Source organism: Barbatula barbatula (genome assembly GCF_947034865.1).
Source record: "Barbatula barbatula genome assembly, chromosome: 21".
NCBI lineage: Eukaryota > Metazoa > Chordata > Actinopteri > Cypriniformes > Nemacheilidae > Barbatula > Barbatula barbatula.
Genome location: NC_136784.1, coordinates 9,808,815 through 9,921,319, shown reverse-complemented (window position 1 = coordinate 9,921,319; position 112,505 = coordinate 9,808,815). Strand labels below are relative to the sequence as shown.

General features: G+C 38.2%; 3 protein-coding genes and 1 long non-coding RNA gene across 6 annotated transcripts; 2 read left to right on the top strand and 2 right to left on the bottom strand.

Moving 5' to 3' along the window:
• Positions 1–13,634: 13,634 nt before the first annotated feature.
• smap2 (small ArfGAP2) lies at positions 13,635–33,751 on the bottom strand. Its single transcript, XM_079485491.1, has 10 exons — positions 33,167–33,751; positions 20,338–20,471; positions 20,182–20,267; positions 20,015–20,093; positions 19,872–19,931; positions 19,717–19,792; positions 19,175–19,296; positions 18,678–18,849; positions 18,275–18,573; positions 13,635–18,057 (listed from the first exon to the last, which is right to left on the bottom strand). The coding sequence occupies exons 1-10, from the start codon at positions 33,267–33,269 to the stop codon at positions 17,932–17,934; spliced, it is 1,257 nt and encodes a 418-aa protein (XP_079341617.1). The 5' UTR covers positions 33,270–33,751; the 3' UTR covers positions 13,635–17,931.
• On the top strand, positions 28,014–30,233 carry LOC306910547. Its single transcript, XR_013788170.1, has 3 exons — positions 28,014–28,242; positions 28,362–28,486; positions 29,360–30,233. It is a non-coding gene; the product is annotated as an uncharacterized lncRNA (long non-coding RNA).
• Positions 33,752–34,914: 1,163 nt separating the features above from the next.
• On the top strand, positions 34,915–51,410 carry col9a2 (procollagen, type IX, alpha 2). The gene is made up of 32 exons (XM_079484105.1): positions 34,915–35,228; positions 36,065–36,139; positions 36,997–37,032; positions 37,141–37,203; positions 37,773–37,826; positions 38,167–38,202; positions 38,444–38,467; positions 39,181–39,234; positions 39,438–39,491; positions 39,788–39,838; positions 40,555–40,611; positions 40,750–40,803; positions 42,823–42,876; positions 43,471–43,524; positions 43,770–43,823; positions 43,910–43,963; positions 44,049–44,102; positions 44,186–44,239; positions 44,447–44,500; positions 44,952–44,996; positions 45,093–45,146; positions 45,227–45,280; positions 45,368–45,421; positions 45,671–45,742; positions 46,622–46,657; positions 46,791–46,835; positions 46,924–46,956; positions 47,554–47,700; positions 48,414–48,468; positions 49,744–49,932; positions 50,028–50,105; positions 50,256–51,410. Exons 1-32 carry the CDS (start codon positions 35,157–35,159, stop codon positions 50,459–50,461), a joined length of 2,076 nt encoding a protein of 691 aa, XP_079340231.1. The 5' UTR covers positions 34,915–35,156; the 3' UTR covers positions 50,462–51,410.
• A 613-nt stretch (positions 51,411–52,023) lies between these two features.
• On the bottom strand, positions 52,024–110,633 carry col16a1 (collagen, type XVI, alpha 1). Of its 3 annotated transcripts, XM_079484874.1 has the most exons (66): positions 110,496–110,633; positions 107,276–107,369; positions 102,237–102,305; positions 101,080–101,197; positions 95,971–96,094; positions 94,680–94,961; positions 93,250–93,330; positions 92,146–92,211; positions 88,014–88,046; positions 85,907–85,963; positions 85,419–85,454; positions 84,283–84,327; positions 84,120–84,158; positions 83,772–83,834; positions 83,032–83,076; positions 82,770–82,865; positions 82,256–82,291; positions 81,908–81,952; positions 81,590–81,625; positions 81,326–81,448; positions 79,515–79,550; positions 78,229–78,264; positions 78,098–78,151; positions 76,980–77,111; positions 76,838–76,873; positions 76,658–76,765; positions 76,268–76,390; positions 75,496–75,549; positions 75,366–75,407; positions 75,194–75,229; positions 74,423–74,476; positions 74,263–74,331; positions 73,645–73,698; positions 73,118–73,144; positions 70,594–70,650; positions 70,363–70,404; positions 70,094–70,165; positions 68,936–68,989; positions 66,856–66,891; positions 66,298–66,414; positions 66,090–66,131; positions 65,524–65,601; positions 64,272–64,316; positions 63,620–63,664; positions 61,748–61,801; positions 61,603–61,656; positions 61,020–61,073; positions 60,874–60,918; positions 60,510–60,563; positions 60,173–60,208; positions 58,604–58,666; positions 58,263–58,334; positions 57,941–57,994; positions 57,716–57,760; positions 57,511–57,555; positions 57,339–57,392; positions 57,123–57,176; positions 56,965–57,015; positions 56,777–56,866; positions 56,620–56,655; positions 56,320–56,364; positions 54,584–54,775; positions 54,392–54,455; positions 54,105–54,281; positions 53,928–54,005; positions 52,024–53,826 (listed from the first exon to the last, which is right to left on the bottom strand). In XM_079484874.1, exons 2-66 carry the CDS (start codon positions 107,349–107,351, stop codon positions 53,630–53,632), a joined length of 4,533 nt encoding a protein of 1,510 aa, XP_079341000.1. In that variant the 5' UTR covers positions 107,352–107,369; positions 110,496–110,633; the 3' UTR covers positions 52,024–53,629. The 3 variants fall into 3 exon arrangements, with proteins under 3 accessions (XP_079341000.1, XP_079341002.1, XP_079341001.1); XM_079484876.1 differs by lacking the exon at positions 68,936–68,989; XM_079484875.1 differs by lacking the exon at positions 88,014–88,046 and having other exon boundaries at positions 110,496–110,627.
• Between the last annotated feature and the right edge of the window lie 1,872 nt (positions 110,634–112,505).

The following is a 112,505-nucleotide window of genomic DNA, read 5'->3' as shown; positions in this document are numbered from 1 at the left end:
AAAAACAGTAGGTAAAATAAATGTTTTAAATTTCACAATTTTCATGACAATTCAAAAACGTGAAAAGTCCTTTACATTTACATCCTACTAACAGCAGCATTGTCATTGCTTCAAATGAAATCACAAATGTACAAATATCTGCACACAAATGTATATCTATGGGAAAATTATTATAAAATGAATTAAATCTAAATTATACACACAAATGGAAAATTCCAACTTTGGATCAGTTGTCTTGTCCTATTGTCAGTCTGATCTGGGCAATTCCAGGGTTATGCATGTGACATTTTCACCAGAATGTATTTATTACGAATATTTTGAATCGTATGTTATTATTTTACTAAACCCCAAATGGCAGAGTCCAAATATTTGAAAATATCTATGCTTGAGTTTTAAAAGATGAATGCATTATGGATGTGACAAAGGGAGGCGTGTTTCTGAGAGGCCGCATACACTGTAGGATTTCTGTAAATTTAAATGTGCAAACCAGATGCAATAAGGGATGAAGGGATGGCTATTTATCGAACATAAAATGTTTGGTCCATTTTAATCTTCAAGTGCCCATTTATGAGGAATGTTATGGATGTGACAATTCATAGCTTAATTCAGTTAGTTGACTATCGAAAAATATGCTTTAAAAAGATCAAATGCTTTAAAAACTTGGAAAGAGACTTCACGTGGGTGTTTAAAACACCAAATATTAACAGCTGACCTATCAGTATAGTGAAAAACTCGTTTTTTTTTTATGTTGACATTTGCATCGACTTGCCCATCTATTTCTCTATAAGGGAACAAAAGGAATTAAGAAACTTACAAGGCAACACAACATTCTGATATGAGGTCTTGATTTCCACAGTCTCTCTCATTTCATGTCCCTTGGTTTTAATTGCTCTTGATTATACTTAAAATAACACTACCTTGGTTGTGTGGATGACCTTTTCTTGACTGTGACATAGTCATTTTCCAGCCCTTAATGTGCTCACAGAGTACTCTATTGGAAGGGAACACTCGCAGGGTGCTAATCTCCACCTCTCAACACCTCGTTCTACACTTAGTCATTAGGAGAAGGGGGGGTCTTAAAAGGGTTCCTGACACTTTTGAGTTAGACATGTTAATAACTTTCATTTCAAACTGACTGTGGGAAATACTGTATCAAAGATGACAGTGTAAAATGTAATGTGATTTTCTGTTCTTTAAGGTTTATAGAGGTTTTATTCAATCTTGGAGCATTTATCAAGGACTGTCGGCAATAGAGTACATATGACAGCACTGTTTTTTTTCCCGTTTTGAGCTATTATGTAATTGCCGCCTTGTCAGAATAATTTTGTATAAAAGGATTACATCTGTTCTGCATTATGATCAAAGCGCTTTACAGTAGTTTACTTGGAATAAGTGGTTGATCAACACATTTTTTATGGATTTTCATTTAGTTTGATACAAAATGATTGCATTTTTTCCTACAAAGTTTTATTTGATTATGCTTGTCTGTTTTCTATTATATTTTAAGCATATAAAGTAGAATTAAAAACTGATAGTCTTGACACGTCGCTTTGTCCTCTTTTTGTTTGACATCATGATGACATCATGCACTGGAGCTGGCATGGACTCTGAAAACAAAACCTGGTGAACCATGTCATAGCAGAATAATGAGAAGGTTTCAAAGAGCCTCTTGTGTGCTTTAATGGAAACAAACACATTTGACCTTTCATAACCGAGTTTAAATTCAAGCACAATGCTTATTTGTCTAGAAATAGTTAATTTTTTGTGTAAATATTTCTGGGAGGAAAAAGGTTCATATTACATCAATTAATTTCATTTTTATCAAAGTCATATTAGAAAGTACCAGGTTGATGCAATGCATGCTTTTGAGGAATAAACATTTAACTTGTCACAGTTAGGTTCATTACATAAAATCACTAAAATATTTTAGAGCTCAATTTGCTTTCCATACTCAGAATTGTTTGCAAGATGTTTGAGATTTTTCTCTTAATTTTTGTAGTATCTCAGATTATTTCTCTTCTTAAACAGCATGTATTGACAGAACCAAGTAATGCTTATATAAGTCAGTCAGACATTTCTAGTCTTCGAAAACTAGACAAGACTTTAGGCCGATTGGCATAAATAGCTCAAATTACAGCACAAATGGATTTGTTCTCAGAGAATAAACTTTAGTGACATTTATTGGGTCACAACAATTCTCTTAAATGCACAATGTTCACAGTATCTGCAGTCTGTCAGTGATCAGCCTGTGTGCATGAGTCATCTAAATTCTTGTCTTTGGTTATTTGTAGGTGGCATCATCAAGGATCCATAATGTGCTTTTAGACACACCAGCCATTTCACCTCTGAACATAAAATATCATTTTGGTATTTGCTGCATCTAAATGCCTGGCCTGAACCTGGACCCACTGAAATGTCAATGCTTGGATGTAACTCTTCCTTGAGAGATGCCACAGGAGTCTGTTCGGACTAATCAGGTATGTGCATATTTACATCTGCCAAATAAACCAATGAGGTAATCAATTGGGTCGCTTTTGAGGTCACTGGCAAGGTCAAAGCGTTAATTTTGTGGTCATTGACAAAGTAATGAATGAAGTATCTCTTATAATTTCGGATCATTATAAGCTGCTTTTTTTCTTCGTCTGTCAAGTATTCACAGAAGAGATGGGTTTTACGTAGTTCTTTGAAGGTTGTGAGAGATGTGGTTGACCGCGTTGGGAAGAATGTTCCACCAGGAAGGAGTTGTGAAGGAGAATGTTCGGGAAAGCTATTGGATTCCCTTAACTACAATTTATTGCCACTATTATTAAAAAAAGGATAAACACAACCTTGTCGAAAATGAGATTATAGGATTATATTGCCTGTTATATCACTAAAGGAATGATATTGCTCATTATTACCCTGAATAATAGTTTATTAACAATGTCCCTCAAAGATATATTATAGTTTATGTCAGTAAATCTACTTATTCCATACAGTACTGCTAAAATCTCTCCTCTTCTCGTTCCATCTCTATATCTCACTATATCCAGTCATGTGCATATGACCCTGGCTCTTTTTCTGAGTCACTTTTCTCAGTCAAAGCAGCGAGCTTTCCACTGCCCTTGGTCGCTTTCAGATTTACGCCCATATAAAAAGGTAAATACCCTGCGAAGTCTTACTGATATAAGCTACTGATCGTCTCCCTATTACAGTTTTATGGACTGTGTAATTTAGATGGACCCAGCATAGCTTCCTATAACTCCCTTTGCCCCTCCTAGTCCTCTACGCTGCCTTTATAGACTGCTGATCTGAAATGCATTAGCTCGTATGACAGTACACGCTATTTACAGGATAATATGCTTCAAGTCATTCCTGCATGAGGTACAGATGCAATGACGTGTTTAAAGGAATTTTCTTCTTAAAAAATACATTTTTTTTCATTGTTAACTCATCCTTATGTTACTTTTTAACCAGGATGTTGTTTGTTTTAAGGACATAAAGGGAGGAGGTTTTTTTAAGCAACGCGTTAAAATGGCCGAAACATGCAAGAAAAAGTCAAATGACATACTATACTGCTTAAAAATTAAATCTGTCTCTTTGCAAAGCTTTATTTCTTCAAAATACATGGAATATATAGCACAGTTTCTTTTAATAATAATAATAATAATAATATTTTTTCAATTTTCTCCAAAAGGCATGAACCCTTACTTCTCACACTGTGTTACAGTGCTATACAATGCTACACCCTTACACAATACTCATTGTATTAACCAACCCAGTCTCAAAGCAGTTCATAGCATAGACATGCAATTTGGAATCTATTGATTCATGTTCATTGACATGAATTTCCGCCTTTTTAATCGTCACTCAGCACAACTTTTTTATGAGATCTTATGTATAAAATTTCCACAAATCCACCTTTTTAAATCGGTGTGAATTCCCATCAGATTGGTTTGACATACGGAATATTTATACATATTAAAGATACCGTGTATTAAAATACCTTAGGCTGAAAGTTGTGCTGGGTGACACGAAAAAATGGGGAAATTAGTGTCCACGAACATTAATTAATAGATTACAGTTCGTGATAATGTTTCGAAGACCGTGTTGATATTGACTCGAAATTCTGTGTCTGTGTTCTGCATAGAGCTGTGGCTTTGCTGCACAATATAAATCCTGTCATTGTGACAATTTAACACAAATCTGCTTCTGTCTTTATGTCCTGCTGATGTATGCAGTCTACAAAAGACAGGCCTTATGTACGGTAGCTTAAAAGTTCCAAATATTTTATAGTTATTTGAAGTAGTTTAAGACTTTAAGATTTTATTATTTCCATTTTGTTTTTAAAGCCAAATTTGCATTGCAAATGTATTTTTATGCCAAAATACAATGTTTTTCAATTGAAAAAGCAAATCATTGAGTTACAAATTGGAGGCTGTATGCTGCCGCTTATCTTTAGGCTGAGAGGCTCTCACTTTATGCAGATATGCTATCCTGCTGAGCTCACAATGTGTTGCAAATGCCACCAGACCTAATGCATTCTGCATCTGTGCCGCATATGACGCAGTATTATTCTCCTCATCTTCCCCCTTGCAATCCATTAAGCTGTGTGTGAGACGACTATCACTTCTGCGTAAAATATGTTGTGATGTTGGCATCATATCTGTCAATGAATTATAAATGTACGTGTCCAGACGTGGTGGAGTTGTTTTTGTATTGTAAGGATGTGGAAGCATGAAGAGGAACCAGTGGCGGTTCTGGCTCACCTGGTGCGCTAAGACTAAAGCAAGAAAAATGTATCGGCATCTAGTGGTGAGACTGCGGGTTCACCCCCCCTGATTTCGTTACATTCGCGCTCTGTAGAGCTTGTCCGATTAGGGATACCAAAGAAACAACATGGCGAATTCCATGTAAGGGGACCCACAGAGTTTGTAGACAGAAATAGCTCCTTCCAAGTTAATAAAAACATAATTCATTATGTTGTCTTTATGTTGTGCCAATTGCTTCCATTGTTTACCTAATTTTTAAGTCATTCATTCATTCATTCATTTTCTTCCGCTTATCCGGGGCCGGGTCGCGGGGGCAGCAAGTCTAAGCAGAGAATTTTTAAGTCGCTTTGGATAAAAGCATCAGCTGTAGTTATGTATAATCTTACATTTCTGCCAATAGATTCTCTAAAAGATTACACATTGGACGTTTAACCTCTACAGTATATCTATACAGTCTTTTTTCAGAAGTTGCATTTAAATCACTTTGAAAGGACATGATGCTTCTATTTCATTCATCACTAATAGGCTCATGGACAAAAATGTTGCACCTTTACAAAATGAATGATGCTTACAATTGGATAATACGAGCTGTGATATGTTTAAATGTTTCCCAAGCTTACATTTGCTGGACTGTTCCAATATTAAATGGCCATGGTGTTCTGACGCTCCCCATGACCTGCCAAAGATAAAGAATCTGTTTACTGTAAATTGCACCCCACTCCCCTCCAAATACCATCTGCCACTAAGAAGGCCGCTGTGTTAGCTCTTGCTAAAAATAGACCGTCTGATCGGCTGCCGAAGGGAAAAGGGCCTACAACACACAAAAAGACATCTAAATTTGATGGATAAGTTTGAAGAACATTGGCACAGGATCGTAGTCATTGTGGCCTCTTTCTCCATCTGAATCATTTTTCTAATTTTGTTGAAGAATGAATGAAGAATTAAAAAGACAGACACAATGAAAAACAGATAAAAAAAGAACATTTCAAAAGGGACCGGTGGTCTCTTGGGTGGGTTTGCTGGCCAGCCACCTGTAATTGGCTTATCCTGCCTTCTTTCCACCTCTGTCACTGTGATTTGCCGGTTTAGTGATGTGGGGAGACAGAAGTGCTGCTTCTGTGTCTCTTTGTGTTTGACTTTATGAGCTTTGCTAAAGTGTAACAGGGAGCAGAAATGGTGTGAGTGATTCAGATACTGTGCTATGCGGTAATGGCTCAAACCACACTGGCATTTAGGGGGGAAAAGGGAGACCACTGCAGTTTTCTACTCATTTCCCAAAAGACGGACTTCCTTACAACACGTCAACACCTTTTTACACTTGTCATATTGAGTATTTCAATAAACACCCGGATAATGTCTGTGGATACGGGAATGCAAATAAGTAGGAACTTAATGGTGAACAAAGACCAAATTAATGGAATATAAATTTTAGACCACAAGTGAATAGTTTCCCAGATAGAAAAGATAATTGATTTAACAAATCAATATTAAATTGGTTATTTTCATATTGATTCAACATCAAATAAAAAAAATGTATCTGCCATTTTTATAAGTCAAAGCTATATACAAATCGGAGCATTTTTTGTGGATGAAACAAAACATGAATAATTTCTATATTAGTGTTTCCACTTTGGAAGACGTATACATTGCTGGTCCAAAATAACGTCCTATTTGAGTTTTTTAACACACAAAAGTTTGAACAAAATACATCCAACAGAACATTTATAACCGAATCAAAATGTTAAACACATATCTTCAATTTTTCATCATATATGTAAGGTTAACTGGTAGGATGCCACAAAAGCCCCTTATTCTGTTTTATTAAACCTTTAAATTGCTTTTTATTAATTCATTAGTCATGATCAATCCTTCAAAATCCTACTTTATTTTCAGGTTTAAATTATTAGATCTTGTTTACACATTTGCATACTATTTATTTGTTCATGTACAGTAAATTTGTTGAGGACATTGCTCTCAGTGTGGTTACAAATAAAAAATAAACAAAAGGACAGCAAGGAGGAAAAATAAAAAATGACAAATGTGTTCTCACGTCGTGATCTATGCAGCCATCCTGCATCCAATTCCAAAGAAAGAATCCAGATAAAACCAAATGCGCCATCCGGGAATTGCACAACAATATATTTTACAGACATTCAATATAAAAATACTATAACATTTTCCTCTATCTCACTAACACATTCACCTCATTTGAAAATGGCTGTACTTTTAAGTAGAAACGGCACAATTTTTGCAGCGAGAGAAAAAGCAGAAAGCAGTGGGCTCTTAAAAAGAATCCTGTAGCATCCATAAAAATCTTCTGTACAGATGGTGGCCGGATCTTCAGCATGGAGATATATTTAAAGGTCACCGGTGGTTTTACAAGAGCCGTTAATGGTGCCGCTGCGTTTGAGTGAATTGGCCGATCTGTCAGCGAGAGGCTTATTTATGAGTAGTTGCTTGACCCCCTCCTGTCCCGCTCGTGCACAGAGCTCATTCCTGCGGCCGTAAAATCCACAATTGCTCCTATTCATCAAGGAATTACCAGGAGTGTGACGGGCCTACTGAGGTGCTCTTAACTGATACAGGTACAGCTACTGAGAGGAGCCCAGAGATCGTTTTGCACGTAAGGTGTCCAAATTAGAGCGTGGACATAGTCACATCCAGAGACGACAATGTGACTTGGCGGTGAATTCTTTTGGATTCAGGATGATGAGTCAGCAATCACTTTATTAATGCCTTTCATAGCAACTTTATAATAATGAATCAGAAATCCTTAGCAACCACATAGAAACAGGCTAGCATATGGTATGAGCTGTAGCTATGAGCAAACACCACAAAATATTTGATATTAAATCTTATATCCTGAATGAGACTTTCTAATCTAACGCACTGCTATAATACAATATCTGTCATATTGAATTATCAAAGTCAGTTTAGTTATGATTCAAATAGTTCAAGTTGCATCTCATTCCGAAGACTGCATCCACCGGAGGACATTTGGCAGGCAAGGTTTATTATGTCAGGCTAGATTTCAGAAACTCAGCCGTTACATTTCAATGTAAGAATGAAACTGCAATGCTTACGTCTTAGGAGAAGAAACATAATTTGATAATGTTTTTTAACTAAAATGAAACAACCTCGATGATGTATGTGGTCGAAAAAAAGGTTACGTACTCTCTTGTGCACGTGGCCATTCGCAAATGAACACATTTGGAATTTCTAGAAAGAAAAAAATGAGTATTTGGACATTGCTGGTGAACATCTTTATTTATGTTTGCCTTCTCACATATCACTACACAGTCATTACCGCCCGCCTGCGTTCTCTCTTCTTTAGTTTTATTGGCTGAAATGCTGCTTGAAATTAGTATGTCCGCCCCAAAGACCCTAGATGGAAAGCCTTCGACCTTTAGCCAAAAAAGCGTAACGGCTTATTCTAATGTTGTGGCTTTAGTGAATCACCTATACGAAGACGCTTTGACTCGGAGTGACAAAGTACCATCGAGAATTGAGAAGTGCAGGTATGCAATAAAAAGTGAAGGAACGTATGTAAATAAGTGGGCGTAACGGCCTACTTCAAGCACTAGCGCAATGAAGTGGCTCAGCTGTCTGAGATTTTAGCGGAAGTACGTCATTGCCCAGTATGGATACAACCGATTGAGACCCAGCTACTATATAGCAGGATCAATGTGAAACGGAAATTGAAAGTTAAAGGGGAAAGTATAAAAATCACAATATCATTGGGCTAAGTGTCTCTTTCTTTCTTCTTCTAGAACATCTTGGCAATGTTTGTCGTGTTTAATAGGCCTTTTTCACACTTCTGGGTTTTTGACTTCGACGCAGGGTAAACAATGTTCCAGCTACAGCAGTATCCAAATCTAACAAGAGTGTATGGATTAAATGTCTTCATATAAATAATGCAAACGATCTTAATTCCTCATTACTGCCTGTTTTAAGTTAAGATCTTCATTTAAAAACACCTTACAGCTAAGACGGGGCTCTAGAACTGCTGTTTTGGTCTTTATTTAAGGTTTCAACCGTTTACGGGATAGAAACCTGAGGCAGGTACTTGCTGATATTAACTAATGAACTGCATTTAATAAATCCAGTGATGATGTTCTCGGTCTAATTTTATTCTTTATGTCTATCTGGTTTGGTCCTGCATTATATCATAAAATAAACTTACGTTACAGTAAAGGCAGCTTGTAGTGCTGGAAAGACATCACCCGATCTTTCCCGTCAGACTCGCATCACACTTTCTGATCCCAAAAATCTGTTGTCTGTTCTCGCTAGTGCTTCTAAAAAAATATTTTAATAATGTAAAATATTATATCAGACCTTTACACTCGAATACACCAAAAAAGGGGCAAGACCTTCCATAGAGAAGAGGAAGAGCCGCTGGAGTAGTTTTTGGTTATCAGAGATTGTAAAACATTTGACTGAGTTACGCGCTTAGCTACGTTCACTTTCATTACAGTCCTATGGCAGGGAATAAGAATTCAGCTAAACACATTATAAGATAACCAACGGTCAAATACAGCTTCCATTACTTTAACATCGGTGAAGAAGCTGTTCTGTGTTATACACTGAAATTGTGTGTGTGCACGCGCATACCTCTAAAACACGTCTATGAAATGTTCTTTGAAGTTCTGCTTGCAAATGTCTCCTGGTCAATCTGCTTGTTTTATTATCCAACTTAGGTCTAATATAAAAAGGCAAAACTAACGCTTCAGTTATTAGTGTTAATTAGTATAACCGGTCTGACACCAATCGGTCCGGTGACATGTCCCTCGCCATAGAAGGAAAAAATTGCACAAGCACTAGCAGACCTCCATTACACTTCGATCGATCCGCATGTTTTAAACTGATGAAGTGAAGTAGATGCAATTGTTACTGTTTTTTTACTTTTTTACTGTCTTGCTAAATGCCAAAGCTTATGAATACACATGCACGGAGAGGGGGGACCCGACCAATCACAACAGCCTGAGAAGTTAAAGCTCGCTGATATGGTACAGGTGGCACATCTTCAGACACACGCTCTAAGCTGGGAACCAATCACGACAGACTGGGTCAGCTTTACCCATTAGAGCGTTTTGGAAGGAGGGACTTTATAGAAATCGAAAAAAATCTGAACGTTTTGTGAAATGCGGTGAACAAAAGACTTGAAATATGTGCAGTATAAAGCGATTTTGAAACTTAATAGAAATATTAATTGTTAATTGGAAACATCCATTGTTAAACGCCCAAAAAACATAATCAAAGCTTCGAAAACAGGCAAAGACGGCACCATTAAAGTCGCAAAAAACCCTGTACGGATAAACCCAAGTAGTTAAAAACCCAGTGAAGTAAAAAATTGCAATGCCTATTTTTTCATGAAATATTGCAGTGTTTTTGTAAATAGTTTATCAATGTGGGTCATTCTCTTAACACGTGTGGTTCATGTCCGGCATCTTTTAGCGCTGGGAACGCTGCTCCATCTATCAGTTTCAAACGATCTCCAAAACCAGCGTTATATCCACCGTTTATATAACATTCTCACCCAAATGCAGTGAACAGGCAAGTTCTTTCTCTCCTGCACTCAACTGAAAGTGACTTGTACGCATGCTCCTTCTCCCGCTCATCATGGTTGATGCTTGGGCATGCCATGTGCTTTTACAGGAGAAATGTCCAATAAGGCACTAAGAAAAGTTGTTACGTTACAACTTTTCATGTTCGAAAAAAACTTTCTGAAACCTGTACGAACACTGGGGGAGTGTGTCGAGCACAGAAACACTATGTAATACGTTCAACTCGTTTTTGACAAGTTGACCATGTTAAGCATGAGAAGACCGCACGTTTAACATTGAACATAAGTCAGAATGCATGAAACACCGTTGCAGGTCTGTTTTAAATGACGTATGTTAGAAGGGCTTGGGCGGAGCGTTCGTTAACTCCTCCCCTTCAACTGTCAGTGTGAGAATATAGAAGCTTGGTTTACCTGTGAGAACCTAGAATTCCCTGTGTCCTGGCTTACATCAATGGATGACATTAGGAGTTTAGACTTAGGGGATGGGGGAGACAAGAACACGGTGACCTTGACGTTATGAACAAGGAACTGACTAACATTTATTTCTGTAACCTAAATATGGTATGTTGCGATTTTCTGCTAACCAAATATTTTGGATCTGTGCGTACTCTCATTTCCTCATTTATGCATATATATACTGGACCCTTCCTTGACTTTGAATGAACTGCACTTCTGTGTCTGTGTCATTCTTGGTCCCCGGATCCGGACCTGCTGAGTGTTCCATCAACTAGACTTGTCAACTCTTTATCTAGACAAAGTAATTATCTTACAGTCAGTCTCTTGTGGAAGAGGCTCATCTCCTCTTGTGCTGTTTGTAGTCTTTCAAGTTTACGAGTCACCTGCTTTTTTGTATGGTCAGACACAAAAGAGACATCTTAGGACTCCATTACTTTAAGCCACACACTTAAGTTCTTGTTGTTGTTGTCTCAGAAAGTTGCGGTAAGCAATTTTCTAAACAGTACATTCTCTTGTGCCACGAATAATAGATTGAGAATATTAATGTTCCCAAAAAACAATCTCAAAAGATTTACATCATGCACCAGCAGGCTTCACTCCATTAAAAAAGTTACCCATAGACCGCCAACCAACAATACGTTTTTTTAATCTTTTCTTTTTCTTTTTTTTAACCCTTTTCAGAGATATGAATCAAAGCACATTTGTGGTCAAAATGTGGGTAAATGGCGCCTCCTTTCAGCTAGACTTAAGCAATGTTTTGCATTAATACAGCAGTATTCAGGGTGTTCAGGGGGTTTTGAAGCACTGAAACCCAAAGCATTAGAATCCATTGGAGCTCTGACAATTGGCTGTCATCTCCTCATAGCAATGATGGGGCTTGTGCTGGATGATTCTGCATGACTGGCATGCAAAGCCCATCACACTCACATCTGAATTGCCCACGATAAGGCGTCATTACCATAAGTTTATTTTCTCCTATTGAAGCGGGCTGTCTAAAACAAAGGCCAGTTGATTATTTTGCTTGATCATTGCACCATTCAAAGCGACCGATTGCGAGCGGAAGGGAGACAATAAGCTTTCCCAGAGGATCCCCGAGGCTGACATGCATACAGTAACAGAAGCGGTGACACTGACGTGAGATCAGCGCAGCCAGGCCTGACAGTACACCCATGGGACGCACATGAACCCACAGAGGTGAATCTGAGCCTGTCAAGGCTGTCCAGGCGTTTGAATGCGTGCGTCCGCCGAGGATTTTGAATATGGGCTGTCTGTCACTCTCCGACAATGGCACCATGTTTGGTTGCTGGATAATAATTTGTTTTGTGTTATATGTAACATTTATTCTAATACACGTCCATGTATTGACAAGAAACAGGGGTGTTGAAGACATCAAACAACCATTGAAACTAAATACCAACATCAAACTGCATTAACAGCTGTTGAAAAGGCAGTTGAACATTTTTGATGGCCATCCAGCTTGACCAGCATTAGATCAGCACTAGTTAAGACAAACCAGTCTACAATCATATGGAAATCCATGATGGTCCTAAGTTAGGTTTTAAAAGAGATTAGTTTGCTTTGGAAAACGGTATGTAATACAAATCACTGACAACAGTTGTTACTATGTACTAATACAGATGAGAGGTATTTGGGATAAAGAGGATTACTGTAAATGAAAATCTACATTATACAATAGTAACACAAGACAGAAAACATGGAGATTTCAGGCCCTTTATGTGCTTTTCTTAACAGCAGTTTTACCTTTTTATGCACTTCAGTGAGAACAGTGTTGCGGTTGAGATTAGGCCGAACCTATTTGCCACAACAGCCGATTAGCTTGATTTGAAACACAGCCAAATTGAGTCTCTTCTGTTCCCATTTACAAAGACAAGAGCATCAAAATGTGAAAAAAAAGTCTTTTGTGTTACCGGACGTGCATTCTAACAGAGTTAATTTTCATAAACCATTGTGAACCTTCAGTTCTCTCAAAACCTTTTATCAACTCCGAGATGAATGCATGGTAGATTTTTATTTGCATTTACAAAACCTTAAATTGGAGAACATCTCAAATGTGAAATTTTTGGCATCAGTTCGGTCGTGTGATCCAAAAGTCACGGTTTTGATTCTGTCAAATTAGGTACAAAATAGAAATGAGATTTTTTGTTGACGTTCACGTTTTTAGTTTTCTGTTGGCTTTGACTGCCATCTGGTGGTGTTTTTTTGGGATGCATAACTCAACATTCAGCCACGGAAAGAATGAAGAGGCCCTTCCAAATTTTTTATTTAATCAGCAGTTTGAACAAATTTGAACAGAATCAAACCAGGAATGACAGAACGTCATCCAACAGCAATGTGTAAGACTGACAGCGTGACAAGACGCATGAACACTGTGATCAAAAATCAAGGTTATCACATAAATAAAATATCTGAACTTTTCCTAAATACATGTACAAATATAACTGTTGCTTAAAAGTGAATATGAACTTGTTTTATTTGCAGTAGTTGAGATCTGAAAACATACAAAGCATCTTCTCTGATATTTTGTATTTTGGTGTGATAGCAAAAACTGTTCAAATATTTATAATTTAAAACTGCATACGAGAGATTAAAGTTCATTTTTAGTTTTTCTTTGCTGTCACACCATGAGTTGAGTTGTCAACTACCCAAATATCTCTGAAGCTTGGACATTAATAGCCAAATGATTTGGAGGAAGAAATATAATTGAATAGCCTTTTTATGATTTATTATCATATATTGTGAGCATTATGCTTTCAAATATTAGATGTTTCATTTAAACTTTATTTGAACTGAGCACTGACCTGTGATTAACATGTGACAGTAAAAACACGCTGAAATAAATGCATTGGATTGCAGTATGTTTATTTCTCTTTTCACATTCAAGCATTTGTAATGCATTAGATATCCTGAAAAGTATACTTTAAAGAATGCAAAGAAGATTAAGCAACTTAAAAACAAAACCCTGAAGAACACAAACATACAAACATTCATGTACATTCATTGCGAGACACAATGTTGTAATCCAGTAACACTGAAATAAAGTTACATTCTCTGTTCAAGGAGCCCGCCGCAATATTGCGTGGACAGATGATGTTATAGCACCATTTCGCCATTGATAACCATTACACAGCTGTCTGGGTCTTATTCACATCCATGAATCATCCCTGATGTGTCAAAGTTTCAGAAAGGGAAGAATTACGCCGCTGAGAAAATAGAGGATTTTAATATTTACGTATGAAACAAAAGCATTTGGTATGTGTCGTGTGTATAGCTTCTTTTGGTGGCTGTACTGATTCAGTGTATGGCAAAATCATTGCTTCTCTACAGATACACAACGCATGAAGAAATTCAAATGTTTACCTTGTATTGCTTTACATAGAGTACTACAAAAGGTAAACCTGACAATTCTTCTGATCCAACCCAAAACAAGCTTAATGTTTCACATCCAAGGACAAAAACTTTCAAGTGCAAGGTTAAAAGCAGACCTTTCTGTTTAGCGATCCCAAGCAACATTTCAGGCCACTGCTTTGAAGGTTTGCCCGTCTGACAAATGCAGTTTTGGAATGACTAGCATGCACATAACTCATACAGAACAGGACGTCGAGATCCGTTAAAACATGGTAGCTTCTGATCAGCAGCTTTCTCAAGGAACAACAATTCATGCACACAAACATCTAGTGGTAAAGTGCATTATAACAATAGTTTTAAACTAAATACAAAACCCAAGGAAATATCTGCCTTATAGAGAAGGTTGTACATCTCACAGCACAAGTTATTTATTTACCATTCATTCAGAATAAAAAAACAAGCAAAAAAAACTAAAGTCGCAGTGCAGATATTAAAATAAATGTTTTGCACAATATATGTGCAAACAAATGTGTTAATAACATCCATTTAATCTCACACCTGTTCCTACATCACTGATGATCACTTTTTGACCAGTAGAGGGCAGTGATGTGCACGTGACAGACATGAAAGGGTCATTTCAGACCACATACTCACATATTCAAAAGGTATAAACATTACAGCATTATTACAGGATATTCTTATTAAACGAATCCTCGCAGTCAGGGCTAACATTTCAAATAAAAATGCAGCAAAATACTGAAAAATGTCAAAGCCAAGCATAACAAACTCCTTTACAAATGACAGTCATACGTACATATTGATCAGTTTCCTGGGCAGAACATTGTGTGCGTCTTTATGGCTATGAAAAATGAACCTCCTCCTGTCTAAAAAGCACATATCTTTGTGTCTACAATGAGAGAGAATAATTCACCAAAAACTGAAATACGTTTATAGTTCATCCAAAGATTCTGTCATGTCTTTTAAAACCTGTATATGACTCATGTGTGGAACGAACAATAAGATATTTTAGAAGACATCTTAGTGGTCTTGTGTCTATACAATGAAATGTTCAATTCTTATTTTGTGTTTTGCAGAAAAAAGTCATACGGGTTTGAAATGACAAGGCATAATGGCGAGTAAATGATACGTTTTCATTTTTGGGTGAACTATCCCTTTACTATCATCATTCCAAATCTTTGATGGAACACTAAATATATAATGTATAGATGATGTCATCATTTACCCACCCTTATGCATTCAAAACCTGTATATGACTCTACACACAAAAGAAGGTATTGTATGTAAATGATGACATCGATTCAAATATTGTATTTGATAAATTCCTTTAAGCCAACTTTTTTAAAGAGGTCCCACATTTGGTTACTTCAGAAGCTCTTAAGCTCAGTGTGTACTGAATGTTTAAATGAACTTCACAGTGGCAATAGCATATTCTGCCCTGAGAGTCCAAGTGGAACATGAATTTGGTCTGTATCCAAACTGTAGCCTCAGTGTCCTCACAGGTTTATTCTCTCAGTGTTGACCGTGCGCTTAGTAATGAGAAAGCAGCACACAATACAATCAATGTGCCATTAAAAGCTTGAGGTCAAACAATAAAAACTGACCCACAACACAGAGCACAATGATCCTTCTGCAACGTGTAATTGCAAAGACCTGTGCTGACTGACTAGCTTTAATAAATCTTTGGCTGAATGTAAATGTCTTTTGCTATGAGATGGATGTTAGAACCCTCATCCTCTCAAGCTTTAAATCTCCTGAGTCGAGTGTGTGTCAGAAAGCAAAGACAAAGGGACTCTACCCTGTGTTTTAAAAAGAGAAACAATATAAGAGGATCATTCATAGGTTTGCAGAAGCCCCTTGATAGCAGACCTATAAACACAGTATGGACATTATTCCTCTAAGCACTTTACAATGCAGGTTCTAACCCTTTCTAACAACATTTTATCTTATAAGTATACATTCCAGTGCACAAGTGTGCGTATATATGATAGCAAGCTTTCCTACGGTGGAAAATAAACCCCGTTTATAAAAACAAATGAGCTAAGCGGGCAGCATCTTTACCTTCTTTCAACCTCATAACATGACTAGCAACTCTGCATATCGCACAAGTAGCGTTCTGTGAAGACTAGACATCATGGTTTACTTCAGAAGAGTTACAAAACTAGAACAAAGATAAACTTTAAAAGCACTTCAAATACTTTTATTAAAAAGATCTATTTACTTACACCGATTTCATTTAACCAAACCTTTTCAGTATATCCACCCTTCTTCAAAAGTGAGGGGTCACTTTTTTTCATGGTCCTAAAAACCTTTCGATCTGAAGCCATATGTCAATGTTTGAAATTAGTTATGTGGAGAAAAATACAGTTGGTTGAGCATATTCATTTCTTACATTACAAAACGTTTTAAAGTATTTTAAAATGTTTTTTAAGTGAATGACTTGCCCTTAGTAATGAAGAAAAAGGTGAGGGTGAGACCTTAAGAAGCAGATTAGTAAAATGCCAAGTGTACATGTTTGCAAAATCTATGCAAAGGGTGAAGATGCTAAAGATCTAGACTTGTTGTTAAACAAAACAATGGTACCGACATATTTTAAGACATGTCAGAGCAAATTGTTTTCAGTTAAGATAGCTCAAAGATTCCTTTTAGCCTGGGACAAGCCTGAAAAGGTCCAGTGTATGAAGTTTAGCGGGATCTAGTGGTGAGGCTGCGAATTGCAACCAACGGCTTACTCCACCACCCTCCCTTTCGAAGCACTATACGTTGGCTGACACAGGACTAAGATGTCATCACGGTATCGCTTCTTTGCTGAAGGCGATAACGTATTAACGCACTCTGTAGAGCAGTTTGTCCGTTTAGGACAACATGGTGAATTCCATGTAAGGGGACCCGCGGTGTATGTAGATAGAAACAGCTCAAGTAATAAAAGCACAGCGCTTCATTAAGTAAGGTCTTTATAACATTATGAAGACAGTTATGTATATTATATTGCATTACTGTCAATAGATACTCCAAAAAAATACACGTTGGACCTTTAAGTCTGTGATACCATGAAATAGTTACATTCGAGTTTATTATTAATCTAAAATGCGGTTAAAAATATAAAGGGTTAAGTGACCCTAAACTTTGGAATAGTAGTGCAAGTTAATATTTGTTAAACATGCTTTTCTGGTGTCTGCAGTTGTTAAAAAATGTCCTTCACTGATTTCATAGCTATGCGTTCTGGGATTGGCTTTACATATTATATAGCTCCATTTAATTTAGCTTAGAGGGAAAAGCTTAAAGCTTTTTTGCTTGTCTATGATGCTATAAAATATCACCTTTGTAGGCCGATCACTAGGTTTAAGAACAGAGCAATAGCCGACATACATACATACTGTATATCAAGAATATCTGTATAATGGACTGTTGCGATGCAGCCAAAACACACTCTTCAAGAATTCTGAGGCTGTGAGGTGTGGATCAAGCTGTGAATTCCCTCAGAAATTGAGTATCGGTGCACATTATACCCACCATACTTCACAAATAAAAACTGTGCTCTATTCTCTGAGTATATGAGACTGCTTGAAGCCAAGCGTGGAAATCTGGAAAATGGCTCTGAGAATGAGGGAGGTAGAGACTCTGCTTCTGTTACGTTCATCTTAGCTTCTCAATGTGTCTGATGAAGAATGTTTTCCTCACACGATCTGTCCTCCTTCTGCTGCCAGTCAATTGCGGTGCCAACCAGGACCATCCATTCAGACATGCTGTCTCTTTCTCTCTATCTTTATATCATCATCACTTCCATTCATGTGACCCCAGCATTTGATTTGAAGCAGGAGCAGATTTGCCGCCCATGGGCTGCCCGTAACCCATCATGTTATTGGCCCCGTAGAAATTCATTCCCGCCATGTGTTGAGTGACCTGTGAGAGGAAAAGCAATACAAATAATGACAACAATGACATTCATTAACATTCTGTTTACATTTGAAGTGTATTATATCCAAAATGATGGTGCTTGGATTTGGTTTAGAATTGTGTGCTGCGAAATATGGATTTGAGTTGGATGGCACATCCAGTGTGAACAAAGCCTAAACTGTCTGATCTGTTGGCACATAGCTTCCGGTTCCAGCCGTGTTACCTGGCTGATATTCCACTGCATCTGTTGAGCTTGCTGCGTTCCATATGGTTGCTGAGGAACCGCCGGCATGCCTCCCATCATGCCGTTCTGCATTCCCATCATGCCCCCCTGCACCGCTGCCATGTAAGGAGGAGCAGCTGCCACTCCAGGTTGCGGCATGACACCTGCCTGTCCCGGTACATTTATCTGTGGAGCCCTCACATGCCCCATCACACCCTGCTGTGCACCTAGGGCCTGGTATTGGCCGTATCCCGGAGCAGGAACGTAGCCCATCTGGGTTGCACCCATGTACATGCGAGCTGTAACAGAAACAAGGGTTAATTACATTTATGCATTTAGCTTTTATGTACTGTATGTATTTACTTTTATGAAAGTTCTATGCTGACTCTTAAACTCATCCTACCATGAGCGGTCATGTTTGTTTGTGGAGTTGCACTGCTGTACAGGGACAGGATGGAGTCCTTGGACATCTTTTTTCCACTGTCCTCGCTTTTGGTGGGTGGGTCAAGGAACAGACTGAGGTTCTCAGGCACTGATGCTGCTACCCGTCCAGCGGGCATGGACCCTGAGCTGGGCTATAGCAGGAAATGCACTATTAAACACTTGAGCATTGTCTGTCTCGTGAGATCACATCACTCCTGTTTTCGGTCACCTGATCTATTGACATATTCACATCTGTTTCCTGTTTTTTCCTCTCTGCATTTTCTTCTGGGAAATGTTTTTCCATTGATTTTCATATAAACGGTCTGATTTCTGTAGTTGATTTTAATACTGTATTTCTATTTTGTTTACCATACTCTGTCACTTAATCTTGGGTTCTAGACAGGTCCTATATGAATACAAATGTACTATTATCAACATTTGATATGTGAACTATTTTATTTATGAACATTCATTTACTGTGCTCCTGGATGAGTTTGAACTGTTGACAGTAGCAGGCAGAGAGCTGAAGAGGTCCAGGGCGGGGCTAATTTCAGAGCTTGGCTTCCCATTGGTCACAAAAGCTTGAGGAGCCGGGGCATCTGGAAAGAGAGTTTCATCACGAGTTGCTATATACAGTATCTCACAGAAGTGAGTACACCCCTCACATTTTAGGAAATATATTTCATTTTATCTTTTCATGTGACAACAATGTAAAGTAGTGAGTGTACAGCTTGTATACTCTCTTGGGCATTTAGGCCCTAAATGTAAATGCCACGGTTTAGGCATTAATGGCGGTCTGTTGAGTTATTTTGAGGGCACAGCAAATTTACACCGTTATACAAGCTGTACACTCACTACTTTACATTGTAGCACAGTGTCATTTCTTCAGTGTTGTCACATGAAAAGATAAAATAAAATATTTACTCAAATGTGAGGGATGTACTCACTTCTGTGAGATACTGTATATTGTTCTGGATCAGTGTATACATTTTCTGCAATCATTTATAAAGAAACTTTACCTAGACCTAATAGGTCATTGACAGACTGTGACTGTTTCTTAGGAGTATTTTTCGATGGTTGCGAATCATCTTTTTTCTGCAAAAACAAAACAAAATCACTAAATGATGACAATGACGAAACTTACATTTAAAATTTGCACGAATCCAAAACCCACCAGCTTCATCTTTTCAAAAACAACAGGAGCTTCTTTTGTCACTGCCTCACTTTTTTCTTTCTGAAAATGCACAAAAACTCAACTCAACTTTAGCAACATTATATGGAATTCTGAATTTTGAATTCTGAAAGCTCACGACTCACCCTGAAAGACTGGATGTCAATGCAATTATCCATATATTTCTTCTTATCGTATTTGTCCCGTATAAAGACCTCTGCGGCTCTGGATGGCAGGATTTAAGGAAACTTTATTCACAGACCACAGGAATAACTTAAGATGTCCAAAAAACATTGAACATGTTGAAGGATACTGGTCTGTCTCTGGACGCTGAAAGCACTCTGGTAAAAATGCCTCATAAAGCCTTCGAGCTTTGGTGTTCCCCATCTCCTGTACAGACTGAGCACATGCAAAACAAACAATAGTAAATCTTAATCTACAGACATTTAAACTGCTCAGTGAGTCGTACCTGTATCTGCTCATGAGTCCACTGGTCCAAGTTTACAGATTTAACTCGTGATATGTGAACGCCAAGATTCCGATGGATTCCCGCACAGCGGATACAAATGAAGATTCCAAGATTCCAGGATGCCCATCTGGGACCTGATGGTTAGAGAAAAAAAGTGTATTGTTTACCTACATTCTCAGACAGTTATATCCATCATTCCAACAATAGCATATTTTAAATCAGTCCGGGTTACCAGCTGTGAGTCAGAAATAAATGTAAATACATTGCTTTGAAATTCTCGAAATTTCTCCGATTCAAATCCCGATTCAGCATTCGGGGGGCGTGGCCTATTAAATTCAGAATTCACTTCATAAATGGAAACAAAGTTGGAATTTTGATCATCTCTATTCAATGAAGGAGAGAACGGACAGAAGGCCTAGTGAGAGAGAGTGAGCTCTAGTGTTTGTCACAGCCTGTTGGGGGGTGATATTTACATTCTCCTGCTTGGCATTTGAAGAAAAAATAAGCAGCTTCACACACCGCAATGTCTGATCCCGTTTGGGCCTGAATGCAGACACGCTACAAATTGCTGATAACACACACACACACACACACACAAGTCCCTGGAGCATCTGTAGTACTTAAATCATCATGGCTGTGTGTATTCATACATGTATGAACCCACAATACCTCTGTCAAGAGAAGCCTATGAATCCATGCACTGATCACCCGAGGTGCAAAAATATTTGATACAACTCAAACACAAACACATTATGTAACTGTGCTCCGCCAAGACATGAGCGGGCTTCAAAGAGACCAAAGATCATCTTTGAGCAAATGCTTTTCTGATGCAATACTGGTTTCAGCCAACAAGTGGCAGCACAGCATCAAGTCACAGACCTCGTTTGGTTTCATGATGTGATGTCACAAAGGATTGTTGTGGCAGCGTTTCTGCTTAATTGCCTGGGGTTCTCTGAAGCCGGCACACAGCTCTCAGGGACGTCCATACCTGCTGTTCACAAACCTCACCTGCTGTGGTTATATTCATCTGACTGAATCTAATGTGACGGCTTGAAAAAGAACAGCTTGCATCTAAGCTAGTGCCAGCTTCAGATGGCACACCCACAGACCGCCCACAGTATGCTCACTCAATGCCTGATGCGAAATGCCAAAACTGCAAACATTGGAAACATATTGTAAAAAAGTCAGATTTTAATCCCCTGAGAAACTGATTTGTGATCGCCGGCCTCTTGTAAAGCTCAAATACGGAACTGACAAACAGAAGTGCGGAGTATAGGGCACAAACTGAATGCTGGTCACAAACAAGAAGTCTAAAACTAAAAACATTAAAATCCTCTGCGGTAAAAAAAAGATTTCGCATAATTTTCGCACAAGCAAATATATCACTTACGATTCACAAAATAAAATGTAAGGGAATATACTGGAAAATATGATGCACTATAATAACAGTATATTTCTGTATCTTGAAACCAAGTGCTTATATTTTTCAATATATGAACAGCAGCAAATATGCATTACTATGTTGTAATATATTATCAGTGTATTAATCTATATATTTTCAAATATATATAAAAATATTTGACTATATAGTTAATATATTTTTCTTTGTGAAAAGGATGCTTACATTATCAGAAATCAAACCAGATTGTAAACGTACATTTATAGATGAGCAAACTAATTTTGCTCAGCTAAAGAAAGTCATACAAACACCTGGGATGGTATCAGGGCGAGTAAATGAGATCATTTTTATTATTGGGTGAACTATCCCTTTAAAGGCACTCAAATTAAATATACTTTTACTAATACAATACATCATTATCGTGTATATTATATTTTAGATTTACCAGCATGTAAAAACGAATTGTTTTTCATACTGTATATCTGTCAGACAGCGTCGTCCAGGTGGGAGTTTCTTGGCCAGAACATGCTGCAAAGCAGACCAGACACAATGCCGCAAATCAAACGTCTGGCTACACGAAACCATCCCTAACTTTGCTTGTTTCAACTTTTTATTTTGTTTTGCACTGAAAAAAGCCTAAATCCAATAATGATATCTGAGACCTGATATTTATTAGGCTATAAATGTGAAGATTTGGCCATTAAAGCACCAGTGCTTCAGCACTATGTTCACGGTCACAATCTCATCTGAGATTTGGCATTGGCTCTAATGCAAAATGGCTTTTAGCCAAGAGAAAAGGATATTGATATTCCCAATGGGATGCACATTGGTTCACTGCAGTCATATGAAAACTCAATTTTCATTGAGCTCCTGCATGCTCTGGGCCTCTTTAGATTACCTATTTATTCCTCACCTATAAACATTCCTCTCTCTCTCTCTCTCTCTCTCTCTCTCTCAGGGTAATCAGCTTGTTGGGTATTATTGGAGCACATCAGATCAGGCATGCCGAGTGTGTTTGTGAGTGGGAAGGAGTGTCAATGCCAGCCAGAGGATGGACAGAAGAACATCTAATAAACAGCCATGTGGAGTTAGACAAGTTTCAAGATGAATCACAGAAGAGATAAACAACACGCACACAAGACTTGTTAGCCAGTAGCCACACTGGGCTCTTATTAGATAGAAGGAATCAGAGGCCAAAAACAGGACACATGCCAGGCCACCTGTTTATGAGCGGTGCTTACTAAGACAAGCATTACTATTGCTCATACTGTTGGACATCATCAGCGATGATGTGATAGATCATCAGTGCTTAAGAACTGACACCTCAAATTGTGACATACGCCTTATTCGCACGGGATAAGTATTACCTGGGGACCTCTAGTCATTTGTAATAATTGCAGAGGTTGTGTGTGATCTTAATCTTGTGCGAATTGGCCATGTCTGTATTTGTAAAGTAAAATTCCCCCACAAATTACCTACCATATTTGGACCGACGGCGTGGTCCTGTGATAATATTATTCCCGTGGGAATCGGCTTCTCTGTGTTTTGGCAGGCTTATATATCATTTTTCAAGGTTTTATCCAGTCTTTGCGAATAATGGAGGCTGTTTTGAAGTTTCTTGATTTTATTTCGGGTGCTGGGTCATATTCATACCTGGCAACGCTGTCGTTTTGACCGGGAGTCTCCCGTTTGTTTATTTATCATGGAAACTCTAGTAACATTTGAGACCTGCGATCGCAGTGATCTTCTGTCCAGTTCGTGATTTCGGGTCACAAATGCTGACAGGTACGGTCATATATCAAAATGCTGACAGGTACGGTCGTATATCATTAAACACCATACAACTATATCCTTTACAAACTATACGCAAAGCCTATCCATCACATCCGGGAAATACACCAGTAAATTTGAGAAAAGACACAGGCTTCACGTTCAAATGCGCCACGTGAAATACAGATGTGGGGAGGTCGTTTCTAAATCACACGAGGTCCCCAGATAATACTCGTGCGAATAGGGCGTTACAGGATAAAAGTGACATTGGCTTTCTAAAAATAATAAAACAATTCTGTTCTCATTTTCATTTTAAATGTTAAAGGTCCAGTGTATGAAATTTAGCGGAATCTCGTAGTGAGGTTGCCAATGGCAACCAATGACTCACTCCACCGCACAAATGTAGGCATTATAAAGTCAACCTTCAAATTAACCTTCTGTTTTAATGAATTACATTATGCAGTAATAAACAATATGTAAACACTCAACTGAACTCACAAACTCAACTGAAAAGCCGTAATTTCACCAAAATGATGCTTTGTTTTCATAACAGGCGCAGCTTTTAGTAAAGAGTTGTGGTTGTTTTCTCTATATGCTTTTAGTGCTCGTGTTAGCAGAGGTGGTGATCATCATTTCACACTGTCAATCATCCTTCATCCACTGAGTGAACCCTCATAGCCTTCAGAGAAACAGTTAAAACTACATAAACGCATCATGTTTTATGCTTACATTGCATACTGTTCAGCAGCAAGCTGCGCGGTCCCAAAGTGCTGCTGGCAGTGCGAATCGCCGTAAACACTAGTGCTTGTGCGCAAGACTTTGCAGACGCGATTGTGTGAATGTTGAAACCCGTCCGTCCAGCGCATGTTTGCATAGAGAAATGGTGGGAAAGTAGCACAGCGGGATGGAAAATCAGGTTGTTTATATGAATGGCCGGGCCGGTCACTGTAGATCGCAGCATGGCACGCACACACTTCGTGCAGTTATTAGTGTGTTCTGTGCAGTAATGGAAACAGGTCGTACCATAACAAAATGTGCGCTGAAACAAATGCTCCCAAATATATTTTGAGGGTCACACAAGATCAATTTAGGGAACTAAATTTGGTCTGAAATGGTCGCAAGATCGAGCCCAGCACTCTACCGTGCCAATTCATGAGGATATTTTGTTCTTGCGAGACACATCGGCTATCACTTATTGCATTTCTGTCAAAAGATCCTCTACACACTGGATCTTTAAGTCACCATCTAGCAAACACATTCAAAACCTGAAAACCCCTCCGTGTGTTACAATAGACACATGACTTCCTATCAATGACACATCAATGCCCTGGCAACCACATGATTTCTGCATAGGAGTCAATGTGGTTTTCTTTATTTTATTATACATTTTGACAGCATTTAGCAAATTATGTAATGCCACAAATTGTATTGTTCCAGTAAAACAGGAAATCACCTCTGTGACTCACTGCAGACACTGTTGATCCCTATAAAAGACTGAAGCACTTCCCCTTCTGCTTGACAAGGTCCTTACAATCCCTGTGGGGATATTAACAGACCGCATAAAGCTGTCGTAATGTTGCTTTTAAAGCTGACCCATGATCTACAATGTGTTCCTCTTACAGACAGCAGTGTTGTCGGCCAAGAAAGGGATGTAACTCTTCCAAAAGAGGGGATGCATTTAAATCACACAACATGAGAGGAGGAGCAGAAAGTTATTAGACCTTCTTCATCTTTAATGAGCAGTTGTAAGATGGTTTACCAATAATATTAGATTTCTGCCAATACATAAAGAAAGGCCAGACCAAAGTGCTTGAGGGAAAATTTACTTCTAACAACCACACAAAACAAAACGGCCAAAGATTTCACAGGCAGATTTCTGAAGATAACCCATCCAATAGATGATCTATGATCCAATACGTTCTGTCATATTTGGCCAGATTGATTTGGGACAGCCACGTTGTTAGATGACACAAACATATAAAACACACCGTATCCTTCAAATAGACACAGCAGAATCACAGAGAGAACAAAACATGGACTTTGGTTGGACCTTCTGTGCACAATGTTTACTGAACAAAGACTGGGTCTGGCTGCCACAAACACAGAATGAATACACACTATTCAGAAAGTACACAGAAACTAAAAAAGACATGCTGTGGCTTCACCAGTCTTATTTTTATATCAAATGATCCATTTTATAATAATTTTTCAGTGTAATTTTGTGTACATAAAAACAAATCACGTACTGTAAATCACCGTGCACAGATGCTGCCACCCAAGAGATTTTTACGAGCATCAAGTTTACAATATGAATTCATTCATTCATTCTACAAAATGGCGTAGAATAGTGCATAAGTGTGTGATTTGGGCAGAGCCGGACAGTAACGGAGTACATTTACTCGAGTACAGTACTCAAGTACAATTTTGAGGGATCTGTACTTTACTTGAGTATAATTTTTGGGGAGTACTCATGACTTTACTCAAGTACATTTGAGAGGCAAATATTGTACTCTTTACTCCGCTACATTTCTATCCATAACCGTAAGTACCCGTTACTTCTAAAAAGGAAAAAGAAAATCTCGGAAACCACCAATTTGTTTTTTCCCTCTCAAACGTGATTGGATTGTGCAGGCGCCACTTATTGGGCGAGCCTATCAGCAACAATCACTCAGACCTCAGAGCTCTATCATTTGCTGTACACAGCTGTCAATCATCTCACGTCTGCATGACACATCCTGTGTACACTTCCTCATTCAGGACATCCGCGATGAAGCTAAAGTAACATTTCTTCACCAAAACAAGAAGCTAATAAATGCACGATTGAAGAATATGTGTTTTGTGTGTATTTTCATGCGATTTGGGGGTATTTTTATATGAATAAAGAATAAAGGTAAGGGAAGAGTAGCCAATAGCGTCATAAAATGCTAAATATAACATGAAATGAACTTGAAAACATCGCGACCGGTCAGCTGATTTTCTTTAATCATTATTATTTTCTCTTCTTTGCTCTATGCTGCGTGTATAACACGGTCAGGTTCAGAGGTGTGTCAGAACATTGCTATATCGCCTTCTTTGCTGTTTTAGGTTTATTGATTTCAGGGGCGGCGTTTGTGTATGGCCCCAGCGTTCAGAAAACATTGTTGAAACAAAGTACGTGTGCATAATGAGACTCATTATAGATAATTAAACTACTTTACACTGATGTGTACATGTAGCATAGGCGTCGGAAGCATGTGTATTTGAGAATGTATAAACACCGTTAATTCACATAGCGTCATTGACGTATAGTCGGTAAGACCGAAGATATGTAGTTTTGACGTGACATCATCGTAATGTTGGTTCGAAGCTCTTTTTGGCTAAACTCGTTTGTCTGCATTTTCCACATTTAAGATCATATACAGGCATTTATTTTAAATAAAACAAAGAAACTGCTTACAAAATGCCTAACAGTGGTTTTGGAATCAAGTGTGAGGTTATGGGTAGTGGGGATGGTCTTTATTTTCCCAATTAGTTGGCATCCATTTGATAATTTTAATAAATCGAATAATTTACACTATTGTTATTGTATTTCATTCATAATGTACAACGCTATCTGTGAAAAATTAAAAAATATATTGTACGGAAAGACTTTGTAGTGCAGTCGCAGTTTAGGCTATTATGTATTTTGCAATTTGCCACTAGCTATGCCAGGATTAGCTTAAAAATGAAAAGAATCAAGGCTTAACAACCCTGCGACAAGGTAAGACATGTTTTATATTTAATCTTGTTTGCTGAATCTGATCAATGGTTGGTTTATATTTTAGTCTCATAGTCGATTAACGTAGTCGGTGGTGGTTATGACAACATCTGGCTGGGTTATTTTTTACTACTTTAAGTTTTGTGGTTACATATATGTGGTATCATTTGGTTTCATTGTGGTTCGTTTTTGTATGGTCTGAGGAAATTTCGCCATACCCTAGGTTTTGATGAAACGCCACTACTGATTGATGAAAAAACAGAGAAACTCACATGTACACACAATTGTTAGCTGAATTGTATTTTCTAATATTACTCATTAATGTAAGCCGAGTATTTGCTTTGATGTTCTTGAGTATGCGGTGTGTTGTTTAAAACTGTTCGGTTCAAATGTAGGTGCAAAAAATCCATTAAAACTCTAGCCGAGGTGAAAAAAATAAAGCTTGTTAAAAAGATTAAAATTACTTTATTTTACTTTAAATTCCTTTAACATTCTCCAAGGTATTAACATTAACATTTTTCATAACTCCATGTAGGACGTTTCTGTACATAAATGTAAGCACTGTGGCAGTAGTAATGCAATATTTAGAAAATGTACTCTTGTACTCTTGATACTCAAGTACTTTTAAAAACATGTACTTCAGTACTTTTACTTAAGTACACATCTGACTGTAGTACTTTTACTTGTACTTGAGTAAAATTTAGCAAGGGGTATCTGTACTTTTACTCAAGTAATGAACCTGTGTACTCTGTCCGCCTCTGGATTTGGGACGCATTTTTATGTCTCTGAGCACAGTGTCAGTAAGCATCAGGACTGCGGCCGATTGGATGTTGATCTCAAAGCTGAAAGTACATCTGGCAAACAGGGCACAGGTGATGGCATCAGCAAAGGTCTACAACTTTCCAAAATAGATAGGATACAACATTAGTAACCAGACATGATCTCTATTAGCCTTATATAAATTCTTATTTATTACCCATTGGATAACTGAACCCTTGCGGTGAGTAAATTACCCACACAGGTCAGAGGGTTTTATTGTGGATTTTGCATTACTGTTTCCAATAGTGTATATTTTATATTCATATTTTACAATCACGGCTGCCTACGTTACTTTTGCAGATTAATGAGAGTGCGTGATTTCCAGCAGCACCACATGGAATTGCAAATGTAATTTTCAGCTAATATGTGGGCAGAAGTCAGAGAGTTCACTAAAATACTTCATCGTGGAAACATAAATCCGCACGGTAAGAAGCACATCATGTGGCAAACACATGAATAAAAGCCTTTTATTGCAATCTATCCTAGAAATATCTGCAGGGTGACAAACAGCGTTTTCAATGGGAAAGAGATGTTTTCAGTCCAGCGCATGACCCTAAGTAACCATCTGATGCTATTCAAAATGAACCAAAAAGCCTTCGTGACACATTACACTAGATTCATTATGAAAGTATTCGTGCAATAATTCTGTATTTGTTTAACTATAAATGTTTAACTTTGTATCTTTTTATTTCCAGCAAAAATAACTATAATGTAATGAAGGCATTACAAATTACCAACACAATTTCATGACAATTCAGAACTATTTTGCAAGATAGCTAATTCATATCAGCATGTACAATTATGGCTTTTCAATGATTAATCGTGCATAAAATCCAGAATAAACGTTTGTGTTTACATTATTCTATGTCTTTGCATGTACACGTACAATCTATATTTAGGATATTTGCATGTATATATTAATATTCTTATATAATTTCAACTGTATACACATGAATTCATTTTGAAACTTTAAATTATTCTCGAATGTATGTATGTGTTTATAAATAATACAAATTTAGTATGCACTGTGCAAAGACATCATTGAAATGACCTGTGTATGATCTTATTTGTATGTTATAGTACAATCTGTTTTCACACCAGTGATGTTTAGGTTTAAGGTTTGCTTTTTTGTAATAATCTTTTTTTGTACAATTGACATTGTACAAATTGACAGCCACCTAATACAGTAGTTACTAATATCAATGAGATCCTTTTGGTCATGCCCATTCTCTTTCTGTAAATCACATACAAGCAGAACTAGTGTTTTTAGCATAACTTTGTTATTTGTTATTTAACAGCTGTAAATGAGGAATTGAACACACTTTGGTTCCTCACGGTGAGACTGAGAGGGCATCTGAGGGTCATTGTGTCCAATCACAGAGCATCCTCAATCCACTCTCTTGCCTCCACGGCGATATAACCATGACAACCGGAGAACAAGATAATACAAATGAGCCTCATACCAAGGTGTTCTGGCAAAAAAGTTAAAAAAACACATCCGTTCTTTACAAGACTGTTTTAAATACAATCGGTCCAACACATACAATCAAACTGCAAATAAAACAAAAAGGATGAGATTACCTCACACAATGAAAAAGGAGAACTGTGTGCGATAACAGGTGTAAAGATAAGAAATAGCCTGTTATTCAGAGAAAAGTCTCCGCTATCCCAGCAGCTCATGACTGTTGGCACTCTGAATGAATCATTAGAACGTCGGCATCAATTGAACTCCAGGGATTTTTACGGCACCCTATGTTACTCCCTTAAAGCTGCTCAACTACACACTAGGGCTGGGCAGAACGACGGAATAACCGAGGCGAAACTTGCGTTGAAATACGCGATGATGCTCATAGCGCTCTGACGCGACGTGCCGCAAACCCCCGTTTTGGGAGACGCGTTTGAGACTTTACTCTCATTGTCTGTGCATATGTTCATACTTCATTGTTATACTTGTTTTTTATCCTCCTGCTGTATACATATGATAAAGCCAGAAGATAAATATAAATAAATCTCACTTAATTTGATATCCTTAGTAGCTACATTTTCGTAACTTGCCTACATTATAACGATGGTGAGCATTCAAATGAACTGTTATAAATTAAGTCAACTTAGGAAAATGAGAATTATAATGGGAGATTGTTACTGTGAAATAAAATGAATCATTTTACATGTACATGTTTGGTCATTCCGCCCATCGCTATCACACACTATTGAAAGTGAGCTTAAACAAAAACAGGAAGAAACAGAAATGCGAGGTGACAGTTAACAGAAGTGATCACAATCTGTACTTTACTTGTTGTGGTTTTCACAACAACACTATGTCTGGGTCTATTCCTGTGCAGTTAAAATCTGGTCAATGCAAACGTTTACTGTATTCTGAACAAACATGAAGCATTATCCTTGTCACTTTGGTAATAATAATAGAAAACTTTTCTTATTTAGCATGAACTCGACAAAAGAATCAAGCTCACATGTTTTTGCTTTCAGAGATTTCCTTTGCATGTAACCACAACTTCAGTATGAGTTGCTAAATAGGTTTGGACTCACTCGCAGGTGTGACCAATTTTATGACTCTGGCAAAGTGTTATGTCAGAAGTGAGAAAGTAGTTATTATTATACATTTATAAAGCAAAGTTACAAAATACAGCAAGTTTAAATAGGTTATGTTTGACCATCATTTGCCCCAGTGGTGTTTAGACTTGACACTCACATCTTTCAGTGTGAATGCGTTTATATCTTCAGCTTAATGTCGAATATTTTTGAAGTGCTATTTTGTCTTCATGCTACAAGTAAAACCTTTTTAGCAAAAATATTGATTAAAGCTTTACAGCTTTACAGACAGCTGACTTTCAAATAACCCAACATTAAAAACAACTTCCATGAAGATAATTCAATTACTGCGTCTGCAAAAACATTTCTCCAATACACGAGTCGAGTCTTGATGCATTATCTGCAGCAATGTAAACAATGGCCCTATTAGGTAAACCTGTCCTAATGCTCATGGTGCAAATGCGGAACACAATGCCAGTAACCCATTAAATAGTTTCAACATAAAACACTACTTCCTGTTTCAGTGTAAGCAAAGGCCACATTTGAACACATTCATGTGCACACTGCTCATCACATGACAAAACCTGTTACCCTTTTTTACTATTGTGACCTATTGTTTTGCTTTATCTACTAATAATACATAAACTCAGCAGTGTGATTGGCTGACATGGAGTAAAAACAGAATGGAGGTTTTGCAAACATACAGTCGCTCCGTTTCTACCGCCTGTGGTATTGTTCCCATTTCCAAAGAAGCTGCTCTGGAAATCCTATTTGCATGTGTGTAGCAAAGTAAAAGAAACAGAAATATGTTACAGCCAAATGACACATTCAAAACAAGTAGCAGAACATTGACAGAATTAATTGCAAAGACAAAGTGGAACCAGGTTGATGAAGGAAGTTTTGGGTGCACTCCAAGTTAAGTGTCTTGAACTTGGAACAGTGGAAGGCTTGGCCGTCCTCAGAAAGGGACTTTATCCAGCCAGAGCAGCGGATCAGAAAGGGAGGGCTGGGAATGGATTACATCTGACCAATGGCAGAAGGAAAGTCAGAACAATGAGAAGGGCAGTAATGTGTCCCTTATAGGCTTGAGGTCAGAAAGAGAAGTAAGGGATAATGTACAGGCAGATCACAGAAATAAGCCCCGACAGCGTGATCAGGTATGTATCACACTGAAGAGGGTTATTTCGCGATAACAGCTGGCTGCTTGTAAATTGTCCCGCTTATAACACGGCTACTTGCCACATGAGAAAAAAATAGCATTTTTTTTATTTGAAATATTTTGAGATAATTTATACTGAATGCAGACCTTCCGCAAGGAAAAGACATAAACTTTCGGTTTTAAGGTAAAACACGACGTTCAAATGTCACGAACGGCCAATTGTTTTGGCCAATTTTGTACATACAATGTCAAATATGTTATTAAGAGACATTTCTTTTTTATTTGTCAAAAAATCTGGCTGCATCCAGGTTGTTATCTGTGAATAGAGCTTGTCAATCGACGTCACGCCGTGTTGAATGCTCCGTCACGTTGGGAGGCAGGCTGCTATTGGGTTCAACGGAGTGTTCAGTTTTTTTCTTCTTTGATCAAGTAATAGAACTATGGAAGGTCGGTCTTGCTTCTTTCAAAACTACAATACCATTTCGCGGTGTCGTTCGGGAAAAGGCCCTGGTAGTTTCACTTTTGATTTCTCCAAATATCAATCAAAACAAGTAACGGCGCATATCAAAACAATAATAACCGCGGATTATGAGCCTTCCAAGATGGCGGAGCAGCCGGCGGAACTGCAACATAAAACGCAGGGCGTGACGTCAGATTCACATCGTCTATAAGGAACCTGCAAATGTCACGACTGGCCAATCAGAATCAAGCATTTCAACGAGCTGCGTAATACTGTGAAATATGGCAGCAGACAGATAACTTGAATCTCACTGGTTCTTGCGTGTTTCATGACTATGTGACTTAAGACACAGTATCAACGTGCCACTATTTTACCAATAATGTTTTGGTTTCACATTTGCTGAAAAGGAATTTCATATTTCGCTCATAAGTTATATATTAACCCACTGGAGTTGCTTTGGCTTCTTAAATGAAGGCTTTTATGAAACTGGTGTACAGGTGTGTGCATTTGAAAGCGCCATGTCCAGGTGGACATAAAGTACCAAATGTTTTAATAAAAGCTTTTGTGTTTGTGTGAAAGACAGAAAAACACACACTTGGGATGGCGTGATTTTTATTTTTAACATTATTCTTCTGCGTGATATACTTGTGGGGTTTCTAAAGTGCGCTGTCAACTACTTTTTGTGCGCAGTGACGTCACGTCAGTGTTGGCGCACCTGCCCTTTCAAGATGACGCCAAACACTCGACCGCGCGAGCTGCTGCCTGACATCACTACAGCAACCGACCGCCTGTAAAACACTCAGGGCCTGCTGTTTATTCAATTACTTTCCTTTCATCTCGACCACTGCCAATCCCTGGACAATAAATCCATTCTGAACCGTATCATTCTCCAGCGGAAAATCACTGACAAACAGATGCGATGAACACGAATCTTACCTTTAGCGTGACAATCCGCGCAAAACTTGTTTTCCTCCAGTGCGAGAAGAGACGTGAGAACAGTCTGATAGCGGTCAATGTCTTTGACTGATTTCCCCGTCATCTTCACAAATCATCAGCCTCCCGCTTCAATACCGGTGTACTGTAATAAACAGCCCTATACAACGCTATTGAAAGACGTACCCGGGAAGCGACCGCTGACTGTCACAGCCGGCTGGCTGCTGCTGTTGATGATGATGATGAGGGCAAACAATCTCGTGCAGGCTACTACACAGCTGATCTTACCAGGAAGGGAAACAACTGTTGTGTGGATTGGACGGATCGTGGTAAAAAGACGATAATTCCCTGCTGCACATTCGTTGGTCTCCAACTTTCCCCTCGCGGTATCGAAGAAACATTAAGCGCGTTCACACGCTGCGCTTTCCTGTTTGCGTTTCCGCTCCCCGTAACCGCAACGCATCTGCTGTGTCTTTCTGCGGTCGGCTGTTATACACGTTGTGCATCTGAAAGGTAGCACAAACAAATCCTGCATCACACGAACAACGGCGGTCGTGATGTTTGCTGATAAATGAAATGAATTGCAACGTCTTGGTGGTTCGTCCTGTATTTGGTGATATAGCGCCCCCGTGCGGGAAGATGCTCGGTGCGGTTTTTTTTTTGTGCACGGAAACTGCTTTTTGTCGAATGGAAGTCAAACATTTTTTTTATATATATATAGCGCACGATGACTAAGAGTATGACAAAGATGAATAGCATCTATAATTTGACATTCCGTTTATTTACAGTCGTAACATAGGCTATAGATAAACATAATATTTACTTTTTTTTAATGGCACCACTTTCTACATCCACTAAAATCAGTTAGTCAAAAGTCATTGCACAATAAATAAATGCATTTAAATAAAAAATATGAATTCACATGAAGCCAATAAAAAATACAAGTAAAAAACATCCTAAATTTGCTACACAAAGCAACACCTGTAAAGTGATTCGTTGTCTCAACAACCATATTGTATAATGTTACATAGCTTCCACTTAAAATAAACAAATGTTAAATTTTTTATAAACACTTTTAAAAAATGATACAATTTTTAGCTTCTTGAATTCTTTGTTCATGCAACACAAAAATATAAATTACAAGACAAACTGAAAAGTATGCATAAAGTGAATGTGTTTGGTCGTATTTTTTACCACAGTAAGGAAGACACGCATCAGAAATGCAGTATGCTTTGTGCTTCTGTGGAGAATCATTCAATGACTGACATAAAATCAGAAATCAGTTAATTCAATACTATTTGTTACAATAATACATTTTCTATGCTATTTGAACATTTAGGTAAATTGATGAAATATTTAAGTACAGCCTACAAGGGCACTGCGGGTTGATTGAACTCGTGCTACATAATTTATGAAGGAAGAAGGTAAAGTGGCCTCATATATTTGTGTAAACGCAACAAATATTTTCTTGTTATTTTGACTTAAAATCTTGAATATACTTAAAAACCATGATGCAAAAATGGTACACATATATTTTAAGTAAAGTCAACACACCATTTTTTACAGTGTGGATGTCCTGTGTACATATCGTACATTCTCCTCCAGGAATTCAGACGGGGGGAGTGTGAGAACCATGCTGAGGTCCAGTAAGCTTTCTGGGGTTCTGTTGGTTGCCAAAACATGAATGGACAATCAGCGTAAAGCTCCGCCCCCTTAGCTGGTGATGGCTTCTCAGGTCTGTCCGGTCCTCCGTGTGCTGGGTTCTCTGAGCTCCCCGAGTTCTCAGGGGCTGGTTGATGGGCTGGGTTACACCTCTTTCATTCCTCCCCACAGTTCCACCGTGTTATTCTTCCCTGTCCTGGGCGGCACACGCACCCACGTACGCACACCTTTTCCCTGGATCCACCATCCTGGGCTGAGAAGCCAGGAAAGAGTGTGGCAAAGGAACTGCTTGGACTTTTGAATTTTGGGGATCATAGAGCTGAACTTCAAGATGGCTAGATACTTTATTATCCTTAGAAGTTTGGTCCTGTTGCAGGCGCTGTGCCTGGCCCTGGCTCAAGTGGTGAGTTTGGCTCTGGTTATCTGCTATTATGATGCTCTTGACAATATCTAATACATTTGTTGGTTGGCATTGTGAATTTAGCATGAACTGAACTGAACTGTCAGTCAAGATGGTACTAAAGTAGTGTATGAAATACACTAATTGCATTATAGCTTGGTAGAGGACCTGTTTATAGATTTCTATAAAAAATCACCTAAGCGATTGTGTGCTTTATAAAGTATATTTCTTAAGCTGCAAAGGAATTTATTGGCCTAGAATTAAGTCAGTTAATCGCTTTATTTTATTTTGAAATCCTAAACAGCATATAAAGTAGAAAGAGAAGATCTGACAAATAAACAGAGATTGAAAATAGAGAGAGAGAGAGAGAGAGACAACAAAGAGTCCATTGAACATGCACTGCTGGGATTCCTATTCAAATACAACACAGAACCTGAAACCACTCTCAGCAGAATAACACATACTTGTTACATCTGAAAAGACAACATTAAACCAAACTTCTGCACGCAGCTCATTTTATAGGAATCCAGTGCAAGGAAACTATATTTTAGTGTTGTCATTGGGCCTTAACATAGTCTAATGTCTAATAAACCGACAAAATTAAATTGCTGTATGGGGGAGGGTGTGAGTAAATATAGCCAGTCTGTCTGTTTTCCAACACAGGATTATCACAATCCACATTCAGCCTTTAAGTGATTTTTCATTAAATGCCATACTGTACATTTATAACAAACACTTAAGTGTAATAAATAATACAAATATATATCTGAGTTATGCTTAAATGTGAAGCTGTAAGTAACAATGTTTAATCAAAAACGTGTTTGTGTATTTCATTTTAGACAGGTCCACCCGGCCCCCAGGGCCCCGCTGGTCCCACTGGCCCCGCAGGAACTCCTGGTGCCGACGGCATTGATGTGAGTATTTGAGCCGCCTGACTGTATCACAGGTTGAGGTGGTATAAAGACGGCCATTGTGCACCTAGTTTCATGGGCCCCACTCTCATCTGCAATACCAAAATCTTGCCAACAGAGGGCGCATGAAATATAAATAGTCACACAAAAGGGTTCTGTTAGCAGAAGACTCTGTCCCAGAGAGAGCTGCTAGCTGATTTTGTTGGTTATTTGAGACAGTTGAAGTTGGCATTCAATCACAGCGGGATTTAGTATAAGAACGCTAAACAGAATATATAACAAGACAGCCTGACTACATTTAAATTTAGGCATTTGGCAGACGCTTTTATCCAAAGCGACTTACACAGCATTATCCTATACATTTTACATAAGTATCTGCAATCCCCTGGGATCGAACCCACAACCTGTCCTATAATGCAATGCTCTTACCACGAGCTACAGGAAAGCTGTAAGCGGTTCAAAGGAGGAGCTTGTTTGTGGGTGTGGCCATACGTATTTTAACATACAACCATCAATAGCCCTATAGTTACTCATTATTTTGTATATTGGTTTTATTTATTTATTGACCAATGATAATAGCACAAGCTAACATCATTCTGGAATGGCTGAGTTTATGTCAACTGAGTTATGTTAACTTGTCAACTAATGCATGTAATATATGAGGTTGTCCTTGTTTGATCAGGATAATACCATACGGTTTATTTATTACAGTAGTTGTCTTAAACATTTGTTTTGGGATTACATTTGAATAATCATTATCTTTGTTATCTATTTGTACAAACAAGTCAAACACTTTTTGTGTTCTTGTAAAATAAAGTTATTTTTCCCCTAACTCTCAGACTTTGTTTTACCATCTACAGGGTGAGAAGGGCCCTCCTGGACCCCTTGGCCCACCCGTAAGTAGTGACCACAGATGATAAATAATGTGCATTTTAAGAACTACATTATAAATCACACCTGAAGTAAAAGTGTTTTCAAATAATCATTTGTGAACCACTTTACAGGGTCAGAAGGGAGAAGCGGGTGAGCCTGGTCCCGATGGAGCTCCAGGGGAGGATGGTATTGATGTGAGTCCAACAGTAATCAATGTATAAGTGTAGATCAGATATAAATCATATGGAAATGCAAAATGTTGTTTGGCTGTGATCACATATGCACAAATGATAAAAGATATATCAATGTATCATTCAACATCACGTCATGTTCACACATACCTGTAAAACACGCAGGGGCTTTACATTTATTTACACCTGCATTTTGAAAGAGTGAGAAATGGGATGCAAGTCTCAGTGGGCATGACTTCCTCGGTCACATGCTGAAAAGCAAACAGTCTTTATTGGATTAAGTTAATCCACTCTGGAATCCCTGTTTTTTTCTTTTGAAGCAGAAATGTCAACATTGGACTGTGCCATTTAATTGTTTGTCTCACAGATCTGAGGAAACCATGCTTGACTGTATCTGTTGTAGTTTGCAATATCGCTTTACACCAGAAAATATAAACGATTAAAACTATTCACATATTTATAACACATTGGTCTGCTTGACTCTACAGATGTGACTAATGTTAACATGACCAAGTTTATCATTTCATAAATTGTTACTGTTTATTTTAAATTATTTCCCATTATCTCTCTAGGGTTTGATTGGGGCTAAAGGTGAGAGGGGCCCGCGGGGTAATCCTGGACCAAAGGTGAAGAAATATAAACAATAAAATGCATTTTTTCTCTATAGAGGCATAGAGAGCATACAATGCTTAATTCATGAGGTTTGTCATTTGGCCGACCAGTACAAAATACAGATTTTATATAGAAAATAGACAAAAAATATTATTTGGAGAGACTAGTATTACATTTCAATTTATTCCATAATGATTTTCCCAGTTTTGAAAATAATAATAAGATTAATAACAAAAATGCATATAGTGAATAGTGTATACTGTACACTATGTATGTAACATATAATCCCAGCTCTTATTATTCTTGAAGTGGATAATAGATAAGACTATTTCTAATTTGTAATGCTTTTTACAGGGTAAACATGGGCCAAGTGGACCATCAGGACCTGCTGTAAGTATAACTATATTATCAGTATTAGTCATAGAAGAAATAATATTTACTGTAAGACCACTTGAAGTGATTTTAAAGAGTCACTAGGTGGAGCTGTAGCGCAAAGAAAAATCATCTTTCCAGGACTAGCCTTTTATAACTATATCTTTAGATTTTCAGTATGATTCCTGTCATATCCCATTGAGTGTGCTAATGCTTAAATTAAACTCTGTTGCTAATCTTGTTTTCATTCTGTTTTCAGGGACTTGGACTGCTCGGACTTCCTGTAAGTAACCAAGGTCAACCACATGTATTTCCATGTGTAACAGGATATTCAACAAGAAGAAAATGTGGGGTGGGACTTTATCAAATGGGATTGATTGTGATTGGAGTGTGAAAAGAAGGTGGTACATCTAAAAGCATGGTTTTAGCAGAGGGGGTTAAATAAATGGAATTCAGCAAAAAGGGAAGTCCCTCGCAATGAGAGATTTGATTGTGTTTATGACGGTATATATTTTAAAGAGAAAATGAAGTCATGAACTACTCACCCTCGGTAATTCCAAATCTGTCATTTGTTCTGTTGAACACAAGGAAATATTTTTCAAAAGATGTTTTCAGATATTTCTGGGGTAGTCAAAAATGGTAGTCAAAGCTGCCCCAGAATTGTTTGTTTTACTAAATAATTCAAAATCTCGTCTTTTGTGTTTAATGGAACAAACTATGATAGTCAATGGTCCACCAGAAATCTCAGTTGCAACTGAACTAATACATTTATACAGGTTTGGAACAACTTGAGGATCAGTAATTCATGACATTCAGTGAGAAATATCTGCAAAAGTGTTTTATTGCATGTTTTTTAGAAAAAATAACCGCAATGCTTTTGCAATCCAAATCTCTCTCTTAGCCCACATAGGTTCCTTCTCTTTGTAGACTTGACATCACACTTGTATGAAATTAATAAACAAACATTTAATTTCACTATTTGTTATCTCATCACAGGGAGCACCAGGCCCTATTGGACTTCCGGGACAAATTGGGTCTACTGGACCAAAAGTGGGTCACGCTCCAATACATCTTCATAATAACACACTAGTGCTGCACAGATGAGTTGTGGAAAAAAGAAACTTTAATTGTTAAACCTAACTGTTTTTTTCTTGTACCTTTCGTGACTCTAATGCTAACAGGAAAATATTACGTTGTAGTTAAATGGATGACTGACCTGACATCTAGTTTCTCTTCCATCTCTAATCACATAGGGTGTTCTGGGAAGTCCTGGAGCCCCAGGATTACCCGGACCTTCAGGCAAGCCTGTAAGTTATACAGCAATATTTCATTTCCTTTATTTTGAAAAGCAATTCTTAACAGAGAATCTCAAAATTAAATTCTGTGAAAGAAGTTGTAGGACTAATAAATCATTGTCAGACTTGTTGGCATGCGTTTTATTTCTCTTTCCGCTTTATTTCATTCAAATTCGTTTCTCAAAAGCACCCATTAGGGAACTTGTTTCAACTGTTTATTTCATAATAAATAAACTCTTCAAACATTTTTCTTACCATCCGTCTGCATTGACATCCATTTTTCTCAATTTGACTCCATCTGTTTTCAGGGTCCACCAGGAAAGTTTCTGGGTTTGGAGGAAGGCAGTGCTGACTTCCAGGTAAGACGCTCTCTGCGATGCGACACTTTGAACTTTGCATGATCAATACATATAATCCGACCCAATTCACACTGCATCACGTTCACAATTTTCCTCGATTTCCTCGACTGCCGTATTACCCTTCTTACAAATGGTTGTAATTTATATCCTAAAATGACTACCATTAACATTAATGCATTTTCCTCCTTGGCTTTCAGCTTATGTTTTGTCCTTTCAGAGTCTGACCTTATCTGTATTTAGTGTCCCTCTCCATTCGCCCTGTTAGATCTTGCCCACCCCTTATTGATTTCGGTGTTCATAGATTTTCTTAATGAGCTTCATTAAATGGGTGCCATCAAAGGCTTTTGCCCATTAACACCTCTCTGGATCAAGAGCCGGTGTGGTCCCAGTGCTGTGATCTGCCGCCAGCCTGCCAGGAGTCTGCTCGGCATTCAGGGGGTCACGTGGCTGTCTGGTTGACTGCTTCTTCTCCAGCACAGCGCCCAGCTGGAGCCCTTTAGTGCCTGGATCAATCCTTATCATCCATTTACCGCAAATGGGAGGCTTCTGGTCTGGGGTTGAGAAAAAATCAGAACGCTTGCTTTGCTTTATTCTCTTAGCTATGATGGCTTGAAGTAAAATTTTTCAGAGCGATTGTCTTGGCTGTGTTCTGTATAGAAAGTGTTTTTAAAGTTTGTATTTTCTTTCTTATCTTGTATAACTGATTTGTGTTCTAGTGTCCAACCAACTGTCCACCTGGACCGAAAGGTCCTCAGGGACTACAGGGGGTGAAGGTTAGTAACAAACTATGGAGTAATTGTACTGGGTATTATGTGCTTCCCCCATGAAAGCTTAAAAGAGAATATTTATTGTCGGTTGATACACTTCAGAGAATAGAATTTAATGGCTGGTCATGCATTTCTTTCTCTCAGGGACATAAAGGTCGTGCCGGGGTATTCGGAGATACAGGAAGTATTGGAAAAACGGTATGATCTTTTATTCGATACATTTTAATATTGAAAGGTCCCATGTGTAAGTTTTTTGGAGGATCTATGGACATAAAGACAATATAATACACATAATTATGCCTTTAGAGGTGTATAAAGATCTTGCATAATGAAGCGTTACGTTTTTATTACCTTAGAATAAGCTATTTCTATCTAAATACACCGCGGGTCCCCTCACATGAAATTCACCATGTTGTTTCTACAGTAGCCCTATAAGGACAAACTGCCGTAGAGAGCGTGTTTCATAACTACATTATCTCCTTGGGGAAAGAAGCAAAAAAGCGACAACTTAATCCTGTGCCAGCCACCGTCGTACTGCGAAAGGGAGGGGGCGGTGGAGTTAGCCGTTGGTTGCAGTTTGTAACCTCAGCACTAGATGTCGCTACATTTCATACACTGGACCTTTAAACCAAAATATTTTTTTATCTAAAGTTATGAGATACATTTAAGCTTTATTAGTGGCATGCCTTCCCTTTTACTCAACATTATAACTTTATTATGTAACATGCAATTATAAAATAAATTGTATCCAGGGTTGCCAGATCTGCATAACAAAACCAACCCAATCAAAGCTAGCTAAAAACTAGTCCAATGATCCCATCCTAAATACCAAAAATCCAAAAATGTCACTCCGGTCACTATAGTAGACATTTTACAGTCACTGTAATGCATTGCACACAATTTTGTATAGTATAGTAGTGATGTATAGTAGTGTGTCAGTCCAGCTCCGCTATCTCTACCCAACGCTTTCCTGTCTCTCCACTCTCCTCTCCCATTAAAGGCAAAAAGCCCCTAAACTATATATAAAAACGACCAAAATGAACAAAATGTATCTATCTATAAACCACAAAATAAATAGAAACATCTTTCCTGTTGCTCAGTGGTTAGGGCATGGCGCTAGCAAAGCCAAGGTCATGGGTTCGATCCCAGGGATTGCACATACTCAAATACAGATGTATAGTATCATGCAATGTAAGTCGCTTTGGATAAAAGCGTCTGCCAAATACATAAATATAAATGTAAAAAACAAACATCGTCAACAGTTTAAAAGTAGCCCAATCACATGCATATCTGGCAACCCTGATTGTATCTTATTTCTAGGGCGTAGATAAATACTTGTAGAGAGAAGCTTTTATGCTTGCAACTATCAAAAATTTAAACTTATTAAATAGCATATAGCTTTAAGTGGTTGTTCATTTTAATACATCTTTAAAGTAATATAATAAAAGGTATTTTTATTACTCCCTAAAGTTAATGTGCATGCTGCCCCAAATATCTGGATCCAGAGCAACAGATAACAAACACATACTGAATCAGTAGTAAAATGAACCTGCTTTAAGATTCCCCAGTATCTCTCTCAAACACACATTCATAGTCCACGAACACGGCAGGATTATGTGCTAATAAAGCCCCTCAAGGCACATAAGTGACACTAATCTGAGTGCGAGGCTGAGACGGAACACATTGACCCAGATGAAAGGAAATGGGGTCCGGCAGGTACCAGCCAGCTAGTGTGCTGTGAATTCATCAGACATAATTAGCCCCACAAGGACATTAGAATGGACTACATGGGATGGAGCGGATTTGAGTGTAATGCAGAGCATGACTGCCCAAGTTTAAGTTTTACGTCTTTGGGAAGCATTGCATGACTTTAATATCTACTATTAAACTCTGGACAGCCCTGTTTGAAGAACTGCATAACCAACTTTGTCATGCATATTAAACATATGTGAAAAACAAAACAAAATGAGATATCATCTCAGAGGAGACAATCAACGGAATGCTAGAGACAGTGACCTAAAATAAAAGTTGTGAAATAAAGTTGTTTAAATGTGACACATTTTCCAACGTTCAAGTGCATTCAAGGTACACATTTTATCAGTACATGTTTTGGATTGAGCTTATGATGTTGATGAAGCCTTTGTGTTGAGCTAGCCTCAGTTTTTTGTTACTGTAAATGTAAGAATGTGTATCATTCTGTGTGTTCTGTATTCTCAGGGTTCAAAGGGTATTGTTGGAATCTCCGGGGAACAAGGAATACCAGGCCCTCCAGTAATGTATTCATTTCTGTTTTGGTTTGCGTTTTGCGCCTAGCCAATAGCCATTTAAAAATGTTATATCATGGCAAGTAATGTGCCACAAAAAATGAAAATGTTCACAATGTTGAATAAAAGGACCTACTTGAGATTGTGTTCATTTTCTAATAAGGAGCGACATGGCACAAAATGTTAAAAAATTCTGTCATTGTTTACTCACCCTCGAGTTGTTCCAAATGTGTATAAATGTATTTGTTCTGATGAACATAGAGAAAGATATTTAGAAGAATGCTTGTAACCAAACAGTTCTTGGCCACCATTGACAACCATGGCATTTGTTTTATAAATGTCTTTGTTTTGTTAAACACAAAAGAAGATATTTTGAAGAATGTAGGGAAACTTTTGTAATGACATTGTAATTCATCCTACTATGGTAGTCAAAGGCGGCCAAGAACTGCTTGGATACAAGCAAGATTGACAGCGAGTAAATTATGAAGAGCGAATTTTCATTTTTGGGAGAACTTAACTGTCCCTTTCAGAAATTGTATGTGTACAGTAAATGCTATGAACTTTCTAAGACCACTACATAAAATATCTGTAATCTCTCTAGGGTCCCCAAGGTTTGAGAGGATATCCAGGAATGGTGGGACCCAAAGGCGAGATGGCAAGTACTCTTCGTCTTCAGTCTTTATAGTGATAGTTTTACTGTAGCGTTCCTGCAGTATTGTATGCACACGTTGATCCATACGCACACATTTAGTTGTATTCTAAGAAGGCACTTCACAAACACTACACAATATCATTCAATGTCTAGGCTTTAAAGTCTAGTGGCCAAATCTCCACAGAATCGTTTGTTAGAATTGTTTTCTTGTTTCTTACAAGTAATTTTCAGTACTTGCTCTGTCACAGGGACCACGTGGCTATAAAGGCATTTCTGGACCAATCGGCATCCCTGGACGCCCTGTAAGTCTGTGTGTTTGGTATTTGTATGTATTATTTTTCATAGCTGACTAAGAATACTACATAATTAAGCTTGTTACGAAATTCAGGGTGAGGAGGGACCCCAAGGACCACCTGGAGAGCCTGGACAAAAAGGTGACATTGTAAGTGTTATCTGGCCATTTATCAATTTATCCATCCATCTATCATCCATCTATCCTTTAAGGAATAACTGTTGTTTCCTTGTAGGGAGAACGTGGCATTCGTGGACCTCAGGGAGGGGTCGGAAAGAAGGGAGAGAATGTTAGTCAGACTTAAAAAAGATCTTTTGATGGTTAATGTCTGGAACATACTTTTTTACTCTTTTGATTATCATTCATTGTCAGGGTCTTCCTGGAATTGATGGAAAAGATGGTACACCCGGCATCCCAGGAATAAAGGTATGAATGGTTTATTTTTCAGTCAATCAAAGTGAAAGCTGTAAAATCAGTTTGCAGCAGCCGTCATTGTACACGCAGAAACTTGTGACATGTACAGTATAATGTTTGGATATGATTTGTCTGACCAATCACAACTGAGTAGTCTAGACAGCTGTATATTAATATAATTGATTCATAAATACCATATTCCTGTATGTTTGTCTATAGGGGGCTGGAGGAAAAAATGGCAGACCTGGAGCACCTGGTAACCAGGGAGATCCTGTAAGTGCAATTCCATAATTTCATATTTTTTCCTAACAGTATCCAATATATACAAATAAGATGTGTGAGGAATTCACAATGCTCCACGCCCAAATCATTCCGTTCCCTTTGTGAAATAAAGAAGGGTTAGTGTATTTCTGGTTACATCCTCAGCGTGACACTTCTTCGCTCGCTCTCTTGGAGCTTAAACCCCCATGAAATTGTTCCTGCTAACAATTCATCATCATCAAATCTTACTGGTGACTGGGGTAATGGAGCATGCTGGTTGTGATACAAAACATTATAACGTACCTGCGCTAGACATAATACAGAAGCCCACCCTCACAGGATGAGTTATTGCTGCCTTGTCCTGCTATCAGCACAGACCGAGAGAAAGACACAGAGACCCTCACAGTGGTCTTCGGGGGTCACTTCATTTATTTATCTTCATGCTGTTTTCACTGTCTTGTAGGGTTTACCTGGTAGCCCTGGAACCAAGGGTGAAAGGGGAATCAAGGTGAGATCATGCGCATTTTCATGTGTTTGATGTGGATTTTGGATACTTAAGGATCTGGTCACTGACTTATTGTAAATATTTACATTTTGTGCGTAGGGTGAGCCAGGACCCAGAGGCCTGATGGGAATGCAAGGAATTTCTGGACCTCAAGTATGTCAGATCATTCGACACAATCAAACATCTTTTTTGTTTTCTCAGCATCTCATGTTCTGCTTGAATGAATCTTTCAGGGTGAACCCGGTCCTCCTGGTGAAGCTGGCATGGAGGGAGTTCCAGGGCCAAAGGTGAGACCTTGCCATCCTTATTGACAAATTATTTCATTTTAAATGGGAGAAAATGTTCTTTCTCACCTTCTCTTCTTCGTCTCATAGGGTGACAGGGGTGAACGAGGAGCAGTTGGGCCTTCTGGGATAATTGGTTTGCCTGTAAGTTTCATATATAGTTTCATTATTTTTCAGATATAAGATTAAAATCTGCTTCTGCTTCAAATTCTTTCAGGTATTTTATAAATGTAATTTTGACATAAAGATATAAAAGAGTTTGATATAAAGAAAAAAGATTCTGAAATATTTTGACATTGACCACATCAATAAGTGCAAATGTAAAGAAAATAAAGTCGTGTCATGCCATGTCAATATTTCAATCTTTCATTCACCCTGTCTTACTTTTAACAGGGAAGTAAGGGAGAGAGAGGGCCCATGGGCATCCCAGGGGCTCAGGGTCTAACTGGAACCAAGGGTGACAAGGTATGGGTTGTGACCAAACCAATGCACATGGGCAATTCCAGCGTTATTGATGTGACATTTTCAGAATTTTACATATACAAAATGTATGTATTACCAATGTGTTGAATTATTTGTTTTATATTTTACTAGACCCCTGTTGATAGATTATATTAGTCTATGCATGCACAAGCTTTCTATTGTAAAAGATAAAAAAGGTATGTGTTATGAATGTGGCAAAAAGGCCATATGTTTGACATACAGCATACTTTTTTTTCGTTGAATTAAAATGTGCAAACCAGAAATAATAATGGAGAGAACAAATGTAGAGCGGATGGATTCATGTGCCCATTTATGAGGAATAACAGGGACTGTCATGGATGTGACAATTCACTCACCTGACTAAAGAAAACTGCTTTAAAAATGTTAACTTCGAAGCGGTATTTTAACAACCAAATATTGACATCTGACCTATAAGTATAGTAAAAACTTTGAGTTTCCACACATGAAAGCTCATTTATACCAGGGCATCATCCTTATGTTTATTTTGTTGCAGTTCTGATGCACGATCACATGGTGGCACTCTTCCTTCGTGATTCCTCTCACTGCAATGTCTTTGCTGTAGAGGACATCCCCTTAACTGTAATTCATGTACACGTTCCAAAATAATATCCCTCAATCTAATGTGAAACGTCCTCTTATAGACACTTTAATGTTTGTTGTCCTTTAATCTACAATATCCTTGCCGTTTAATACATCGAATATTGGTGGTAAAAGCCAGTTGATTTAGTGTGCTTTGAGAGTATAAGGTAAAGTAAGATATTACCTATAATAAATTCCTTGTACCTCGCCCATTAAGGCTGACACTGAAACTGTCTGATGTACAACTGCATTTTCTTATAGGGATTCCAAGGAAAAGTGGGGGAGAAGGGCGACATCGTGAGTAGACCTTCCGAGAAATGACACACGCATATTTATAGAGTAAAATGGAAACAGTATATCACAGTGCACATCATAAAGAAATAACTGCCTCGGATGACACTGATGGATTTTACCTGTGTGTCTTTGATAGGGTGATCCTGGTGTAGAGGGTCTGGCTGGAGAAAAGGGTGAGAAGGTAAATAAAGACCGCGGTCTGGAGACATTTAATAGATGTCACAGCTTCCAAATAAACGCTTTTAAAATTGTTTCTTTTCATCCAACAGGGACAATCTGGTGAGCCTGGTCCTAAAGGTCAGGTAAGGACAGCACAAGAGAATAAAAACAACTTGAAATAGACAGTTTGAAGTCGGTTTTGTGTAATGGTGTGGGAAAAAAATAAACATGTTTACTTTCCATTCTAAAGTAATGTGCAGAGCTATAAGACAGGTGTTCTTACAAGAACAATTGTATGTTACGTTTTTACAGTACCTGTTTGAACCTTTGAAACAGAAAGCTTCTGAGGATGTTAAAATGTTTTTGCTCTTAAGATAGATTGTATTGTCTAGGTGGGTCATGGAATGAAACATTTGAGGACCCCTGTCCTAGAACCCACTTACCTTAGCAACCACACAGCAACACCCCAGAACATTCATGACACCTCAGAATCCTTTGACCAATAGCTTAACCAATATAGGGAAAGTTAAAAAACTTCAATGATTTATTTGGTCTGTTATATCATACACATTTTCTTCAGCACATATATTTTTTGTTCCATTTGGTGGTGCTAGTACCACAAAAATTCCACATTTCATCTTTATAACAATGATTTATATATTTACCACATGAAGTCATTTGAATAAACAGTAAATATGTTTTTTTCGTACTTTGTTTAATTTTCTGCATCGCCATCACAGCAAGGTGTAACTGGTGATCCAGGGCACAACGGCGTCACCGGAGATCCCGGAAAACCAGGAGACCAAGGTCCGGCAGGTTTACCTGGTCCACGTGGCCTTGCAGGAGAGAGAGGCGTTCCAGGCATGCCAGGAATACTAGGACCAGCCGTGAGTGTCCAACACCATCAACTTAAGCTCTTCTCTACCATTTGAATGAAAGTAGGCCCAGTTAAAGAAACAGTTCACCCAAAAATGAAAATGATGTCATTTATTAACCCACTTGTCTTTTCAAACCTGTGAGACATTCTTTCTTCTGCAAAACACAGAAGAAGATACTTTGATGGATGTTGGTGACCAAACAATGGCGGTACTTATTCACTTCCATTGTGCGAATGCAAAACCAATGCAAGTGAATGGGTACCGTCGTTGTTCGGTTACCGACATTCTCCGAAGTATCTTCTTTTGTGTTCTGCAGAAGACAGAAACTCATACAGGATTGAAATGACAAGTGTAAATGATGCCACTTTTTTTTGTTGAACTTTTAAACGACAGACAGACAAAGAGGAACAGTTTATTATATAACAAATAAGAGTCTCTGAGCGAAACGGCGGCACATTTAATCCTGGCATCAAACTAGAATAATACTGGTTACAAGGGGGAAGCATTTTATTCCTCAACACAACAAAGCTGAAGTGTTGCAGCAGTCAGACAGGTTGCAGTGCAATGCAGTACTCAGCACAATATACAACACTTTCAGAATATAATGAGAACACGCAGGGATGAGGCAGACAGACCCCGACACTATGTTTTTCATTCCTTTAATTATGCGCTTCACATTCCTCATTGCTATGCCTCTCCGTTCCTTTGATTTCATTTTCCAGGGTCGCGACGCTTCGGATCAGCACATCATCGATGTGGTCCTGAAGATGCTTCAAGGTGAGTAACAATCATTGTTCTTTGCATTAAAACAGAATAATACACACAGCTAGCATCCAAACGGACTGTAATCAGCGTGTCAGAAAGAGGGCAGCTCTAATCTATAGAGCTAAATCCAAACCTAGAGATGTATTAATGTGAAACTCATCGCTCCTCCGGGACAGCTTCTCTGCCAAACTGCGCAGTCAGCACATTTTTATCTGCAGCTCAAAATTGACTTCTGATTAGACACAGTTCTTGTCCGTCTCTGCTCTCTGGTCTTTCGTTTGGCTAAAGATGACCTGAAGTGACCCATGATAACCTCTCTCGGCTCACGCTATTCCACAGCATAATCGCCCAGTCTGCTAGTGCAAGTGCACAATTGTTTATACATTCTCACACAGAGACTTATTTTATTCTTCATTGGGAGGCAGAGTAGATGTGGACCGCTGTGACATCTTGAGAAGCGGTCAGCAGATGATTTACAGATGGTGTTGTCCAGCTCTGGGCTGTTATCTTAATGATATTTACTCATCCGAGGAGACGCTTGTACTGCATGCTTAGGTTTTGAATCGTTCACAGTTTTTGACCACTGTAGAACATATATTTACACATCGCTAGTGTTTTTAAATATATGTGACCTTTCTGCTAAAAAGACTGTCCTTACAAAAAAGGTAATACATTGATTTAAGTGTACTATTATTATACTACTTATAAACCAAACAATAAGAAAGGATACTTTAACCTTCCGTTTATGTACTAAAAATGTACAACCTTTATACTTAAAGTAGGCTTAAAAGAATACTTTTATAAACTAAACATTGGGACAGTTTATTCTCAAGTTGTATGAATGTAATTGAACACTTACAAGTATACTACTAGTACATTGATACATTGATATTACTATACTTACTATAAGGTATAGTTAAAAATAGCCTACTGTATACTTGAACTTCCCCTTTAGGGCCAGTTCCCCAAAAATTACAAATCTGTCATTATTTACACAACCCTCATGCCATTTTAAACCTTTCTTCTGTAGAACACAAAAGAAGATATTTTGAAGAATGTTGGTAAACAATATTGTCCACCATTTACTTCCATTGTATGGACACAAAACCAATACATTTCTCAAGCTATCTTCTTTTGTGTTCGACAAAAGAGAGTCATTTACAGGTTTTTGCATATACAGAAAATTTGCATTTAAAGCCTAAATACAGTATATATATATATATTATCATAAATTCAAGCAAATACACGTCATACAAACAACACTTTTTTCCAATTATTTTCTAATAGAGAGGTTAGCTGCAGTAGCAGTGAGTTCTAAGAGAGCAGTGCTGGGCGGAGCAGGTGTGATGGGACCCCCAGGTCCTCCAGGACCACCAGGGCCCCCTGGATCTCAGGGTCCTCATGGACTAACTGGTGCTCGTGGTATCCCTGGCATGATCGGTGCCGCGGGACAGATTGGCAACCACGGCCTTAAAGGTGGACCAGCATGTCTTCCAAATATAGTTGCTTTTGAGAAAATGTTATTAGATACCCAAACGTCATCATCCATCTGGCCATGGTATTATTTATAGGAAAGAGAGGTGCTAAGGGGGAGAGAGGAGATCCTGGTCGACCACACCCTGGCCAACCGGGACCACATGGATTGCCAGGCAAGTTTAAAATACACTTTAACAGTTCTTAAGACGGCGCTATTCAATCAGAAAAATATGAATCACATTCACTGTGAAAGAGACATAGCTTTAGACCGAAACCTTTGAATATGAATTGATCTGAACAAGGTTTGCCTTGGTCTCAAACAGGTCCTCCAGGTCTTGATGGTGTGGCACGGGACGGTAGGCCCGGTGAGAGAGGACCACAGGGTGTAGCGGGTGGAGCAGGTCATCCCGGAAAGGCCGGTTTTCCTGGTCTCCCTGGATTCTGTGAAGCGGCTGCATGTTTGGCGGCCTCAGCCTATACTTCTCCAAGACTCCAAGAGGCAGGAACAGTGAAGGGCCCGTCCACTTAAATCAAGCCCTCTACTGGGCCATGAGAACATCAGAGAAAGAGAGAACCATGACGAAAGGGGGGACATATAGTGGGAGGCATGAAAAGAGGAGAACTTCTCTTCATTGGACACTATTGTGAGGGGGGAGGGAACAGTTGTTGCCTGGCATTGCGGATGTTTGTGTTTGTGTGATTTATACCGGCGGCAATGTTGGTCGCTGCTGCTCTGTCCCCACCACACACTAGAGATGTGAGAACACTCCCGATGACATCACCGGTGACATCATCATCATCATCATCATCACGTGCCCTGGACTAGAACTATGAGAATGCTATTCAACCAAAGGTGCTGTTTTTGTGATCCAAATAAAAAAAAAGTAAAAACAAGGATGACACCAAATTTGTTTAAGTACCAAGCAATTCCCTTATAACTAAGACAATAAAAAATGATTCAAAGCTAGTCTACAGATTTCATTAATTCAAATAAAGTTACATTGTGACCTTCAGACATCAGCTTCCAAGACTCGAGTTACCTCATGTGTACATTATGTCCCTGTTTGTACTGTATCTGTCTGTGCCATAAACAAATGCATTTGATCTTTTATTCTAGGTGAGATGGCGGTATCTTCCTATTGACTTTATTCTTGATTCCATGCTGTAAATCTTTGTAAATGTGTATTAATTTTGTATGAACAAGGTGGGGTTTAGAATTTAAAACAGAGGTCCCGAGTTAATACATTTTATGTGCATTCATGATCCAACGTCAAACAGGTTCAACATTCTGACTTTTTGGTTCACCTGTATGCCACTTTACCAAGCTGATGTGTGTTATGTTCAAAACAATAGAGAACTGATTATCTTCATTAAATACTATTTATTGTTCTTTATTTGGTTCGTCTGTAAACAAGTCTTAATTTCTTTGCCTGGTTGTGCAGAATTACTCAAATAAAGAGGAACGCTTTGGAAGACTCAATGTTCTGGTTGTGAACATAAGAGGGAAACAAAATTATTATAAAACTAATTTAAATGATTAACATTGTTAATGATCTAGAGATCATTTTAGAGGATTTGACCAAAGTCATTCATAGCTTTTCCACATACTTGTTCAATAGAACAAAGAAATGTACAAAGCATTTTTTCTCCTGAACTATGGGGTCCAAGAACTGTTTGGCTGCAGGCATTTTTCCAAATATCTTTCTCTGTGTTCATCAGAACAAAGAAAACGATTTGGAACAACTTGAGGGTGAATAAATGATGACAGAATTTTTGTGGAAAACTGTACCTTTAAGTCTGACAACTGCCTGAGTTTTTAGAAGGACAAATACCAAAGACATGATGTATTCTGATCACTATGGTTATTTCCTTTTTTTCTGTGTGATACAAGCAATCTCATTTCTGCCCCCCCCCCCCGCCATCTATATTTTCTATTTATGAGGTTTTAAAAAATTAACTGGGTACTCAAAACCCTTGGGGCCACTAAAACCAAACATTTTAAGCCAGGCGAGTTGTCCTTGTGCTAATGCAAATCTATTTGCTATGGATACAAACTATATATACCTTAAATAAAATCACTCTGATAGGCATGTGAGTAAACTGTGCTTTCTAATATTTTATTGCTTCTCTTAAGTTTCTTAAAAAAAAAGAATGTGCACAAATGACTTTACTGACACAAACAGCGCTACGATGAGCTGCATGATGATGGGATGAAATAGAAAGATTTGGATAAACTGTTGAAAGGCCAAAATGAAATTTGCACGCTCATAACGTTCACTTCATGACCTTGAAAATGGCATAACTTCGAGAACGTTCTCCTCCCAGTATGGATGCAGATTCTTTTTTATAGTCAGACATACACACAGAGCATGGAGGGACAAAGAGAGAATAAAGTGCAGAGTGTGAAAGCATCCCATTGGCTGATGGAGCAGAATACTGAATGACAGCCAATCAGTGAGCAGCTTTCTGATATATGCCTTTTTACTTTAAAGTAGGCTGGAAAACATGTTTTAGACTAGCAAAGCATTTTTTTGTTTAAATGTAAAAGCACACGATGGTTCACCTGCAAGTGGTACAGTATATCAAACAAGTATATTCAAGTTTAAGAGTCCAGAGTGATGGAGGAGATGTTATCACAGAGCTCATGGAAAGACTGGAATCACTGAAATATTCGTATAAAAATATAAAATATCTCGTGATTGTTCACACAAATCGCTTTTCAACCCAAAATTGCATATAAAACCTACCTTTACAAAACAACCACTGGTATAAAGCTTATCAAAATTCACAATATTCCAAAATATTTTAAGTGATAATAACAAGGGCTGCCATGCTGACGTGTATAAAAAAATACAAGTATAAGTATAAATAGGAATATGTACAACACAAGCCCTTGGGAACTCATATTTACCATTATTATTTAGGTCAACAAATATGGGGACGAAATAATTCAATAGAACAGGTTGTGAATATTTGTCACATTGTCTTTGCCAAATCAGTTAAAAAAGCAGAAGACGCAGCTGCCGAAACCTCCAGAAAATATTTGTACAAACCTGTTCTTTACTTTTTGTTCTTGCATAGACTTTCATCTATCAATGCAAATTTTTTCCACAAAGTGAGGTGTAATTTAAAATGATCAAATTATTCTGAACTTAAATTGAATTAAACCCATTTAATTCAAATGTATTTTATATATGAAATAAAGACTGTATCCAATAGACTGAAATGGGGTGAGGCATTTAAAAAATATGACTGACAATTTAACAGATTCTTGAATAAATTTGGGCTTCAATATAGATTTTTTTTAAGCCAATATAGTATACGTAGAAGATAAAGGCATCTTCTGTATCTCAGAGTCTTCAATCTGCTTCAAAACTGAGCAAGTTTCTAATACATGAGTGGCATTATGGGGTTGGTTTCAGCGGTTCAGGCACTCTTGTTTAAATTGATAGTGGAAGAGAACGCATGATGTTCTTCACAGGTTCAACAGCAGACAATAACTTATAAACATCCCATTAAGTGATGAACCAGCATGTTGGCGTCAGTGGCTTGCTCGTGTTTAAAGAAATTCTGATAAATCCTTTGGTTCTCCATAGATCTTCCCAAAAGCAGATAAAGGAAGGTGATTGTAAGAATGTCAAACTTTGGGTTTCATCCTCCATATTTAACTTCTCTTAAACCCCTTTCACAAGCTCTTCTAGTACATTGGACCTTTGGAAGAAGGGCCCTTAGGGTTGTATTCCACAGGCATACTCATACAGTCCGACGGATGACAACGGCCATCCTTGCCCTTGTTTCCAGGGGACCCTGGAGAGCCGGGAATTCCAGGGATGCCCTGCTGACCAGAGGAACCAGGTGGTCCCATTTTACCGTATCCAGGGGGACCAGGAACACCTGGAAAATGATATAAAAATTGTATATGTTATAGTGGAAAAACATGGTCAAGACAGCTAAAAGATGTATTTGAGATGACTTTAAAACAACTGGAGTCAAACCTGGAGCTCCAGGAGGTCCACTATCTCCCATTTCTCCAATACCCTTGTCTCCTTTCTCTCCCTTCACACCAGGGGCACCTGGAGACAAATCATTAAATCATCCATTTGGAAGACTGAGCACATGGAACATTACATTAGGTCTACTGCAGGAAACATTAGCACTTTGTTTCGTCTTACCCGGTGGGCCCATGGGTCCCTGTCTTCCTTCACGCCCAATCTGTCCAGGGCGGCCTGGTATCCCTGGGGACCCTACCACTCCTGGACTTCCATCTTTTCCTGGTGGTCCTGGTCTCCCAGGAGACGCAGCCATCTCTACAGGCATCTGCATTCGTGACATGTAGTAGCCCATGCGCTCTGCAGGAATACATTTTATTATTATTAATAATATTATTTTATGCATTAAAATATTATTTATTCCAAATATCAGTAATAGTATGTTTTTCAAAGACACAACAAGCACTTACCATCAAAGACCTTCATGACCTGCTGTCTGATAAAAGCCCTTAAATCATCATAGTTTACAACAGCCTGAAAAAAAGATAAATGTCAAATAAAAGTAAAAATTAGATCCAGCCTTCTCATAGGCAAACAGTCAACAAAGCTGTAATACTGCTTGTTGCATTTGTTCAACTAGCATCACTTTTTAAAAGTCTCACATCATTTCCGGGGATTCCTGGTTGTCCAGGTTGCCCAGCTTGTCCAGGTGAACCTGGGTTTCCCCTCTCACCGCGGGGTCCGGCTGGTCCGATGATGCCATCTTGTACTTTGGAGCTAAAGCCTCCTCCTGGTGGGCCGGGACGTCCTCGCTCTCCTTGAGGTCCTCTTTGCCCTGCTGCCCCCGAATCTCCCTAAAGGAGGTCAACAGAGTAATGAAAAAATTTGAGTGACCCCCGGACAATGATCAGAGGCTGCTCAATGATTCATATAATAATGCTGTTTAATCGGCTTTACGTATAAACTCCTGCTCATCACTACGTAGCTCACAATTGACATTTTCAAGGTCTGCTCTTACTGTATCGACATTATGATGGTGACAAGCATGAATAAAGTTAATCATTCTTTATCGTAGCCTATCATTTTGTTTTGGTGTCCAGTGATTTCCAGTTTTGATATAAAAAACAACCTGCTGGGTATACAGTGTGCTTCGTTTCCAATTCTTAAATAAAGACTTAACCAAACTTCTGGCTGTTTAGACAGATTCATCGGACGCAAGCACGCCTGACCCCTGAAGTTAACGTCCGATTTGTGTTTGGCTAGTGTCTAATAAAATAACGATTTAATTTAATTTACGTTAATATGAATTTGTTTTATTATTTTACTGTATAATAATTGTAATAAATAAACTATTTGTTCATTTTATTAAATAAAATATTTGTTAAATGGGTCCTGTAGTTTGGTAGATGAAACCGTCTATACTCAATAATAATAAACAATAAAACTGCTGAATGTATACTTTACTTCCAATTAAAAATATATATATTTCAATTTAATAAACAAATAAACAAACAAACTGCTGAGTTCCATTTTTTTATAAATTAATAAAAACAAATAAACATAAAACCTGCTGGGCATATATGTTCTGTCCAATTTTATTTTAAATAAATAAATAATTTAACGAATGAATAAAATAAATGGATAAATAAATTAACAAACATTTTGGCATATATTTTGCTTCCAATATTGCTTCCAGTTTCTAAATTAAAACAAACAGACAACCAACCAAACTACTGGGTATATTCTGTACTTTCAACCAATTAAAAAAAATAATAAATAATGAAAAAACTAACTGCTGGGTATAAACGTTACGTTCAATTCTAAAGTTAATAATTTACTAAAAATAAATAAAAACCAGTTTGGTATACATTTGATATTATTTATATGTGAATATACTTTGCTTTCCTTTTTTCAACTTAAAATAAAAACTTTTAACTTTAAACTTCAAGTAGCTTGGGAAGTTAGCTTCCCCGATTTTTTCTGACAATGATGTAGACTACTGTATACGTGTCAACATTTAAGACCTCTATTACCAGGTCTAGGGAATAGCAGTGCTCTCATCTTCAAACCCCAAACTTTAAAAGCCTGACACTGCTGTCCTGTCACCGTGACAGATAGAGCCTCTCTGTATGGCTTTGTTACGGAGCATAATGGTGTCACTTTGTAAACTGAGAGCAGTGTTCATTTAGGCGGTGGAGGTAAACTGAGGTCAGACACAACACTATTGTGAGAGCCGATGGAGTCAACTGTCAACTTCACTGGACATACGCAAATGCCAAAACTAACAGGATGTGTTAAGCGAAGGAGCAGAAAAACACTCTTATGACTGAATAAAATGTAAGAGGGGAAGATGTCCGTGTGTAGTGGAGAAAATATATTTTAACAGTTGAAAATGTACCTTTGGTCCCTGTGGACCAGGCTCTCCTGGAATACCTGAGGATCCCTGAAAGTTATAAACAATTAGAGAAGAATCCTAAGAACAAGTAGTACAAGCGGTGAAGTAGATTTATGGTCACAATCAATAAGCTTACATTACATTACTGATATATTTTTATAATGCATCATGTAAATACATTAACTCAACTGCAAAACCCTGAAAAAGCCAAAACTAGAGTTGTCACGATGCTTTTATTAACTACAACTGATTTAGTTTTAGTGACAATTATAGCAGCATGCTGAACCAACGTAAGATACTTACATCTTTACCCACTGCCCCATCACTTCCTGGTTCACCCTAAAGGAAAACAAATTGTGAGTTAACACTATAAACTGCAGTTGTATATGCTGTGTATAATATATAATAATAAAGTTTACAAAGAAATGTACATAATTTTATGACTGTGTACTGTACTGACCATCAGTCCTGGATGACCTGGAAGCCCTGGGGGACCTGGAAGTCCAGCCTGTCCTCTATCTCCTGACTCACCCTTGTCTCCCTTAATGCCCTTGTAATACAAAAAGAGGTAGAGTAAGACATTTAAAAATGAACTATTCAAGTTAAATCATAATTTCCACATTTTGTTATTCTGGAAGTTTTTCTTACCAAGCCGGGTGGCCCAGCTTGTCCTAGTGGCCCTGGAGGACCCGCAGCACCCTATAAATAAATTAAAAGTAGTAAGCAATCAGATTTTCTAATGATTATTTCTGTATGTAAAAACTAAAGTGAAGCAGAGATTAAAACAATTGTTCCTAAATACATACCATATGTCCTGGAGATCCAGGTGGTCCTTGTGGACCTGGAGAGCCATGATCACCCTGAAATGTAAAGAGAAGGATTTGCATATAGAATGATTCTAGTCCAAGGGAGCAGAAAAGTATTTACATGTTTCATGATCTCAAATCTATAAAGCAACTGTAGAGAAATCAATATCACATTTAAGCATACAGTAGTGATATATTATCGACAAGACAGCTTACCTCTTGACCAGGCCTTCCTATTGCTCCAGCGGGTCCCTGAGGTCCCCTGTCTCCCTATTTAATACAGATAGACATGACGATTGAATAATGTAAGGAAATGCGTGTATTTGTATAAATGATAGCACTTTTCAAACAGATAGTCTTGCCCCAAACTGTATGAAAAAGTTTGTACTTTCATTCCTGGGAGACCTGTGTGTCCCTTGATCCCCTTGAAACCCTGGAATGAAAAACACTTATAAGCTTCGACAATTAAAGAAAAGCTGTCTTTGTTTTTAGTTTTCTGCATTTGTTCAAGCTGATGATGAGTCAAGATGAAAAGGTGAATTTTAAATAGTGAAAATAAAGGAAAAATGAAGAAAATATGGGATGTTTAATACCGGTATTCCTCTGAGCCCAGCTGGTCCTGCTGGCCCTGGTTCACCCTGTATGTATATGAAAGAGATGGATAGAAATGTTTGTTGACATAATAAGAAAAAAACTTATATTATATGTTTCGCTACAGTACTATATTATTATAATATTACAGTATCATTATTCAAGATTCAGAATTCATTATGAATATGAATTCATCTATATGATCTAGTTAATGCATCTTTACTGACCCTTACACCTGGTTTTCCATCTTTACCATCAAGTCCATCCATTCCATGTGGTCCCTTTAGGTGCAAAGGATGCCAAAAAAACATTTATTTAACGAAGCAAACAAATGGGATTATTAAAAAAAGACCTCTGAACTTTAAAGACCCTGTTAAATAAGATTTATAATGTAGATGTGTATGACATAACTGCTACTACTGTTTACTTTTAAAACATGATAAGCATGTTGATATGTTTTACAAAAAATATTTGTTTCAACAGTAAATATGACAAAATTGAGCTTGTCAACTGATTCTATAGGGTCCTCGATATGTGTCTTGCACTCACAAGCATGCCTGGGGACCCAGTGGATCCTGGGGGACCTGGAGGTCCCTGTGGGCCCTGAACTCCAGCAATTCCCTATGGGAGCAGAAGCATTACATGAGTGCTTGACAGAGAAGGATCTACTATACATTCCACACGTTCCATTTGCGACCAAAGCACATTATGTCAAAAAGCATCTCTTTGCAAGTGGCCATGAGAGATAATGCAGATTAATGTAAATGCTAAGTCATCCATCACGTGCCACTGCTCATCTGGTACAGGTATTTATTTCCAGCATGAGAGATGAATGTGACTTATGTGGTGTAATATTAATTCATCACTTTGTGTTCAGCACTGTCACTTACCTTCTCCGCCTGTGGTCCTGGAGGACCCGGAGGTCCTGCTTTTCCTGGAAACCCTGGAGGACCCTGGAGACGTGACAGTAATGGTAAGAGACATCTGGATTGTTCCAGTAAATAACAAAAAGTGGAGTCTTATTTTAGGCTTTACGTAGTTTACGTTTAAATAATCTCGGAATCAGATGGAGAGTAACTGGTTTGCATTCCTACACGTAATGGAGACCCCGCGCAAGAGACAAAACGCTCTTTAATTGTCCCCCTGGACTTCTAATTACGACATGCATAACAAAGCAGGAGCGAGGGCACAAAACAGTTTGGAAAAAACAAAAAATATATATAATAGTTCAAATACTGGCATCTTATTCAATTGTGGTCGAATATGTTGTTCAGAAATGTATTGGTATCAATAATGATTTGTTAACATTAGAAAATGCATTAACTAACATAAACGAATCATGAGCCATACGGTTTTGCAGGAGCTTTTGATCCTAATGTTATACAGGTATTAAAGTTGGTTCATAGTGCATTATAAAATGCATGGGCGGCGGAATCATTGTATGTGGGTGGGAAAAGACCTATCCAGTTATAAAAGGGATAGTTCACCAAAAAATGAAAATTCTGTCATCATTTACTCACCCTCAGGTTGTTCGAAACCTGTATAGATGTCTTTGTTCTGCTAAACACAAAGGAGGATATTTGGAAGAATGTCAGTAACCAGACAGATCTCATCCCCCATGTACTGCCATAGTAGGGAAAAGAAATACTATGGGAGTCGATCTGCATTTTGGGGGTGAGTTCTGTATGTTTCCAAATATCATCCTTTGTGTTTAGTAGAACAAAGACATTTATACAGGTTTCGAAAAACCAGAGGGTAAGTAAGTGATGACAGTATTTACATGTTTGGGTGAACCGTCACTTTAAGACAAATGGTGTTGGACTCCCTCACTTTTACCGTCTCTCATTTAGCGGATATGTCGATCACTTTTCAGTGCGCCGTAAGTTTTTATCATTTTTTTGTGCAGTGTTATTTAGTAAACCAGGTAAGTGAATGTATATATTCTTTGCTACAGCATGTTGCATCAATGTATTATTTTTTCAACACTTTTAAAAAAAAAATCCTTGTTTTTCAGTGCTGTGTGGCTCACATGGGCAGCAGAGTTTGGTTAGATTTTAGGAGTGAATTTCTCTTTTTCACCAATAATACAGCCACTACAAACATATTTTTGAAGTGGCTATCATATCACGTTGGGATCACTGGTAGTATTTGTCAGTATTTTAGAGTTGTTGTTACTGTATTCAGTGACTGGAGCAAAAAATATCTCATATAGGCTAAGGCGAGGGGTTCAATCATATTAATATTGTTACTATAAAATGTTATAGGATGCACAAAATAGACATCCACACTCTTTCAGATGCATTACTAAGATTTGTGGCTTTGTAACTGCAATAGAAATGCATAGAAATAAAGGCGGAGGACGATTGCTACAGTGCAGGTCACAGTGGTTCATCCTTTACCACCACATGCTTTACTCTTTGTGAGTGATTCCTGATGGCTAATGGTTACTAAACTCCCACCTGTTGTCCTGGGAAGCCTTGAGCTCCTTGGAATCCCTGTATAAAAAAGGAAAAAACTGTTTTACCGTAAGCACCACAGAAAAGCAATGAAGCCAATCCACATGGGAGTTTCCTTGAGTGGATGCACAAAGTTTTAAATATTTATCTTCCAGGAATCACAGGTATATGTTTAGAACATTTCTCAGATCTTGGGCTTGTGAGAAAGCAAGCAGAACAACTTGCTCTACATATTGTAATATCAAACAACTAGGCTATCATGAGAACGTGGTATCAAGAGATATGACAACTTTTTAGGAGAAGTGTTTTGTTAAACAATATGAGCGACATGCTTTTGTACCTGATCTCCCTTTGGTCCCATGGTTCCAGCTGTTCCAGCTTCCCCTTTAGGACCCTGGCAGTCAACCAAACGTATGTTGTTAAACATCATCACTTCTCACAGTTTCTAAGAACTATGTTGAATCTAGGAACAAGGCAAAAATCCATGTTCTCCAAGATTATTTTACACACCGTTTGAAGCTTGTTTGTCTGATCTAAGAGTTATTACTCACAAAGGCAACGGAAAAAAGTCTCACTACCAAGATATATACAGCACAAGATTACAAGGATAAAGACAGGTTTGTTGTGGGTGTATCTCAATTTTAGGCAAGAGTCGATATATGTGAAACTAAAATAATAGCTGTATTAAAACTGGGTTTACTCACTGCCGGTCCGACTGGTCCTTGATAACCTGCAGATCCTGGCGGGCCCTTTATTAAACCATAATAGCCAAATGTTTCAAGTCAAGAGTTTATGTGTGAATATGGATAAATGTAGCATTACAGCAACTGTTTAAACAGGATGTCCTCACCGATTCTCCCTTCTGTCCTGCATGGCCTGGACTACCACGCTCTCCTTTCAGTCCCTAGAAAAACAGCCAAACATCTACATTTACATGTATGCATTTGCAGACGCAGATGTTTCTGACTATGTGAAAAAAATTAAGAGACCATTCCAAATTCATTTAATCAGCATTTCGAGATATATGGTGTCCATTCCAGTCCAATTTCTGTTGAAGTTCAACAAAAACTAAGAAAGGAGTGACATTAAATCATCCAACAGCAATGTGAAAGGCTGACAGCATGACCAGACACATGAAAACTGTGATAAAAAATTATGGCATCAAAAAATACCTTTTTCGTACAATTATTACTGTTGTATGCTTATTAGTAAATATTAACTTGTTTCCTTTCCACATGGAAAAATGCACATGGAAACAATATTTTTATTTGAAATTTGGTTGAAATATGATTAGAATTTACAGAATTAAACAAAAACGATAATTTTACCTTAACAGAAACCTATAAAAAAATAGTACATTTAAAATCAGAAAACTGATTTAAAAGGGGTCTCTTGTTTTTTTTTCCGTGGCTGTATACACGAATGGCACTCACAGGAAGTCCAGGTTGTCCCATAGTTCCAGGGTAGCCAGGGTTTCCCGGTGGACCCTGGTGGAAAGCAAAGAATCGACTTTATAAACAAGCTAACTTAATAAAATGCATAACATGTCCATTTACATTACATTAAAGTTCGACTCACCTGTTCACCTTTTTGGCCCGCAAGCCCATCTGTCCCTCTCTGACCTTGCTGACCCTATGGGTAAAAAAAGTAAACCGCATCATAAAAAGACAAAATATTGCACATATTAACATTTAAGGTGTACGCATCAGTAAAACTGATACTGTAATAAAACATCCAAGACAATTCGAAAGACAGTTTACTGTATCCTCATGACCTGAAGAATGTGTCTATTCACTTTGCAGTGCAGTTCATATTTCTGTGATTCTAATGGTAATTTATAACAGTTTATACAGCAGCCACCAGCTTTGCATTTAAGTAACGGTAGAAAATAAGGGTGATGAATTATCCCCCATTTGTATTCCAGAAACCAGACAAATGATCCAGGGCTATTGCCTTTATTATTTTTACTTTTATTGTTGCTTGACAGATCTGCCTATTAGCTATTGGATGCATAATGAGAAAGGTCCACCTGAGGTGAATCATCAAATACGCCCTTGCATGCATACATCACTTAACTTTCTTAACTACATATAGCTAAATGGGCTGTGGGGAAAAACAATGTGCAGCTTTGAAGCGCCTGTAAATTTTGTGAGGACATTTCATTGGGCAAGGTCAAAAGCAAGCGGATTGCAATGCCATAAAGCATTTTCCTTGGGAAAAATATAAACATATAAATCACCATGAAGTAATGCTGGGGTCTTTAACCTTTTTAGGCCAAGGACCCTCTGGTTGATGGAGAGAAAGAGAAGGGTTGCATGCTGTTTAAAACTGAGTTTCATTATACGAAACATGGATATATTATATTTACAAAGCATTTACACAGTTTACCATGCTTGCATTGCAAAGCCATTAAAATAATCATTATTGATGTAATGAGTCATACAGCTATAATAGTCCTTGATGTTTTTTAATGTGATAAGGACTTTAGCTTCTTAAACTACTCGAAGAGTGTCATAATTTCTTGATAGAAAAGTTAAAATTAGATTTTTGTAAATGCGATATTCACATTTCAAGAAGTGATGTGATATCCAGCATTTTAAATATCCTCCTTTAAAGGGATAGTCCACCCTAAAATGACAATTCTTTGTCTCTTGTCGTTTCAAAACATTTGTGACTTTCATTCTTGTGCAGAACACGAGAGAAGATATTTTAAAGAATGTTTGTAATCGAAAAACGGCGGTACCCATTCACCCATGGACACACTCTTCAAAATATCTTCTTTGTGTTCTGCAAAAGAACGAAAGTCATGCAGGTTTGAAATGACAAGAGGGTGTAAAATGATTTGCTTTTTGGGGTGAAATATCCCCTTTAAATACTAATTTAGCAAGAACAAGGCGCAAATGTCCCAGCATTGGTTGGCTTTTTAAGCAATAACCACCTATTATTCTGAATCTTGCTGACTGCACAGTTTGCACAACAGTTATATATCATTCTATTACAAGATCAATTCCACAGAAAATGTCTACTTGGAAAACATCAGCCTGCTGTAAATCATTATTTTCTGTGCTAACAGGAAAAGAAAAAACGTGAAAGAAAAAAAATCAACATTGCTGATTTTGTTGTTTCAAAGTGATTCAATTGATGCAAATTAAAGAGTCAGATAAAGCTCACAAAGCATAAACCTGCTCCGCATTAAAATAAAATCCATTCTGGCTCAATCTCAATTCATGCCGTTCACGGCGGTGGAAAATAACCTGTCAGCCTGGCATACGCAATGGCCTCACTCATGAGGCTGTGGAGAGGTAATTGAACAAGCGCCATAACAGTATAGTTTTACTTCTTTGACACTGCATTCATTACAGAGCATGAGAAAAAATGGGATGATGTCCTGGGGTAATTAAACATCTCCCTTGTGTGTTTGTTTGAGGTGATTGTTGCGTTGGGACTTACAGTCAAGCCAGAAGGTCCTGGAGGCCCGGGGAACCCAATATTGCCCTATAGAGAAGAGGTGATAAGATAACAACAATTGAATATGTTTAAATGCATGTGCCTTAACCCTATAAACTAAAAGAAATAACTTAGATTTTTGAGCGAAGAATCCCTTTAAATAAGAATGGAAGTTTATCTGTTAAAGCGGTACCTAATCTGCTAAACAAGGATTGGTCAGTAAGGTTTTTAGGTGAGTTTCTTTTTAAATCAGTTATAGTCCAGCAGATTTATAGATCACGTTCTTCAGTTCAGAGCCACACCTGTAGGGGGCTCCCTAACTTCACAGCAAAGAGAAATTAGCTGTTTTTTCCTTCTCTGTCTTTCCTAATTAAAAACACTGAACCTAAAGCAAAACAGATCACACAAACAAACATCGCATTCTGGGACAAAATGCTAATGACTAAATCAAGTCATGCAGAACAGTCCACCATATGCTGCACTTCCAAAGCTCAGCATTGCTTTGTATCTATATGATGTCAACTGTGCTTTGAAAGCCATCTGAGGTCACTCAGATAAAGACAAGGCTTCTAAGAGAGGGCAAAAGTGGGAATCCTGCCATTAACTGCCTCTTGGGAGAAATCTGGAATTTAACAGCCAAAGCACACAAACTTACCGGGTTTCCAAGAAGACCAGGAGGACCTCGCTCACCTCTGGGGCCCTGCAGCAAAAGTAGACAAAACACATGAGCAGTGGTATGTGGATATATATTTTTTACTTTCGTTTATATTGCGAGAGTGGCAGATGCATTTGCATTCTGACTTGCACCTCATTTGCAAAAGCTGAATTTGTGAAGGTATGAAACAAAAGGCCCATGCAATCATCATTACAAACAAACAGCTTAATCAAAGGAGTGATTTGGTAGTCCTCAGGGGTCTTGTGGGATGAATTGTTTACTCATAAGCACTTTGTCTGACTTATTTCTATGTATTAGAAGAAATATAATACATCAGCAAGCTACCCGGAAAATGCTCAGCCAAGTACAAGATTTATCGAGAGACACAACAATAGATCTGTCATATATCCGACATGATGTCATGCATAAGAATAGTTTTGCTCTTTTCCAACACCTTGTGAGCTGTCTACCTAGACAGCATTGTAAACGCACTGTGCTACTGATACAAAGGTTGTCTCAATGGTAGAATTGGAACAATGTGTTTTCTCACGATGTGTTTTCTTTGCAGTCAAAGCAATCCCAGAATGCACTGCAGCAAGCTTTTTGGAAAAGTTAATGCAAGATGGTGGCAGCTGATTAAAAGTTGTGTGTGCCCTATATATGTATATACTGTATATATACAGTATATATATATATATATATATATAAATTACTTTGCTTAGTCAATGATTGAAAGTCGCTTTGTCCCAGAATAAATGTAAAAAGCACAACGTTTTTAATAAAGAAAGCTAAAGTAAGGGAGCTGGACCTTATCATTATTATATCAATATAAAAATTCCTCAATGGCAAATAAATGTCAAAAATACGATTCTGGCTTAATACACTAGATCTGTGAAATAAACCGAATGCATCTATTAAAGACAACCGTGAGGCTTTCTTAATTTTTCCTTCTTGACAAAAAGATTAAGAACTGTCTTAAGAACTTTTTTCTTAACTTAGAATTAAAGAAAAATATGGCGGTTCAGAAAGAACCTTCTTAAGAATGTTTTGTGAATTCGGCCCCAGGTGTGGTGTGGAGAGTTGCTGCCTATGTAAGATATTTTAAATCGATCACTTATGAAGTTCCATGCTATCCGATATAATACTGCCTTTTATGAGTAGAAGACAAGGCAGCAGTCACTATTGCTTATTTACTATCTATTCAAAATAAAAAGCTACTACAGATCTCTCTACATTGAAATATCTCTCTTACCGGCTCCCCTTTGATCCCTGGTGTTCCTGCGATACCTGGCATCCCTGGTGCGCCAATGCACTGACCACTGTTAGTCGTCTAAAAAGAATGAGAAATGTGTTGTATTAAAATCACGCAAATCTTGCACAGTTTGAATAGATGTGCAAATAAGGAATCTAATATGTGGGAGAAGTTTTGCTTTCTTTAAACTCAAAGGTTGCTCTTTAATAACACAGAGTCAATAGAGATGTTAGTTTTGTTTACTTTAAAAATATATATTTCAATCAAAATGAATGTGGATAGCATAGGTCAGATCATTGCAGCTTTGAAATGCTTTATATTAAAATCTCTGACTATTGTGGCCAGATATTTCTGCAAATCTAAGTGCAAGGTGAGATATCTTCTGCAACAGAGACATGTGTGAGATTGCTGGTCTGTTACTTGGAATAAAAAGTCTGAGGTTCGGGAAACTTCAGTTAAAGTCTCTGCTCTCCACTGTATCCCACCGCTGTCTATGAGAATCTCATTTGTGACATGATTTTCCGATGGGGGTGTATAGTATGAATCGGATCGCTCCATAAACTTACAGGCCCACGTGGTGTTTCCTCTCTCTGCAGCTGCTCTAGACACTGTAAAAGTCACCACAGTTTTACAAATCCGCGTGCATTCAGCACACCCCTGTATGTTTGAATAGACACTGTATCTTTTAAACAATATCCCAATCATATTCACAAACAGTGACAGACACTTTGTCTATTGAAAACCAAATACGTCATCATCATCCATGCATCTCACCCGCTCGCATCCTTCTAAGGGCACAGCACCAGGCTTGCCCTGATCTCCCTTCTCGCCTTTAGCTCCAGACATTCCAGGCACACCTGGTAGACCCTTCGTGCAATCTCCACACCCCTCCTACGGTGAACCATACACATGTCAGAAACACACATGTGTACACACACTGCATGAAGCACATTAACAATACAGTTAAAACATCTGCATGCAAAACTGTTCTACAGTAAACAGCATATTGCATTGACAAGCAATGCGATACAGTACGTTTCATTACAGCTACCATAGCTTAACTATGGTATTCCTTGTAAAACCATAGTAACCACAAAAATAAATATAGTTTTACTACAGTAACTGTTCATGTATGGGTGCTGCCGTATTAGTACAATAGTTCATTATAATCCCGGGATCTCCTGTTATTTACACTGAAATCAATGTGCATCTCTACACACATCACAGAAGCAGCTGTTTCTTTGCACATGCAAACTAATAAGCATCACAGAGAGTGAAACCAAATATCTTTAGTGGATATACATAAGCCTGTAGATAAGAAAGTTGGCTTACCGGTGAGGCCGCGTCTTGGGGCAGAGCAATAATAGACTGTGAGATGAAGGAGATAGAAACACGAGTCAGATATGATGACCATGCTGCTTTAGCAGTTTTTATCAGAAGTTTAGGAAAAAGTAACTATAGACGGTTTCAAAGCAACAACATAAACGTTACTGCGCATGCACGCTTCTGTGGTCCAAACTAACTTCTGGTACACATCTGCAAAGAATAGAGTCCCTGTAGATTATTACTGATAACAAGCAAAAGAAATAAGAAGTCAATTAATAAGTAGTACATTAGCTAGAAAGTTAAAAGTATAGCCAGTTTTATTTCGGGTTACAAGTAGAAGAACCGTTACTTGGCTAAACTTCCAATGCGATACATTTACACGACCCGTTCAACAATTTTATATTAAATTAAATTAATAGACAATAATATTCAACAATTGGTTTATTTAATGCAATTATTATAAAATCAAGTATTAATATAAATACAAATATATACAGGTATAATATAAATAGTTGAATTATTAGCGCGTGCCTCCGATGAAACCGTCTATAGTGAAAATGCAATAAAATGCCCTTGACTTTTTTGTAAGCATTGCTTATGAATGTACAAAAAAGCCATGACAAATATCCATGATTGTATTACATCATTAATAAAAAAAATCCCATTATTTTAAAAGGGGAACTATTTTCTATAAAATGATTCCAAAAACTCAGCGCTCGGGGAATATATTAACATGACAAATGATTTCTGCGTACAGTGTTTCGAATCATGCTGCCATTTATTAAGTTGTCAGCTCAAAACAATTTACCGACTAATTGCATCTATAATGCAAAGGAAAATGTCCTAATTATAGTTACAATATACTATTTGTCACTTACAGCTTGGACAAGAGGCTAAGTTGCTATAAAGCTCTATTTTGAAAAAACGCCAGTTTTGGAGCACAGAATACTTTCAGAAGAAAAAACACACACACGTTGGTCTATTAAAACGTCCAATAGCTCGACATCCCACCCACGTCACGCCTCACAATGATATGAATTGTGAAGTATGTAACGAAACCACTCCAATTTAATATTTCAATTACACGTTGCCCATCTCTAGAACAGAGGACTTTATTTCCCTAACCAGAGTTGAATCTGAGAGAGCTCGGCTGAAGATGAGTGGCCCTAAGATACTCTTAAAGGTTGTGTGAGTGTTGGCTGGGCAGATATTGAAGTACTTCATCAACATCATCTCCTCTGGAAAACTTTGGGTTCTCCACAGCTCGGTAAAGAGCTGCCATTGCCAAATGGTTTCATTGTGGGACCTCTCATAGGGAGAGAACTACTAGTAGTATACTTACAGTTTTAATCCAAATTATAATGTCTTTTTTAATATGTGAACCAATTTTAGTTTTTAAAATAAGTATTTTATATTTATTTACCTATTTAGTGTTTGACGTTTAGGACAGATATTAATGCATATACATTTGCGAGGTCGGTTTTTTAGGAGTCTGGCCAAAGAGTTAAACGGTTGACATGTCTCAGATGCGGATTATCTGATTGTGCTCTGGAAGAACTTGGTGGTCGAGATCTGTTGACAGAAGTGTAGCATTGCTGCGCCGGACTGAAGTCCAGCCAAGTTTCCGCTGGAGGCTGGAGGCTGGAAGCCCGGCTCTGACTCCAGCCAGCTGAGAAAATATGAGTGCAGAGAGGTAGAGCTCTTAATGCAGAAATTCTGCATCTCTGTGCCGCAAATCACTCACGGTAATGGCTAGCCTCACCATAACTCAATACAATGGCCCTGTTTACCATTACACAAAGCTTTGGAGACTGTGAGTTAACATTGAAAGGATAATGGGACCGTTGGTGCCCATAATGGATACAATGCAACAGAAGTGACTCACAAATGCTTACTGGCACTTTCTGTATTCTTTTGGTTCATTGCTATTGTGCTCAAGAATCAGAGCTCTGTGTCTCTGCCCAACAGATGAAAGATAATCCAGCCTGCTACCCTTCTAAAACAGAAGTCGACCAACAAGGCTCCTCTGCTTTCTGTTTGGATATTAAAGCTATCGCACTCCACTACCTCCTGTCTGATTACTCACTGCTTGGGAGGGTGGACCCGGTTGCCCTGGTTGGCCATCTTTGCCAGGTATACCCTGTAAGAAGGAACTGAGGTTGAATTGGTTTAGCCTTTGGCCACAATCTGGACACTTCCTTCTCCTGCGGGGCAAAGGGAAAGTAGCCAAAGCCCTGGACCTTCTCCTGGTTTGTGTTCCAGCTCGGAGTAGACATTTACATTTTGCTTGCCTTTCTCTGCCTACTTTTTAAATCAGTTGGTCTGAGGCTTGGGAAATCAACACAATACCAGGTTAAAGACCACTCAGTGCTCACGGTGAGATTCTACAGAAAAAGGTTTTGGTTTACTTGCTAAGAATTGTGTGTAATTTCTACGCCAATACGGTCACCAAATGGAAGAACGGGCATTTTTATACTTCTAGGTCTAGGACTACTCCCCCTGGTCTGTCATGGTTCAGCCAGACAGAGAGACCAGGCAAAACTCACAACATGAGGGAAATTATTTATTTATATTATATACTTAATGCTTAAACATTAATTATGAACTATTTCTAAAATAATACAAATGAAAATGAACATGCATTTAATACCTCACAGTGAGCTCTGTATGGTTTTTAAACAGAGAAAGCAGCATGATCCCAAACCACAAATTAATTAAGCTATTTATTAAGATTACATTACATTATTATTTTTATTTAAAATTTTAAATATACATTAAGACTTACATTATATAGATATTACATTAAAATATATTTACATTAACGTTTTAGAAAGCACAGCCATTCAAAAAGCACAACCCGCTGCACTAAGTTCCCAGAAGCCCATTTAGAGCGTGCAATTTTTTTACATTTACAAACTACATTAGAGTGTGTCTTTAACATGCTTTATTACGCCAATGTTACTACGATTAAAGATGGCATTACATTTAATTAACATTTAGAATAAATGACATTTTAACTATTTATTTGCTACATTCAAATGTATTACTACTGAAAATTTTACTTTTAAAGAAAACCTTTTTGGTGCATTTAAATAAGCAGCAGCTTTAGCCGAAGCCCCTGGTTACCCATGCAGGCAACCCAAAACAGAAGCCCCACAAAGAGTGCGAGAGAGCAAACAGAGAGCGGAGGGGTCACCCGGATGCCAATGCATGGCATATGAGTTCCCATCTGTTTCATACTCACCTGTGGACCTGTGACTCCATTGAAGCCCTGAGGCCCTGGAAGACCTGGAGGTCCCGGTGGACCAGGGGGACCCTGAAACAAATTAAAGGTGTGGTTGAATGCTTTTTCATGCATTGACTGACTTCTTTACACTGGTAAACGTGTTGGCATCCTATGCTTAACATGGTCAACTTGTCAAAAAACAAGTTGGACTAATGACGTAGTACTTCTGTGCTCGATATGACAAGAAGGTTTCAAGGACAGACACAGGGAGTTCAACTTTAACATACCTGAGGACCAGGTTGCCTCAGGCTTTCACCACCTGGGACACCCTGAAGGATAAGAACAATCAAACTCTGTACTTTTTTATACATATTTAAAACGATATCTTTATACAGTATGTACTATCATGCAATTCACTGTAAATTATTTTATATAAATTAGCATGTGAGTCTAGATCCGAATGTATGTGTAAGGGTGTGTGTGTCCCTTATTTAAAAGCAATAAAAACTTTAGCTCACAGGCCCGCCAGTTCCAGGGAGCATGTATTGCAGACATTTACACTCTCCTGGTTCACCCTATGACACAGAAAAAAACTTTGGTTATGATACAGTGATATCTAACAACATTTTAGTTTACCTCAGCCGTTTGGAATTTCTTCTAAGGTCCTGTAAGTGGTTTTAAGAATGTTAATTCTGCAATCTCTTGGGTTTTTGGTGATTGTTAGGGAATTGCCGGGTGTTTGATGAATGGCCCGATTAATGACAATTATTTAAATATATAGCTGCCGGAATATATAAGTTAATTTACAATTTAAACGTATGTGTTTAGGTTCAATGATCACTTTTCTTTAATTCTTTAAACCACTAACAATATTTCTCCCAAATTTGAAATACAAATATTGTTTCTATTTGCATTTATTTTAAAACTGGAGAAAATAAAAAAAGATGCTGCAAAGAAATTCACTATATTAAGCATTTTAACATTAATATTTGTACATTGTATTTTTTATATGATAACTTATATGATTTGTATCTCAGTTTTCAAAAGCCTTGACTGCTATCAGTTTTTCACATTGCTGTTGAATGTCTTTGTCACTCCTGAGGTTTGCTTTTGTTGAAATTCAACAGACGCTGGACTGGAATGGCCACAGTACATCTAGTAATGATGATTTAATGAAACATTTGGAATGGTCTCTTAATTTTTACCGCGTCTGTAAATAATACAATATAATGATGTTAATGTGAATAACCTGCAGCAACCCTGCACACATTTAAGCAGTTTCTTGAGTCTCAGCAGTGTTTTTATCACAGAGGAAATAATCTTTCATGCTAAACAAATAATCGTATTAAATTCTTTTAGACCGATCCAAGTTATTATTAAAATCACAAGCACTGTGAAAGTTTCACAACACTAAACTAGAATTGATCGTCTTTCTGGATAAAAGAGTCTGCTTAATAGAAATGTATAATCACCACAATCAACAAAGTGTACCCAAACAGGGAAACATTGTACAACATCATTTGTTTTCTCTTTCTAACCAGTTGAATCTACCACCAGTCCTTAAGAGCTCATAATTTACACAAAGATCAGGTCCATCGTTCAATATAAATCAATGGCATGTTTTCTCTCATTTTACCACCCCTACAGCCCACCCACCTTGCCTTATTATTAATGATGTACAACACTAAATACTAAACATTACGTCAGAATTACAAAAGACCCTGGCACTTGGCAGGAACGACAGATAACTTCATCACACTTATGAGAAATATGCATCATTTAATATTAGCTGTCACTTTCCTCTATGTTTAGACAAATTAGTCTGGGAGACAACAAAGGACATTAAAGAGTGAGGGCTCTTCTTCTGCTTTTGAGGGCTCTCTTCCTTAATTCGCCTTACTCTCACTTTCTTTCTCTTTGATACTGTGTGATGGCAGATTACAGATGACAGCTGTAATATTCACCAATTAATAGCCCTCTTTCAGCCTGAGGGTATTTTTAACTTTTCCAGCAATGTCAAACTCTTTTGTCAGACCTCTTTCGAGATGGTAAACGTATCGAATTAAATGATTTGGGTTTCAATTCGGGTGTCCACAGTCCACTTTATGATGCAGTTAAATGTCTTTTGAAGGAAGCACTAAAAAAGGGTCCTATAAGCCTAATTATTCCTATTGTGCCAAGTTCTCTATTTTTATGTCTTTTATAATCAGAAAAACCTATCATGAACAGGACCGTTTTTGTTTAAAATAAATATTTTTTTAGCCCTGTCAAACTCTTCTAGAGGTGAGAATGTTTAGGGCTGTCAAACGATTTATCGCGATTATTCACATCCAGAATGAAGGTTTGTGTCTAAATAAAAAGAAAGAATAACAATATATGTCTGTGCACTGTGCATATTCATTTTGTATTTATAAACACATACATGCATATATTTAAGAAAAATATAGAATTTAAATAAAACGAATAAATGTTTATATATTAATAATTGTAATTATTTGGTAATAAAAAACATCGAAATATTATATGTATGTGTTTATGAATACAAAATTAATATGCATAGTAGATAGAAATATATTATGTGCAAACTTTTACTCTGGATGTGATTAATAGTTTAATTTTCTTTAACTGTTCTTGCATCTTCGTGATTCAATTAAGGTTCTTTTACAAATTATGAGGAAGCAACCAAGTTATTGACCCTTAATTGTACAGCTTACTACATGAAAATCTATATTTTTCTATATTTCTGAACAAAAATACAAAATTGCCTCTAAAAAAAAAATCTGATATTATAACTCAATACTGAGCATCAACATCGAACGCTTAGGGAGCCAAACATTCACTTTCTGCACTTTTTTTAAATAAATAACAACCTGTTCTCTATTCCCAACCCTGGGCTTCTTATAACCTAGGTTGTCTCTCCAGGCTGGGCATGTTACTGTCTGTACAGCCGGTCCCTCTAAACATGACTCTTCAAATCACACGCTCTTAGTGCTTTGAAGGACCTCTAAATCGCCTTCCCAGCTCACTGATTCAAACACTTACCTTGTCACCCTTAGGCCCACTGGATCCCTGAAAGACACACACACAAAAGCTCAGTTAGACAGTGTTATTGAGTAGAAGTCTCCAGGGCCGGTGAGATGAGCGTGAATCAGGGACAGAAGCAGCGACAGATGACGTGATGAAAGCAGACAATGTGTTGCTGTTAGGGATTCAGGCAGAGTCAGAGACGGCCCGGGTCTGTCTCTGGATTCCCTCCTTGGGCGTCCGGTGACAAAGCCCAAGGTAATTAACATCTGACGCATAGACAACAGACGACGCTGCCCTTGCTTTTTTAATGAGACCAGCTTTGACAAGACAACAAGCCCTCGCTGCTGTCTATGAAGCTTCCATGAGTTCATTTGATGCCATCTCCAGATGCGAACGAACTGCGATCAAGAACGGATGATGCGGTCGCGCAAAGCTGATAATGAAAGAGCGTGTGCCAAGAAAAAGCAGAGAGGTAGGGATAGAAGAAAAATGGAGGAATTATCGATATAGACTCTTTAATACTAGATCTTTAGTGTACTTACAGGTAAACCATCCTGTCCTGGAATTCCGGGAGCTCCTGCCATACCATCTCTGCCCTATGACACAGAAGACATACTTGTAAATCACATACAGTATCAAGAAACAAAAATAAAACTATTAAATAAGAATTCTGCCTAGGTTTTGTGTCACCAAGTCTGATCTGTTAATTTAGGTTGAAACGGACATGCAAAGTATATATTGGAATCATAAAGTACAAATACTCTTACTTTACTGTTTTTACACTGATGCGAGTCATGTGAACATAACTGCAGGTGAATGAGTTTAATAGTCTTATAGTAGGGGTTTTATCTTGTAGTGACTGTTTGAGAACAGTATTGTTAAAGATAGATTCCAGATGGGAAATTTTCTTTGGTCAATACATTCGAAATATACTTCAGGTCGAAGTATAATATTAGCATGTTTTGCACATTTTTAATTTGTGTGTGTTTGTGCTGTCATTGGTTGTGTTTCTAAAAAATGTAACTGAAAAGAATCATTTGAAATTGTTAAAATAATAAACAATAACTTATTGAATAATTTGTAAACCTGACAGGAATCATAAGATTTTAGGCTCTGTAATACATCTTTACTGTTGGGTATCTAACAACACCAGCGCTTACCGGAGGTCCCACTGCTCCTATGCCCGGTGGCCCCTGTGGCCCTGGTGGTCCTATTTCTCCATTTGGACCCTATGGATTTAAAGGAATACATGAATACAGAACTGAGGGAAGATCTGATGTCTGTTATAGCCTAATAATCACTGTGTGATTGTAAACTTACCTTCTGCCCTGCGGGTCCCACTGGCCCTGCTGGTCCCTGTTGCCCTTCAGGACCCTGTGGGAGACATTTAGGGTTACCAACTGTGAATCATATCAGAGATGACATGAACCACAAATCTTTTACAAGCAATTTTCTACTGTACCTCCAAATTCTCATAACAAGCCCTGAAGACTCGGTATATACGAAATACAACCAATAAACAAAACACACCAAAAACAATAAAGTGGCAGTTGTCATTTCTTTTAAAGGTTTATTTTAAAGGGTTAGTTTCTTTAAAATGAAAATTCTGTCATCAATTACTTACTAGTTGTCCCAAACCTGTATATTTTGTATTGTTCACTAGAAAGACCCTTTCTTAAATTCCTCCATATTTCCTTTTATGGTCAACACATCAAAAAATACATAATAATGTTTCCTATTATGGTGGTCAATGGTGCCCCAGAACTGTCAGTTGCTAACATCCTTCCAAATATCTTTCTCTGTGTTCAACCAAACAAAGTTTAGGACTGTAAATAATGACAGAATTATCATTTTTGGTGAACTGTCCCTTTAAATAAATAATGCGTTCCATAAAGATTTAACTGTGTAGAAGGTCTACACAGGGCTGTTTGTTATTATCATAACTCAAATGAATCAGATCAGCCTTTAGGAGACATTTATGCAAAATTACAGATTATTCAAAGGCTTCACAAACCTTTCCTTGAGCTTCTCATTTGCATAACTAAATTGTTCTACATGAAAAACAAGAATTAGACAATTCTGCACACTTACAGGAGCTCCGGGAAAGCCTCTAGGTCCCTGCTCGCCCTGCATGAGAATGTCAGAAAGTTACAAAGAGCTGGTGCATTCAAAGAATGCCTCAAATATAAATTGAACTAAAGGCAACAGGTTTGAATCTTATAAACTAAGATGATAACGCCGGATTGCTGTAGAAGTTCATTACCTGCTGTCCAGTAAGGCCAATACCTGTAGGCCCGGCATCACCCTAATGAAAAAAACACACTAATAAGCCTATAGTTACAAAAGTCACAGTCACTCTTATCAGTCAGGCACACAAATGTTCTATACTTTACCTGACTACCTTTCAGTCCCGGAGGTCCCTGGATACCTGTCGGGCCAGGTTTACCCTACGGAATACAGATAAAGGAGGACACATTTAATTTAGCATTTCACAACAGGTACTGTTTTTTAACCATCAAACATGCTGCCATGCTGAGTCGAGTCAGATTCGTTTAAATATGGCTGCCGTCGGTTTGATCCTTTCGCTCGTTTAGAATTCACGGTTCACTTATGGCCTGCTGTTTCTTATTTGACAGGCCTGACAATGTTAATATGTAACCGCATTGCAGTGTAAAGGAAAACATTAAAAGTAAGTTAAAAACATTAGATGCACAAGATGGCGCCGGTGAGCTTTGGCGGCGCTAGGGTCGGCAGACTTATTTCCGGTCATATAACACTATTCAATTCAATTCAGTTTTATTTATGTAGCGCTTCTCACAATGTTCTATTGTTTCAAAGCAGCTTTACAGGAAGACAGACAAAAACAAACAAACAACACTATCCAGATGTTTTGGCTTTACGAATTTCTAAGCAACGTAAAGAGGATCTGTCATATCGCTGATATATTACTTTCTTCTTTTTTTATCTAAAAAACACCCATATTTTCCCTCCAACAATCCACCTTTTCCCATACAGTGTTATACGACCGGAAATAAGTCCGCCGAGCTTTGCGTCCCAAAAGCTCACCGGCGCCATCTTGTGCAACTAGCGAATAATAACAATGATGCTTACTATTATAATATAACTATGATTTTAACTATTAATTTGCAAAGAAATAAAACTCACCTGTTTCCCATCTCTACCCTGTCCTGGCAAACCTGGTTCTCCTCTCTCTCCCTTGGGTCCTGATAGGCCAACCACATTGCCGTGTCCTTCAGGGAATGATGGACAGCTGTCACACGCATCTCCCTGGTGACACACACAGTAGCATAAACAGAGGAGGGATGGCTCAGATTATAAATCACATGGGAGCTGAAATCCAGTTCAAACAGATGGTTCAGAACGATTATCTGGAGAGATATTTTTGTCTGTGCATGAGTTTTGTAATGCTTTTTTCCCAAGGTGTAATCTAATAAATCAACATGATGAATTATTATTTGAATATGCTTTGATGATGAGCAATTCTTTGCACGTGATTAATATGCATCCATATGATCGACGATACGCAACGCTGACCTTTTCTCCTTTCACTCCATCAAGGCCGTTTCTCCCTGGTTCTCCTTGAGGTCCAAGGCCTCCAGGTGTCCCAGCAACACCTGGGTCCCCTTGTAAACCCTGATTGCCCTACAGGTAAAAAAAAAGTTATGTGATGCTCAAAAAAAGTCATTTTTGTTCTTCCAAAATAAGAAATCTTACCTTCTCTCCTCTGAACCCCTGTAGACCTGGAGGTCCCTGTTGAGACACCATATGTCAAAGTGAGTTTTTGGCTCCTCAAATATACACATACTCATATAGAACACATCTGCGAAATATACCGCCATAATGGTGTCAGACGTACCTGTTTGCCCTCGACTCCGTCTCCAGGTGGCCCTGGGGGGCCTGGAGGGCCACGTTCCCCTGTCAGCTTTATCGTAGATGGGCCACTTCCCAACTCAGAGGCAGTGGTATCACACACGCCACACGATTCCCCCTTACATAAAGACGTTTAGTATTTTAGTATTCGTCCACTGACTGTCTTTAAAAAGTGTAAAACAAAAGTTTTGAAACAAAGATTGTTTTGAAATAATGAAATATTCAGAATCATACACCCTCTTCTATTCATCCTTTACAATGACCCTGAAAATATAGCAATACACTTTACATATACAGTAAATATAAACGTATAACAATAAATAATATGCCACTACACCTATTTAGACAAAGTTACCTGAAGCAAAGAATAGTTGATTTAGCTGTTCAGTCAGATATTCAGCCAATTCTTGAGCATAATACGATTTTTGCATTAGATTATAACCAGATGTGGGTGTGACATGAAACATTATCCTTAATCTGCTTTTTTCTGCAGTAGCACGGCTCACAAGTGGATCTCATTATCAAACATCACATTTCTCTGATAGGCTGTGATAGAGACGGGTTAATGTACATTATGAACAGACAAATGGACCTTTTTCACGTTTCCTGATTTCTCAGCAGTGGAATTCGGTTGGGTAAACTTCTATAGCGGTCAATGGGAGACTACAACATTTGTTGCATTCTCATTTGCCCAAATAGCAAAAGAAAAACTCAACAATAGTGTTTTTACCACTTTCAACAAAATGGATCAAGAGAGAAGAGAGAATGATGTCAAATATTTAAGACGATATATAAGAAACACCCTCGCATTAGCGTTAACTACTTTTTTGTGATTTGATGCAAAGGTAAAGTAATACAAAGTACAGTGGTATAAACGTACATACATAAAAAAAGAATATGTAAAAAAACTTTGGAGGATTTACGATGCTGATGACCGTTGAACGTGTCATCACAGTCTTGTGAAAAAGGTCCATAGCTTGTCGCTGAAAACCTGTCCCATTGCGTCTGACTGGAGATGGCATTGATCTCTCATCGAGGGAAATCTGTGTCTCTTATAATGAAGATAACATGCAGAGTAAGAAACTTTAAGGTCAGCTTAATCACCTTGGCTCCTTTAATCCCGTCTTTACCACTCGGACCTCTTGGACCAGGCTTTCCCTAAAAACACGGTCAGATTCAAGTTACAAAACATAAAATATTGCCCCAGACTAATGATAAAACAAATGCTTACTTACAGTTTTGCCCTCGTTTCCTTTACTGCCCGTAATGCCCTATAACCAAAGACAGTCACTTTATATCAGATGTGCTTGTTTAACAAGAAACGCTGTTGATTTTATTTCAAAATTTACTGACAGGGTTCCACTGCTATGAATAGATTACAAAATGTCCCTTCAAGTACCACCATGGATCAAATACTTCGATACGCACTGCTGCTCCAAAGGTGTTTGGTTACCTAAGCCACACTTTTGTATGAATTTCATTTAATTCAAGTTCACGCAGGTGTCCTTGCAACGTAAGCACAGGTGCAGTTTAAATATGGCTATAACTCTAACAACCATCTTGACAAGCAGTGAAACGTGGCGGACAACATGCTTGTGCTATAATAGTTTAAAGAAATGCCACATGGATTTTTTTTCTAAAGCAATCATAATGTCAACAACCACCGAGCCAGAAATATGGCAAAATGAACAAGAGAAGCTTCCCTCTTTTAGTTTTTAGTTTAATACTATATATACAAACCACACTCATTTATATTTATGCATTTGACAGATGTTTTTAACCAAACTTAATTTAAAGTGCATGCAAGTTTTACATTTGATGTATCTACTGGGAGTTGAACCCATTGAACTTCTGTTAGCATCATACTCTACCGAATTTAGTTGTTTATTTTAATATTAATGTCAACCATTAATTTCACTAGCATTTTAGTCTTTGACATTGCATTTGCTCTGACAGTATTAAAAATATCAAGGTCACATTTTCACGGAATGTACTTTACATCATGTAGGATGATTTTATGTAGAAAACAGTAAACACAAAAAATGACTTAAAGTGCCAGTTCACCCAAAAATGAAAATGATGATCGTTTTAAACCTGTATGACCTTTTTCTTCTTCTGCAGAACACAAAAGAAGATATTTTGAACAATGTTGGTAACGGAACAGCAACCATTCACTTCGATACAAAATAAGTGAATGGGTGCCTACGCTGTTGTGTTACCAACATTCTTCAAAATATCTTCTTTTGTGTTCTGCAGAAGAAAAAAGGTCATACAGGTTTAAAATAAAAAGAGGGTAAGTAAAGTGTAACAGAATTTTCATTTTTGGGTGAACTATCCCTATAAGCTGGGTTTTCACAGACAGGACCACATTTAAAACAACTGCAGTACTTGGCAAAGTACCATAGAATAAAAACTGTTGAGCTACATTAACACATTATGATAACACTAACTATGATGTGCCTCTCATCACCATGCAAAGGTTATGCAACAGGGTGCAGTAAGATGCAGAGAAAACACACACCTTTTCGCCTGCTTTGCCATCCAGTCCTGCAGGACCCTATAAAGAATAAGCAGATAAAAATAACAGCATCAGTCTCTCTAATCATGACACTAATGTCATCCCGGCTAACTGCAACTGCCCCTCTGAAAATGTCCTGCGTTTACACCATCTCATTCTCCTTCCTACGCTCTCCGTTTCAGTCCCTTAACTAGATATGAGGAATAGATTGTGACAGTATTGGAAATCTTTTTAGAGAAATGCGAACAAACGTATTGTGGCACCGCATAGAATCCTCTTAGTCTGAATTTATCCATCTCACTCTCTGCAACTTAGAGAAGAACTTTTAATGGGCTAAAAAGACGGAAAGGTCTGTACTTTAGTCAATGAGAAAAATCTGACACTGCTAACAGAGGGAAATGACCTATTCTGTAAGGTATAAAAAAGCTGTGTGAATTTCATGGGTGATGGGAGAGAACCGAGGTCTCTAAAGCTATAATGAAGCGTGATAGAATATCTGTTCTCTGTAAAAGGGTAGCAGAATAGGGACAGCATTACTCATTCAATACAACAACAGCAGGCGGAGAGGAGTTCGCTGATCGTTGGCTTGTTTCATCAAGCTTGGCATAAATATGGCGCGTCCACTGGGGTGAACAGCTCCGTCAGCGGCTTCTTTTCGCAATGATAAAGTGTCTACCATGCTGGAAAAGCACTAAAAGGACATTTTAAAATTGGGTGTTAAAAGAAGTTCCAGGACGTAACCCAATGCTGCGTTGACACCAGATGCGAAAAAAGTGTTAAGCGCAAGTGATTTACATGTTAAGTCAATACTAAGACGCGATAGACATTCTGCGACGCGTTTTGCACGAATGAGGCGGCGCGAATAACACGATTTGTGCGAATGATGCTGCATGAATAAAAAATGGGGTTTGACTTGCGTAACACATGATTTTTGCCGCCTCATTCGTGCGAAACTCGTCACCGAATGTCTAGCGAGTCTTTGCATTTTCTCGGATATTCACGCCGCATTAACCAATCACAAGCTTGCTGTCGTTGTTACGTGATTCTGACATAGCGAGCTGAGAACAGTAGAGGACCGAATCATCTTCGCTGTTTGTGGATACCCGTAGCTGTACGATAAATCTTCTTACTTTTATCGAAACAGGAATAAAAAGGATCTTGCTTGGAACAAAGTGAGTGAGGAGGTCGGACAATCTGGTAAATCTCAACAAAATCCATGTCAGCCTTTTCGCAACGTGACTGGAGCCGCCTGGCAGAAGACCCTCCCATGACGCGAATTCGTGTCTGTTGTGACGTGAATTTCATTCGCGAATGAAGCGAATTTTACGCATGAATGAAGCAAAGAAACGAAACAATTTCAAGCGTCCAACTACGCCCGAATAGCACGATTTACAGTGCATGGTGTTTGCCCAGTAAGGCTTTTGCTCAGGCAGGCAGCAAACATCCCGTTTAGTCGTTTGTAGTGTAAACATAAAATAATTCTTGTACTGTACATAACATTTTGCACTGCGATGACTAAAGCTGTGTTAAAACTTTTGCGATTTCAGCATTTGAAGAAATAGTTCACCCAAAAATGTTAATTCTGTCATCATTTACTCCCCCTCATGTCATTTCAAACCTGTGTGACTTTTTTTTCATCTGCAGAACACAAAAGAAGATATTTTGAGTTTTCAGTTACCAGCAATTTTCAAAATATCTTGTTGTTCTGTAGAAGAAACAAAAATATACAGGTAAAGTACATGACTACAGACTTCATTTTTGGGTGAACTATCCCTTTAACAGCGTGTGCCTAATATTTCCCATAAAATACTTACAGGTGGACCCTGATCTCCCTTGCCCGGGATCCCTGGTTCTCCTTTAGGCCCCGGTTTGCCCTGAAGGGCTACCATGTTGCTAGAATCTACAGAGACCACTGGACACACTTCGCATGGTTCTCCCTTAAAAAAGAAAGCCAAATAAATTAAATTCCAGTAATGACACCACAAACCGTCAATAAAATACATTCGATACCATTGAGCCTTCACAGGAGAGACAATTTGTTTTGTCAAATCTGAAATTCGGCCGTTGCTTTAGCTTACCTTCTCGCCTTTAGGTGCCCAGGGACCTCTTGGACCCTGTGAACAAAACAAACACGTTATTGGGTATGCATGAAGATTACCACTGCAAAACCTCATTGAGTTCCAAATGCAAATGATGTGCTGATAGCCGCAGTGGTAATAAAAGTAATTATAGCCTTGATGATAGAAAATACATTTTGTACCTTACAGCGCAAGAAACATCGGGATAACGTTAAAAAAATATAGGATAATCAGGTTCTTCAGTCTTATCAATTCAGCACATGCCTTCATTCGACATTGACATTTCTCTTAAGGTCAAATGAGAAAAGATGCACTTACTGGTTCTCCCGGATTTCCATCTTTACCAGGTGTTCCAGAATCCCCCTAGACATGCAGGAAATGTGATTATTATACAAAACACTTCAAGATACACAACATGACAGCTAATGCTAAGCATAAAATAGATGCATTTCCTTCATCCGAACAAGCGATTCTGAATAACGTTAACATGGCCATTAGTGTGGTAATATTACAAACCATTCCCTTCATGGATTTCTCAAGTCAGCTTGTTAGCAAGAACCGTGCTGTTGAAACAGCTTTAGTGATGTGACCGCTCATGACTGATCATTTGTCATGGCATCTAATTTAGCAATTAAAAATGGAGAACGTATGTAATAATAAACTTACTTTGTCCCCTTTAAATCCGGAAGGTCCTTCAGGACCCTGTGATAAATGTCAAAGGAGAAAGTCAACAGACACGAAGCATTGGAACTGTGTTTAGGATGTAAATTGCACACTACGCAAAGTATCTACACTGTTTACAGAAATAGAAAAAGTAATAAAAGAAAAACTAATATAGTCGTACAAGTACTATTGATATAAAACAGAAAAAGTAATATTCTGTATATTCTCTAACAAACAAGAGTAGATAAGGATGCAACAGTTTGTTCTGGCACTTGCAGAATAAGATCCAAATTTGAACATAACAAAAAATCAGTTTTTGTTAAATACATAGACAATGTGTCTAACTTTATGTTAAAAACAGTACACTGTACAACAGTCCTGAGAATACATCCCAACTGTTAAAACTCAAAAAGATATTAAAATCACAGCGTAAAGCCCTAAAACTATGCGGAAACATGAATAAAGATATATTTATTTATGATTCTTTATGATTGTAAATGATAAATGACGTTCTCACAGGTAACCCTGGTTTGCCAACTCCAGATAGTCCAGGAGGCCCTGGTGGACCTGGTTCCCCTGCAAGCCCCTCTGGTCCAACTGGACCCGAAACACCCTGAGAAATCATCACCACATTGGAACTATCAGAAGTATTATACATGATGATATCACAAAACTCATTCAGAGTTATTATATGGTTAACTATAAATACAATTCAATGAAATGTAATATCCCCAGAATACCTGTCCCCAGTGCAGTAAAAGAGGATCAGTTAGCTTTACCTTTTGTCCTTTAGGGCCGACCACACAAACAGGATTAGCTCGACCCTGTAACAGCCAAAGCCAATAAAGGATCATTAGCTTGAGTTCATTCAAAGGCTGCTGGCATTAGGACTATCACAGATACAAAAAAAACCTACAGCGAGAATTAAACCAGTCAGTTCACCAGTGACTCGAGGCTTAGACAGATAAACAGTTTTAAAGCAAATTCCAGATATGCATTTTCCAGCTAAAGCATATTCTTCATCGCCTTAGCATGGTTTGTATGTCGAATAGAAAAGATTAGGCTTAACGCGATCCCACTATCCATTTAAAAGAATCAATGAAGCTGCATTGATTTGTGAGTCTTCGGTGGCTTATGTAATCTATCCAGCATTAAGAAGACTTAACACCTAAAAAGATATCTATTGAGAAGAAAAAGCAGCACACACTTTTGGGTAAGAGGCACCATGCGATGCCTTTCGCAGCAGGGCGCTCTGAATACACGGAGACGCTTTGAATAACGGAACAAGAACGAGACACTTGCATCCACTTAAAATTTTAATATGTGCAAAGAGACATTGTGCATGTGCTAGATTATGCAGCCTTTAACATTTGTATGAATACACTCATGCAGTGAGACGGTGAGATGTATTAACATTACTTTGAACTCTGAAAGTGACTTGGAGGCATATTCATATACAACTTAAATGAAGCGGGCTGAAATATCAACATCTACACGATTCACAGTAAATGCACCTTACATCTTTGCCTGGACGTCCAGTCGCACCCGGAGCTCCGACTTCTCCTTTCTGGCCATTGTCCCCCTGACGATGGAGAAAATAACAGAGAAACAAAGAGAAATTAGCAGGATGCTAAACACAAAATATATAATCTAAACACATTAAATAGGTAATTTATTAAATATATAATAAGTGGTGGAAATGGGCAAGAATCACTATGGGAAATAGTTTATATATTTAGACTGTTTTTAAGTATGAAATTTGAAAAATTCGAGGCAATGAGATTGATAAAAGATGCAAATCCTTAAAAAACTCAACCTAATTTCCAGCCCTCTAATAATTGTGACCAATGGTGTTAACTTCCTTTACCTTCACCCCTATAGCTTCCCCCCAATTGGCGGGCAGACCCTGCCAAGAGAAGAGTGGGTGAATCAATAGCCAGAAAGCGTATCAAGATATCCCCTTGCTTTAGGTAAGTCTACTGAACAAAAATGTGATCGATTCGAACTCTCTCCATGGCACAAACACTTACCGATTCGCCTTTCTCTCCTTTCTGCCCCTTAGAGCCCTCCGAGCACTAAACATAGAGATACAGCATGTCACCCAAGTTAAATCACATATAAAGTGGTCCAATGTCTGAGGCCATATTAAAAGTCACTGTAATTTACAGCAGTACTATTGAACATTTGCGCACGGCTATCCCATGTGGTTGATAAGCGCAATTGTCTGTTACCAGTTTTGTAAATAATGTCGCAGTATAACTGTCGCAGTATGGGCAATGCATGTGAATTTGTTCTAATGCACGTGAATCAGCTAAGATGATGGATCTGGCGAATAGAGAAATGCAGTTTTGAAAACCATATCGCTCTCCACTCTTCCGCAGGCAGGGGATGGACGGGGCTCTGTGTACCGACCCAAACACACAACCTACAGAGTGTGGTTATAGAATTCATCCGGTTAAGAGTTGCTCTTAATAATTTTTGAGACATTATTTTATGGTCGAAAAAACTATAAAGTGTTCCTTTAAACCTAAATTAAAAGAAATAATTTAGGGGTTTTTTCCCGTTCCTTGAATTTGATAGTGGCGCAAATTGAAGAGCTCTATCATTGCATACAATACCAATAGGTTTTATTTACATAATTTATTTGCAGTAATATGTAATGCATTACAATGGTTTGCTACTTGCAAGCAAGTTCATAAAGGGACATAAAACCTAGTTGTCTTAAAGGAATACTTCAAAATGAAAATTCTGTCAATATCCACACGCCCTCTTGTCATTTCAAACCTGTATGACTTTCTTTCTTCTGCAGAACACAAAAGAAGATATTTTGAAGAATGTTGGTGACACATGGTTGTTGGTTACCAACAATCTTATTGTGTGTTTTGAAGAAGAAAGAAAATCACACAGGTTAAAAATGAAAACAGAGTACGTATATGATGACAGAATTTACATTTTGAAGGTGAAGTATTTATTTAAAGTCAAGGGAGAAATATTAATCAGATTACAAAACTTGTAAATAAAAGCATTTTCACTAGGTCTCATAGTTTGGACCCCACTGTAAAGCGTGCAGTGAACAAAACAAGACTGTTCATTCATAACTTTAATGACCAACGATACTTAATGCCAGAAACTGCACTTTTTTCTTTCAAAAGTCGCATCCACTTACCCGTCCAGGAACACCAGCATCAGTGCAGTCCAAACCCTGCAGAGTCAAACAATTCAAAAAGCTAATGTGGACATTTTAGGGAACACTAAACCACAAAATAAATCAACATCCCAAACTCTGATGTCAAGGAACAGAGATTACACGCTTTTAAATGTCACCTGTCAGCCTCCTTCCTGGAAACTTCCTAATATTGTTCATATGAATAGTAATTTATGAATGTTATTAATATACCAAGAGATGATGCCAATAATAATGAAAGTTTAGCAAATCACTGGCACCGAAACTTGTTCCTAATGAGGCATTTGTAAAATATGCCAAAATAAACAGCGCCGCAATCATTTATTCCCAGCATGCAGGGACAGAGAGTGGGAGGTGTTATCACGTTTCGCACACAAACATTTGCGTCCCTTCATCTGCTTTACGTATGTATATTTAGAATGATATGATTCAATGTTTAAGATTAATCTCAAACTCTTCCGGTGTCTTACCCGATCTCCTTTATCTCCTTTGGGGCCTTTCTGACCTGCATTACCCTCCTGAATCACCTGCAACACAATAGACAATTTATTGAACATCAGCTTTGAACCAAGTTAAACCAGCACAGGAATTCACGCTAGTCTGTTCACATTTTCAGCAGGGCCAAAAGCAAATAAAAATCTGTGTGCATACTGTGATGTGAAATTTATAAATATTTGTACATGCAAAACTGTAACACAGCGTGTGACGCGGTTGAATCATGGATCATTTCCGGGAAACGTGCAAAAAACGTACTACTGTAAATCTGGGCACAATGCATTTAAAGAACTGGTGCAATATAGTGAATCTGGGTTTCAGAGTACACGGGAAGCTGCATTTTATAGACCAGCTATTGTTTTTCAGACACTTCGAAAGCAGTGTAGAATCTTGCCAACCTTTTTAACATTCTTGTGTCGTGGATTCTTGCTCAGAGTTGTGCTAAATGTTTCCTTTCCAAGGTCAGATAACAGTGAACGTAGCACTCATGCGCACACATGCATGCAAAACCTGCATTATACATGCATGCTGCATATACTGTATGAACGTGTATACCCACACTCGGTTCCCCACTGAGCAATACAAAGCCTGCACACTGGGAAAAATAAAAGAACAAGTTGTCCCTATAGGTTCCAGCTTTATTTTGTCTCAAGGTGCATGTGTGATTTTTTTGATAATGTACTGCATCTCCAACCGTGGAGGTGAGCGATTACAAAAACCAGCTTTGCCTTTGTTGCTGTTACGTAAGTTGGCCTGTGGGTGGCAGTGAAACATAAAGTTAAACTGCATAGGAATGCAGGACTGGGGGCGAATGCATGACGGCACGTCCTTTTCTCTCTTCTCTCATGGGAGACAAAGATCAATAGGAACAGAAGAATCCTCGTGGCAACGTCCTCCGATGGCAGCTGTATACATAGGAGGAGTACATGCACAGCGAAATTACTTATAAATAGCTGTTAGTTTTTAGCGGAAGTGCTCAATTAAAACAAAATCTACCACCCGCAGTGTCAATGAGTCCTGCTTATAGCAAACAGGCAGTTAACGCTCATTGATGTGGTGAGGTAAGAGAGAGGAAGGGGCCCATTCTGCGCCATGTGGACGGTTGGTTGACGCGCTGGGCTGATTCATACTTTCCAGAGGTGCACGGTGAGCAGAGCTACTTAAAGAAAATCAACTCTTTAGATACATTTTTACTTATTCTGTTCAAACAAGTTAATAGAGTTTGAGAATATCGCTCAATGCTCAAATGCTGGTGCCCCTAGCAGGTCAAACCAGCGTGACAAATTTAGGATATTTCCTTCCTCGGAAAAGAATTTCTGGAACGTTGCTCTTTCATAGTTAATAAATACTTTAAAAGTTATAATTTTTTTATGACATCAATGTCTAAACGTTAAATACTTTTTATGTTATTAAATCCAGACCATATTTCCAGGTATGAGGTGAGAAGCATCCTCAATCCGAGGTGTCTGGAAAGCGGTCAGCGTCAGTGACATTAGGTATAAGGTGAGGTTTTCCTTTTTCTAATAATTGTACGTTTTTTCACAACGTACAAATTCAGACTTATAAAACCAGGTTCTCACAAACACTGACATTTTCTGGCTTTGCATTTCAAAAAGCAGGTAAATGTATTTAGCTGTCAGTCTGAAACGTGTTTCTCCATTTTCATCATTTTTGTCATATATTATTACTATTGGTCACAATTTAATGTCTGTGGGTTTTGCAAATATTTAACCGATACAAAGTATTGAAAAGAGCTTGTCAACTTTGACAACACAAAAAATCCTGTCAAGTGGCTATTTCAGAGAGCTACAAGCTTCCGGTCCTACAGCGACAATATTTAAATCAAGTCCCTCCAGATCCAGGCAGTACAATAACACACAAAACGCTCTGCTATCAGAAGCAAACTATCTATGTGTTTGTCGGGGTCCTTGTCAATGTTCTTCCCACCGCAACTCGGCAGAATGAATTTATATCTATTGGATGGAGCCTGTTGCTTCTTTTTCAGTTGGAAGCTTCATAATCCGGGCCTGTCTGTATGACATAAAAACAGATTTTTCTCTCGACTTATTTTAAACAACTTACTTTCTCTGCCAGTTCCTTGGATCCAAGGATTGCCTGTAGGGCGTTAAAAAAGAAACAGACAGTAGGTGAGAAAAAAGCTGAGATACAGTCAGTAACCCCATGTGTTGACTATTCTCATATACAATATGCCAAGATGCCCATCACTGCCTACTGGGCAAATAAACTTCATGCACCGTGAGCATTGTTTAAACTTAACACCGATGCTATGAAATAGTAATTTACATAACAGGAAAATAATTCTCATTCCTCACTATTATCTGAAAATGTTCTGCCGGGCTGATCGTGATTTGCTTTGTGTAGATGTGTGCATTGTCATAAAACCGTTACAGTGAGTTTCATCAGCATGATCAACTGTGAATGTGAGAGACTTTTGAAAAAGAAAATGGGGAGGAGAGCTGGCAGGAGTAAAAGAGAGGGGGAAGTGCAATGAGAAGGGACCATTTGAAAGAGGGACAGAAAAAACAAAATATGTGTTTGTGCGGCAGATGTGAAAGTAAATCCTTGAGTGATGTCCGAGCTTTTAGAGCAAACACAGCCTAAGAGGAGTCTGGCTAGACAAAGAGAAATCAAAGGAGTTTGACAGGAAAAGTGCTCGGTTTCCCCAGTCATGCCCTGAGATCCAGTTTAGAAATTACTTGAAGCACATACACGCACAAACAATAAATACAGAGATCCATGGAGAACATGAAATGAACATGTTGTGCACACAGCTACAGGGCAGTATGGGATAGAGGAGAGTTATGATGACCTGTTCCCAAACCCTAGTGGAATGTGTACATGAATAATGCAATAAGCTTTGTTTAGCTGCGACTGTGCAGCTCTCACCTCATGAATTTCTGGTAAGCTCAACAGAGAAAATGTAATGACAGAAGAATGCTGGGCATTTATGGGACTTTATTAGAGTATGGCTTATGGATTTGCATGTGAGAAAGGGGTTAATGCTGAAGCAGGCTATCAGCCGCAAACACAGCCTGAACTCATTACAGTCTGTCGTAAAACACAGACTGCTATGCTACAAAACAGAAACCTGGGTCAGGGGCAAACATGAGGTTTTTTCTTGCCTGTCTGCGCATGTACGTTGTTTCTCGAACAGAGAAATAAATAAAAAGTGGGCTGGAAGACAGTCTGTATTTTTTGTGAAAAGAACCTGAGCTCACAGCTGTGCTGCTGTCTGGTTAAGGCTGGATTTAGAAGAATTCCCTTAAATGAACCCAAACGTGCATACAAATACATTCCCTGCATTATTTCACGCACACTAATGTCCTAAAAATCATTAAATGTTATGAATCTGGATTATTAAAGATTTATATTTAAACATATACATTTTCTTTGTTTGGTTTAGCCATGATCACAGCCGCTTTAAAAATGCCAATGCAGCAAATTGCTACGTATTATAATGAAAACTATTAATATTACTTATCTCAATGTGTGACCCTGTCTAATTATGAGATTAGGAGCATTAAAGCAGTCATAAAATGATTAAAAATAGGTAATGTGTGTAAATCGTCATAAATGATAGATTAAGATTTTGAGATTCAGTATCCATTTCTAATAATGATAATAGATGAACAACTTAATGAAAACGTTTAGTTTTATTTTAGTTGTGTAATGATACACACGCATGGAAATATTTTAGTTTTTGACATGGCCTTATCAGTCAATAATAAAGATATCAACATTTTGGACCAGATTTAGTAACAGCTTGCGGCAGCGCAAAAGCCCCATGTGTCGTAAAAAAGAAACTTCTGGCAGTAACTACCAATGAAATTGACATGAATTGAAAATTGGCGCTAAAAAGGCACGGCTGTTTTTGCGAATGAGTTCTTTGCACATGCATTTGTAGGAGTTCCTCTTCAGACGTAAACTTTATGAGTATTTAAATGAAGCATGCAATATGATTTAATAAGGTTTGCGCTCGTCATTGTACTGGTATTTGCGGCTTTATTTAACACTCAAAAAGCATGTCTTAAACCCTGCGCTAATTTGCAGATCTCTTAGAATTTTGCATTGGTCATTATGAGAATGAGAAAAAAATGACTTGAGATGGATTTTCTCAGGCTGAGTCACATATAATTCAGTGTATAAATTATTATTCTTAATGAAAATGTATACTTCTCTTAATTGCCTTTTATCATATCAGTGGTTATTTACTATACAGATTTTTCCATAGGTTATGTGAATGACACAGAGTGTCAAAAACCTATTCACCCACAGTAAAATGACTACTGCACAGCTTGAATAGCAAGTTGCTTGAGACAGTTTTCTATTACTGCAATCAACGGATGTTGTGCAAATTCAGAAAAATTGCTCAGTGTGGTTGCCATGGTCAAACGTTCATTTGTCAGCGCTGTTGACATTTTATCATAGGGATAAATTGAATATTGGATCAAAACTGAGTTAGGAAGTGGCATGAAAGCACAGCAAGTGATACTTCTAATAATTCCTTGTGGAGCTCATTCCTCCGCCAGTGCAAAGATGTGCATGTGTGGAACGTTTTTCTCGCACATGGGACCACATCAAGGCTCAAAAACCTCAAATCCAAATCAAACAGAACAGTTTTAGCAACCACTTCAGCCGATTTAAGCAAATGAGTGATGAAACCAAAATCTGTGATGAATTGCTAATAAACTGTTAGTTTTAGAGCACACGTTTGGTGATTTGTGTGTTTGACTGGAGTGATGGGTCCTCTGAACGTGATTATGCTGCATGTGCGGTATATGAAGAATGAAACAATATACGTGGCAGGCAGATGATATGTGACCAGTTGGACACCATCTGAAGACGTGCAAAGCATTCAGCAGTAAAGCTTTTTAATAGGTCTCCTAATGATCATGACTCACTGCTGCCAGGAGAAACCATAGGCCCACACAAACATCACAACTGTTCTTTTCCATAAACAGAAATGATAATTCAGTCATTCCCACAACACCACACATATACGTAGCTACACGGTTTCCATTAGAAAGGAGAAACTGCTGATGAATTGGTTTTTATGGGTAAAAAGCACTAAAACAAATCCAACTAATGTTATTCCTGAAAAAGGCAGAGACCTAAAAATCAGGAACATAAAGATAAAGAAAATCATAAAGATGTTGCGATGCATTAGAAATACAAGAATGAAAGAAGACAATTGCTGTAGGTACATAAAGGACACAAAAGATCTTGTGTGTTCAAAACATACAACAGGATTTATATTTTCAGGTGAACTGTGTCTTCAAGGAGTACATCACAAGATCAGTGGAGCCAAAAAAACATTGAACATGCAAAAATACAGACAAAATTGTAAAAAGACAAATGAAGGAACACACATGCACAGATAAGAACAGAAATAGCAAATGCAAAAAATAAAAGAACGATGCAGACAGAGAATGATTTCAGCACTTCCAAATGTGCCACAGCCCACTGGGCATTGTTCATAAGAATTTACGTTCAATTCCAGTTTCTGCCGAGGAACTCATTCAACTGTCTGCTATCAGGATGCTTAATGGCCGCTAACACTGTCATTTTATGTTGAATATATCAGGATGGGCAATATTTATTAGACTACATCATATCTTCATCTCATCTCTTCATCTATTTATGTGCCACGGCGCTGCAGGGATGCATCATTCATATGCTCCAACAGGTGAGGACTTGCAGGTGACTTGCAGGTTTGTACATTTGTCTATTATTAGTATCTTCCCCTAAAGGCCACGACAAACCTATTTTAGCAAGATCACCTTTAGCTCTCTCTATCAGCACATACTGTACTGTATGTACACATAATGGATTCACAGCAGATTTTATTTGCTTGTTCTGGGAGGAAGCAGAAATTGAAAGGTTTTCACACCATCAGTTTTCAGATTGAGTGATGAGAGTTGCTACAAAGATTTTAGCTTATGCATTGATTTTAAGAAACTTTTTCAAGTCACATATCGCTGCTGTCCTTATGAAACGCGTCGTATCTCCATATTTCGTGATTTTTATTTTATGTCATAAACCATTATTATTGATCGCCCTTTCTGTGTTTGTCACAACACAGTATTTACTCATTTAAAAAGTACAGTGTTTTTTCCATTTCTTGGAAAAACTTGAATTTTGACATCCAAGGTTTTATAAGAACTCTGTTTGGTATGACAAAAAAAACATTTACCTCTGCAAAAGGAAACTCCACCTGGTTCTCAGCAGCTCGCCGACTTTTGGGAGCATCCGGTGGACACTACAGAAAGTCAAAGGTCACAGGTCAAACAGATCTGATGCAACAAAGTCCAAAATCCCCCCTGCTGAGTGTAGACTGCAGAGTGGGGAGTCTATTAAACCCACTCGGCTACCATAATAACCATACTTCCAAGTTTGATGGATACTTTCAACACATGTGACCTTCAAACATTGCAACTGTCCGCGCACTAACTTGAAGCATAGCTTCCCATCTCCGAGATGCAATCGCTGACTCCGCTGCTTCTAAGCAGCCACGATTGAAAGTTCAGGGGAAATTGTTGCCCTTGTTTCCATTTTAAACACCGCTAGCAGGGAGCCTTGAGCAGCCATCCCAAAACAACATCACACGGAGATGTGCTGGTTTACAAATATAACAAAGACTTTCCTGCAGCTGTGACATGGCTTTAATGTTTTTCACATCTCTCTTTACAAACTTGCACATGATGTGTAAAGGGAATAATCATTTACAGAAAAACTACAAACGCCATCGGGCATGCAACTAATGACGTTTAATAGTTCTTGGCTGTAGCAGAAGTTCAATATATCCTTCGATCCAAAAACGCATCAAATTCCATCCACCACTAAAGAGTAGTACCGATTCCCTCATGCCCTTCCACTGTCCTAATATGTTTTACAGGTGACAATTTCTGATCTCTAATTCTTGACTATTCTGATCCATTGGAGGCTGGAAGGTTTTTATACATGCTGTTCGCGAAACCTGTGATTGACACATTCCTGTGAGCCTTTTCCATTCAGCAAGACCTTCCAAAGCTGTGATCAATTTGGAGAGAAGAAACACAATCCTCAAATAAAGCAGCATGCCCACATCGATGAGTCAAACGCTGCTCCTCCACCGCAGTCGTCCCGATGGAAGATGAGCTGCTGATGGGCCTTTATCAACTGACTTTATCAACGAACTATAACCGTGATCTTCTTGACAGATAGAATGCATTTCCTTAACAAAACGTAATATTTACCTATATGCTGATCATTTAGTGCCTCAGTTAAAGTAACCTGTCAAAGTTTGCCACTTTCTTACCCGAGCACCTGGTATCTCACAGCAGGCCTCCTGAATGGCCAGAGTGGGGTCACAGTACACCGTCACCTGCTGAACGTCAATCTGAGAGAAAAGAGAAATGTCTTACAAACAAGTCAAGCAGAACAGCGTAATCTATGTATATTCACATTATTAAACAGCCAAATCAAAAGGTAAGAACAAAGTGTGACCATCCCAGGACAACTGAGCAAATAGACTTCACTAATGCTTTATATGACCACCTGAATCATTACTTCGCCTAGGGGTGGGATTAAAGTAGTAATTAGTTTATATAGAATGAAGCCCTCTTTCGCTCGTACGGCCTGAATGTTTCATAATCTTCGAAGTGAGTGCGCTTAGCATCTTTAGCCCCAAAGAAAAGTGCCAGTGGTCTTCCTGACTCTCACACATCCACAGATATACACACTTATTCCCCTACAGACAGGATGCCCTGGGCGAAACCTGCGGGTAAGACAGCTTATTGGAAACATCTACTTCCGACTTCTGCATTAGTAGTGTCGTGTTCAATTATCAGCGGAGTTGAAAGCTTTAGCAGCCATTCATCATGATACCCCGAGTCTTATCCTTTGTATTGCACAGGGCTCACAATACAGCCTGCTGTTAACTCCCAATCGTTTATAGCTGTACAGCCCTATTGTTTTTGTCTCGTGTATCCCCACAGCTCTATCATCACTTAGGTAAAGTACCTCTTACAGTAATTGACAACAAACCAGCAAAAAACCGTACTGAAATCACAAGGCATTATCATTAATATTTCCATACTAACAACAATTTACTTTTAAAATAAGCACATTCTATTATTAAAAATAGACTTACCAAGTAACTTCCACTCAAACTAAAGCAGACTAAATAATACAAAACTGGATTTTGTTTGAGTCATTTGAGGAGACAAAATAAACAACAGCAGTGTATTGTGGAGAACAATAATATAATTTTTATTATCGAATTTATATTACAATATTCTTTTTTTATAAACACATTTCCTGTAATATTTAGATGAAGTCTAATGAAGAGACTTATATTGTCATTACACCAGTGCTTAAAGACCATTGTTAAGCATAAATGTCTATATGAATACAGAAGAAGTTGATCCACACTGTCAAAACTTTTAAATGATAATTATAACGCTGCCGTCCTTCTAAAACCTTGTATCTCCATATTTTGTGATTGTTATTTTTTGCCCTTAAATTGTAATAATAAGTCACCATGTTTGTCAATGGACTTTGCAAATATCTAAAAGTTTTAAAAACGGCTTGACACAGTTTTTAATCATTTAAGAACTACAGTGCTTTTTTCCATTTCCTGCGAAAAACTTATTTCAAGTCGCCCTGTAACCTGCTTGAATATTCCCTTGGATACATATACCCAAGACAGGTAATCACTTTTCATTACACCATCTCGCAGTGTCTTACCTCCACAGGGGCAGCGTCAGTAGCCCTCATTCCCAACAACGTGTGTCCATTGTTGGTCACCGGGCCACGGAGCTCCATGGGCTTGGTCTCAATGGAACTGCAGTCCACATGCAGTGAGGCAACATCTCTCTGCAGACTCAGAGCCACCTTATGCCAGCGCATGTCCATTAGGGATTCCACACCATCCCCTTCGAATACACAACCCACCATGGGCCCTTCGGGGTCAGCCCCTCTCGCCCGCAGAGCCAGGTTACCATCTGGCCCATTCCAGTCTAGTGAGAACTAAAGGAATGAGATAAATAGGTACATAGAGAGTTGACAGTTTTATATCGAAAATGTTATTATGCTAGAGCCGCAGCACAGGGTACAGAATTAATTTTCGGAAGCATCTGTCTACAGAATGAGAAAATGTATTGGCCATAAATATTTCTTACCGGCCATAAAACTTTTTGTATTATTTAATATAAGTAAATTTTTGACAAAGGAATTATTTAGCTGTTTTCCTCCAGTGAATGTTGTGAAGTGGCTTGTCGTATTTGATTTCAAATCTACAAATGAGTGCAAGTGAATAATGCCTTAAATTTGAGTTGGTTTGTCACACAAGGCTAAATGTATGGCATCAGAAGACGGGAAAAACAGAGCATGAATCATATAGGCCGCTTTTATCATACTCTAATTGTGCTTTTTGTCATTTTGAAGCTCCAGTATCAACTTCTATTTTAATATAGAACGCAACGGCTACGACATTCTTCAAAAAATAAGTCCCTCTAGTATTTCATGGAAGAAAACATGAAGCTGATTATGACTGAATATTTATTTGGACCACATTCATATTTTTTTAGCTTATTCTTATTTAAGGTAAGCGAATGTTAATTCTGGGCCTTGCTTTAGCATAGTAACGCTAGCTTGTTGCTCTGCACCCTAGCATCACCAAAAGTGATGTTTTCAAACAGGTTTCAAGAACACTCTCTTCATCTATTTTATAGGTCAACCAAACAGACAGTATGGGTTGAGCCAATGTTTGCATGTCAGACTATCTGGGATGCTTAAAGAAACAGAATGCAAGAGATTGATAGCACCATAAAGCAACAATGTTTACACAATTTGGCGAAATCAACCAACGAATGCATCACTTGCCTCTGCATGTTAAGCTGAGCCTTTTAAATTACATTAGGATAAAGAAGGATACACTACACAGTACATTGTAGGTCATAAATGTAAAGGTCATAAATACAAGTAATATCTGAAAATGGCTAATCCACAGAATAGATTCAGATGAAAGCGGGCACACCTGAGGATAACCTTGCTCGTCTGATATCTGGAAAAGGTAAATATTATCATTCAGACTTTTCTTCTTCAGCAACAGGGTGAAGACCAGGGTGAACTCTACCGGGAGTCCATGAGGAAACACTTGACTGAGGAGAAAAATGATTGGTTAGACTACAGCGCACATACAAACAAGGAAATGCTAGTCCACACACATAAAGAAGAGTAAAGAATAAGTGTCTGAACGCTGGTAGCAGTGGGAGTATCTCTGTATTAATGGTAGTCTGGATGCAGAAGGAGGTATAACCCCTGACACTAATCCTGGAATGAAATTCATCTCAGCACAAATCTCAACTTTCATTTTTAGATAAACAGTTTGTCGGCCTCTTGGTGGGTCAAAGGCATGTAAATACCAGGAAGGTATCTTGAATCTATAACAGGCTTAGGGGCCATTCACACAGAACGTGTTTTTCCATTCCATTCCAATGTGCTACTTTTACATAGTTTTTGTATGTAAACACACGTTTGAAGAACGTGCATGAACGTTCCGCTTGCGTCTAGCGTCTTTTGCAGCGCATCAAACATGAGCGCCGTGTTTTTAAGACGACGTGTTAAATGAAAAGAATTTCAACTTTTACATGCACCGCTGCTCAACAATCTCTGTTCCAAAACAATGAACCAATCAGAAGAATTTGCAGGCAGGGCAAGCATTGCTAGCTTCTGTTTACAGTAGCAAGTTGGTATGAAAATCTAGAATTTTCGTGTTCCATGTTGCACTTCTTTAAAAACCATTCCTGAGCGCTGCACTCGCATTTGAATGGCCCCTTAGTTTAAATTGTACTACTACTATATTCTATTAGGTTTTTGCTATTCTTGCATACTGTGAACGGTTTGCAAACTTGCTTATGCATAAAATACCTGGAGGACTAAATTTGCCAAATTGAGCACTATAAACCACTTTACAACATATAAAGTCTGGCCGAGAAGCACTTTTGGTTTCATTTTTTCATGTATGAATTATTTGTATATTTTCAAATATATAATACATATATAATAAAATATTATACCATTTTAAAATTGGTTATAAGTATTCTCTTGGCTATTTTGTTTAAACATTTGTGTAGTGAATCAGGAAGTTCGTCCAAACCAGCGTTGTTTACGTCATACGAAGCGGTTACAACAGAGCTTACTGAGTGGAATGTTGTATCCCATAATGCAATGCACTCAAGTTCCATTTACATGTATGCATTTGGTAGACAATTTTATTAAAAGCAACTTAAAAAGGTATACATTTTATTTGTATATTTGTTCCCTGGGAATGGAACACACAACCTTTGCGCTGCTAATGCAATGCCCTAACAATTCAACTAGGGACCACATTCAGTATTTCCTTCTTATCTTACAGAATAATGGATTTTTAGTGATAACTCTACATCACTCACTGAATTAAATATGCAATATGAAGTTCAATAAGTTCAATAGTCAGTAACGCATACTACTGTTTTTACTTACTACAACTAAAACAGTAGACAGAATGCAGTCTACACTAAGCAGTATTAATAAAGAAAAAAGATCCATAGTTTCAGGTATTCACATACAATAGAAAAACGTGTTCGTACACTAATGTGTATTCAGGCATCCCAAATAATGCGTGTAGCATGATTGTCTCTGAAACAGTGACTATGATTTATGACAGTGACTGATAATTCAAGGTAAGCTGCCCTTGACAAGAAAATAATTAAGGAACGACTAGAAACCAGCAAAAAAGAGAAAGACAAGTGCATGAACAGGATGAAACTTGTTATAACAGGCTGAGGTTTACAAAATCCAAATGGTTTTCTTTTGAGTTATTTGAGTCACATACACAGCAGAGATGGAAACTCGAGTCCACGACTTCGAGAGACTTGCGACTTGGAGTCGTGGACAGCTGACTCAAGAGGACGCGTGTTCATCATCAAAGTGTTAGGCCTATATATAAACAAATTAAATGTAGCCAAGTCTTACTTTAGTAGCTCCTGTGCAGACCATTAAAGTGGAGCAGATATGATAATGGATGATTAAGTTTGAATAATTTGCATAATTTTGACAGGTTGAAAATTAATTTTCTTTCATATTTCGTCGATTAAAACTAAACTTAAAGTAAAATTATGGGGATGACTAAAATTAAATAGCATTTCCGTCAAAAGACTATGACTAAAACTAAATTAAACCTTGTGTCAAAATGAACATTTACATCGCTGAATACATTGAGCTTTGTTGCAGCTCTGGCACCAACGAAATTTATGGCATTTCATGCAATTCATTACATCATTATTGCGCACATTTTTTTGGGGGGATTTTGCACCGGTAAATGTGGCGCAAAGACCCAGTAAAAAGAAGAAAACACAGGCTCTCACACCAGCATCAGCAACTGTATAAAATACCCAAGACATTCCGTAGAGTTAATGTAGACAGTTTCAAAACTGATTTAGCTTCATACACTGAATTACAATAACTATCTTATGGAGAACTTTTACTAAAAATAGAACAGAGACTTAAGACTTGACTTGGACTCCACTTTAAAGACTTGAGGCTTGACTTGGACCTCTGAGACTTGTGAACATGTCTGATACACAGTATGAACTTAATTTTCATAATGAGTCTATTTTGTCTTGTAACATCCAACAGCATTTCGTTTTTTTCTTTCTTGTCTCTGAAAACAAGCAAATTATATCTTGTGAAGTTTTGGCTCTCATGTCATTTCACAATACAGGTTTTTTAAGGATGTGTATATAGTTTTACTGAAAAACAAAACTAAAGCAATGATGAGGATTTGTTTATTTTGCTATATGACAAACAACGCTGCACTTCTTCAGGGAGACAAATATAAAGATCAGTGTAAACAAACCGAAACAAACACACCCCATTTAATTCTCATGTGAGGAGAAAAACAAGATAAAGGAGAGCAAGAAGTAGACAGTTCTATTACAAGAGTTTGAGCTTGACCAACACTGAGGTGGCCAAACAATTTAGAGACCATCTGCCGCTGTAACACATCCCTAGCTGACACGACTTTACATTAAACTTTATCTCACCGAAAGAGAGTGTAGAAGAGCATTTATTAACAAAAAATGCAGGACTTTTCTCTCTCTCTCTCTCTCTCTCTCTCTCTCTCTCTCTCTCTCTCTCTCTCTCTCTCTCTCTGGCTATGAGAAAAGATTAAGAGAGTGTTCAGGTTTCAAATAGGGAAAGCACCTGGGGCTCTGGAAAACCCATTCTTAAAGAGGAACTGCCTGATGATGGGGGGATTTGGGCAAGTCTGCGTGTATGTGTAGCCTTGCCTCTCCTTCTGAAGTTCGAAGGTCAAAATGTGAAAATTGCATCCGCAATATGATTATTATTGCATATATAAGCATAAAAAGAGAAGAAAATATTGCAAATGTGATTCTATTGCAAATCTACTGTGTAAATGATTAACATGATGCACTGTACTTTATTCATAAAACTTGATTTCAAAATTTTAATTTAATGAAGAGTCCTAATTTTTTTCTCATTCTCCTGAACCTTTGAAACAGATGAATGAATGAGGCATTAAATTATATAGCACTTTATTATGTATTATTGTACACCCAATGCGCTTTACAATCATTTGAGGGGGTCTCTCCTCAACCACCACCAGTGTGCAGCTTCCACCTGGATGATGCGACAGCGGCCACATTACATCGGCGCCAGTGCGCTCACCACACACCAGCTATAGGTGGAGAGGAGAGAGAGAAAGAGCCAATTCAGAGGTTGAGGATTATTAGAAGGCCATGATTGACAAGGGCCGGTGGAGTGAATCTGGCCAGGACACCGGGGTTACACCCCTACTCTTTACAAGAAGTGCTATGGGATCTTTAATGACCACAGGGAGTCAGGACCTCGGTTTAAAGTCTTATTCAAAGGATGGTGCTTTTTACAGAATAGTGTCGCCATCACTATATTGGGGCATTAGGACCCATACAGACCACAGGGAGAGCCGCCCCGCTGCTCTCACTAATACCTCTTCCAGCAGAAACCTAGCTTTCCTAGGAAGTTTCCCATCCAGGTACTGACCAGGCTCAGCCCTGGGCAACCAGTCTTGGGCTAAAGGGTGATATGGCTGCTGTCTAAATGCTACCTCACATGAGATCCAAAAAAATGTGTTATATCTCCGTTACTCATAAAAAAGCTCTATAAAATATCTCTTATTTCTCCCAGACAGCAAAAAGATATAATGACAAGCCAATTGGGACTTCTATTTAATGCCACCGGCACTCTTCATGATGATATTCAATTATAATCGCAGTCACAGCTGATCAGTATCAGCCATTAAAAAATCAATTTCAGATGACCATTAATCTGGATCTGAACCCCTGACCTGTAAGTAACATGTCTAGCAATGCACTGTCATCAGCATTTACAGCTAAAACCAAAGCAATAAACTGCAATCCTCATGTTTATTTACACCCGCTTAACAACTCTCTCTAAAAAGTGCGTCAGGCAGAGAACAGCCAACCACTGATGAAGGACAGATAAACAGCTGCTCAAGCTCCATTAGGGACAATGCATGTCTTAACATCTGAAAACAAATGGGTGGCTGTGAAAAGATGCATTTCTCCTTCTTTCTGGCTGAGTTCATGCATCAAAACTTATTTTTCATCTGCTCTTAACTCAGTAGAGGCGTAGTCACACAATGCATAGTTAATGTGGATTTAGGTCTCACCAAAAGCACTTAAAGTTATTGTTAATACAATATTTAACAGCATTTTAGTGTAAACGCTGTGAGCATTAAATTATCCGGTTGACATCACACAAAGCCTAAGAAAGTAGTCAAAGTCTGACTGTTGACATTATTGTACTTACATGATTGCTGATATAAATGTTAAACCAAGAAAACATTTAAAGGGCAGGAATTTTAGGCTTGTACTGACCTGCTAGAATACTTTGGTACATCTACAATTATGTCTTATTGCTCATTGGATAGGGGATGAATATTGGAGAATAGGAAAACAGACATTTAAAAAAAATGAATAAATAAACAAAATTAAACTAGCATTCTCTCTCAGAAGGTCTAAGGTGTCAAGATTAAATAGATTCTGAAAGAAACAAAGGAGGGTATAAAAGATTTGTTTACTCTGTAGGTTGGATGAGTTGGACTTTCCCGAGACGCAGAATGAGACGCCCTCTTGGATTTCGGATCTTCTTGACCTCACTGTTCTTCAGCAGAGAGAAACGTTGCACCAAATTGAAACCTGCAGATGGGAATGATCAATCCATTTACCACCCCGCACACTAATAAATCAGTGCGCTATTAGCTGACACGTCCTATGCAATGTATCAACTCTGCTGTGGCAGTTTTCAAATCACGCAAGACTAAGAGAGGGACCTTAACACTCTTAGTATCTATATCTTTCTGCTCAGGAACCGAGACGGCTTTATGGGCAGTTGGGGGTTTATTAAGTGCATTAAAAGGCTTAAATGAGTACAGATGGCAGTAGATTCACATAATTATGAAGTGAACTCCTATTTGGCACATCACTATACCAAGACCTGCATTTATTTGCATTTTTCACATTTCTAATCCACTTTTTAAGCATACTGTGCAGAATCTATGTATACATTAAACTTTGTGAATAATTATTCTTACAATTAACTTGCTTAAGAGCAAGCAGGTGTTGGGTTTTGGTTACTGATCCTCAGCATACAGTACTGCTTGTGTGCTGGTACTTCACCGGGTGTCAACTAAAATCAACAGTAAGACTTCTCTGGTCAAGCCATTTCCCCAGCAAAGTCGCACTGGTTGACCAACTACGAGTTTTGCAGGTAAACAATGTGGCTATGCTGGTCGACCAGCAAGATCAGCATGAATCATTCAACTGAATAAAACACCCTGGTCCAGTTTGGAAAACCATGGGTTATCATCTACATTTGGCCAATTACTATACACTTTTATTCAAATCAACTTACAAATGACCCACATTTTATAGCCAGACTTTCAGTGTGACTCGTGGCAAGATTGTCAAAGAATAATATAGCTTTGATTTTAGTATGTTCCCTACAAAATCACAGACTATAGAACAATTTTGACAGTCATTTTTGAAGCTTGATTATCACTGTTCACCATCACCTATAGTTGTCTAGAAATGCAGCCTTTGCATTCAGCAAAATAACTCCCTTTTCTGTTTCACAAAGGGAATAAATATACAGTGTTCCAGCAGCATGAGGATGACTAGAAAATCATTTTCACTTATACAGAGAGTTTCGAGCAGGTCTATTAGCTGCAGTCTTTACCTGTGATGTTATGTCTGGCAGACTGAGAAAACTTCCATTCTTCCACTTGTAGGGACGGGCAGCTGACACCTGGAGAACAGAAGACAGTCAGGTTGTAGCAGCGCTATCCATCTATTAAAGTTTTTGCCGAAAAAAATTGTACAGCCAGCTATGATCAGTCCTGTCAAAACTTGGTCCTGAGCGTAAGGTAAATGCGCTGGGGTGATCAAAGATTGTCTATGTCAGAAAGACATCAGCTAAATATGACAAGCTCTTTTCTGTTAGAATAACTTTCCCATAATCCCACTTTATGGAGACGGGGACATTGACAGCAGGTCTGACGAAGTCTTGATTGATGGGCGAAATGCTGGCAAACCTAATCTCAAAAAGGCTCAGCCAAAATATATCTCATGGAATTGGTATTGTGCAATTCTTCATCTGTTCGTCACTTTTAGCAGCATGTGTCTTTCGTTGCTATAAAAATGGCTGAGTCAACAAATAATAGCAATGTTTCAACACATTTTAAGGCCATCACAAACAGCCTTCTTTTGGCACAATTCTATTTCACGTGTATCTTTTATGAAGCAATCCCAAACTACATTGAGAAAATAATGGAACAATTTGATTAGAAATACCATATACAGTATACAGCTATGGAACAAAGGAAGGGACCTTTCCAAATGTTAATTTCCAGTTCGGTGTCTGTTGAACAACAAGACGAAACCTCAGAAGTGACAAAGTTATCCAACAGCAATGTGAACGACTAGCAGCATGACATGACGATCGAAAACCGAGGTTATCTACATTTTCTAAATACATGTACAAATATTACTGTTGTATTGCTTAAAAGTGAATATGAACTTTCTTTGCAGTACTTGAGATAAAAAAATAGATATATTTTCTGTTATTTTGATCTGTTCTCCAGCTTTCATTTTCTGCAAACAAATGCAAATTAAAATAATATTTTTGTGGGAGAAATATTGTTAGTTCACAGAATGATTCATTCTTATCATTTTAATTTAACACAAACCTATAAATAGTAAATTCAGAAAAAACTAAACATTATTTTGAAATGGTCTCTTGTAATCAGTAATGCATCACTAATTAAAAACTAAAGAATATTAATACAATTATTATATAAATAATTTTTCCCAGAATGTGTGTGTTATACCGTTCAAAAGTTTAGGGTCACTTACTCATACTCTATTCATATTTTTTATCCCAATTTTAAAATAATCTTAAACTTATCGGAAACATAGAATTACATATGCGCCAATACGTGTTTTCCTGTGTTATAAGTTGCCAATGCATGTATAACACACGTAAAATTGCTATAATTTAAGTATTGGAACAAAGGATGCATTCTATCAAAGCGAATGCTCACCCAGACCCGCCTGAAACGCATTGTGTAACCACACCCACACAAATCTATGTCAGTTCGTGGTATGACTTGAAAAAATACCAAATGTATACGCAAGTAAGGTCGGCGTACCTGTCAGTACAATTGCTTTGGAACCTGATATATCTCATTGGCACTGGATAACTAGCCAATCAGAGCGATGAGCTTTGTTAAAAATCTGCGTGTTTTGGAGAGGCGGGGCAAAGAGGAGATACAAACATGCACAGGATGTGGAAAATACCGCGTTTTAACCCATAAATCGTGTATACACATTGAATTACATCTTAAACAAACGATAATATTAATTTTAGCCGTGTCATATGACTCCTTTAAACTGTTAGGAATAAAAATAACAAAAATATAACATTTAGTCAAGTAGTCATGCTTTGATTAGAACTTTATTAGAACGATTAGAACGATATTTTATCAGATTAAATTCTTGTTGTCTCATCCTGGGATGCTTTTCGAACACTATTGAAGAAGTTTTCATATGCTGGACCCCTACTGTCTACTCTTTTATATTCAGTCCAAGTCCAAAACATTTTTCAATATAATTAAATTTATTCTACGAAAACATTAATATGCTGTCATACATCTTCTGATATTTTTTTTAAATATCATCAGAAGCATGTCAGTCATTTTTTTAAAGTAAGTTTAATATGCTAATCTCAAACTTCACTTTGCATAAAACCTTTATTTGAATGACACACAGAGCTCCTGCCACATAACAGTACTCCAACCTAGACAGTTATGAGGTTCCATTTCAGTTGCGATGACTTTTGGACATTTTTGAAACATTCAAGAGACAGTTTTTCCGAGTGAATGAGTGTTTGAGACTAGAAAAGTTTTTAATCAGCATGGTTTCATTGGTTCAAAGATGCGTACATCAATCAATATGCATTAGCGAGTTAGCGCGGTGTAGCGAGATGAATCAGAGATCAGAATATGAAAAACTCCATCAAATAACAGCGAGCAGCAGCTCAGCCGTCTCGCTGAGGCACAAACAGCGAAGAAAAGCAGGTGATGGGTTTCCAACTCATATTCATTCCCTGTCAAGTTACAAAGAGCTCTTATCAAATCTACAACACCTGAATCTCTCCGCAGCTAAATCAGAATGGAGGAAATGATTCCGGCGAAAACCTGTCTGACACCTGAGGAATTTATTTTCGATTGTTCTGGCATTTTCAGTTTTTGAAATCCGACAGAGTCGGATGAATCCCTTTTCTTCCTCTTTCTACAAAGCTCGCTGGTTTCACGAGGCAAAAAAGTGGGATTAAGACGCAGAGATGTCAGGGAGGAGATAGGAAATCTGGAGGCGGCTCTTGCTCCTGAGGCAATGCTGGAAAGTTGAATGGAGGAGGAGAAGAAGTGCGTTTCCAACACAGACAACGAACAGGCGCGTCACCGGGCGATGCGGAAAGACAGCGCTATTCAGTTTGAAGTTTGGGTTTAAAATGATTTGACATAATTCAGTAGATCCTTAATTTACAGATATGCACATGCTGTTTCAGCAAGGGGAGATCACAGTGAGACTGTTAGATACATCTGTGGTTTAAAACATATTTAAGTATGGCCAATACACTGACAACACATCTGTCAACACGTCTTTGTCAAAAAGACAAAGTTAAAGAAAAGTGTTATATGGGTTTCTGGTGCTGGTAAGCTAAAGGGAAGATAACTTAGTCACCTCACCATTCAAAACATCTCCTTATTAACATTGTCTTGAATGCTCATAAATGTGAAATTCTGCTTAGTGCCCTATACCCTTGTACACAATCGCTCCCTCAGCACCTGCTCTTTTTGTCCCTGGTTGCACATTGTTTATTTATATTTTTAGGATCTACAGTTAGCTTGAAGAAAATCATTAGAAATATAAAAGCCAATTGGGGCTTATCGCAGCGTGGGTATAAAAGCAGCTTCAGAGAACTGTGGTCTGCCCTGTAAAAACAAGGGCCATTTGAGGATTTGGGGAAAGGTATGATTCTCATGCAATCATGGCATCACTTCTATAGGTGTAAAAACTGCTACAGTTATGAAATGGAATATGATGATCAAATATTATTCTTTATAAATGAATAGTAAAAGGTAATATCTTAATAGCATTTTCTTAGGATTTAGAATAGCACTTTTTAATCGCTAAAGGTAAAAACATGTCAGAACTTTTGGGCAAGTTCACAAGACAATGAGACATACTTTCAATGTTACTTTCAAATAATTTTGTAAAAAATCTGTCATAACTGACTGCATGCTGTCTAAAAGACCACAAACAAATAGTAGACTACAAGTAAAAAAAACTTTTGACAGATAAAAAAGACAAGGGTTTATCATATTTTAGTAGAAGTCATTCTGAAAGTCACACATGCATTATTACAGCCCATAATGGAGTTGAGGTAAAAATCTCAATTTATAAGTATTATGATATTTTTCCTCATTATACTGTATTGATATTCTTATCCCACAAATCAATATTTTGAGTTACATCCAAAAATATTTTTGGGAAAAAGAATATTGAGCACCATTCACACCAACTCTATGAGAAGGTGAAACATATTGCAGCATTAGGTCAATGCACATTCTTTTTTTTAAATAATGAGCCGACATAGAATGAAGAGCATAACGGCAAAAAGCTCCAACATCTATGAAAAATACTGCAATATGCCATACGATACATGAAAGAAAATAACAAAATTGTTTTATCGTGACACAGAAATCGTTTTTTTCCAGATTCTTGCTGTTTTCCCAGACCTAACACATACAGTATACACGATACAACAAAAAACTGAAAGTGTGGCCATTTGTAACTCCTGCCTAAAGCTCACAGAGACCCAGCCTGAGAAGAGCTTAACAATCAAAAGTGCAAAAATACAACACATTCTAGCAGTATCAAGGTGATACGGAGAAAATCTAGACGAGGTCTACATGAAAACTGCAGATTCCTTCTCAAAAAAACAGAGCTTTCTGTGTTTTCTCATATTATTAGGTGTCTGGCCTATTGGTCCAGCATGAAGGACAAGCTAAGAACTGAATAACATTGAGATTGTATAGTGTCACCCAAAATGTAATGAGTTTCCATGACATTGAAGGGTACTCATTTACTGCTGTACATGTTATAGATTACTGACACATGACTCACTTTATGGAAAAGACACGGTAATATGGAAAGATCCTAAATTTCCATGAGCATTTTTTTAAAGCTCAGCTCTGGTAGTCTAGAGAACAAGGCAACATTTGACTTCTCCAAGTCGGTCTGAGACATTTTCCACAGTTCTCTATTCTTTTAAGGTTTTTTTTTCTTTCTAAGTACCAGGCCTACAAAATTGTGTGATGTTCAGAGAGCAAACATATGGGGCATTCACATTCATTTGGAAAATAATTGAATGGTTGATTGTCAACCAAAGGAGGTCAAACTATATTCAACCTATAGATCTTTATTATATTTAACTATTCAATCTAGTAATTTTACATGAGTTATTTTGTTAAAACAAATTGTACCAAAAATGTAGATATTAACCAAAATACTTTCATAATCTTTGATTTGTGGTAGTGAATACATGCTCAAAGTTCTCAAAATACCATAATTTTGTGTTGAAGCAACAAAAGATTTAACTAAGCTGCTTGACATTTGCCAAAATCATGCGTTGAGTTGAAGACCAGACCTTACCTTCAGCTGATGCCAGTCGACCCCTGTGACCCACCCAAATGGTCAGAAGCACCAGAGAGGACCAGATGACCCTCATGACGCCTTCCTTCAGTTCCTAAAATGAACCAAAGAAATGAACAGGTTAGAGGAAAGTATTTAAGCAGATCAAGACAAATGCGAGTGATCTGGATATGGTTATAAACTCAGACCCAAGGCTCTGCTTTATGACACCAGTGTCATTATTTTACATTTAATAACACACGTCTGCAGTAAAACAGCTTCTAAATAATTACCCGAAAGCGCAAGAAAGCATGTGGGAACAGTCAGAATCAATACAGTTGTTATGGGCACATTAATAATAGTGTCTATTAAAGAGGATGAGTGCTTTTTTTAAGAGTATAAATTGTGCTAATGATCTATAGCATTAGCAATAAAGCTTTGTAACCCATGACGTCTGATGATAGCATTACTGTGTAGTGTGTACATCTGTCCCTCTCTGCAAATGTGTCAAACATGGCACTGCACACTTCAAATGTGAAGTTTGGTTAAATTGCAGATTATTTCATGTACTTTATATGTAAAATAGTACCATACAGCTCAGATTACAGCAAATCATACCAACCATATGGATACCAACCAAGGATTTTCCAGCAGGGAACAAGCACCTATGACCAGAAGTTACGTGTACATCTTTACTTTTAAGTATGCAAGGAAAAATAGAAATGCATCACTATTCACTGATTGCTATGTACAAATAAACCACATACGAACATGTATGTCTCTGACACATTTACACATGTCCACAGAACCTACACCAGCTCGCTTTGATGTTTACAGACATGCCGTTGGCTTAAAGTGACCCCACACTCCCTTACTGACATGTCTCAGCATGAACCTGTCAGAGTGACATATTAGTCAGAAAGCCTGAGGGGCAAGGTTTCTTCTCCTCCTTTTATGGTTACTTGTAAATTTCAGCCTGCCGGTGATACTCATACAGGCGATGCCTTATCTGCATCCTCCGACTGAGTCAGCCAACCTGTAGGTGCTGTGTTGAGACAGTGAAAGTGATGGTGTCATAGAAATTAACATTAACCCACAGTATGCACGATGTGAATCGCTCCTCTTTCAGTGAGCCAGCACAGCACAGGCTGCTGGCACGTCTGTTCGTATCATTCCGATTCAGTTATTTACAAGCACTACCTCGCTTTTCGTTACAAAATCAACATTGTTCGAGTCAACAAGACAACATCCATTTCAGGTAAAAGAGGCGGAGATGTAGTCCATTTACCTGTGTTCAAAGCCTCTGGGAAATTTCCCATTACCGTTCACTTTTACACGTGGAAAAACAAATGGAAATTAAAGCTTTCGCTTGTTTTGTTTCACTTTGTTTACCATGCGGTAAAAGCAGCTGGACAGCACAGATAAAATAAACAGTCTCGCTCATATTCCGTTCTGGCTCGGTGCCCAGCAATCTGAAGCCTATAGTGGAAATGACAAAAGCGCTAGTTAGGGAATCAAGTACGTGGGTTGAAAACACACCAGGGCCACAATTCATAACATTTCAGTGAAAGACTGATAGTTACAATCCATCTTTTGCATGCGAAAACAATAATTTACCACCATCTAAGAGAATAGTGAAACACAACAATGTGCAGTTTTAATAAACAGGCACTTTAATTAGACATTGTTAAAACATCTACGGTTACAGTCTGTAGACTGTGACAGGAAGGAGGTTGTCAAGAAGGCGTGTACGTGTGATGTTTTCATGTCAGAGCCTGAGCTCGGAGACAGAGAGACAGAGAGACAGAGAGACAGAGAGACAGAGAGAGAGATAGAGAGAGAGAGAGAGAGAGAGAGAGAGAGAGAGAGAGAGAGAGAGAGAGAGAGAGAGCGAGAGAGCGAGAGAGCGAGAGAGCGAGAGAGCAAGAGAGAGAGAGAGAGAGAGAGAGAGAGAGAGAGAGAGAGAGAGACTAACTGTGTTATGTTAAACTCTCTCTTCAGAACACAGCCAACAAGTGACTTTCTTAATTTAGATAAACTGTGCTTCCAGCCAGACGTCAATTGATGACGTCAATTGATCATGTATATGACGTCTGGTAGCACCTGTTAAAGGGGGCTTGGTGTGAAACAGAAAATAATGACTGAGATGGAGTTGCAGAATCAAGGTGAAACCGAGGGCATGCGGTTCCACATCAAACACGAGAGGAGCGCAATCCATTCCAGACAGATTTATAATCTGTGTAATCGGGCCTGTGGCATTTGTAATCATATCTGCAGCGCTGTTTAACCTTCAATAACAGCTTTCTTATAATCATTATTTATCAAATAAGCATTTATTAACTGCAACTTTTTATATTTTCTCACATAATATAGAGACTAGAAGGTATGCTTGCGCTTGGTTTATCTAACCAAACGTGATTCTAGGAAGAATGTGTGCTAAATGAGAATAGTATGTGTGCACAGGTTTTGCAGAAGGCATCTCTTCACCTTTTCCCACCGGTCTGCATCAGAAACAGCTGGTAGTTTCATCAGACTCCCATGAGCTGATTTAAAACATCCCACCTTAGGCAGAGAGTGTGCTGCAAAAGCTTCAGAACGAGATCACGTATGAACCGAAGGCCGTATCAAGTTTAAAAGCACCTTGCCAGGGGGGTTGCGGCAGTCATCTCATTGTCCTGAAAGTGGCATCATAACTGACAAGCAATATCAGCGATGCCTAAATCCAAAAATTATCATAAATTTGTGATTGCACAGCTGCACACTGCAGATGCGGGCATGCGTCCCGATTCTCTTCGTGCAAACAGGAGCGCAGTGATGTGATGATATGAGCGCGTTTGGGGACAGCGCCGTGCTCGTGAACTGTCCTGGCTGAGCGCGAGCGCGAAAGACGCGCTTCTACCGCTGGGGGGGCCGCGAGAAGGGTTTCGCACTAACAAAAGTGGTTCAAATTAAAGAGAAACTTCTTGAACTTATTGCGTACTGAATCTGACGGTGTGTTTGCACAATCTTGCACAATTGTTGCTCAATTGCAGCGAAAAACGGAATAATAAACAAAGTAGGTTAAATCAAATTGCCTTTATAATCTTTACGCAGCAACTTTCCTATAATGTGCATCGTTAAGCGACATGGAACACTGCATACAATGGGGAATACGAAATATAACCCTTTCAAAAAAATAACAATAGCTAGCTTTTGTCTAGACATTGCGAGTTTCTTCATAAATACAAAAACATAACTTTACCTTCAGCAATCTTTAATCCAATGAATTATGGCAACATTAATCCACAGAAAACTGTTCTTAATGTAATCCAGTTTGGTAAAAGAGCTTCCCTGTGTGGATAAAGTTTTCTTCTTCTCCAGTTCCTCTCTCCCCTCCCCTGGCAGTTGTTTTAATAAACTTTCCTCTCGCGGACGAGAATCTCCAGGATATCGCATGAATGATGACATCATGCGTGTGTGTGGAAAACACGCCGCAGGCTTTTCTTCCCGCCTCCCACCAGCTTTGCTCTGTTCAATATACAAGTTAAAAACGCATGGCAATGCATACTGGTCTGGTTTGATCGGTCATTGGTGACAGAAATCTAATGCGAAATTACAAATGATGCATTACAAATAGATTGCTGTATTGACGGATCTTTCACAGACCTGATGGTTTCCATATGTCTAGTGTGGATCTGGTTCTTGTTAATTTGGCTAGTTAGGTTTTTCGAGGTAAGAGACAAAGAATGTGAATTGAATCACCATTGTTTCTTTTAACTATAGCCCACATCTCAACTCGTTTAAACCGTTGTAAACAGTTTTCAAAATATACAGATGTTTGTACAGTTGTATTATCCAGGCTAACAGTACAGTTAACACAATTTTGGCAATGAAAAGGTTACCCGTGGTAGTGAAAGTAGTAGTGAAAACTTGAAAAGAATGCTCAAGTAGCAGACCAGCCCCATTCTTGACCTGCATCGGGATTTGACCTGGGGTGATTAACTAATCCTTAATGTTTAGGAGGCATATGGTAAAGGAAGAAGGTACTAAATGAGCCAAATACTTCAGATGACAACATAAAACCAAGCCCTGTCCATATCAGCAGACACAGCAAAAGTAAATAGTAAAATATATTATCAAAGCAAAAGTACCTTCAAATAAATCAAAGACATTTGATCATCCCGGAAGGACAGCTCTGTTTTTACTTAGTATCAAAATATGGCTGACAAAAATTTTATCAAATATTAAAAGCAGCAGCCTCAAAGTGGCAGCCCGTAAATTATTTTGAGTAAAAATGTGCTAAAACCAATTATTGAGCAAGTACATGGAAGAACGATGTGTTAAAAACTGTGTCCCTACCCTTGCGGGATTCACCACGGAAAGCTTGTAATTGTGGTGATCCACAAAGAAAAAAACATTCACCAAGGGACTGTTCCTTTAAGCGGGTGTGTTTTTGTGTTCGTTATGAAGTTCCGGGTTAACCGGTGTGTAGTAGTTTTACTCTGACTCGCTGTTTGATTTATTGTTTTAAGTGGAGTAAAGTTGACTCGACGCATCTCCGTCTCCCGTCTCCTTATTTATCACACTCCACAATTGGTGACCCCTGATGCGAGTTGGATACGGCGGAATTATGTCCCACAACGACGGCAGTGAAAACGCCGCGGCTAGCGGCGCGGCTAATGGCGGTGTCGTCTACGCTACCACCATCAAATTACCGGACTTTTGGCAGCAAAACCCACGGCCGTGGTTTCAGCACATCGAAGCATAGTTCCAGCTGAGAGGAATAACTCAGGACGTGACGAAGTATTTCCACGTAGTAGCGGCTTTAGATGCCTCGACGACGGCCAGGGCTATGGCGCTGTTAGAGGCACCTCCGGTTGACGGCAAGTACGACGCACTCAAAGCTTTCCTGTTGCAACTATTTGAACTATCGGAGCTGGAAAAAGCAGATCGCCTGCTGTCCCTGAACGGCCTTGGCGACGGCAAGCCGTCCGAGTTGATGGAGAGAATGCTGGCTGTGCTGGGCACGGCGGATCCCTTATTCCTTTTCGCCCACATATTCCTGCGGCAGCTTCCAGCATCTGTGCGCACTGCGCTGGCCAGTTCCTCCCTTCCTTCCTCCAGAAACTACCGGGCGCTGGCTGTGGAGGCAGACAGGATTTTCCTCGCCAACCGGCAGCAGTTTGTCCTTTCGCTGCTACCCCACCACCACACGTCTACCCCCTTTCCCCCCCAGAGGACGACACGGACACCGCAGCCGCTGTGACAGCTC

Coding starts and splice junctions, on each gene's coding strand:
- smap2 (XM_079485491.1), bottom strand. CDS start 33,269: ATGACGGGGAAATCAGTCAAAGACATTGACCGCTATCAGACTGTTCTC. Junction 20,268..20,337: donor GGACTCATGAGCAGATACAG/GTACGACTCACT, acceptor GCATGTGCTCAG/TCTGTACAGGAGATGGGGAA. Junction 19,297..19,716: donor CAATGACCTATTAGGTCTAG/GTAAAGTTTCTT, acceptor CTCTCTTTCCAG/ATGCCCCGGCTCCTCAAGCT.
- col9a2 (XM_079484105.1), top strand. CDS start 35,157: ATGGCTAGATACTTTATTATCCTTAGAAGTTTGGTCCTGTTGCAGGCG. Junction 40,804..42,822: donor CAGGAAGTATTGGAAAAACG/GTATGATCTTTT, acceptor CTGTATTCTCAG/GGTTCAAAGGGTATTGTTGG. Junction 44,997..45,092: donor AGGGTGAAAGGGGAATCAAG/GTGAGATCATGC, acceptor TTTTGTGCGTAG/GGTGAGCCAGGACCCAGAGG.
- col16a1 (XM_079484874.1), bottom strand. CDS start 107,351: ATGAGGGTCATCTGGTCCTCTCTGGTGCTTCTGACCATTTGGGTGGGT. Junction 102,306..107,275: donor TCGACTGGCATCAGCTGAAG/GTAAGGTCTGGT, acceptor TCTGTTCTCCAG/GTGTCAGCTGCCCGTCCCTA. Junction 70,166..70,362: donor TGAGGCAACCTGGTCCTCAG/GTATGTTAAAGT, acceptor AATTTGTTTCAG/GGTCCCCCTGGTCCACCGGG.